Source organism: Ostrinia nubilalis, chromosome Z (assembly GCF_963855985.1).
Source record: "Ostrinia nubilalis chromosome Z, ilOstNubi1.1, whole genome shotgun sequence".
NCBI classification, from domain to species: Eukaryota; Metazoa; Arthropoda; class Insecta; order Lepidoptera; family Crambidae; genus Ostrinia; species Ostrinia nubilalis.
Window position 1 is genome coordinate 22,701,395 of NC_087119.1, and position 107,851 is coordinate 22,809,245.

The 107,851-nt window shown below is 36.4% G+C and overlaps 3 protein-coding genes across 3 annotated transcripts in view; all 3 read right to left on the reverse strand.

Annotated features, from left to right (window-relative positions):
• Positions 1-15,958, reverse strand: part of LOC135086708 (transient receptor potential cation channel subfamily A member 1) — a 127,008-nt gene extending 111,050 nt beyond the window's left edge. Inside the window, exon 1 of the mRNA XM_063981486.1 lies at positions 15,871-15,958. The gene's annotated coding sequence lies outside the window, so the exon portion shown is untranslated. The remainder of the gene's footprint in view (positions 1-15,870) is intronic.
• LOC135086589 (carcinine transporter-like) lies at positions 11,948-14,202 on the reverse strand. Its single transcript, XM_063981342.1, has one exon. The coding sequence runs from the start codon at positions 14,085-14,087 to the stop codon at positions 12,372-12,374; it is 1,716 nt and encodes a 571-aa protein (XP_063837412.1). The 5' UTR covers positions 14,088-14,202; the 3' UTR covers positions 11,948-12,371.
• Positions 15,959-24,966: 9,008 nt separating the features above from the next.
• LOC135087196 (otoferlin-like) lies at positions 24,967-104,175 on the reverse strand. Its single transcript, XM_063982035.1, has 32 exons — positions 104,071-104,175; positions 99,342-99,482; positions 98,683-98,827; positions 97,896-98,046; positions 97,587-97,746; positions 96,803-96,989; positions 89,589-89,779; positions 88,878-89,019; positions 88,662-88,688; positions 88,079-88,251; positions 83,370-83,597; positions 83,129-83,296; positions 82,901-83,053; positions 82,247-82,429; positions 81,775-81,891; positions 76,803-76,934; positions 76,409-76,558; positions 38,267-38,409; positions 37,755-38,104; positions 37,364-37,632; positions 32,480-32,694; positions 31,947-32,138; positions 31,704-31,874; positions 31,412-31,557; positions 31,108-31,262; positions 30,535-30,722; positions 30,229-30,349; positions 27,818-27,926; positions 27,510-27,682; positions 27,304-27,404; positions 26,996-27,175; positions 24,967-25,120 (listed from the first exon to the last, which is right to left on the reverse strand). The coding sequence occupies exons 1-32, from the start codon at positions 104,173-104,175 to the stop codon at positions 25,057-25,059; spliced, it is 5,130 nt and encodes a 1,709-aa protein (XP_063838105.1). The 3' UTR covers positions 24,967-25,056.
• Positions 104,176-107,851: the final 3,676 nt, after the last annotated feature.

Genomic DNA, 107,851 nt, shown 5'->3' on the forward strand with positions numbered 1-107,851 from the left:
GAACTTTTATGGTTCTAGTAATTCGAGTAAACCTATCTTTGGTCGCAAAGTTCGGTAATGCTGAGTCATTGAGTCTTAATTTATAACAAGTATAAGAGTAATCTACAAAATATAAAAGCGAAGGTCACTGACTGACTCACTCATCACGAAATCTCAGAAACTGCAAGTGCTAGGAGTCTCAAATTTTGAATGAGGGTTCCTTTTAGAACGTAGGTGCTCACTGAGACAGGATTTTGCAAAATTCAACCCCTAAAGGGGATCCACGCGTACGAAGTCGCGGGCGGCCGCTAGTACTAACTTATATTTTTTTATTATCGGCGGAAGAATAACAAAGTAGTATGTATACTTAATTGCTCTTTCTTTGAACTTCAATTACTTTTATGCGTTTGCGTCTTCCTTCAGGCGAACCCAATAAGTTTTAGTTACTTACAATGGCCACACTCGGTGCCACTAATTGGTCATTTAGCGAGTCCTATCAACGCAATTTCATTAACATTGTAGGAAATAATATTTTACGAGTGTTGTTTACGTAACCACCACGATATAAAAATACATTTACAGTTTTAGTGCGCGAATAGGGCTGTCCGAAGTATCTAGGTACTGGCATATTGTGGTCTAGGTAGACTATAATATCATAAAGGCTGGCACACTATGCAACAGGCCATGGCAACAGGTGGCATACACAAAGATAACAAGTATTATAATTTACTGAAACCCTCTGAGACCGCTCTTGAGATCCGTACTGTAAAATTACCGAGTCATATCGCCTTCGTCTTCCAAATCATAAAAACGGTGTTCGTGATCAATTTGTGTAAGTAATTTGATGGATTCGGTATCAACACATCGCCTTAATTGACCGCGCCTTCGCTAAGTTCAAACCTACGCAATTTGCATGTACCAGCTTCATAGTTAAGTGGCTAGTGGCAAGTGTCACGGTGAATGATGAACTTCACACGTGTGCAAAGTAATTAGAGAATTCATTGAGGAGGTTACGTCTAATTAATACACTAGTAATCCATCAAACGTTTAAATAGACGCGTACTATGCTATTTAAGCCAGTAGAAATGTCAGGTTGTAAAGGAAAGTAACAATGTTACAGCACGTTCACTGATACAACTGCTAAAAATAATGGAAAAAATATTTTTGTTGAATAATGGAAAATTCTTACACTTTATCATTTTGATATTTGGAAAAAGACGTCGCAACGCGTCGTGACCAGATAACAATGTATGAATTGATCCCATTGAAAAGTGAACTGTTAACAGAAATACGAAGCATCTCTTCGTCAAAAATCTTTATAGAGTTAGGTGGGTCGTAAATTAGGTACTGAATGAAGACGTCAACGGCAACGGAGCCTCTCTCTGATAAACCTGATCTATTGAATTATGTACATGCGATGAAAGGAAGGCGTATGCTGAAAAATATCGCCAAATATCAACCAAAAGTTATGATGTTGGATGGAGAAGTTTGAAGAAGATCTGACTTTAAATGTAATGCTTTTGATGTTAAATTGACATTATTTTAAGCGGTCATTCTGGCGTACACTCTGTTCGTATTCAGTATTATTATATCAAAACTATGGGTGAGGTTTTAAAATTGTATTTTTATAACAAGTAACCGCGCTATTACGGCCAAGCGTTACGCTCCATTCCGCTCACGTCTTCAATGCTGTAAAGCTGATTTATGATTTGAGCGTCCTTGCCGCCTTAAAAATTCAAAACCTAAGTACTTTTTCTAGTATTCAGATAAAAATGTTTTATGCATCTATTAATATTGTGGAATGTCATAAAGTATTGCAAGGTCAGAAGCAGATTTTGCTCAAAAAAGTGCATTTTCCTCGCAGTTTAAAAATTGAATAGTCCTCACTCTGACATTGTTTGGTTAATTAGCGGCGGTCTTTACTTTAATTTTAAACAAATGATTCTGTCTGCCAAGAAACAACGTAGGTACCTAAACCTCTTTTGTGTGATTGATGAGGTGTTGCACTAAAGAAAGTAAGCATTATGCTTCGCATGCAATACCCGAAAATGTTTTTCGGTGTGTCTTGCCCCTCATTCCCTCCCACAATCCACTTGGGAAACAAACAAATTTGTCCTTACCTAGAAATAGCTCCAATCACTTAAAATGGGCTGTTAAAATAGGGAGATTTTGGCCTTTATAACGTATGGCTTCAAACTGATTAACGCTGTGCAATCACATCACATCATCCAGGCTGTGTGGGTGACCAGACCAGTTCCGTGTTTGAGATATTGATTTTAAACAGCTGATGGACCTTTTGGAGACTTGCGGTTAAATTATTTTGTTTTCAAAATATTATATTAGCGTAAACTTCCAGTCATTGTACCGAACACAACAAAACTATATTATTAAGGTTGCTCTAAAAACAGGTACCTACTGCAAACTGATCTCTTAAAGAAAGCGACTGATCTCTTAATAGAAAGATATTATTTGCAGTGTCCAATGACTGTCTGTGATATTTTTACAGAAAAAAACCTCAGAGAAATCGGTGACAATAAAAAATACTATCAATTTCGCTGCGGTTGAAGATATACTCGTAGTTTATTTTTTCTTTACTTTACTTTCTGGAAACTATTTCAACTTTCACCGATTGAGTTGTTACAATTCAACTCGCACTACAACTGTCTGGCCACATTGCAATGTGGCAAATTCAGCCTTAGAGCATTGAAAAGTGATATAAAAATTATTTATACCATTTTTTTTACAATTGAATTAGACAAACAATATTGCAAGTAAATAGGAACCCACACCTCAAGTAAATAAAATTTATAACTAATTTATTTTACACTTAGAAAAATAATTATATAATTTTTTTGGTGAATAGGTTTTGCCTACCTAATTTAAATTGTTAAAATATTGAGTATTTGCTTTATTATACGAACTTTTCAGGGCCTTTTATCTATTTCTTTAAAACTAGGCCTGGTTTCCTTTAGTAAATGTTTCCAAGGTTATGAGAAACAATGTGTCTAAATCGGTTATTTGCTGTTTCGATAACTAATCGCTGAATGGATAATTCCAATAGAAACGAGATACTCCGTGAAACACATGTTTTAAGTCACTCACGTGTATCTGGCAGAATAACAAACCCTTTCAGACGATGTTTATTCACGCCTATATTCGAGTGAGGAACGCATAAATTATAGTAAGTAGGTACAATTCGTGGAAATGCCCAGTATCGCGGTTTCTTCCAAACTTTTGACCAAACGTTTAAAAAGTATACTTACCAATAAAAAAAATGTAAGAAAGTTTTATTATGGCCAGTGACAAAAAAATCAATATCATTGTTCAAATGTTTCATAAAGAAAGTGTACTGTAATGATACGACTTTCTTAGTATTTTCTTTGTTACAGATATCTTATGTATCTTTCTAATACAAATAGCCAACTCAAAGCCAAAGTCAAGAACCAAAATAGTTCTGTTTGCTACACCGTATCTTTAATTTAATTTCACACTTCATAGAGATTATATTTTTAATATTGTTTCAATTATCCACACGCGCAGGCAATTTGCCAAACGAAATTCAAGTTTTGAAGCATTCCGATTAATCTGCATCCAAGATCAATAATGTCATTCATCTTCTTTCGTAAATACGGTCTGCATAGTGAATGAAAGATCTTCTTGAGGCGTTTTACAAAGATAAAAATAAAACAATAAAATGGATTGCTCTCGGTATCTCAGTAAGGGAAAAAGCTGGTGCTCATAATATTTCAAATATCCAATACGAGTAGAACTAGTATAACAAAGGGGAGTCGTGGACTCGTATTGCGTATCGTGTTGCTCCAAGAGGCGCTCTGGGACTGAGGTGTGACGTTACACGATTTACGAGTAATTCTTCTCTTTTTTTCACGTGTTTATCTGTAGACGTTTTATAATAATTAACACAATAATAAACCTCTGTTTGTTTACTGCGTTTTTATGTTTAAGCTCCTGGAAAATTTTGAAGTTTGAGATATATTGACTTGGTAGTCAAATAGGCAGGTAACCTATCTTCGAAATATGAGATGAAGGCTTGTATGAAGAATCTCTCAGGTCAGGAATATGACATTATTTTTTCTTCTTTGTGTAGGTAAGCTGACTTGTAACAAACAGCTTTCGAGTTGACTGGATTGCACTGCCCAGTTTAATTGTGAATCTGATGACATTTGTTATCAGTATATTTGCTTACTGATAACCACGAGCCGTGGGCGGCTTTAACGCCAACTTCACGAGCCGTAAACCGATATTTATAAAATTAACGTTTTTAAAGTCAATATATTTCCCTTTCATTTGAAAACAATTGAATATGTTTTGATAAAAATTTAAAATTATTATTTACCTTAAAACAATGAAACTGAAAACTCAAATCCCATGTTTTTATAGCACCAATCAAAAACAAACTACTTTTCATTACCTCAGATATTACATCCGTCAACCAGTACCTACTTAATATTTAAACCGACGTCTACTATGTTTCCTTACTCCCCTATCCGTCCCCCGGACACGGCCTGAGCCGAGGTCCGAGCCTACCGTGGCGCCCTCAGGCCGCGTCCGTAGTCCCCTCGATCGGGCCCACTAGAGTGAGCCCGCCGTAGGCTGGACTTTGGTCCAACACCGCGGTGGGCAACCCTCTAGTTGGGTTCGCCACTGATCGGGCGCCTTATGCGCTCGATACGGCCCGATCGCGAACGTCGGTCTGCGACCGACGCGGACGAGCCTGGGCTTCGCTTCGCGAAGCCCACCCTCGGCCTCGTCGTCACGCGCACCGACGATCGCCAAACGGCTAGAGTACCTTCTGTACTCGCCACTCTGCCCGGTGAAGCTGGAAAAGCTCCTCAAGCTACCAGCGCGCGTCCCTTCAAAAAAAAAAAAAAAAAAAAAAAAAAAAAAAAAAAGTTTCCTTACTTCTTTAAAACTACTTATCTCCGTGTGACCCATCTACTATAATGGAATAAGTGAACTGTTCCACCATATTCTCCACACAATATGAAATTACATTTGAATTCCACGCACGCCCCATCTGCATCGTACGAGCCAAGCAAGGAATTACAATTTCCCATTTATTCATTTATTTTGCAGCCACCTTATCTCGTAAAGCATTAACAACGTGTGTCTTAGAACAGTAAAATTATAAGCAGTAGGTCCACTTTGAACAGAATAAACTTCTTCATTTGGTTTCAACCTTAAGAAAAAATAAAAAATGTAGTTATGAGATCTTTTTCTAGTCGAATGATATTACTCATGAATAGCATTATTTGGCTGTGGGATATGGTATGTAGTTATGTATAAAGTTTGTTCTGTTTCTTACATTGTGTACCTTTTACCAGAAATTTAGACATTTCCCAGAAGACACATAAAATATTTTGTATGCAACACAGCGAAACATTTGTGGGTAAGTTACTACATTTATTTACACTATGGCGTGTATTTTCTAAGCAGAAAGAATACTGTCTTTTTACAGACGTATTTACTTAGGAAGGCTTATCTTAGGCTTGACATACATAATTTCTGGTTTTACGGGACCATACGATTTTATTTGCCTCAAGAATAACAACAAGGTATGTCAATAACGGTGATATTAATATATTCACGGAAACAGCTTGCACAATAAATATAAATTTGGTATAGTGTGTTTTAATTTCAAAACAATGATAAGTACTTACTTAAATGATTTCCTAGTCATATAAACTTACATTTTCCATCACATAATAAATAACCATCTCGTACTGTCTCGTACAGTATTAACTACTTATCTAATTGATCTGGGCAAAAGTTATAATTATAGTTACATTTATAAAGAATGGTTAAAAGAAAAAAAAAACAGGAAAATTATATCTGACTAAGTGTAAGAATTAAAAAGATATAAAGTTCTCCAAATATTACGAAGGAAAAATACTTTATTTATCTGACAGAGTTACCAAATATCCAAAGTAGGCTCATTAGTCTTCTGTGATAACTGATAAGGAAGCGTTAGCTTTAATCTTTACTACCATTCAACAAACAGATACAAGGTAAGCAGACTGAGAGAAAACGGTGTGCCCCAAGTTTACGATAATAAGGTTATAAAAACTTACTGCGCAAGAGTAATTGGCTTCTAACTCAGGCTCGTATCACAAATTAGCAAGTACCGCAAAGTTAAAAGGAAACTCAAGTGCTTATGATCGTGCCGAGACTGAAACTGGTCTATATAAAATTCTTAATCGCCGAATTTGTCTGGAAAACCTTTTACTTGGCTCGGGTATTTCAAAATAGCCCACGTGATAGTTGATAAATTAAAAGCCTTTATTTAAAAAAAAATACGATTCTGTACATCGGCTAAAAGACAATAAGTAAATCATAGATATAAGTACACATAGTTTGGCTGTGTTTTTAAAAGTTACCGATTCTTGTTTTAAAGGGTCGTCATCTAACATTTATTTAATTAATTTAGATTGTAAGTTAAAGCTTTAACCCTTGTATTAGACAGTTAAATGATGTAAGAAATCCTCGTTTAGTAGTCAATGTTACATGTTACAAGCAAAACTATTGCCTTATGTAAATTAAACGCGTTTCTTAGTACCAATTTAGAAGGATCTGCAAAACATGTCCTCACACTCCCTTCGGCCGTTAAGGAAACCGAAGTTAGGAAACTAGTTTCCTAAAAGCCTTTTTTTATACTTCTACGTAACTGGTTTCCTAAAAGGCTTTTTTTATACTTTTACGTAACTGGTTTCCTAAAAGGCTTTTTTTATACTTCTACGTAACTGAATTACTTATCAACCTCTTTTGTATGTCTGGCCAGTTATCGTTTTAGAAGACGTCATCTATCAGTTATAGGTGACCCACGCTGAACTGTCCCACCAAACTCAATGACAGGGGGGCGCTACCATCGTTCAACTATATGGTTTCCAACATGGCAAAAATCGGAACTAGCGATCCGGTATTGACGGTGGCGCCCCACTGTCAATGTCAGGCATAGGACAGTTCAGTATTTTGGAACTATAATTACCTATGATGCACTTGACATTGATTATATGTCAACAGATAATTTTGTAGTTTGGCTTATGTATTATTGCTCGGATTCATTAATATAAATTATTTACAATGGAATTAAGAGATGTGGAATTCATATCAACGAAAAAAGGAGGAGTTGCCGTCCTACATGAGGGACACAAATATCACAGAAAAAAAAAATGAAAACGGTAACTCGTTCTGGCTTTGTAGCAATTATAACCGAGGGTGCCATGGCAGTATAACATTGAATGAAAAAAACGAAGTCGTAAAATGTAATCCACATTTTGAGTGTATGGCAAACAATGAACAAAATTTAGTTTTGAAGCAACTCGATAATCTAAAAGACGCAACAGGATCTAATTTTGAGTCCATACAAAAACAGTACGACGAGATGGTGTATAAATTAGAATGTGAAGGAATACATTTGATGGCTGACATTCCTTCATATGAAAATAAGAAAACAGGATTAGTTAATAATCGGAATAAAGTCTTGGGTGTACCTAAATTGCGATTTCCAACTTCATGTGCTGTAGTAGTGCCAAAAAAGTTTGAAGAAAAATTCCAATGAAGAAGGTGATAAACGTATTCTTATATTCTGTAACAAAAATGTCCGGCACTTAGTAAAAATCTTCAAACATATATTATGCGATAGGACGTTCAAGTCCTGTCCAAAAGTTTTTAAACAATTATACTCAATACACGGTTAAAATGAAGAACATAGATCAGTAACACCATTAATATATTGTCTACTCCCAGATAAGAAGCAGCAAACTTATGAAGTCCTTTTCCGACTTATCGAATCGATTTTTAAAGATTGGAGGCCGTTAAAAGTTACGATGGATTTCGAAAAGGCTGCTATGAAAGCAGTAGGTAAAGTTTTTAGAGGAATCGAAATCAAAGGCTGTTATTTCCACTTTAACAGATGCCTATTCAGAAAGAGTAAAAGGTTGAAAATATCAACCCCTGCCAAGAAACGCCATGTATCACGTTGTGCCGGAATAGCACGATTGCCACGAGATTTCATAAAAAGTGGTATTCAGTATGTGATGCTAAAGTCGCCCGCCGGTGAAGACATAAATAAATTCAATACATATTTTAAAAAAGAGTGGCAAACCAATAGTGTCATTGAGAAAATTTGTTGTTGTGCTACGGAACAGATCCGAACAACCAACAACTTGGAAGGCTTTCATAGCCGGATCAACAGATACATTGCCAAGAAAAATGTTACAGTAGCTCACTTGCTAGAAATTTTGATTAAAGAGACTAAAATTACTAATATTTTTAAAAGTAATACGAAAAAAAGTATAGCCTACCAAGAAATAGATACTGAAATTAATAATGCATTAAATGATTTGGAAAAGGGACTAATAACTGTGGGGCACTGTATAGAAGTTATTGCTCCATATGCATTTTTATTTTAAGTTGATTAATATTTTATTTTAGTTTTATTTCATGTCAAAAAGAGTATTTATGTTTTATAAATGTTTTAAGTAAATGGATTATTTTTTGTTTTAAGTGTTTTGATTATATCCAAATATTTCAAAATTGGTCGAGTAGTTAAATCCGCCCTCTGTCCAGTAGGATCTACTATCTCGATCCATCAGTGGATTTAATAGCACGCTGAAGTTCACTGATCCACCATTTGGCTCGGCGGATCCTGTGATACTTGCATCTATCTTTGTAATACCTAATTATTGACAATTATTGACAATTGACATATCTCTATCTGTACCTATTATTCGTCTAATACTGGGAATGCACTGGCTGCATACGTGCCTAGTGCCTACTAGACTAATGAATTTGAATTATTCTTGAATAGATTGGTAATACTTATTATTAATTAATGTCACATACATAGTTATTACTTTAACGGCCAAAGGGTACTGGATGGAGGGTAAATCCGGTTATAGTTTCATAGGCGGCTGAAATAACAGAAACATAGTACTTTTAGGAAACCAGTTACGTAGAAGTATAAAAAAAGCCTTTTAGGAAACCAGTTACGTAGAAGTATAAAAAAAGGCTTTTAGGAAACTAGTTTCCTAACTTCGGTTTCCTTAACGGCCGAAGGGCTCACACTATACTGTCATGAATGAAACAAAGAGGTTCGATCATTAATATTTTATTTTAGGAAATTGATAACAACCATCTATAATAAGGTGTTTGTAAAAAGGCCGTTTCGTGTCTGGAATTTGCTAGAAATTGAATTTTTAGTTACAAATATTTTGACATTTATCTTAATTATTTTAGTAATGACCATTTTGATATTTCATGTGCAAAGATGAAGCAACATGAAAAAATAAACTCATGAATGAGAGATACTAAAATATTTGTAGTGGCAAATTATGTAAAGTAAAAACATAACAAGTATTTATAATTCGCAAACCTTTAGTTAAGCCAGGATAAATTTTAGAATTACCGTACTTAATATAGGTACATTAAAATTAAATTAATTAAAACACATTACATCCTGACCCAAAACTCAACCATAAGCCGGCGCCATCTTTTTCCTAATTTTTCTAAAGTAATCATACTTGTCCACCCTATGGCGCCGGCTTATCGTTGAATTTTGGGACAAGATGTATATTCTACTCTATCATTGGTTGAATTTGAATGTTTATACATACAGGGTGGAAACGATAAGTGATCTCACTCGATTATACAAGATATTAATAAACTAGTTACTGATCCTGAAAGTGCTTCATGAGCTCTATCAAACGGTATTAATAATAAGTTACATAACAACTGTCTACAGTATTTTTGCGCACGGGTTATGCATAGCTTATTTTTATTGCTTTATAACCTAGAAACAAGAATAACCACAAAAAATTGTTCTGAATTTGCTTTTATGTGTAAAAGTAGAAAAATTCATATCAATGAATGTATGAAACATGAACATAGAGATGATTTAATTTGTTGCCAAATATTATTTTTTTCTTTCTTTCTTTCATTCTTTCTAATTATTAAAACATAACAAACATCCATTTAAGATTCATTCTCACAAGAAAAAAATCATGCTTTCAGTATACTGGCCTTGGTAACGTCGTTTCTCAAATCCCACTATATTTTGATGAAAGCGTGCCCCTTGTTCTTGCGAATAAGCCCCCATAATTATTTATAAATATATCCCAATGAGAATGTGACGTGCATCTTGAGAGACATTCTACTATGAAGATGGAAAATTCAAATCGCTATAACTTCTTAAAAAGCAAATATTTTCGATTTGTAATCGCACTTTTTTATATACATTTGCTTATATAATCAGAATATAATAAGTAAAATCCATGCGCAAAAAAAAAATTTTTTTGTTGACCGGTGTAATAAACTGGATCTATCCGAAAATTCAATGTTTCTAGCTTCCATACATTTGGTAAAGTCACATTATTTTAAAAACTACACATTATATCGTAAAACTGATTACTGATTCTAAAAGTGATTCACAAGCTCTATTAAATGGTATCAATAATAGGTTACAGAATAAACTGGATCTATCCAAAAATACAATATTTCCTTCTTCCATACATTTAGTACTACCACAGTCATGACACTCATCTCTTGACAATATTATAGCAAGTAAAGCCTAAAACCAATGTTTTCCATGAATAATTTTCAATAAGAATACAATAACAAGTTTATTTTAAGAGTTTATTATGAAATAAAAAAAATACACTTCTAATATTGTGTGTCTGGCATACATTTAGTATGGAAGCTGGAAACACTGAATTTTCGATAGATCCAGTTTATTCTGTAACCTATTATTAGTACCGTTTGAAAGAACTCAATCAGCACTTTCAGGATCAGTAACCAGTTTTTCAGAAGTTAGTTTCAGTTACTTTAGAAATAATCGAGTGAGATCACTTAACGTTTCCACCCTGTATAGGGGAGAGTTCGGTATATTGTACCGCCGGGTAAATTGTACCACCCTCATATTTCGTAAAGTATTTATTGAATGTCTGTAATTGCAACACTCAGCGATACACAACTAAAATCAATTAATATCGGCCATGTGGTTTTTGCCGTGACAACAAACACGTGTGTTTTATTTTGAAAAGTATTTTTTCATTGTTTTCAAGTAACTTTTGACAATACATCTTTAGATTGTAATTTTGTTAAATTTAATCACAGGGTGTTTCTAAAATATTATTTAGAAGCGTAAATTAGTGTGGATTACAATTATTTGAAACATTTTTCGGTATTTATAAGCTATATTTTTTACCGATTTTTTAAAAGCACTATCACCTAGTCGGCTAAATTGTACCACATCAAGTTGTATGGAACTTTACCAAAGGATTTTGAATATTTTTTTAGTAAATCATGTTTTGAAGTTATAATAGCGCAGTTATGTTTGACTAACAAAAAATGAAAGCAAAAGACTGGCAAAGTAGATTAGGTACAAGTGTGCGTTACGATAATTGGAATTACAAAACTTGTACTCAAAATCGTGATAACGTGTAAAACAATATCGATTGTCTATGTTATTAACTACTGTTCCTCTTCGTTTCCTAATTTGTTAAGAATGTATCGTATAATATTTTGCCATAGTTTTTTTAAAGGCTTGAAATTTATTGAAATCCAATTTAGTAACCCTGTGGTACAAATTATCGAACCGGTTGGCTAAATTGGACCGAAGCTCTGAACTCGTACTTTGTTGATTTGTGCTAAATATACAATAATCATGTTAATTAATACTTATGAAATAGTAAGTTGAATAATGTATCTTTTATTATATACCTACCATGGACATTAGCAAAAACAAAAGAAAACTATGTGTAAAATGGGATTGAAAAAAACTGGTCCAAATTAGCGGACTCTCCCTTACTAAACACAGGATGACATCTAAGTATGCTTGAGTTTGAATCTAGATTCATTTTAATAACTTGAGCACAATAAAAACGTTATAACCAAACAAAAATGTTTCATGATGAATATTTAAACAAACTTTAAAAATAATTTTATAAAAAATAATGATGATGTTTAAAAAAAAGTTTACTAACAAATTCGCATTTTGAAATCGTTACGCTCAGCAAATTTTTACTAGCATTATTAAAAAAACAATATTGCCAACATCTTTTAAATTACACCATAGAATATTATCTTAACAAAGGACTTATCTCTGTGTGGTTCAATCATAATAGCTTCATTATGTGTATAAGTTTCACAAAATGTTGCCATGTCAAACCAAAATATAGCTGTGAAGATCTATCCTTTTTTTAGAGATATAAATTACCATTAAAATACATGAACAAGACCACCAGCCCATTTCCACGGTAATTATATCACCAAACATTTAAAAAGTTTGGAAGTGGTCATCGTTTCGCACACTGGTGGAACCTCATTAGAACGCACTTAAATTGGCGAAAATTATTACCTACAGACTATCCCTAGACCTAGTCAAGCTCGAATGACCTATTGACATACGAACTTTCTTTATTTTCTTTCTTTCTACGTGGAAAATCCCAGAAAGGCTGCGATTTGATCATATTTTCGGTATCTTCAAATGTTTGAGGCAGATCCTGCTTGGCTGTCTCTGGTAAGTTGAGTGCTAGGAGTATGGCCAATATTGCAACGCATGCACAAATTGTCAAAGGAAGATAGTACGCGACAACTTGAAGATATGCAATGAAGGGCGATATTACTGTGGCTACGTATCCACATATATGTATTATAGCTGATCCTGAACCACGTACTGGCGTTGGAAGCACCTCAGCAGACCACTGCATGGTCGCGTTACATGCTATGTTTATAGTAAACCTTACTACCATAGCGCATAACACAGAAATTAGTCCATCAGCTAGAAATGGTGTAAACAATGAAAACATGCAGCATACAAGGCACACGCCAATCATCATCCACTTTCTACCAGCGTAATCCAAAACAAACGAAACTATTAGCAAAGACGGCAACTCAGTCAATGAAACAAGAGTGAAAGATAAAAAGAAGTCAAATTGTAACTGTCCCACACTTCTTGCTGATACGTCAAATATGATCATGAGGCACATATACACCAAACATATGCAAATAAACATTTTTCTTAAAACTGAACTCTTTAACAACTGCAACACACTCGCACTTCCAGTATTGTCTGCTTTTTTTGTCGCTGATAATCTAAATTTTTCCACCATTTTTGACGGAATCGGTTTTTTATTTATTCGTCCAACCGAAAGGACTTTATCGATAGTATCTTCCACTCGTCCTTTGGACAATAACCATCTCGGGCTTTCCGGCATTATAAATGGGGCAAGGAGAGACAATGCCAAAGGGACACTAGTTGCCAATCCTATAGCTTTCCAATGTCCGCAAGCCAATGAAATCCATGGCAGTATAGTCAATCCCAATGTGAAAAACAGCGCGAAAGGCAAATTTGCCATCAATGTACGGTATTTCGGAGCCACATACTCTAGGGCGAGGAGATAAGTCATCATCATGCAGTTGTCATATCCCATGCCAACAAAAAAGCGGCAAACGGTGAATTCAATGAAATTTCTTGAAAAGGTACTACCAATACCTGCAACACATGCAATCATATTGGCACAAGTCGCAGCCGGCAGCCGTCCGAAACGGTCAGCAATCCATCCCACTATGAAACCCCCAACAATTGATCCCACGAAGAAGAATGACTGCGCTGTAGCTTGGTAGCTGCTCCTGTCACATACCCATCCCATCTCGCTTGAAATAGTTGGATAGGGAATCTCAGATGTATTGAATTCCCAACCATTCACACAAGTTGCCACGGGCCAGGAAGAATTAGGTTTCTGACCAGTACTTAAAACTTCACTCCAGTTCGCGACGTATGCTTGACAATGGGAATATCCGAATCGGTCATTTGAATCAGTTGGGATTGCTATATTTCTTCGCTCTTCCACAGTCAGGTTCGCAAGCTCTGGAATCCAACACCAATGATTTGGGGCAGCTTCAGTCATAAACATCTGGCCGAAATATGTGAAGCCACCAAAAATGTAGAAGGGAAACGTAGAGAAAAACAGTAGCCATTGGTAGCGACCGAATTCTCCTGCGCTGGACAAAAATGTATCGAAATCGACTTCATTGCTATCTTCTTCTTCAGATTTTGACCCGTTCTTATTTCCATGATTCACCTCCTCCATTCTTACTGTTTATAACTGTTATGGTTTTCCAAATTTTTATGGATATCGTATTTTGTGACGAACACTTTAAATCAAAACACATTTAAAGTGTTCGTCTAAAACACGTCTGAACGGGTGTGTTACTTATTCTGACGAAAATAAAACAATTTATACGGTTTTTATCAAGCGCCACCATGCAAAGATAAACAAAAAGTTTATTTGCATATTCTTTACATCACAATGTGAATTTTTAAGATTGTAATGTAATGAAATTTAAATTGAAATATAATCCATTACCGCGCTCCAGTGACGTTTAGTAAGCCGATAAGAAAGGATTACGTTTGTTCGTGATTTCCATGTTTATCTATTTCTAAGTCATAATAACGTGACAAGTCTGTGTTATAAATCCAGAATTATGGTTTAATTGCTGCACGAGCTTGTGAATTTCCTGATGGTAACCTATCCCCATCGCCCATTTACGTTAGCAATACGCAGAAGAGTTTCCGATAGGTGGCTTTAGTTTTTTTATTATTGATTGATCCTGTCAATGTTAGGTACCATGTACCATTAGCTGCTAGTTATGAAGGATTGAACTTTTGGTTAGTGGAAGTTATAAGCTGGGATCGAACTTTTATGTACATCCCACATAAAATTAGTCGTTTACACATTTATAAAATATATCTTGCATGTTAGTCATCCAAATAGCACATCCACCCAAGGATATCTTGAAACCTACTTAATGAACGTGACGTCGAATAACATGTTAACAATCGACAAACTAGTCATGCTATCATGAGTGAGTATTGAAGACGAGACATGACGTTACGTTAGATGTTCGCCAATTTTATTTTGCATGATATTTTTACTTACAGCCAGCTGGATTTTTACATATTTTATTTTACGCTACGTTACCAAATTGGACACGGGAACAATTCCTGTTTTCAGTTTTATTGTCACTGTTTGTCATCTTCATCATAGCAACTGACAAAATACAGCTACAGCATCTGATCTTTATCATCTTATTAGATAAAATTTATATTGTAAGTACATTCTGGTATAAAATAAGTTCTTTATCAGTATGCCACCATGACACCAGTGGTATATTTACAATATTTTATGGCTAACGACGTTAACATTAACAACGTTTGTTTATTAATAAAATCAAAATGATCTAGTTCTAAGAAGATAATTTTGAAGAAAAAGTTCTAAGCGTTTTATTGTTGGGGAATTTTGTTTGTTAATGGGCCGTCGAGAGTGCTTTGTGATGTATTTGATTGACGTTATGCTGACAAATATTATTATATTTGAATATGTTATTACGGTTAATGTGTACGTGATACTAGCTAACGTACATTTTATTATATTTTTAGTTCATTTTGGAAAATTGCTGTTAACTTAATGGGTTTTTGTTTATGTTTTTCTAAGAAATTAAAACGTGCGTTAGAATTTTCAATTCAAACAAAATTGTTTTCCAGTAAAGCTCGTAATTACGGCTAGTGTATTTTAAAACTAAAATAATTAAAAATAATATTCTGCATATGTACCAGTCTATTGGGTTTTTATTGCTTTAACACAAACATTTTCATTAGCACACAACTGACCAACTTAGTAATGAAATTGAAACACTGAATCAATTGCTTAATTAAAATAGGTAAAAATGTGTTAGTCCAGAGGGCACAATAATTTTAAGCTGCGCAAAAATAAACTTGAAACTTTTTAGCAAGAAAACAGATTAAAAAATAATTTCGCGCCAATCCCACTGACAAAGAACACAAAACATTGAAAATTTAAATGTGGAACTTACCGCGATCGCTGGACTTGTCCGTTCGATGCGTGGCAAAGGAAAACTTTTCGCGCAGTCCGGGGTGCGTGTATACGCGCGGTCGTGATGGTCATCCCACAGTACTAGAGTAGATAGGGCGCCATTGGTGCAGGCATGCGTGTTGCGCACTTCATTGGTAATGTCTTTGCGCGTTTGCGATGTGTCATCCGATTGCAACTTTATGTTGAAACTCAAAAGATTTAAACCGCAGCTTAAGTTCTTCCTTATCCATTAGGTAGGTAATTGTGCCAACTGGGGACGGGACTAAAAATATCTATTATGTTATGTACCTTGATTTGTCAACTTTTATCTCAAAAATCATTTTAGAAGATTTTGTTACGCGCGTAAATATAGAAAACTAGCTTTGGCGTGCGACTTAGGCTCCATTAATTTTGTTCTGTCTCAAAGAATTTATCGCACGTTCCTTTTTCGATTTTCGATTTCGATTTAAAAACTATGGCATGTTTTACTGAGTTTCAAACTATCTCCATAAAAAAATTCATCAAAAGCGGTTTAGTGGTTTACAATGTACATTTCACGCGGGTGAAGCCGCGGGCAAAAGCTAGTAACAGCAGACGAGTGTGCTATGTAAACTTCCAGGAGCCGGCTGGTTTCGATCCAGCTTCCTCTTGCATGCAAAGCAAGCGCTCTACCAACTGAGCAAACGGATCCGGTTTATAAGCGACAAAATTCATCATAGCTTTCAAACTTGGCACGTTTCCAATTTAGTGGAAATTCACTAAAATAAAAGTAGAATAATAATAATAAATATAGAGGTTGTACAAAAAATAAATTCCTTCTCGTTCGAAAGTGTCTTATTTTTAAAAGACCAAAACAGCGCCTATGTACTATTTTATTTAATGCTTAGGTACCATTATTCGATCAAAATCTACACAAAATACTAATTCATGGAAACTTTATTTAATAATTTTTTTTTCGTTGTCAAGTTTAGTCCCATATAACTTACAAAATCATTTTGAAAGCATCGGGTCCTAAATCCGATGCCTTTCCAAAAATACAGCAAAAATAAGTGCCTTTATTAAGTATTGTTGTGAATCGTTACTTCGGTATGGCACAGTAATGTACGACCAGACTTAACTAGTCAGGAAAAAACCAAATTAAACCGCGTGCTAACTTAAGACAACGCCATCTAGCGAAACATGCTTGTGTTACAAGTGGGTGTACCACAAAAGTCGAGCAGCGGCGGGGTTCGAGTGTTCCTCGAGTAGGAGGGTCCGAAACCTTTACCGCTTGGCTATTTTCACTTGTAAATTTATTACCATCATCATCAAATCTGTTTACATAATCTCTTCGTACTCTTCGCAGCATTTAAATTGATAATATTACGAATATTATTGTCAGTAATAAGTATAACGTTTTACCACTAAAGAGTAGGCAAAAAATTACCCAGAATCCCCAGAAATTTCATAATTATGTGCTGTTGTTTCATAAAAGTTACGATCTAGTATACCACCTAGATACACAGTAAATAAATCATAATATAATAATATTATTATACTGTGCTAGATATTTGAGTATTGGCTTGAACGCACTCATATCAGGAATTACTGGGTCGAATTGAAAAATTATTATTATGATGGATACTTATTTCACTTATCGAGTAAGGCTATGGCTTAATAACATCAAGGAGCGGAGCTTCAATGAAAGATGTTGAAAAAACGATAAACAATATTTTGACGCGCGCGAGCGTTTTCGCGGGCACAGCTAGATAAAATAAAACATCATAATATTATTTTGTTTCATAGGTACACTTATCTATAAATATTATAAAAAAATATATTTACAGTCATCAAAAACGATATTGTATATTGATTTCTAATATTTTATATTTTTTTCTAAACTGAATGAATAGTTTGCGCGAGAGACATTTCCAAAGTGGTTAATGTATGTTGTTTGAAAGGATGATGGGCACAAATGTATGGAAAGTGGTACCCGCTCCAATAGCCATAACCAATATATATTTCAAAAGGCCTTTAGATGTATATAAATGTCTGCTATGGGGCCAGTTCTAATTCACGTTTTGAAAGCAGTAATTCCACTAAGTATTATAATGAAAGTATAACACAATCATCCATGTATACGAGTGTGTACTATGACTACAATCTATTAATATAACTAAAAGAAGCCTTGAAAAGGAAAGGATTATACCTAAGATGAACTACCCAAGCTATTAGCCCTTTATTCGCTTTCATCATCATCATCATGATCATTTTAGCCATAAGACGTCCAGTTGAACATAACCCAATGATTTCCACAATGGCCGGTTGGTGGCGGCCTGCATACAGCGCCTTCCCGCTACCTTTATAAGGTCGTCGGTCCTTCTTGTGGGTGGACTTATTGGGTCTTGTGGGTATATTCGCTTTAACAACCCATAATAAAACCCTTAAGAAATAATAAAACTCCAACCCCTTTATTAATAAAAGTTACACACTAGTTGAACTCTGATTTAAATTGTCATTTGGTATGGAAATGTCATTTTAATCCAAGGTTCATCCTAGGTATAACTTTTTTAAATAAGGGGGTAGTAGTTCTTCAAATAAAAACATTTATTTCACAATTATCTCTATCAATAATTATAGAGTTAAGGAAGGATGCTGGAGCAGTAAACCCTTCATGCCTCGCATAACCTAAGTACCATAAAATGGACACGTATGATACTTCGGTTACACAAAAAGTATGTTTATCTTCGAACGCAACCAGATCTGCGGCTGGTGGCCATAGTAAATGTTGTTCGTCTTGGTAAGACCTTTTAAATGACACTACAAACATAACTATTGGAGCCGGGTACCAATTTGCAAAAAAGTATGTTTATCTTCGAACACAACCAGATCTGAGGCTGGTGGCCATGTGTACGTTACTCCAGCTGGAAAGTAGCTCCTAGAGTGATATGAGTAGAACGTAATTAGTTCCCAACATGGTGTAAATGTGCGCCAAATTAGAGATTTGTGCGTCCTGTAGTTTTGGTACAATACGGAAAAAACGATTCCTGCTGGAGTAACGTTGTTCTAGCAGGAAAATTCTAAACGAATGATCGAAAAGAGAAAAACTGTGTACGAGCAGATAGCTTATATTTGTTCTATTATGTGAGCTGAAAATGTGATTTGTGCGTCTTCAGGTTTTCGAGATATTGCATTTCCTGCCAGGGTAACGTTTTGCAGAATGCTCTACCTCAATAACCGTTATATGTGCGCCTATAGAATAAACACACACGAGTAGCTCTTGATTTGTGCGTATATGTGAAAGAAACATGTTTATGAAAATATTTATGAATATCAAGTAATCGAGCTTTCTTCAAAATCCGAAAAAATCGTGTAGCGCCTGAATAAAAAAACATACAAACTCACTGAAAACTGTATTCGATCCTTCTTAATACGTATTATAACCATAAAAAGTTTCAAAAACGCACATTCATGGGTCATTGAATAATATCATTAAAAGTAAATACGACGGTGCTATAACTTTGACGTCAAAATACAAGAAATCAGCTACACCAAGATGAGCGGATGTCAACCTTATAATTAGAGCGTTTATTAAACAAATATAAAATATAATATTCAGCTTGAAATGTATCGCTTAAAAAAAGATATGCACAAAAATATCAAATTGTAAATAACGGCTGGTTACCCGACCAAATTCGAATGCATACAAAAAAGCGACGGATTCATACACATCGATGACCTTTCACATTGAGTGTATTAAACTTAAACTGTTGTTAGTACAGTCGTGTTCAAATGTTTTGGCAATTATTTTAAATAGTCGTATTTTAGATTGTTAATGAAAAATAAATACAATTTGTAACCACATCAAATGAAAAACCCTTATTATTTCTCTTCTTAAGAATCTATTTATCAATTCGATGGGTGCCGGGAATAAAGCCACAATCGACAAAACACAATTTTACAGGAGAAGAGATTTAGTGACAATTTTGAATAATACTAAATTACGAGGCGTATCCAAACGGTTTGTATATCAAACAATGCGTTATTTTTTCTGGAGTAACATTTAATGTGAATAAGGTGCTTAGAATATACCATAAAAAAGGTATAAATACATATTGCCGCTTCATACATTGAAAGTCAGTTCCTTAAGAGTCGATTGTGGTTCTATTCCGGTAAAAAGTGTGCAATTAATCAAACTCAAACAGCAATAGGGTATTGCAGCCTCGGGCGCTGATCTGAAGGATACAGTAATAGCCGTTTGCTTGTAGAAGATTTAAATAAAAGTTTTAACATTGTATATGGCACGATTATTCCGGTCAACAAATTTTAAATGATGAATAGGAATAACGATTCAATATCCATAGTGCTTTTGGTAAATCAGGCAGTTTCAAAGATAAAATTCTGAAAAAAATTCAAAAGGTGTATAGGGACCCGCAGTTTACTAAAATCACTTAATCGGAAAACTGCTGCTATGGCTATTGCGGCTTTATTCCAGGCACCCATCGAATTTATCTTAAAAAGTATTTAATCATGACGTCAAATCACAGATCAATATCGTTCGAAAGACAAGACACTACTGGACAAAGGCCTCCCTCAAGGATTTCTACAAACACCAGTCCTGCGCCACTCGCATCCAGCTACCTTCTGCGACCTTCACCAGATCGTCGGTCCACCTAGTGGGAGGCCTGCCCACGCCACGTCTTCCGGTTCGTGGTCGCCACTATGTGGTGGAACTTTCCTGCCTCAGCGGCCATAAATTGCTAAAAATGTTTTATAGACATGAAAGAAAAGTGATTTGTGTTGTGATAAACTAAATTTCATGCGGGTGAAGCCGTGGGCAGAAGCTAGTATTAATATAATACACATATTTCACGTCAAGACTTAATTGTAAATTATAATATAGGCGCACTTACACATTAATCATGCCAGATATAAGAAAAAAAAGTTTGTCATTAAAATTTATTTTTACTTGTTATTTTGTACTTCAGTGTACTTCGGTACAACAAATTTCTACCGGTTAGTGAGTATAGTTAAGAAGGTCATCGAAATGTATGAATCCGTCGCTTTTTTGTATGCATTCGAATTTGGTCGGGTTACCAGCCGTTATTTACAATTTGATATTTTTGTGCATATCTTTTTTTAAGCGATACATTTCAAGCTGAATATTATATTTTATATTTGTTTAATAAACGCTCTAATTATAAGGTTGACATCCGCTCATCTTGGTGTAACTGATTTCTTGTATTTTGACGTCAAAGTTATAGCACCGTCGTATTTACTTTTAATGATATTATTCAATGACCCATGAATGTGCGTTTTTGAAACTTTTTATGGTTATAATACGTATTAAGAAGGATCGAATACAGTTTTCAGTGAGTTTGTATGTTTTGTTATTCAGGCGCTACACGATTTTTTCGGATTTTGAAGAAAGCTCGATTACTTGATATTCATAAATATTTTCATAAACATGTTTCTTTCACATATACGCACAAATCAAGAGCTACTCGTGTGTGTTTATTCTATAGGCGCACATATAACGGTTATTGAGATAGAGCATTTTGCAAAACGTTACCCTGGCAGGAAATGCAATATCTCGAAAACCTGAAGACGCACAAATCACATTTTCAGCTCACATAATAGAACAAATATAAGCTATCTGCTCATACACAGTTTTTCTCTTTCCGATCATTCGTTTAGAATTTTCCTGCTAGAACAACGTTACTCCAGCAGGAATCGTTTTTTCCGTTTTGTACCAAAACTACAGGACGCACAAATCTCTAATTTGGCGCACATTTACACCATGTTGGGAACTAATTATACGTTCTACTCATATCACTCTAGGAGCTACTTTCCAGCTGGAGTAACGTACACGGTGGCCATAGTAAAAATTGTTCGTCTTGGTAAGACCTTTCAAACGACACTAGAAGCATATCTATTGGAGACGGGTACCATTTTGCCCATTGTCCTTTGGCCAAGTCATTTCATAAAAAGTAAGTATAAATAAATAAGAAAATTTCCTAAACTTGGTAAAGTTCATCAAGTGTAATAAGTTGATTCTTTGCTTTGTATGTAAGTGAAAAGCAACCAAAATTTTTTAACTAATTTAATAGTTGCTTAAAAATTACAAGTTTCTAAAAATAAAGTAATTATTAACAATAGCGATATTAAAAATAAATAAGTATGTACTACATAGAAAACATTGTACAACTTAAACAAATTCACAAGCGTTAATTATTCTCATTGATTTGATTGAACTAACTTATTTGGTAGCTTCTCATCATTTTTGTGGGGTATTCACGTTTTATTCTTTTTTCGGTCCTGAAATAACGTTTTAATAAAAACAATATGGCGGTAACATAATAAATAAATAATAAATAACAAATAAATATCCTTGGACATTTTACACTGCGCTTCTAGTCCCAAACTAAGCAAAGCTTGTACTATGGGTACTAGATAACGGATATAAACATACTTAAATAATTATTTTTTTTGTAAATATCACCCAGAAAACACCCAGTCCAATACAAACAAATATGTTCATGCACACAAATGTTTGTACTGTGCGGGAATCGAACCTGCAACCTCCGGAATAGTAGTCCGTTTCGAACCACTACACCAAACGGCCGACAAAATAACTTTTATAAAAAAAACTAGGTATATTAATTTTAATGTGATGCAAATGAATACTTTCACTGGCTTCAAAGGTCAGGGCCCGTTTTGAAATATCTAAAATATTAATAATATCAAGCATACAGTCCGAGAGGGGACCGTAAGAAACCCTACGTCATTTGATACTAATATAAGCTCCATGGCACACGTTCAGAAAGGTTGTGCTAAGCTTGGAAAAAATAATTGTTAAATTCCGATTCACTGGTAACGCAAAGACGAAATTCTTTAGTAACACACTGACTAAAGAATTTCGTCTTGAGGCAATGTGGTATTTTGGACGAAACGATGTTATGTAGCTTTCCGAACGCTACCCAGCCGAGTTGGATACGACGATTGACCTCTTTCTCGAAATTGGACCTACCTAGCTAAATCGTTTGTCCATATTCATACGCAGGCTAACCTATTCGGAAACTCTATTAAGGTCTTCGAGCATTGTGCCAAGATCTTCCAGCGATTCTGCCATGACCACAATATCGTCGGCAAACCGAAAGTGAAGGATTAGAGGATTAGATTAGAAGTAAAGGATTCGGCATAAACATTAACGGCGAGTACACCACTCACTTTCGGTTTAACGGGACTATTCCCACCTCGTTACCACCACTGCAACTCCTGTGTAGCCAGGATCTACAGCTTGACCGCCACAAAAACCAAACCAATGAAGGTCAAGTTTGTCCTGGGAGAAAGTTAAACTGTCATTGGACCCGCAACGAAATTAATCAATTAATCAGAAGAACATAGGAGTTCGAAATTGAGGTTCGACTTCCCTCCATTGCAAAGCGGATGACAGGTGACAAACAAAGGTTTAACCTTTAAGAAAAGATTATGCACCACGGACAATAAATATCAATTAAGGGGGCCTATCTTATGAGCAATTAGCAACTACCTGCCAATAATATTTTTCACAAAATCGCTTAAAAGCACGGAAATTTTTCCTTGTCGCGACAAGATCGGTGTAATAAATTGCGGAAACAGATGTAGGTATGTTGTATTGAATTAAGCATTAGTATTGAATTAAGAACTTTCCTGCCTCAGCGGCCATAAATTGCTAAAAATGTTTTATAGACATGAAAGAAAAGTGATTTGTGTTGTGATAAACTAAATTTCATGCGGGTGAAGCCGTGGGCAGAAGCTAGTATTAATATAATACACATATTTCACGTCAAGACTTAATTGTAAATTATAATATAGGCGCACTTACACATTAATCATGCCAGATATAAGAAAAAAAAGTTTGTCATTAAAATTTATTTTTACTTGTTATTTTGTACTTCAGTGTACTTCGGTACAACAAATTTCTACCGGTTAGTGAGTATAGTTAAGAAGGTCATCGAAATGTATGAATCCGTCGCTTTTTTGTATGCATTCGAATTTGGTCGGGTTACCAGCCGTTATTTACAATTTGATATTTTTGTGCATATCTTTTTTTAAGCGATACATTTCAAGCTGAATATTATATTTTATATTTGTTTAATAAACGCTCTAATTATAAGGTTGACATCCGCTCATCTTGGTGTAACTGATTTCTTGTATTTTGACGTCAAAGTTATAGCACCGTCGTATTTACTTTTAATGATATTATTCAATGACCCATGAATGTGCGTTTTTGAAACTTTTTATGGTTATAATACGTATTAAGAAGGATCGAATACAGTTTTCAGTGAGTTTGTATGTTTTGTTATTCAGGCGCTACACGATTTTTTCGGATTTTGAAGAAAGCTCGATTACTTGATATTCATAAATATTTTCATAAACATGTTTCTTTCACATATACGCACAAATCAAGAGCTACTCGTGTGTGTTTATTCTATAGGCGCACATATAACGGTTATTGAGATAGAGCATTTTGCAAAACGTTACCCTGGCAGGAAATGCAATATCTCGAAAACCTGAAGACGCACAAATCACATTTTCAGCTCACATAATAGAACAAATATAAGCTATCTGCTCATACACAGTTTTTCTCTTTCCGATCATTCGTTTAGAATTTTCCTGCTAGAACAACGTTACTCCAGCAGGAATCGTTTTTTCCGTTTTGTACCAAAACTACAGGACGCACAAATCTCTAATTTGGCGCACATTTACACCATGTTGGGAACTAATTATACGTTCTACTCATATCACTCTAGGAGCTACTTTCCAGCTGGAGTAACGTACACGGTGGCCATAGTAAAAATTGTTCGTCTTGGTAAGACCTTTCAAACGACACTAGAAGCATATCTATTGGAGACGGGTACCATTTTGCCCATTGTCCTTTGGCCAAGTCATTTCATAAAAAGTAAGTATAAATAAATAAGAAAATTTCCTAAACTTGGTAAAGTTCATCAAGTGTAATAAGTTGATTCTTTGCTTTGTATGTAAGTGAAAAGCAACCAAAATTTTTTAACTAATTTAATAGTTGCTTAAAAATTACAAGTTTCTAAAAATAAAGTAATTATTAACAATAGCGATATTAAAAATAAATAAGTATGTACTACATAGAAAACATTGTACAACTTAAACAAATTCACAAGCGTTAATTATTCTCATTGATTTGATTGAACTAACTTATTTGGTAGCTTCTCATCATTTTTGTGGGGTATTCACGTTTTATTCTTTTTTCGGTCCTGAAATAACGTTTTAATAAAAACAATATGGCGGTAACATAATAAATAAATAATAAATAACAAATAAATATCCTTGGACATTTTACACTGCGCTTCTAGTCCCAAACTAAGCAAAGCTTGTACTATGGGTACTAGATAACGGATATAAACATACTTAAATAATTATTTTTTTTGTAAATATCACCCAGAAAACACCCAGTCCAATACAAACAAATATGTTCATGCACACAAATGTTTGTACTGTGCGGGAATCGAACCTGCAACCTCCGGAATAGTAGTCCGTTTCGAACCACTACACCAAACGGCCGACAAAATAACTTTTATAAAAAAAACTAGGTATATTAATTTTAATGTGATGCAAATGAATACTTTCACTGGCTTCAAAGGTCAGGGCCCGTTTTGAAATATCTAAAATATTAATAATATCAAGCATACAGTCCGAGAGGGGACCGTAAGAAACCCTACGTCATTTGATACTAATATAAGCTCCATGGCACACGTTCAGAAAGGTTGTGCTAAGCTTGGAAAAAATAATTGTTAAATTCCGATTCACTGGTAACGCAAAGACGAAATTCTTTAGTAACACACTGACTAAAGAATTTCGTCTTGAGGCAATGTGGTATTTTGGACGAAACGATGTTATGTAGCTTTCCGAACGCTACCCAGCCGAGTTGGATACGACGATTGACCTCTTTCTCGAAATTGGACCTACCTAGCTAAATCGTTTGTCCATATTCATACGCAGGCTAACCTATTCGGAAACTCTATTAAGGTCTTCGAGCATTGTGCCAAGATCTTCCAGCGATTCTGCCATGACCACAATATCGTCGGCAAACCGAAAGTGAAGGATTAGAGGATTAGATTAGAAGTAAAGGATTCGGCATAAACATTAACGGCGAGTACACCACTCACTTTCGGTTTAACGGGACTATTCCCACCTCGTTACCACCACTGCAACTCCTGTGTAGCCAGGATCTACAGCTTGACCGCCACAAAAACCAAACCAATGAAGGTCAAGTTTGTCCTGGGAGAAAGTTAAACTGTCATTGGACCCGCAACGAAATTAATCAATTAATCAGAAGAACATAGGAGTTCGAAATTGAGGTTCGACTTCCCTCCATTGCAAAGCGGATGACAGGTGACAAACAAAGGTTTAACCTTTAAGAAAAGATTATGCACCACGGACAATAAATATCAATTAAGGGGGCCTATCTTATGAGCAATTAGCAACTACCTGCCAATAATATTTTTCACAAAATCGCTTAAAAGCACGGAAATTTTTCCTTGTCGCGACAAGATCGGTGTAATAAATTGCGGAAACAGATGTAGGTATGTTGTATTGAATTAAGCATTAGGTATATCACGTTCATGTTTCCAAAGATAACACTCCCACAAGATATGATGGGCAGACTGCTCATGACTGACATCATCAGTGGAACACTCGCAAAAAGGAGACGGAACTAGTTTGAATTCGTGAAGTTTATGTTTAAAGTCGTCATGCCCCGTTAGGAACTGCGACGAGCAATGGTCTGTCCTAACTGCTGCCATAAGTAGTACATCGGTATCAAATAACGTGAAGTAATGAGCTGCTGTATTTTTACCGGAAATAGCCATTTTTTTGTATTATCGGCCAAATCGGAATTTAATCATTAATTTTTCCAAGCTAAGCACAACTTTTCTAAACGTGTGCCATGGAGCTTATCTTAGTATCAAATCAAATGACGTAGGGTTTCTTTATTGTTTAAATAGTTTTCATTTTCTAACTCAATTCCAGGGCTAGGTACCTAGTTCTACCTAATTCGCAAAATGGTCAGTTCGCAGAATGTTCAATAGTATAAAAACTCAGTCAGGTCAAAATGAAGTATACCTACTTACTTTCGGAAAACAAATCTTGTCCACTTTTGAAATCCAATGTCGGGCATAACATCAAAATATATCGCAGCCAGTAATATTAACACCAGGATTATCAGAATAGCTACAACTTTCATGGTTAGTTGAAGACTTTCATCAGGGCTCCAGAGCTTGTTCATAATAATTGAAGATAGGCTTGGACGCCTGCAAGGATATTAATCATATGAAACCAACAACCCACTTTACCACTACACTTACGCGTACGTCTTTTTAAGAATCAAGCTAATGTTATTTTTGCAATATTTTAATTATTCTGAAAAACACTTACTCACTTTGGTTCTGGTAAAGGATTGGGAGAACTTCTTCCCAATCCAACTGGCATCAACACAGCCTTCTCTTTAGGTAGTAATGTCATTTCAATGTCAATTACCCCCTAAAATCAATGTAAACTTATTCCTGATTCAAAAGTCAACTAGATTTAACTAAAGATTTTGGTTTGAATTCATAGCCCAATAACATTTTTGGTGTAGGTACTAACCGCAAGAGTTTTCTTATCAGTATTAGAATCGATTGTCCAAAGAGGCCACCAGCACCTGATCGACCTCATTGAAAATAAATTCATTTTCTTCGCCTTTTCCATTGCTTCCAGAGTACATTGACGAGCTAGTTTCTCTCCTCTGGGCAGAGCGTTAAGATCCAGTGTTAATGTGCCTAAAATAATTAGGAATGGATCTTTCAGTTTAAATTGTTAATATTTTAGTCATCTGTTCAACCATGTTAAGTTTAGAGCTAGGTAATGGATCTGGTTATTGGGAAAGAGAACTTACACATGCATGCACAACATACCTAAGAAATCATCAGCCAAGACAGCTTCTGAATCCATGACTTGGACAACAAGAACTGGTGGAACGCGTTCTTCATATTCAGTAAAAGGTCCTTTTTCTTTTACGACAATCTACAAAAATGACCATAAATCTTAACAGACGTTGTCAATATACAATTAATCCATGTCCAATAGTGCATTAATTAAGCCGTGCACGGACTTATGAACTTCAACCGCCGACCAATAGTGTTGTCCAAAATACGTCGAAATGGTCATGACATTGACAATTTCATTTTGTTTATGATTGTATTTATAATTTATTTCTATTTTCACACTACACCAAACGGCCGACAGAAAACAGAAATGATCATGGACTATAACTAAAGAAAATTAGGAATAGACCTGTCTGACCAACTTGCTGGTTATAATTCACCAGTACGCAAGTCTTGCATAAGGTACAAAAAGATCGCCATAGATCTTCTTTCTATTGCAGTTGGAAATTCAATAATTATATTCAATGAAATAAATACTACAAAAATGACAAGAAATTTTTGTAAAAAAAAGTTGTTGAACATACGAGATCCATCACCAACGCAGCCAGTACTGAATATGACACATAAATTATCGAATATACCCCGAAAACCCAATGGCAGGATTGTGCAAAAACGCTGTACAGGTTGCTATAAAAAAATGACTAGCCAAAAAACTGCTTCTAATGCCCGAAAATGAGCGAAACAAGTACATACTGAATGTACAGCTTGTAATAAAGCATTTTATCTTTCATGTTATAATGAGGTTCATTTGAAATGGGAATGTCAGAATTTAAAAATGATTGACGAAAATTTTTGAAAAAAGACTTATGTTTGACAATAAATGAAATTATAGTCCAGTCATTTGGTAGTTTTACCTGGAATGTTTTCCGGGAGTATTGAATATTGGTGTTTAGTATATCATGCACGGACGTACCGAGCTAACTCATCAGTGCATTACATGTAATGCATGGACAGTGTTAGTGTTAATACGAGGGCTGCACTAAAAGTATCGGGAATGGAATATTTCCACTGTTCCTGTCATATTAAAATCTTTTTAATTGCAAACTCCAGGGTTTTAAAAATCGTATACCATTTATTTATTTAAAAAAAGATTCTCCGTCTTATCACAAGGTCTTGTGAAACTTGTTTAGTCGTTGAGAAAATGGAATTGACTCGAGAAAATTCAAGAGCGATGATTTATTATGACTTTCGAAGTGGTTTAATACAAAAACAGTGTGTTGACCGGATGATTTCTGCATTTGGTAATGAAGCCCCATCCAAAACCACAATTTATCGCTGGTTTGCTGAATTTCAACGTGGACGTGTCAAGCTCAGTGTTGATCTCCGTCAAGGTCATCCAAAAACTGCAGTCACCCAAGAAAATGTTGATGCTGTGCGTAAGCTGATTGAAGAAGATTGACATGTGACATACTGCGAAATTCAGGTAATTTTATACATTGGTATGAGTCAAATACAAATAATCTTGCATGAACAATTAGATGTAAAAAAGTTGTTTTCCCGATGGATACCGCATTCGCTCTGTGAAGAGCAAAAAGCGGCTCGCGTTACTTGGTGCGTCAGAACTCTCGAACGATTACACGCAGGATCCTCAAATGCTGTATACAACATCGTATTTGGTGACGAATCCTGGATATACGCGTACGAACCCGAAACAAAAAACCAGTCAAGAGTTTGGGTGTTCGAAAATGAGTTAAAGCCAACAAAAATTATTCGTTCACGGAGTGTTGCAAAAAAAATGGTGGCCACGTTTGTCTCCAAAACCGGCCATGTTGCGACTATTCCTCTTGAGGGACAAAGAACGGTTAATGCAGAATGATATGCTAGCATTTGTTTGCCACAGGTCGTTTCTGAACTCCGTAAAGAGAACTGCAACCGCCGCATCATCCTCCATCATGACAATGCGAGTTCTCACACCGCGCACAGAACAAAAGAGTTTTTAGAGCAAGAAAACATAGAATTATTAGACCATCCGCCATACAGCCCCGACCTTAAGCCCTAATGATTTCTATACTTTCCCTAAAATAAAGAATAAATTGAGTGGTCAGAGATTTTCATCACCTGAAGAAGCTGTGGACGCCTACAAAACGGCCATTTTGGAGACCCAAACTTCCGAATGGAATGGTTGCTTCAATGATTGGTTCCGTCGTATGGAAAAATGTGTCAAATTTCTCGGAGAATACTTTTAAAAGCAATAAATACATTTTTAAATAGTAATGTTGTTTCACTGCCTTGATTCCCGAAATTTTCAGTGCCGCCCTCGTACAGTTCTTCCGAGGGTGAACAAAACGGAGCTAGTTATACTACGCTTATGCAAGAACGTGGTCTTACAGAAAGACAGCCCAGCATTGATATTACATTATAATATTTTTTGGTGTATTCACCTTCCTTTCAACGTGCTGGTATTGAAAATTGAAGACCATCCTCCAATTAAAATTTCCTTCGCCATTCGTACAGCGGTAATGAATATCTGTATCCTGTGCCTGACTGGTAGAACCTATCCATCTGAAAATTAACATTATACAGCTGGCATAGATTTCTCGATGTGGCATTCCATCTGCTGCGCGTACAAAGTGTTGTGCAAAGATTTTTCCGCTGCGAACAGCTATGGGCTGCTAAGCTTACTACGTCCAGTAGACTGCATCAACTCTTAGCGAGCTATGAATTAATAAAGATAAAAAAAAACATACGCTTTCACATAAATGTCCGGTGCTTTCTTATTGGTGGTCGAACCGTCATCCAGCTTCAAGTTCTGAGCATCCCAAACAGTCAACCTTAGTTCATACTCCTCAACGCTCCGCGGGGTGATGTCTACTGGTGGCGGAATGTACAGCTCTGTGTCAAGTGGGAACATATCTACCCACATTACTATTTTACCCTACAACAAAAAATGATAATGAAAAACCTTAGCTAAATACGATCAATTCAACTTTCATTATTGTATTTCCTTACATGTGACAGATTATGGTGATGTGACGTGGTTAATTGCCATGGACGCACCGGGTCCCAGGTTTCAATCTGGTTGACGTCAAGTTTGAAAACGATTTTATTTTCAAATTTACCTCGCGTTTATTAAGTTGAAAGAGATAATCTCCCATAATTTGGCGTGACGTAAGTTAAGTGGTATTTCACTCGCACTTTTTTGTTGTTCTGATGCCAAAAAGCCTTCGAAACTACTTCGCTAAAGTCAAAATAGTCGACCACTGACAAATTAAAAGACTTGAAAGACTATGTCCATTTGTCCATGATTCGAGTGCCGTTACCTGTTCAACTCCAGTCTTCTCAGGATTCGATAGAATCCTAGTCTCTACATGCTCAGGCACAAGATGGTAACCACACAATGGCATTGTATGCCACTTATGAAGGAGGCTCAAGCAGATGTTTTCTTTTCGCTCTGAAGTTGAAATGTATGCTTTATCTGTAAAAATCTTTATTGTCATTAGATGCATTCATTATAAAAAAACATTTAATGATAATCAAAAATAGGAAAAAACCCTTTATGGAAGAGATTTTTGTATTATGAAGGAGAAAGATTTAGAAAAAAGTTACGTTAAGAATGATTGATACCTTTTTCGCTATCTTTGTACTCCACTCCATTCAAAATAACAGTGTTCATATCAGGGTATACAGGCAATGCTAGATGGTTCTTCAAACACAACTCCTCCAAGATTTCAGAAGGTTTCATGCTATCTCTCCATTTGTAAGGACCCGTTCTGCAAAATACTGCATCAATAAAATATCTCGAATAAGGACGTGTTTATTTTGTAACATGTGAGTTTATTTGTTATTGGTAAGTTAAAGAATCCAAGCTTGGACCTAGAATGTGGTTCGTGCTAAGTTAGGTAATAAATATAATCACAGGTTATATTCTGATGACAATCCGATACGAGCTCTATGCTTTGTATAGATCCGGTCCTCTAAGTCTATTTCTGTGCTACCGATCAGCTCATCAGGTTGAATAGCTTCGTAGTCATAGAGAGAAACCTTCAGACGGTAGTCTTCAGGTATTGTGCATCGAAACTCATACATTCTGGAAAAATAATAATGTCTATCTAGCTATGTTTAAGAAACATGATACGACGAATTTTATTTTGATTCTTACCTCCCAAATATGGGGTTAACGGTGTTTTTGACAAATTCCTCCCTATTCCCCATTCGTTTCTTGCCACAGTTGAGCACAACATACGGATCAGATTGTCCCGTGAAGTCTTTTGTTTTGAGGTCCATCCCTTTCACTAAATATACCCTCACCAGAAATTGGGTTGGATCGTTGCTAGGCATATCGTCAAAGTATCTGCAGGTGGATGGATGATCATGTAGAAATCGGACGATGTTTGCAACCGTGAATGTGATTAATAGCTTTATATTAATTCATCAATCAATACCTTAGGGCTTAAGAGCTAAATCCTTATTAATACAATACGCGAGTTGAACACTAAACTGAAGTTTAGTAATAGCAAACATTTAAATTACCTACATTTAAAGTGGTTGAACACGCGGGCGATTTTTATGTAAGGGGTAAAATTCCAGTTTATATCCATTGTCTGGTTCCCTATATTCAAGCTTAATAACATTGTTAAAATGTTCAAGGACATTTTAACTGTCAGACTTATTATTATATAGGCTTAACCTAACCCGTTATTCAACTCCACCCCGCTGGGGCTGACGGCGACGGTGTCGCTCGGCGGAGGCCACTTGTACATCGCTATCCCGACCTTGAGGAAGCCGCAGTATAATTGCTCATCCTTCTCCGGGATGCCGGACTTCATACCGTTGTAGAACTTCAAGGCAGAACACCAGTCTTTGAACTTTGAGAACTCTGGCTGGCGCTCTAATTCTGAACTGTATATCTATAGGAAAAGAATACAATTTGACATTGTGTTTTTTATTTTTACTTATTACTAAAATTGGCGAAACAAACGAGAGCAATTAAGTTTAAGTAAGCGTATTTTGAACGTGTGGTTATTCATTGAGTTTTTGTCGCCTCCTTGGTTGGACCGAAAAATTTTCCGCCAGATAATAAAATGACATTTAAGTAACATTTTCATTTATTTTGATTTATGAAACTTCTCAGTATAATCACCAAAAGTCGGTGCAAAAACTCAAAATGGTTGTAAAACGCCCTCTGTGCAACTTGGCAGAATATAGCAACTCAACAAGCTGCTTACGGACTCAAATCGCCCCCGTTAGCTTATTGGAACAAGTAGAAATACGATGTGGCTGCCAGATGGCACTGTAACCAGAAGGGTGAATTTCTATGTAAAAGTGGCGAATTTTTATAAAAGGCTTTTAGATGTTTTAAAGTTCATCGATAATAATAAAAAGGAACCTTAATTGCTTCCTGAATTTACTTGCAAGTGTAATAGTAAAAATTCATGGTATTGTCAACAGAGATTGAATATAAATCAAGAAAGATTCTTAATAGACTAGAACTCTTTTGACAGACGTGAGATGGTATTATTTGCTTGAGTCTCATATTTACCGTTATTTTCTCAGACAAGTTTGCTTTATCTTCTGTTTCATAGTCCAGAAAAAGATTATGATTTTGAAAACGCAGTAAATTACTAGTCCTATTTCTGCTACCAGCGTCTATCCCTTGTGAAGGCCGTTTGGTGCAGTGGTTCAGAACGGACTACTATGCCGAGAGGTCCCGGGTTCGATTCCCAGCCGGGCAGAAATTGAAATGATGAATTTTAATTTTTGTGATGGGTCTGGGTGTTACTATATAGAAAATGTATGTATTTACAAAAAAAAAAGTAATTAAGAATGTTTATATCCGTTGTCTCGTCCCAATAGTACAAGCTTTGCTTAGTTTGGGACTAGAATCGCAGTGTAAAATGTCCAAGGATATCCAAGGTTAGCGTACCATCCCTATATTGTTGACATTCCACCAGCTCGCACTAAGCGTTTCGATGACTCTTTTATAATGCGAACAGCTAGGGACTGGAATTCGTTGCCTGCTGCTGTCTTTCCCGAAAACTATAATCTGGGCCTCTTCAAGGCGAGAGTGAATAAGCACTTACAGGGCAGATATGTACAATCCTAGACTGCATCCCACTTAACATCAGGTGCGATTGTGGTCAAATACCTGCCTTGTTATGCATAAAAAAAAAAGGATATCCTACAAAAAAAAGGCGAAACGGACGTAGGGCAAGTGACCCGGTTGTGGCCACCGACCCCTTTGTGGCTATTTAGAACTTCAAATCGTTATAACTAAGGCAAAGACAAATATATTACTCTGTGGTTTTCGGGAATAAAAATATCTAATATTATCAACACTGATAGCGTTGACAGCTTTGATGTGTCAAACTTCACTTCAATCCAACAAGTCATTATTTTTTGACGAGCGTTAATAAAATTGTTTTAAGTCTTAGCAAAAAGGCTAAGGCGAGCGGGTGAGTAAACAATCATTATTTTTTAAATCCTTCTTATTTTTTAAAATGTTTATGTTAATCCTTCATAAAGAATACACTGTCTAAGTGGTACTAATGATATTCAAGCTGAGATATTATATTTCATATTTGTCGTCAATATTATGTTAGCTATTTTTCTTTAAATAAAGACTGTTGGTCGTAAAATATGCGATTTTCGAATAAACTTTTTATTACTTTGAATTATCTGCTTTTTATTTTTGATGAATATTGATGGCCAGAACTTGATGGCCGTCAGACCAGCCATGACATACGGATCCGAATGCTGGCCGCTCAAAAAGCAGTACGAAAACCAATTGCACTGCGCTGAGATGAAGATGCTCAGATGGGCAGGTGGTGTAACTAGGCTGGACCATGTAAGAAACACACACATAAGAGGCACCTTTAAAGTGAGACCTATCCCAGCTAAATTGCAGGAGAGCCGTCTGCGGTGGTACGGACACGTCAAGAGGCGACCACCCGACGAAGAAACGAATTTCGGCGACCAGTTCCAGACTCCGTGGGTGATCCTCAGCACGGCACGCATTGTCCGGAGGTTCCTCAGTCTGTGACCCTGACCACCGGTAGCTTGCCAGCGGATGAACTGGTTTTTTTCTTTATAAAATGTATTTTATTTTTAGAATAATAGTCAATAATCGAAAAAATATTATCTCAAAAAGTAAGGATCTTTTAATAACGTGCACGCCCAATTTAGCGAAACAGGTATAGAAAGAGATTGATAATTTCAGAAATAAAATTATGAACAATTACTCACCCATACAGAAGCAGTATACTGAGATAGTATGTAAACTTCAGAAAGATAATTAATTAATCTTTTCACCAGCAAATTCTGCAACACATCGACTGAGAAACAAGAATTTATAAGTACCTATCAAAAGTAAAATGTATTGTAATCAGCCAAAAGAATTTGAAGATTTTCTACTCGCTAACACTCCTAAGCCCAAAGGACAATGACCAAAAGTGGTCCAAATGTCCACCACTAATGAGACCTACCTATATTGGCTTATAGTCCATTAAATAGAGATTAACTTTCAGTATGGGACGAAAAAAAAAATAGGCTGTCAGTAAAAAGTTATGACTGTTTGAAAAATTGTAGTAGTTACGCGCTAATCTCAGGAACTACTTGTCCGATTTGAAAAATTATTTTTGTTATGAATAGCCCATTTATCAAGGATGGTTTTAGGATAAATAACCCTACAACCAATAGGGGCGGAGCAGTAAACACAAATGTTGTAAAAATGGGAAATATTATTCAAACTATTTTCACGCGTACAAAATCGTAGGCACAGCTAGTATAATATTTAATAAAATTCATCTATAACCCCGCGCCACATGCGACATGACATAACATGCGTAGATTAGTCCAAAATGTGCAATGGATATTATTATTGTTGCTGGCAGTTTGGCCAGCAACCCTTTTTGATAATTGTTTGTGGTTTTTTACTTTTTTTAAATATTGTTTTAGATTTATTGATTTTTGAAGTTGCCTTTTGTACGCTCTTGTGTAATAATGTTTTGAGCTGCAATATACCTACTGTTTTGGCCCTTTTTGGTGTTTCCTTGCTTCCTGCATATTAATATCACCACCGGCCTGCCTATCACTATAATACAGTCCACTCCATCGTTTTTAACAGATAGAATGATATCAAGAACATTTTTCGGATGAAAAGGTAAAAAACAGACTTTTCATTCAGTCATAACTTTTTACTGACAGCATATTTTTGATTGGGGTTTGGTTATAATGAATCAGTATTTAGTAGACTATTTTACTACATAGGTCTCGTTAGTGGTGGACATTTGGACCACACTCCATACATTTTTGGTCATTGTCCTTTCATCAGATCCAATTGTAATGTCAGAATCTCTTCGCCAGAGCACAACAACTTCTAGCTTCTTTATTATGTTCGAACTCCTTAGCCTCAACCTACAAATGTTTCCCCAGATATTTCCCCAGAAACCTGATATAGGCATTTTCGATAGCATTCCTTTTCAATCCAGACAGTATTTTCCAAGCAGAATAGGCTTAAAAGTTTTTTCTATACATTTTTCCACGAAGAGATTGAGCTACTTGTTACTCAAACTGCGTTTGAGTGTTCTGCGTTTATATTAACGCAGAACAAAACCAAACCGTGTCTTGAAACCTGGACTTTCTTCGAAATAAACGCCTTAATTGGCATGATAATAATCTCAACAATTTATGACGGACTATTAGGCGCAGCAGTAATGCGTACGATAAGAAATTCCGCAGGCAGTAAAAGGCTACCTACTTTTATCACTACGCGAGAGCACTTAGGAGATAAGCAATGAAATTGAAAGTGACAAAAGGAAAAAATAAAAAGAGAAGCATGGCTTTGGCTGCTGTGCTACCCTAGGCGATGGTTAGAAATCGACCATTGCTCGTCGCAGTTCCTCACGGGGCATGGCAACTTTAAACATAAACTTCACGAATTCAAACTAGTTCCGTCTCCTTTTTGCGAGTCTTCCACTGATGATGTCAGTCATGAGCTGAGCAGTCTGCCCATCCATATCTTGTGGGAGTGTGATCTTTGGAAACATGCACGTGATATAATGCTTAATTCAATACAAACATACATCTGTTTCCGCAATTTATTACACCGATCTTGTCGCGACAAGGAAAAATTTCCGTGCTTTTAAGCGATTTTGTGAAAAATATTATTGGCAGGTAGTTGCTAATGAGGTAAGAGGTTTTACCTAAAGAGGTAAGCCATTCTTGTAGCAGGGCTGACGCTGTGTATGCCTATTGTCGACATGACAAGAAGAAGAAGATCAAAAGAGGAAAAAAATAGTTTCTATGTGCACGCCCCGTCATAAGACGTGATGCAGTGTCTTTGCCGCTGCTGCCGCCAGCAATGGAAACAGTGGGAGAATCAGTACCAGTATTTCTATCAATAGAAATAGGTACCTAATAGAAGTAGTGGGATACACCCATCAGATTACACACCTTTTTTGGAAAAGCGCTATATTAAAACTACATGAAATAAACGCTGGGGGCGTTTATCTTCGTATTATTTACAGTTCCCTCGGTTTAATAAACGATTTTCATGCGTGATAACAAAATAAAACTCACTTTTTCTGAACAAAAATATCTGAGCCACCAATCTTTCTGCTCCGGTTGTCTCAAACTCTTTTTTACTACTTTTATTTGATCCTTCTCTTTAGCAAACATTGGAAGAAGAACGTATTCTTCTTCAGCTGGTTTTCTGCTGAACAACCTGCTCCAAGCAGACTGTTTCACTTTGCAGCGAACCCTATTACTTCTTATAGAAACATTGCTGGTAAACTCGTCATTATCGTCTATAGAAGAATTGCTCTTCTTGATGAAGGTCATGTGGTTCACTGAAACGTGTAATTATAGTTCATTTTAATTAACACAAATTAAGTCTTCAAGACTATTTGGAATCCGCACCAATACAAAGTGTTAATTTTGTCCATGGATTATGATAAAAATGAATAATTACCTTGTAAAAAGTTTGACGACGTAATAGATGCTGATTTCAGAGATGCCTCTCTCTCACTCTTGGCGATCCAGTTCACAATGTACTTGTTAGGGTTCTTCATGACGTTTGTTCCGAGGAACATGGTTCGACCAAAAGTACCGCTGTCGTATAACTTGACAGACAAATTTGACCTGTAAGCTTCATTTAAAGGGCCTTCAAAAGTCTGAGAGATGCGTCCGTTGGGGAAATTGCAATTGGGTTTTTTATCGCAAATTATGTCAGACTTTATTGTAAGCTCATCTATTTGGAGAACAGCACACGGTTTCCTAGTGATGTTGACGTCACGGAGACCCCACCAATACACATCGACCCTGTATGATACATAAAAGTAATCAGGTTCTTTTAATAATAATTAATTAGACTGGATAAACAAAGTCTGTTTCTATAACTCATCTGTAGATACTTTACAGGTCGATCATTTAATATCAGCCTTTTTAGAAGTTCTGGGTAAGAGTAAAATTAGTTTAGATTACTTGTACGTAGTAGACTGAGGTATAAGGCTGGTTGGTAAGGATTCCACTTCTTCTCCATTTGCATCTATTTCTTTAACTCCAGACGCATAAAAAGTTTCCTCTATCGGAGAATAAATTGTGGTCTTCATAAGCCTTTCTGGAACCTGAAAATGAGAGCTTGGATCCCGTCACATATCGTTTACTTCGAAACGATAAAATTATATGTAATTTGCATCGATCTATTATGACATAAAGTAAAGTAAAAAAAGTAAAAAAGTATTTATTTCTAAGAGTGATTTATAGGCCAATAGAAAACCCGTCGCTCACTGATAATCAAATTTGCAAAATACCAGATTCTCAAGACCCCATTATCGAGTATTTTAATAAAAGATTACTTGAAATATATTATGCTACGAACAAAAATTGTCAGTCGACGTATCTATAATGTTCTATAGAGATAATACCTTAAATTTAAGCAGTATGTAAAAGGAAAGTGACATAGATAAACATTTTGCGAAACATGTAAACAATGTAGTGCTACATCTAATATGGGCCTTTACGAACAAAGCTATTATAGCTTGTACGCAGATAATTTCTATAGTGTAGGTATAGTTAGTGGAAAACACTGGTGACCCTTCCAGTTTATAGCACATGAACATTTGATTAGGTATATTCCCTATCGGAAATCTAGTCCGCGGACCTAATGAGTAAAATTTAAAAGTAACACTTTCTGATATCATTTTCATAGAACAAATAGAGCCGTTGAATCCTGGAACGCGAGTTTAAATAGACAGGTGACTCCTAAACCAAATATTGCAACTCTAATTACTAAGTTACAAAACTACTCAAAATATTATTTTGGTCTTTTCAAACAAAAGGAATTCATTAGCAATAAAATCCAATAAACTATCTGGAAGCAACAAAACATAACGAAATCATACTTTACGCAAACTTCTTGACAGTGAAAATATTAGCCTGGGCCATTCCAGACTAGTCACTACAGCTTTTTAGTACGTTTGCAACTACTTAGAGGGCATAGAAGATGGATGCCAGTTTTCTTTTAAAGATATCTTGAAAGATTTCTCAATCTCTAAGGTTCTCTAAAGGTTACAAGACTATTAAGGGAGTGAAATTATCATCAGTTGGTCAAAACCACGAAACAGTAATCTGCTTCCGTAACACAGATTACAAAACTTGGTCCCAGCAATGGTATACACCCAAGCAGGCAAATGAGGAAGAAGAACGCTTACGAGTTGTTAGAGCAACGGCATACATAATTGGAGAAGGTATATCCGTTCAAAAGTGTTTATTGCCTTGATGGTTACCCAAATCCCTATCGCTTTTTAAAAAACTGTGACGAGGATATTCCACAATCTTTGCAATTGTTACTTGATTCAATCTTAAAGAAAAGCAAACATGACAAACAGTAAAACGACAGAACCAAGTTACTTCTATCGCTCATGCAATAATATTATTTCAAAAGACAGATAGAGAGCAAGCAGGTTGCGATGTAAGCTCTTTCATGGATGAAATCTTCAATAGGTGCCTTTTGGAGATAGAAACAGCATGCTTAGCTCTAGGTGGATGCGCAATAGAAGGGTACGGATTACCAAAGCCGACTAGATCGGAAGGATTTAATAATGAATTAGGTTCATATATTAATGAACTAAACTATGATGTCCCTAGATTGCAAAGATTTGTTAACACAAATGAGAATTGCTTAACAGATGAACAAAAATTAATATACCTACAATAAAATTATAGCAAGCATCAATAAACACAATGGAAAAATGTTCTTTATAGACGCCCCTGGTGGAACTGGTAAAACTTTTCTCATTAATTTGATACTTGCAAAGATTAGAAGCAATCGTGGAATTGCCATAGCTGTCGCTTCATCGGGGATTACAGCAACTTTATTGGAAGGAGGTCGCACTGCTCACTTGGCTTTAAAGTTACCGCTTAATTTATCTATTTCGGAAACCCTAATTTGCAATATTCCAAAGCAAAGCAATCTTGCCAAAGTTTTACGTAGAGCTGAAATCATAATCTGGGATGAAAGCACTATGGCTCATAAAAAATGTTTTGAGGCGTTGAATAGGACTTTACAAGACGTGAGAGATAGTAACTCTCTGATAGGTGGCTTGACACTTATATTAGCCGGATATTTTCAGACAAACATTACCGGTTGTACCAAGGGGAACTTGGGCAGACGAGATCAAAGCATGTTTAAAAAGATCAGTTTTATGGCCGTCTATTGAAATTCTTAACTTAACTAAAAATATGCGAGTGCTCTTAAAAGGGGATATTAAAGCAGGCAACTGTTCAAATATACTACTTAAAATAGTCATATACCCAGAAAAAGACAGTTAAATTTTACTAGATTTATGCACTGTAGTTACAACAGTCCCAGAATTAATAGATAACGTATATCCAAATATACCTCAAATTCAACATAAACCTATAGAATGACTGCATAAACGAGCTATTTTATCACCCACAAATGAACGCGCCACACTAATAAATGACGTTTTGCTAAATTCATTTACAAGTGAAGAAATGATTTATAAATCAGTAGATACAGTTATACACACAGAAGACGCTGTTCACTATCCGGTTGAGTTTTTGAACACTATTAATCCAGCTGGTCTTCCATACTACAGTCTTCGATTACGAATCGGTGCAACAGTAATGTTGCTCAGGAATTTGAAACCACCTAAATTATGCAACGGCACGAGACTTCAAGTCAGGGTCTTACATCGTAATATTGTCGAAGGTATTATTTTAACTGGGTCTGCAAAGGGAGAAACGGTATTTAAACCGCGAATACCGTTAATCCCAAATTATCTTCCTTTCGAATTTCGGAGACTACAATTTCCATTGAAGGTATGTTTCGTCATGACCATTAATAAGTCGCAGGGTCAAACACTCGCGCTAGCAGGAGTTGATTTAAGACAGCCCTACTTCTCCCATGGTCAGTTATATGTGGCGTGCTCCCGCGTAAGTTCACCATCCAGTCTGGTCATTCTCGCACCATCCTCCAGAAAGACCAGAAACGTTGTTTATAAAGCCGGGTTTTCACAGTACGAGTTGGCTCGGACCGAGTCTGCTCGGATGACTACTCGGACGCTACTCGTATCGTGTTAATATAATAATCAGAGTGCACTCGGACGTCGGTACTCAATCCGAGCGGAGTCGGATCTTACTCAACTTTTCGAGTTTACTCGGATGGTTTTCAGAAAATCAAAATGGCGACAACTAAGAAAAAGTGGAATGAACGCGATAATTTGCGGTTTGTGGAGCTATATGAAGCGGAGGAACTGTTGTGGAATGCGGAGGAAGTGTTTTGGATCTTCTTCTTCAGTTTCACGTAAAAAAATATCTGATGCACCAAATTCATTACGTCTTAAAACCCATTTTCGGGTCCAAATTTGTCTCTTTCTTCGTTCTTTTTCCCTTTCGTGATTCTGAACTTCTTCTAATTTAACATATCTGCTACAACTTCTACACCTCTCAGCAGCAAATCACCCGACGTCATCTCGGATGGAGGGATACGAATGTCACTCGGACGGACCGCAGTGAACACTCGGTGTGAAAACCACCATACGAGTGTACTCCTATACGACCTAACTCGTACGAGTCCAGTCGGTCCGAGCCAACTCGTACTGTGAAAACCCGGCTTAAGGAAATTTTATAAATAATATGTTTTCTAAATACATTTCCCATATCCCGGTTGCACCAGCCACCCAACAACCGAACCACTCTTCCATGCTACTCTTTTTAGGGTTCCGTATCCAAAGGGTGAAAACGGGGCCCTATTACTGAGACTTCATTGTCGTGTCTATCAGTTGAAATTTTTACAGAATATGTATCTGGGGGCACGGCAGTGCCCCCACCAAGTCGAGCAAAAAAGCGGCACGGCCGTACCATCCTTTTCTCGAAGCAATTCAGTCCATTTTCGACTGCCTGTAACTTCGTTGTGGATAAAACTAGAAGGCTGAATTTTCATTAGCTATGCAGGCATTGTAAAGACACGGTATATTTAAAATTTCATTCAATTTGAACCAGTAGTTTAAGAATTATAACGGGTCAAAGTTACTTAATTTTGTCACTCACTGACTCACCGATCATCAAAACTCTAAGGCACTTCTAGCAGACCTAGAAGCTTCAAATTTGGAATATAAGTAGTGTTTGGTGTATGAATCAAGGAAAAACTAAAATATTTGGGGGCACGGTAGTGCAACCGCCAAGTCGAGTAAAATTTTTCAATTTCGGTCCAGTTTTCTAGATACATAACTGCTGTCTACAAAATACAAAAAGAAATGAGATTTGGGGGCACGGTAGTGCAACCGCCAAGTCGAGTAAAATTTTTCAATTTCGGTCCAGTTTTCTAGATACATAACTGCTGTCTACAAAATACAAAAAGAAATGAGATCCCATCAAAAACAATACTTGTCAAAAAAACCAAGTCTCGCAACTCAGTTGTTCTACGGTAAAAAGTTGTGAGATCCATGTAATACCAAGTCCAGGCCAGGAAATCTTTAACGTTTTACATAAATATATTGACTTGGCCATCGCATGAAAACACGTGTAAATTAAATTATTTAGTGCGATGGCCAAGTCAATATATTTATGTAAAACGTTAAAGATTTCCTGGCCTGGACTTGGTATTACATGGATCTCACAACTTTTTACCGTAGAACAACTGAGTTGCGAGACTTGGTTTTTTTGACAAGTATTGTTTTTGATGGGATATCTATTGTCGCTATAACAACCAATACTGAAAATAAGAATAAAATAAAAATAGGGGGGTCCCCATACAACAAAACGTGATTTTTGTTGTTAATTTTGTACGGAACTCTACGCGCGCGAGTCCGACTCGCACTTGGCTGGTTTTTAGTTTTCATGTGGTCAAATTTTTACTTTCATACCGACTGACATCCACATTCTCATCTCTGGATTCCAGACGAAAGCCTATAGATAGGTGCTTTAGGATTAGCCTCCACTGATAGTATTTTCCTAAGATCAAACCAAATTATCATAAATCTTTTTAATAATAACAATCATCACGGAGATGCCGGAGTGAAGTGCCTTGTAGCTTCTTATGAGGTGACTGCACTAGAGATACTCTTCAGAGCCAACCTTACAAAAAATGTAAAGTAGCGGGCAACGCTAAGGTTGGCCTCGTCCGTTTTGTCTTCAATGGAAAATGGTACTTACAACATAGCACGCTTATCACCAAGTTCAGAAGTAGTTAAAGATGGAAATACAGTGTGAGTCACGTTAAAGTGTACATATCAAAATAGATGAAACTAGACCTATTTTTATCGACAAAAAAGAGGTCAAAAATTTTTTGAGATTTTTTTTAAAAAAATTATAGAATTTTTTTTCTTCCAATTACTTATTGTAAAGAAAACGTAATAACTTTTAAACTAAGCGGTATATTCTGATAAAATAAAAACAGTAATAATGCTAAATAACAGACGATACTAAAAAATACATAAAAAAGGCCAACAAATAATAGAAAATGATACTTTTTGAAAAAAATCTGCTTTTAAATTCGTGTTTTTTTGGTTATTTGATAAAGAAGAACGGTCATCTGTGACCCAGGCCCGACAGAAACGAGCATACCTCAGTTTTTTTGTCATGTCTTAATTAGTTAAATTATATATTTTTTATATTCGAAATCTATGTATAACACCAAAATATTAACCCTTTGTTTTTGTTCAGGCGTTATACAAAAACTAATACTAAATGCCTATTTATCACCAAAATTGGTAAATGTATGTACCTAAATGTCTATTACAGCTGCTATGGAATGTATCTAGATGACCTGGAGATACAGCCGGATTATACAGGGTGGAAACGAGAAGATACAAAATCCAAAAATTCAATGTTACCAGCTTCCATAATCTGTAACCTATTATTGGTACCATTTGAAAGAGCTCGTGAAGCACTTTCAGAATCAGTAACTAGTTTTTCGATATCTTGTATAGTTTAGAAATAATCGAGTGAGATCACTTATCGTTCCATATGTATAACCACCCTGTATAATCCGGCTGTATCTCCAGGTCACCTAGATACATTCCATAGCAGCTGTAATAGACATTTAGGTACATACATTTACCAATTTTGGTGATAAATAGGCATTTTCTATTAGTTTTTGTATAACGCCTGATCAAAAACAAAGGGTAATATTTTGGTGTTATACATAGATTTTGAATATAAAAAATATATAATTTAACTAATTAAGACATGACAAAAAAACTGAGGTATGTCTCGTTTCTGTCGGGTCTGGGTTTTTTTTGTATGGGGCGTGACCGTTCTTCTTTCTCCAAAAAATGCCCCTATAACCGGTAGTTTTTATTACTTTGTATTATTCTCTATCGTATTACCTTCGTAAAACCAAAAATCGCATGTCTCTATCCCTATCACAACGTTTGCAATGATCGTTTGAACAAAGGCCTGCCACAACATTATTCTCCGCTACAGGTAGAGGCAATTTTAATTTTAACTAAAATGCTTATTTTACTTCGAAATCTTTTGTTTTTATTTGAAATCTAACTTGTCTTTATCAAAATTACAAATCTAGAGCCATTTTCAGTTTCGTTGTTAACGAAGCGTTGAATGGCGCGCCCGGAGAGGCTTAGTTTCGTTTCCTATCCTTTACACTTACATAAAATCACAACTACACATTTTCACGCATCCGTCATTTTGACAAGCCTCTAGAAAATTCGCTCGTTTGACACATTCTTTCTAGAAATTTCGATACGATTGACATTTGACACATTTCACATTCCATTATTTATTTTTGTTTACTATCGCGTTAATTTCAAATTTGCTCACATACCTACCTACGCTACGCATTTTATTTCCTACTGGATTATAAATAAATACGCAGAATTTAATTTATTTTTACCGCTAGCTCTCGTGCGTGTGTTTGCTCACCTACAATACAATGGAGGGAGTAAAACGCAAAATTAATTTTCATGAAGCTAAAAAAAGAAGCGCTTTTTCAGAGGGTTCAGGATCTATACGACCTCAGCCTAAAGGTCTCCGACTCTCAGTTTGAACAAATTTTAATGTTCATGTCTCGCATGCATTCTATTGAAAAAACAAGATCGGATTTTTTTGATACCATTGACGAGCTTAATTTGTGTTTTATGAAACATGATGAGGAACTCAAAAACCTACATTTTCCGCACTCAACTCTTTTGACGATTTGTACTGTAACATCCTTTCGGTGCAAAGCTCCATCGCACAACTAAAAGCCAACACAGAGCGTCACAAACAAGAGTTCATAAAAAAATTATCGCCTTTAGAACTAGTCTCTTTCGACGGAGCCCTTTCCAAGTGGCCCGTTTTTTACCAAAATTTTAAAACTCTTATTCATGAGAACACTGGTTTGTCTCCAGGTGAAAAGGCTTAATACCTTATAGGAAGAAGATACATATAAAAAATACCCTTATGTCCAAAGGGTACTACAAGGTTCGAGACTATATTGATGACAAGGATGCGTGGTCAGTTCAGTCTGCACATATTTGATGTACTTAAATTTGACTATTCTTACCGTTAGATAATTCCTGGCAATAAGTGGTGACTGAGTTTGTTCCGGCGTTTCTTCTCAGCACTTGCCATATGTTTGTCTCGAAGCGCTGGTAGGGCCCAAAAGATAAGGAGACATGTAAAGTGCCCCATAAGGGCTACCTTTTCTTTTTTTATTATTTTCTATTGACGTTCATAAGTGCCACTTGTGGTCTAAACTGAATAAATATTTTTGATTTGATTTGATTTGAACTTTCCGGAAAAGCACTTACAATTTGCTCGGGTATTCCACCTACTGGTGAAAACTATTACATAATTTGGAACAACCTATTAGAAAAATACCAAGACATAAGAGTACAAGCCTCTATGTATTTGGAACAGTTACTAAATTTCAAATCGCAATCTTTAGATAAAGAATAGTGTGTCATGAGTTTGAATTGTATGAGGTTTTAATGCTGGCGCGTACAATTACGACGACTCATTTTTAAAAAATCGCCTGGGCTAATAACCCCCCAGTATTTTTTTTTTCTAACATCGAACGTTTAGGCGAGGACTTGCCTATTACTTAAAATTCAGTAGACAATTGGCATGCCGCTGAAAAAGAACCTTTTTGAAATCATTCCAGAACTACAAAAAGAGCAAAAGAACACACAGTGAGAAGTTGAGAGATTTAGTGCCAATATTATTAGAAAAGAAAATTTAAATTTTTGTCGTGTTTTATTGTGTTGACCAATAAGTTATTATGTCCCACAAACGTCTGTCGAGATAATTTTCAACCACGTCATTGATTTAGGTTGTGTTTTATGAGAATCTCTACAGGTATACACGAAAAGTAATGGTCACACTTGTGAAAAATATAATTTCATCTGATGAATAGTTTTATACCTAATAAAGGATTAAACGGAAAGAAAAACAGAAGTTTTGAAGCACGTTCTTCAGAACGCGCGTAAAAATCCGCCAAACCAACGTGTGCAGCCTAAATGTGCGCGATGGCGATGGCGATCAGTAAACATTGGTTGGTTTGGCCGAACCGTCATTGTGCGACTCGCCCGAAGCATTTGGAAGAAAAGGAAGTGTTTAAAAACAAACCAGGTCGAAGACTAGTAGCCCTAGCGAGCGCGTTATTGCTTCTTTCTGTCAAGCCCCTTCAAAATAGCTTGGAATGTGCAAAGACAGCATCTGATGGGATAGTCCAAATGATGTACCTATACAATATTTAGAATTCATTCACTTATTGTAAAAAGCGTTGCTCAGGAAATCCCAGTAACTATCAAACCTTTGGTATTCCCACTTATGTCGAATTGAACTGAGAAAAGCTACATAATTTTGTTCGACATGACAAAGTGCAAAACACCAGAATGGTACCTACGTAAACTTCATAAATCGATTAAGAAAAAGGTGCTATGAACGCCATTTCGAAAGTATTCTTAGAAATTACATTCTTCTTCTTCTTCGAAGCTACACTCTTGCCAGAGTGGTCGTGGTTGTCACACTTGGTTTGGTGGCAAGCTTCACAAACGGTCGCCATTCCTCCAGTCAGTCAGTCAGTTTCATTATGATGGTGCTATTTTATCATTGGACGACTCGCCCGAAGCCAGGCCACAAACAAACCAGGAGTCGAAGTCTAGTAGCCCTAGCGAGCGCTTTACCGCTTCTTCCTGCTGAACAAATTCAAAATGGCTTGGAATGTACAAAGACAGCATCTGATGTGATAGTCCAAATGACTTACAATATTTAGAATGGAATTCATTCACCTACTGTAATAAACTGTTGGAAAAGAGCTACACGAGGAAGCCTTCCACTGCCTACAATAGAAGCTTTTCTCGCAGATGAAATTCTTGCAGAGGAAATGCCCGCAGAGTTGGAACAAGATGACGATCACTCTCTCCGCTTAAGAGAAAGTTACAAAAAGATATTTGAGAACACAATAAAGGAAAAAAAATAAGTGGTTACATCCAAAAAGACAGGTATCACAACATATTTGAAAAGTCTATAAAAGCAAAAGCAGTGGATTTGTTCCAAAGAATGAGTCGTAATAAAAATCAAGAATAGCTAAATTTCCGCGAAGTCTCAGAAATCGTAATGCCAGTTGTGCCATAAAAAATCATATAATAAGCTTAAACAAGACAGCAGCTACTACGGAGAACACATAAAAGCAGATGGCGCATACAGAATAGAGGTCTGCAGTAATAAATTAGTTCAGTCTTTACCAAAAAGAATTTCTGCAGTAATTAAGGCGAAGGGCGGTCCAACAAACTATTAATTTTTTGTTGTAAATAAACATTATAAAACTGTTAAAAACTGTTTTGATTCAGACACATGTATAATTCCTTCAAAATCAAAAAGTATCATGGGTGCTCAATACTTTTGGCCAAGGCTGTACTGGAACTTTCATGAGACACACAAACTTGTTTTTGTTTTTGTCTGTATCCATTAATTTTTTTTTTGGTTTCATGCCAATTTCTTTTTACTTACATTTTTGTTTTTTACCCGACTGCGCCAGAAGGAGGGTTATGTTTTTCGAGTGTATGTATGTTTAATATTTGTTTTTGAGTTTGCTTTGCTCATTTGTTTTTTTTTTTTGCATGTTATTATAGTGCAATGAGAGGAGGTCGTACGCGTGGTGGCGTACACACACGCGGGGGCGGCGTACGCACACGCGGGGGCGGCGTACGTGGCGGTGCTAGTGGTGGCACAGGCCGGCCATCTGTTTTGGAACCGTAATTATCGCCCTTTACTTTGTTTTGTGTGTGTGGTGCACAATAAAGCGTTTTTATTATTATCTTGATTCACTTATAATATGGTCTTAATTAAAAATGTACAATGTAATGATTAATTTTATTGTTATTCTAAGCAAAGTGAATAATTTTACTCAAGTCACTGAAATTATTATTTTAGAATAGTTTTATTTTATCAGCATTTTTGTTTAATATTGTCATACCTATATAGATAACAAATAGTTGATGCGAATGTTATTTTCATTTTAGGATGAGCAGCCTGGATATCAGGGAGGTGCCGCGAGGCAGTGGCCTGAAGCGGCCGCTCCACGCTCCCAAACGAAAGAGAATTTTGCCCTCGGCAACTGTGTATGTATTTAAATGAAACCCTTTTTTATGATTATGTGTCCATTTTAGTATTGACTTAACGTATTTATGTTTTAGTACAACATCCGAGAGCATGTGGGAGCGTGGAGCACTGACGATGCTGGGCTGCCGTCGGTTCCAATGTAAGTTATTAAATATTATTATTACATATTTTTTTAACTTTGAATATAGGACAACATAAGGTTTATTTTCTGTTCTTATACAATATTCAATTTCAGTGACATTCCAACTGATGTGCCGGGCCCCACCCCTGCCGAGGAGCCGGAGCCGGAGCCGGAGCTTGACCTGCAGGTGCCGTCACCGGCACTGTAAGTATAGAGATTTAAAAAAACCCCTTTTTTTATTTGTGTATTCAGTAATAAAATCTATAATTTCTTTAAATAGATATTTGGAGTGCGGTGGTAGCGGCGCGTCCACTCCTCGTGCTGCGGGGAGTGGGCCATCGACGCCACGGTCGAGGCTCACTCCTCGTACTGCGGGGAGTGGATCGTCTACGCCTCGAGGCGCCACGAGGCGGACTTTATTGTTGGGACGTCGCCGACCGCTGCAGGACCACGAAATCATGGAACATCTGTTCTATGGTAAGTTAATTATACAGTTTTCACCAAATCTAGCAGCTCGCCACCTTCCATCTGAGTATAGCTAATTTTATTGTTTTAATTATATTAGGAAGTGAGGAAGACTCTTCGGAGGAGGAGGAGGAGGACGGGGACGCTCTGCCGGCGCCGATTCCGCGCACGGTACGGGCGTTCCTCGAGGATGAGGTCCATGGGGAAGAAGAGATTTTTCATGGCCTCCTCCGGACTTCACCCCCTCCGTTGAGCCGCCTTCGCCCGTAGTCCAGGTGTTGCCAGCGGTCCCGGTCCTGCAGCCTACGGTCCCGGAGCCCGCAGTCGCGGAGCCCCCAGTTCCGGAGCCGGAGGTGCCGTCGGCGACGGCCAACCTAGATAAGTTTGACTTCCAGTGGAGAGCATTCACTCAACCTCAAATCGCACCTGAGTTGAGGAGGGAAACGTTCTCCGACATTAATTGTGGACCCACTACTCCGTATGCCACCCCATATGACGCTTTTGTAGCCATTTGGGATCGGCAAATTATGGAGCACATTGTTGTGGAGACAAACCTATACGCCCAACAGCTAGCGACGATGATGATTCAGTCCAACACTAATGTGCCCTAGCAGTAGGATAAAAAAGTGGGTGGACACGACTGTCGAGGAACTGTACGTGTATTTCGCCATAACCCACAGTGGGGATTGTGGTGAAATCACGTATTGAGGAGTACTGGAATTGTTCTCGTGACATTTTCAGTACTCCTGAGTTCTCGACAGCGATGAATTGTGATCGCTTCTTGTTGTTGAGTAGGTGTCTCCACTTCCAAGACAACGCGATTTGCAATCCTGGTGAGCTTACTAGAGCTCAAGCTAAATTGTTTAAAATCCAGCCTATCATTGACCATTTGAATATTAAATTCTCCCATTTATATACATTGGATCGAAATGTGGCACTGGATGAGAGTCTGACGATGTGGAAGGGGTGGTTGGACATCAACCAGTTTATTAAAAATAAAGCAACAGCAGTCTGCATCAACACTTTTGAGCTGTGTGAGTCAATGACCGGATACTTGTGGCGTTTTGAGGTCTATTCGGGTCACGAAGAAGCCTCAAATGCTCAAGCGTCCCCACCCCAGTCTCTAGGATCATACCCTCAATAGTCTTGAGGCTACTGAAGGGTCTCGAGCACCGAGGCTATACGGTATGGATGGATAATTATTATAATTCCCCTACACTATCCTTGGAGTTAAGTGCCTTGGTTTCGACTGCGTGGGGATACTACGCACGATCCGCCAGTTCGTTCCCACGGAACTGGTGCACCTTTCAAAGAGCAACATGGCTGTCGGTCAGGTGTGTGGCTGTACCTCAGGGGACGTTGATCTCATTGTATGGCGAGATAAGAACCGCGTGGCTCTTACCTCGACATAACATGGGTTAGCTACCCTGAAGTGTGGCGCCACCCTGAAACCGACCGTCATCGCAGATTATAATCTGTGTATGGGGGGCGTTGATCGTAAAGATCAAATGCTGGCGATGTATCCCGTTGAAAAGAAGCGTACTTCCGTGTGGTACAAGAAGTTGTTCCGGCAGTTGCTGAATGTGAGCACATTAAATGCCTACATACTATACAAATCCCAGCATTCAACTACTCACCGAAGTTTTCGCAAAACTTTGGTGAAGGATTTGTTGTCACGGCACTCTCTACAACCCAGGCCAACGCCCACTATTACACGCCACACCGAAACTGTCAGAAACAGACAAGGCTTCAAGCACTACCCGAAACAGTACACTGCGTTGCAGACCTCCAGCCTCCGACACCGGCGGAACTGCGCGGAGTATGGCAAGCGCGTCACATCGTACTGTAACGGGTGCTACAAAGCGCTTTGCGCTTTTTCATGCTTTGGGCCTTACCACACAAAACTGTTCAGAAACACTACACAGTAACACTTTATTTTTTACAGACATGGTATTTGTGTGCGTATGTTCAGTAACCATCGTAACAGCTTTTTGTTGTAGGTATAATTATCGCGTTTTTTTTTTCTTTTTGTTTTAAGGATTGCAGATCGCGTTGTCTTGTTTTTTTTTGTACCCGACTTCAATACTATGTACTGTTTTTTGTATGTATGTACACCGATTGGTGTATGCACTGTTTTTCTATGTACCTATGTTTGTACACGGATCAAGATTTCTGACCCGTGAACCTTGGTCCCTTTGAAAATTGAAAAACTTGAAAAAATCGAACTGCCTATCGTTTTCATTGTTTACTTGGAGATGTAAGATGTACTTTTCACGATACCTTGTATTACCCTGTGCACATGTTTGTTGAAAAACTGTATTGTTTTTCTGGTTTTTAGTGCACGTTTTTTTTTTGCTTTTTTTTTACTTTTTTTTAAGTCGGTACATACTGGAAGTCAAACCCTCTTATCTTAAATTAATTGTGTAAGCAACACATTTTTTTTTACACGAAACAACCTGTATAATTATATTATTATTATTACAAAGTAAATTCAATAACACTTCCTTTGCAGATATTGCGTTCACCGCCTTATCATTGTGATCTAAATTCCATCGAAATGGTCTGGGCTGCAATGAAACAGAAAGTAGCAGATGCTAATATTGGACATGCACCCAACGAAATACCTCAATTATTAGTGGAAAATGCTTTTAACGAAATCACTGCTAACTAATGGAGCAAATATTCCTCTCATGATAAGAAAAAGCATATTATGGAAAAGGACGAGTATTTAGAAGAACCGTTTATTATCATCAGATTCAGAGGCAAGTGATGAGGATAGTGATAGTGAAGATGAAGAGCAAAATAATTATTCATTCACATTAAGCCCTTTTGTCACAATTCACGCCGAACATAACCACAGTATAATTATTGCTAATCAAAGAACGACTTTCGAAAAGTTTGCGAAAGAAATAAAAAAGTGCGGTTTTGAAAATCGCATTTACAGATAAATTCTGTATAAACTAATATTTTTTTTCTTTTTTTTAAGTCGGTACAAACTGGAAGTCAAACCCTCTTATCTTAAATTAATTGTGTTGCGTATTGATATATTTTTTACACGAAACAACCTGTATAATTATATTATTATTATTACAAAGTAAATTCAATAACACTTCCTTTGCAGATATTGCGTTCACCGCCTTATCATTGTGATCTAAATTCCATCGAAATGGTCTGGGCTGCAATGAAACAGAAAGTAGCAGATGCTAATATTGGACATGCACCCAACGAAATACCTCAATTATTAGTGGAAAATGCTTTTAACGAAATCACTGCTAACTAATGGAGCAAATATTCCTCTCATGATAAGAAAAAGCATATGGAAAAGGACGAGTATTTAGAAGAACCGTTTATTATCATCAGATTCAGAGGCAAGTGATGAGGATAGTGATAGTGAAGATGAAGAGCAAAATAATTATTCATTCACTTTAAGCCCTTTTGTCAAAATTCACGCCGAACATAACCACAGTATAATTATTGCTAATCAAAGAAAGACTTTCGAAAAGTTTGCGAAAGAAATAAAAAAGTGCGGTTTTGAAAATCGCATTTACAGATAAATTCTGTATAAACTAATATAACTCGCCAACAACATAGCACGCCATTTGGTTCTATAACTTTATAATTGACGTTTTGAAACTATCAAACTTCCTAAAATGTTAAGTTACTCAGCACTGTGTATCATTATCTCATTCCTGCGAGCCCGCTTGGATGATAATGAGATAGATGGTCACCGCTTGGGTGACAGTGCTGATCCTAGCGAGAAGAAAGGAGATAATCTCTACAATGAAGCACAAATTAAAACACACAGTTGAAAGGACATTTTGGTGTGTGGAAAAGAAGATTTCCATGTCGTTCGCCGTAGTTAAGATTGAAATTAAATACAGTGTGAGTCACGTTAAAGTGTACATATGAAAATAGATGAAACTAGACCTATTTTTATCGACAAAAAAGAGGTCAAAATTTTTTTGAGATTTTTTTTTTAATTTTTTATAGGTTTTTTTTTCTTCCAATTACTTATTGTAAAGAAAACGTAATAAGTTTTAAACTAAGCGGTATATCCTGATAAAATAAAAACAGTAATAATGCTAAATAACAGGCGATACTAAAAAAATAGACAAAATACACAAAAAAGGCCAAAAAATAATAAAAAATGATAATTTTTGAAAAAAATCTGCTTTTAAATTCGTGTTTTTTTGGTTATTTGATAAATTTCTCCAAAAAATGCCCCTATAACTGGTAGTTTTTATTACTTTGTATTATTCTCTATCGTATTGTCTTTGTAAAACCAAAAATTGCATGTCTCTATTCCTATCACAACATTTGCTATGATCGTTTGAACTAAGCCTCTCCGGGCGTGCTATTCAACGCTTCGTTAACAACGAAACTGAAAATGGCTCTAGATTTGTAATTTTGATAAAGACAAGTTAGATTTCAAATAAAAACAAAAGATTTCGAAGTAAAATAAGAATTTTAGTTTACATTAAAATTGTTTCTACCTGTAGCGGAGAATAATGTTGTGGCAGGCCTTTGTTCAAACGATCATTGCAAACGTTGTGATAGGGATAGAGACATGCGATTTTTGGTTTTACAAAGACAACACGATAGAGAATAATACAAAGTAATAAAAACCACCGGTTATAGGGGCATTTTTTGGAGAAATTTATCAAATAACCAAAAAAACACGAATTTAAAAGCAGATTTTTTTCAAAATTATCATTTTTTATTATTTGTTGGCCTTTTTTGTGTATTTTATGTATTTTTTTAGTATCGCCTGTTATTTAGCATTATTACTGTTTTTATTTTATCAGGATATACTGCTTAGTTTAAAAGTTATTACGTTTTCTTTACAATAAGTAATTGGAAGAAAAAAAATTCTATAAAAAATTAAAAAAAAATCTCAAAAAATTTTTGACCTCTTTTTTGTCGATAAAAATAGGTCTAGTTTCATCTATTTTCATATGTACACTTTAACGTGACTCACACTGTATAAGACAAGTATCTGTAATTTGTCGCTACAGCTATGTTACATATTATTATAGTTCTCCAGCAAAATGACTCTGTACCTAGTTATTGAATCTGAAGAAAATGAGGATATTTCACAAAATAATTATACATTTACCTACTACCTCTGACGGTAACCACATTCGTCGGTTATTGTTAGAACAATATTTTTTTACGGTAAGACAAATAAAAGACAAAAAAAATGAATAGGTAACAATTTATTGTTACTTATCACAAATTCAAATTCAGTTCAGCAATGAAAAAATAGATATGAACATCATCCCAAAAAACGATTCAGACATTTATTAAACTACAATGAAGGAAGGAGGCTAGGCAATTTATACCATCCATACTGATATCGGCAGTGATGCAGAAAACACTAATATTACTACCCTTAGTTATTGTATTCATGACGCATTAGACGAAGGAGGCGTACACGACATTATTTAACTTAATCAAGTTCAAGGCACAGACAGATGTCAGCCTGGAAATCTAAGAAGGTAACTTTTGACTTTGAGATTTCTTTGTCTGAAATGAATGTGAAAATAAAAATACAGCTTTGCCCGCAGATGAAATTCTTGCAGAGGAAATAAATATTCGCAGAGTTGAAACAAGATGACGACCACCCTCAGTCAAATGAAGCACAAAACGTAGGTATCGGTCACCAAAAACACTTCGAATTCTTGTTTCGAATTTGTTTGTAGAAATAATATTCGTCTGCAAATATCTAAAAGTGCAAATTTAGCCACACTTACTATGTTTCTTCATATTCATGAGTATGCGAATAACAGCACACAGCTTTCAGCTAATTATTCACTTATGAGAAAGTTACAAATAGATCATTCAGAACACAAGAAAGGGAAAGAATAAAGTGGTTACATCAAAAAAGACACGTATTTCAAAAGTCTATAAAAACAGAAGCAGTGGATTTATTCCAAAGAATGAGTCGTAATAAAAACAAGAAAAGCTACAGAAAAAGCAATGCCAGTATAAATGCCATTAAAAAATCATAAGCTTAAACAAACCAGCAGCTGCTACAGAGAACACATAAAAGCAGATGGCGCATACAGAACGTATAATTATAGCCTTACAAAACCTTACAAGACCTTAGATGGTATAATATACAGCCACTAATCCGTGTTTATTAAGAGGCCGCATACCTACAATCGCGATACAGACAATCCTGAATATTATACGTACATTTAAGTACAAAGAAATAAAGGGCAGACAGGCAATACATTGGGTGTAGTTGTATTGTAGGTACGTTAGGTTGATGTTCCCACATCATGTCGTTTTATGTTACTTGGGTTGGGGAAGACATTGTTACTGGGTATTATTGTGGTATTAGAAAAGGGTCTGCCCTTGTAAGCTTACGCTAAAACCCAATATCAGAACTGAATATCTAGAGAAGCGGGAGTGAGGAGTCATGAATTCGATAAAGCCCATGGCGCTGCTTTGCCTCAGGAGAAATTGACCCATTCTCCTGGGAGATGTCATTTCGGGCTTCGACATGAAAAATAGTCAATTTCTTTTGGACCAGAGTTGGTCAGTGAGTGGCAGAAACATTAAAATTGACTAATCTTGACTTAGTCAAATTATTGGCGACAGCTAGCGGCGATTATGATTCAGTCCAACACTATGTGTCCTAGCAGTAGGATAACAAAGTGGGTAGACACGACTGTCGACGAACTGTTCGTGTATTTCGTCATAACCCTAGCAATGGGTATTGTGGTGAAATCACGTATTGAGGAGTGCTGAAATTGTTCTCGTGACATTTTCTGTACTCCTGAGTTCCCGACAGCGATGAGTTATGATCGCTTCTTGTTGTGGAGTAGGTGTCTCCACTTCCAAGGTAACGCGATTTGCAATCCTGGTGAGCTAACGAGAGCTCAAGCTAAATTATTTAAAATCCAGCCTATCGTAGACCATTTAAATCTTAAATTCTCCCATTTGTATACATTGGATATAAATGTGGCACTGGATGATCAACCAGTTTATTAAAAATAAAGCAGCAGCAGTCGGCATATCAACACTTTTGAGCTGTGTGAGTCAATGACCGGATACTTGTGGCGTTTTGAGGTCTATTCGGGTCACGAAGAAGCCTCAAATGCTCAAGCGTCCCCAGTATCTGGGATCATACCCTCAATAGTCTTGAGGTTACTGAAGGGTCTAGAGCACCGAGGCTATACGGTATGGATGGATAATTATTATAATTCCCCTGCACTATCCCGGGAGTTAAAGTGCCGTGGTTTCGACTGCGTGGGGGATGCTACGCACGATCCGCCAGTTCGTTCCCACTGAACTGATGCACCTTTCAAAGAGCAACATGGCTGTCGGTCAGGTGTGTGGCTGTACCTCAGGGGACGTTGATCTCATTGTATGGCGAGATAAGAACCGCGTGGCTCTTACCTCGACAAACATGGGTTAGCTACCGTGAAGTGTGGCGCCACCCTGAAACCGACCGTCATCGCAGATTATAATCTGTGTATGGGGGGCGTTGATCGTAAAGATCAAATTAATGCTGGCGATTTATCCCGTTGAAAGGAAGCGTACTTCCGTGTGGTACAAGAAGTTGTTCCGGCGGTTGCTGAATGTGAGCACATTAAATGCCTACATACTATACAAATCCCAGCATTCAACTACTCACCGAAGTTTTCGCAAAACTTTGGTAAAGGAGTTGTTGTCACGGTACTCTCCACAACCCAGGCCTACGCCCACTATTACACACCACACTGAAACAGTCAGAAACAGACAACGCTTCAAGCACTACCCGAAGCAGTACACTGCGTTGCAGACCTCCAGCCACCGACACCGGCGGAACTGCGCGGAGTGTGGCAAGCGCGTCACATCGTACTGTAACGGGTGCGACAAAGCGCTTTGCGCTTTTTCATGCTTTGGGCCTTACCACACAAAACTGTTCAGAAACACTACACAGTAACACTTTATTTTTTACAGACATGGTATTTGTGTGCGTATGTTCAGTAACCATCGTAACAGCTTTTTGTTGTAGGTATAATTATCGCGTTTTTTTTTTCTTTTTTGTTTTAAGGATTGCAGATCGCGTTGTCTTGTTTTTTTTTTTGTACCAGACTTCAATACTATGTACTGTTTTTTGTATGTATGTACACCGATTGGTGTATGCACTGTTTTTCTATGTATGTTTGTATACGGATCAAGATTTCTGACCCGTGAACCTTGGTCCCTTTGAAAATTGAAAAACTTGAAAAAATCGAACTGCCTATCGTTTTCATTGTTTACTTGGAGATGTAAGATGTACTTTTCACGATACCTTGTATTACCCTGTGCACATGTTTGTTGAAAAACTGTATTGTTTTTCTGGTTTTTAGTGCACGTTTTTTTTTTTTTTCTTTTTTTTTAAGTCGGTACAAACTGGAAGTCAAACCCTCTTATCTTAAATTAATTGTGTTGCGTATTGATATATTTTTTACACGAAACAACCTGTATAATTATATTATTATTATTACAAAGTAAATTCAATAACACTTCCTTTGCAGATATTGCGTTCACCGCCTTATCATTGTGATCTAAATTCCATCGAAATGGTCTGGGCTGCAATGAAACAGAAAGTAGCAGATGCTAATATTGGACATGCACCCAACGAAATACCTCAATTATTAGTGGAAAATGCTTTTAACGAAATCACTGCTAACTAATGGAGCAAATATTCCTCTCATGATAAGAAAAAGCATATGGAAAAGGACGAGTATTTAGAAGAACCGTTTATTATCATCAGATTCAGAGGCAAGTGATGAGGATAGTGATAGTGAAGATGAAGAGCAAAATAATTATTCATTCACTTTAAGCCCTTTTGCCAAAATTAACGCCGAACATAACCACAGTATAATTATTGCTAATCAAAGAACGACTTTCGAAAAGTTTGCGAAAGAAATAAAAAAGTGCGGTTTTGAAAATCGCATTTAGAGTAGGCGCACACCGTTGATTTTTAGTTGACCGATAGTTGTGCCCGATTTTAATTTGTATGAAGAATCGGCCAAATCGAATCGGCGTAGTGTGCGCACTCCCATACTGATCAACTGCCCGACTAAACGATCGGCCGACGAAAAATCAACGGTGTGCGCCTACTCTTACAGATAAATTCTGTATAAACTAATATAGGTAACTCGCCAACAACATAGCTCGCCATTTGGTTCTATAACTTTATAATTGACGTTTTGAAACTATCAAACTTCCTAAAATGTTAAGTTACTCAGCACTGTGTATCTTTATCTCATTCCTGCGAGCCCGCTTGGATGATAATGAGATAGATGGTCACCGCTTGGGTGACAGTGCTTATCCTAGCGAGAAGAAAGGAGATAATCTCTACAATGAAGCACAAATTAAAACACAATTTAGCACCAAAGTGCTCGAAAAGACAAATCCAACAAACCCAAACTCGATAAGGTTCCACCGTTTCGTTTAGAAATTCCTATGGCCACCTCCTTACGGGGCCGGAGATATGCAGATGACAACGAAATTAAAGCTGCGGTTGGTCGTCATTTTGAAAAAAAATTTTTTGGGTGGGTAAAAGGCATTGTATGCGAGATTTAAGAAATGTATTTCTTTTGAGGGAGATTATATAGAAACCATTTATTTTATTTCATTAAGTACCTTAGGCCGCGAAATAATCAGCCGGCCCTCGTAGTTGTCCGTAGAACTTCTCAACCTCTTCCAATAACTCAGGCCCCAACGAGATGTCTCTACCATCCTCGGTCTTCAGCTTGGTCAGTTGGCTTTGGCCAACAGACAGATCCCTTGCGAACACTTTAGAGCGATTTTTTAACTCGAGCTGAAAGGTTTCGGGGTTTTGGAGTTGGATGGGCGCTGGATGGAGCGTAGACTTCATCAGTCGACGCCTCTCCAGCTTGGGTCTGATATTCAATGTGTCTCTTACCATTCGGTGATCACTTCCTGTTTTGACCGAGTTGATCACAGAGACATCAATACATATTATGTGCTTCTTCGTCGACAAGATGAAGTCGATCTCATTTTTTATAGCGCCATTGGGATGCTGCAGCCATGTCTACTTACGCTGTTTTGGACGCTAACCTAAACTGACTCCGGATCCACGAGGTGTATCAACCCAAAAAAGGATGAGATAGTTAAAAAACTTGTTCCTTTGATGCCAGAATCAACAAGTTTTTGGTAAATTTGCCTATCAATGATAGATCATTAGATCTTTTAGGTCAGCAAGTTACTTCTGAGAATTAATTCGTAATAATTATGTACCTATTTCTTTTGATTAAAAGTTACCTTTTTTAATAAAATAATCATTATTTCCTTTACACCAAACTTATGGTAAGTTTGAAATGGACCCTGACCCCAATAACCATTTTAAAACCTATACGTACGTACGTACGTACGCTCATACTAGGTTTGGATTCTGGTTTTTACGAAGTAAAAAAAAAGAAAACTACTTGAGTGTTAGTAAGGGCCATAAAACTTGCTATTTAAAAGTTAATTAATTAATTTATTGTAAAATATATAGTTAAATTATCAAGCTTCAAAATAAACATCAATAAGTTTTCAAAAGTTTGAGTATACCAGTAGGGTAAACGAAAATGTGTTTTTTCGCGCTCCTGTAAAATTTATTCCGTTGCTCATACTAGGTTCTTAAATGGTTCAGCCGACTACGTTTGCGTAATTTTAGTCTCTCGATTTAGATTTCATTGATGACCTCGGACAACTCAAAACCTCGTGATGACCACACTGAATATTTTAAGGTCCTTTCACGTTCCCTTTTACTCTATTATGAAATAATACTGAAAAAAAAAAACTATGGAAAAACTATTGAAAGATGTGTTCAGAGGGATACAAAAGAAAATACCAATGAAGATCTGGTGTTACAAAGACTATAACATCCGAAGATTTTGTAATTTTAAACAATTCTCGAATTGGTCACCAGATCTTCCCACTAACATCGCATGAATATCATTAACAGCAGTGCATGCTATTTTTTTTTCTAGAAAAACTAATTTTAGTAACTGAACTAAATTACCTACAACCAGATACAGAAGATAATGAAATACCCCGCCGCATTCAAAAACATTAACTCAACCTCGAAATTATGAAATCAACACCAATTGGGAAAATTACATTAATATACCTATACATTGGAAACGTCATTAAGAATATAATAAATGACAAGTGTTCGGTCCATTTTTAAAAACAAATTAACAGCTATTGAGATAATTTTTGGATTATTTTTGCCTCACTTTAGACGAAGCGCCTGTATGAAGAAAAGCTTAATTAATTTAAGCTTCAGCAGGAGTTTCTCGATTTTGATCTAAATGTTTTAACATACTTTGAAGCAGAGAGCTGAGATGCTGCCGAAGTACTTGGAACAACCCACACTCGTGTACTTAAAGTGCTGAAATTTACAAGTATAAATGTTATCGTGATAGTCGGTTGGTGCAAAAATTGAGAGACGATTACAATTTAGTCAAAACATGCTGAGAGAGTTCCTCAAAATATAAAGAAGAATTCGCAGATATTCAAAATTGGCCACCTTCTTCCAGTAAGGTTTTGAAAGATATTTTTCGAGCTCTTTTTTTCATGTTTGTCTAAGTTAAATAAAATGTTAAATGTCATGCTAAAAAATGTGAATTCTGGGAACTAGCCCAAGAATGAAGCATAGAGGAAGCCGCAAAAGAAGAATTTCAACTGGCTGTAAAAATGGCGACGTTCAAGTAGATGGTGTTCCTATGATAACAATGTTAGCTGATGGATCTTGGAGTAAGAGTCATACAGAAAAAAAAAATATAGTGATTCCAGTACCTACAAAAATCTTGGATGTCAAACTATAATAGCGCTATTATTGTTGAAAAAATAGACCGCTTTATCCTCTTTTTTTTAATCTCCTCAGAAACTTTTGTACTAAACTGGATGAATAAATTTATCAAAGAACGCAGGTTACCAATTAAAATGGCGAAAATTACTCGGACAAAACATACTGCGCCTGCGGCGATCTCTCGAAGGTGCCATAAATCACAAACCATTTGCTGATAAAGCTGACAAACGACATTGAAGTTGATCATTTTATATTCGACGTTGACAACACATCATGATATTACAATAATGAGTCGAGACACGAGGCGATATCACATTGGATTTATGTGTAAGACCGTTATGAAGAAAACACCTTTCTGACTCTACGGATCATCAAATCTCAGAAATGCTGACTCTTAGGAGAAAGTGTAGATAATTGCATGGTCTTAAGAGCCATTTCACAAAAATATTCCGCGCGAATTTAGGTAAAAGCTGTCAACGCAACGTCAAAAGAGTAAAAAGAACGCTGAAATGGACAAAAAAATCTTGAGCCGTGACCGTATTAAGACTTGATTTAAGTTATTAATTTTAAGGTAGAATGAGGTATTCAAACTTGATAAATTAATTTAACTTTTTAATAGAGTTTATTAAGTCTTTTATATTTCGATTCATAATGAAACACGAATAGGCACAAGCCCAAACTCCATAGGGTTCTATTGTTTTGTTACGGAGGTGGCCATTGCATCTCCTCCAGATCCATTATCAGATAGAGCTAAGAAATAAATAAATAAATATTATTATAAGTAAACAAATAACTAAAATAATTCATCTTACTATCTTACTTCTTACTAGTCTTACTAATATTATAAATACGAAAGTTTGTGTGGATGTCTGGATGTTTGTTACACTTTCACGCAAAAACTACTGAACAGATTTTGATGAAACTTTACAGTACAGTACAGCAGGCAGTCTGTGTTCAACTATCACTCGGGTCGGACGTTCCTATCGCAAGAACTTTGGTTCACTCAGTTCCGATACGACTCTAGTGCTGTGTGTGATTTTCGTGAATACAATGAGTTTATTAATTTCTACGAGTGGATTTTATATTGCCTGAGACCTACGCCATGAACCCTGAACCAGAAGACCCTGTCGCCAGCTACAGCGACGCTCATCCATCCCTGGCGTCGACCAGAATAACAATGATAGGCTATAATTTATGACGATCTGTGACAAACTAAATTTCAAGCGGGTGAAGCCGCGGGCAATACTACATATTTCATACTAGCTTTTTGCCCGCGACTTCTTCTGCGATGAAGTGGAAAATGGTTCTAATAGAATTAAAATATTCTAAGAAAATTAATTTTGTTAAATGATTATATTTTTTGATATAAAATCTACAAACTATTATGTTTAAATATTTGAATACTTACAAAATTATGAGATCTTTCTAAAACAAAATTAAAACACTACACCTGCCGCAGATTTCTTTTTTGTTTTTCTTTCAGGTGCTAAAATCACCAGGCTATTATGTGCGCATACTCTGGAGTATTCCACATACAACTGGTCGTCGGAGAAGCATAGATTTCCATTAAGTCTACTCCCGCTACCTTATGACACTCCGCTAAAACTCGTGAGGGCGCCAACACTTGCTTTTGTATTGAAAATTAGTATGAGCAGCTGCGCGCGCGGTTGCCCGTTGCAGGCTCTATGCAACCACACTATTTTAAACCGTGGTCCCTAAGCATGAGATGGGAAACTGCACTCTCTTGAATTCTCTTGAATTTGATGGTGTTAGGGGAATCCTAGGAATGAATACATACTTTCCAATGGAATCTCCTCATCAATATTGCGAAATTGCGAGTTGCAATGCAATGTTACGTTTTCACTTGTTATTTTATTGTAATCTGACCTTGATTTTTCAAACACGTGTCAAAATAAAAAAAAAATTTAAAAAAAGTACTAAGGAATATTTCATTGATATCAACTTAGAAACAAGCACAGATCACAGAAACTAAAGGGAAATGTGACAAGGGACAAATTGGAACATATTGCTTGTGAAAGCAATGATGACAGTAGCGACGTCATTATGTAAACAGTTTATATTGCTTGAATAGTACTAAAGATTATTCGGACGTTGAATACTGATACTGCAGTGGATAATGTGCACATAATTTGATTTCTTTGTGTGTGTGAATTTCTAATACGACACTGAGTTTCGAACTCAGCGCATTACTTAGCATCTCTCTATATTTCTATGGAACCAAGTTATCTCCAAAATAACATTCCACACCTTTTTAACCTAGTCAGGTAATAATTTTAATAAAATACGAAGCACGTCATCTATCAATAGGATATTATGTATATTTTAGAAGTTAATAAATTATGCATAAAATATAAACACTTTAGAAGTTTAGTTAAATCGTAGAATTTCTGAAAAACAAGTACTAAAACCGTACTGAAAAAAAAAGTATTAATAATATGTTATCTAATTTATTTATTAAACGTCGAATTTTATCAAAGATTTTGGACTAAAGTTTTTGAAAATATTTTATAGCCTACATAGAAAAAAATTAGGATTCTAAATCGTGAAAGAATTTTTTTTCGGAGCCTATTGCCTCCAAACAAACAATTAAATCTTTCCTCTTTTATTAGTATAGATTTAACAACAAAGCTTCCCTCTCGAAACAAAACGCTTCTTTTTCTTCTTCACGAAACAAAACTCAAAGCGGATAAATAAATAAACAAATCTTTGGACAATTTCACAGCGCCATCTAGTCCAAAAGTAGGCAACCAATATGCTTGTGTTAAGGGTGCTAGCATAATAGATATACTTTTTTATAATTTATTTATTAAATTAAATACATGGTACCTACATATTATACATAGTTACACCCAGATCCGTCAAAGAAATTAAAATTCATCATTTCAATTTCTGCTCGACCGGCCGACTCGAAACAGCCTCTCGGCATAGTATCAAATGTATTTGGTCGCCGTACAAATCACCGCTTCACGACACGAACGCACGTAAACGTCACGGCGGGAAAAATGACACAGGTCCTGCCTTGACGGGCGCTCGCGCCATACTAATCGATGTCGGCTTGCGCATTGTAATTTATACTGATATTCACATCAATATTTTGACAAAGTGGTTACTAATATTTAAACAATAACTGTAGAAATCAATTCTACAATGAATATTCTTTATTTTGGGATACTTTTATTGCAGTTATTGCTGTGTTTTTAAACCAAAAACCACGATCAAAATGTGACGTTAATCTTCAAATTTGCCAAATTATTTTTAGATTTTACTCAATAATGGTAATGAAATTCAAGAATCTATTTCATTAATGGACTACAAGAATATATGTCCGATGATTACTATATATTTTTAAGCTTATTATACGAGCATAAATAATAGATACAGGACTTTGAAAATGAGTCTGCGGCAATTTTTCCGTAAAATGGTTGTGGGAGATGGGGCACTGTGAATTAAGCAAAAGAGTTTTAGTAAATCCGTTTCATTAATGGTCAACGCCAAGGATTGACCTATCTTTCGCAGTTATTAAATAATCTCTGGGTGTTGCTTAAGATAGTAATTCATGCTTCCAAAATCTTATAAATTCGCACGAAAATGTAAAATGGCTCTTAAACCTTGTCATACGTATTTTTGTGATAAATCTTACAGTTTGGCTGAAAATGGCAAAAATACGTATTTTTAACTTTGTCCTTGAATTTTGTTTTTAGCACATGTCGGATCGATGGGAATTTTTCACATTTCATTCATAATGGTGCTCCAAACATTCGTACCAATTTTCAGCTGTATGCGAATTATTGCAGGGTTCATGTCTAATTTGACCGGACTAAATCCTTATAAAAGAAAAGAGGCCAAGATCATGAGTAATATTTTAACGACTCTACATTATTCAGAACGAACCAAAACTTGCACACTGCAACGTAGAAGCTAAAATTACTTTTTCATTCAATACGATAACGCACACGCCCAACCCATTGATGCTTTAGTTCCCCCAACTGCAATGTCTCGATCGCCCTCTATACAACGGCGCAGCGGACTGAAACTTTGCATCCGCTAGATGGCACTGTGCTAATTTAACTCGCGATATCATTTGATTTTTTCCAATATTATTTATACTCTGCTCTCGCTACCGTCTTCACTTAGAATCATCGCTCGCTGCACAATTTATGGTGTGAAATGTCTGTAATACTACTTTTGGATATATTTTTTGGAGGCTAGCACGAGTATTAAATACTCGACCTAAGCTAGCCTAAGAATATAGATATCGTGAATTTCTGTCTGCCACGGAAGGGCTTTATTGAGTAACTGTCCCTTTTCTAAAAGCGAGATAAAACCATCCTTGTCCCCTCTGGTTGCTCTGGTTCTCAAAGAGTTATCTACATATTAAGAGTGATATAGACTCTGCAGTAGACAACTTTAAGTTTCATATAATAAGCCGGTTCAGTAGTATTCGCGAGGAAAGGTTACAGGCACAGAGATAGCAAATAATGCGATTTTAAAAAGAATTATAAATTATTGTAACTTTCATTATTTTTAGTCGACTTTCTTAATTTTTTTTTTTTTTTTTTTTTTTTTTTTTTTTTTTTTTTTTTTTTTTTTTTTTTTGCATAACAAGGCTGGTATTTGACCACAATCGCACCTGATGTTAAGTGGGATGCGGTCTAGGATGGTACATATCTGCCCTGTAAGTGCTTATTCACTCTCGCCTTGAAAAGGCCCGGATTATAGTTTTCGGGAAAGACAGCAGCAGGCAACGAATTCCAGTCCCTAGCTGTTCGCATTATAAAAGAGTCATCGAAACGCTTAGTGCGAGCTGGTGGAATGTCAACAATATAGGGATGGTACGCTAACCTGCGTCTGGTTCCCCGATGAATTATAAACTATAAGGTAAGGTAAGGTAGTTTTTATCCGATTGCACCAGAAGGAGGGTTATGGTTTTATGTTTTAATGTTAATATTTTATGAAGTTTATGTAAATATCAATAATCCAAGCTTAACTAAAATACTTGACTCAGAAATAAATCATAACAGTGATAATGATGGACATCATAGCATCCCATCATCGGGGGTGAGTAAGTGCACAACTCTGATAGTGAATGAGGAATCATTATTCCCCAATACGCAGGCGGATTTAAGATAGGGTTGCCATCTCTAAATTTTGGCAACCAGGACAAGACGCGTGAAAACTCCGATTTTGAAGCCCAGAACCCGGAATGTCAACAGGTTTTTATAAAAAGTTTATATACAATTTTTCATGTCGCCCGGCATTGGCCTAAGACTTCATTTTTTAATACCCGGACAACAAATAAAACCCCGCCCGGACACTCCCCGGATACCCTCGAAACTAGGACAAATCCGGAGAAACTCGGATGGATGGTAACCATAATTAAAAGGTACACTTGATAAGTGTGCCCTTTAACCGTAAACCCGGAAAGGGATCAACACCGTGTCGCCTTTCCCGCCCTGTCAACCGCAAGGCAAGGCGTTTACGTTACGGTGCGGATAAGTGTATAGTTTAGAAATAATCGAGTAAGATCACTTATCGTTTCAACCCTGTATAATACGGCTGTACGAGTATCTCCAGGTCATCTAGACACATTTCATAGCAACTTATGGACATTTAGGTACATACATTAAATTAAGAATTTCGTATATACGAGGGTAGGTCAAAAAGTTCCCAGAATGGAGGGTAAGGGAAGAAAAAATGAAACTTTTATCTACCTTCATTTGTTGTGACTATTGATGTGCCGTTCCCGAGAACGCTCGAGAATATTCTCGGGAGCGTTCTCCTAAGTGAGAAAGGTTGAGAATCATGTTTATAGAATGGAAATAAACAAACTTTCTTAAGTAAATTATTATTAAATTAAGTCAACAGATAAGTGTATATTAAACAATACACTCTATTTGCAGTGAAAGGCTATATTCTCAGTGTTCCCGAGAATATTCCCGGGAACTTTCTCGGCAATATTCTCGGCAACTGCACCTTTATTATATTTTATTTTTTTCGTCGTGAAATGTAGTTTTAATGATAATGTAAGATGACAGAAATTTCTTTTTACACATAATTAAATAATGAACTGTCAATTTTTTCGTTTTTAACTCGCTCTTATTAGGTCGTCATTGTATGTAACTAACTATGTAATGGAATCTTAGAATTTGAATTAAACGCACTTCTAAGTCTTGTATCATCATGAAACTTGGCAATTATACAGGGTGTTACTTTGCATTCTTGCCATATTTACAGAGGTTACTATATTACTGATACTGAACACAAATCCGTAAAAAAATAATGCCCGAAAAAAATTTTTTTTAATCTTGAGTATGTTATTTTATCGACAATCTGTTAAACACACCACTAATTATCGTAACGCATGCACATCACTTGTTGGCGATGGCGATGGAGACTTTTTTACTTTTTATTGTATTTTTAAATATCTATTGCAATCTATTGTCTTTAAAATGTCTTTTTGACACTTGTAAAAAACTGAGAAATCCATCAAACACAAATCACGTTATAAATAATACAAAAATGACTAAAGTGTATTCAAACAACGAATAATTTAATCAAAATGGTGCTTGGAGTGTCTGCAAGACGTCTTAGACGAAATGCTTGATGACGTACCCTTAGCGTTACACCAAATGCTCTACTACCAGCAGGATGGTGCTCCCCCACAATAAGGACGTCAAGTGCGCGAATAATACGTTTGGTGAACAGTGGATTGGACGAGGGGTCCAGTAGCTTGGCCACCACGATCCTCGGACCTGACACCAATGGATTTTTGGAGTGACTTGAAACGACTGGTATGCGCAGCGCAGAACAGATAAGCAGTGTAAACGCGTTACATGAAAGGATTGTTTTAGTGAAACTGTGATACAAAACGTTTATGTGTTGCGAAAACTAAAGCGAAAAACCTGCGCTTCGCCGTGCTAGACTGTGCCTTCATCAGAACGGAGGACACTTTGAACACTTGCTTCGCAGTACGTAAACTTTGTAAGTAGGAACTTATAAATAAATAATTAATTGTGAATAAGGTGATTTCATTTCATACTTAATTTATTAATTTGTAAAAATAGGGTACAATGTTGTAAATTAATAGGCTAGTTTCCTAAAAAAATTTTTTTAGTCCGTAATGTTTAATATCAAAAAATATTGGACACATATATTTTTATTTGTCAATCTAACAAATAATTACATAGTTATGGTGCGTTAAAGTTTCGCACAACGTCACAACGTGCGGCACTTTTATGCACGCATTGACGTCACGGACCTCTTCTTATGAACTTTGGCGCGCTTTATCTCTTTAAATTTTCATTAGTTTGAAAAAGTGAAAAATATGTGTAGAGTATTTTTTGATAAGTTAACTGACGGACTAATTAAAACTCTTGCTTTTTGACCCAGGAAACATCCCTATTGAAAGCCTATTAATTATTACGTATTTTTGACGGTCCTAAGCCCGTAAAGTAGAAAGGAAAATCTGAAATCAACTGAAGAGTATTTTAAAATAGTTATTATGACTGGATAAAAAGGCTGGTACCCAGAGCCATAAAATTAAGAACTAGGCCACGCCCACTAGGTTTATTCCACTTGCACCTGTAGAACGTGCGAGACAAAATTGGTTTATTCCAATTTGTACTGAAAAACCAAATTTACTAAAATCTTAGTGTACTTTCTTTATGGGAGTCTCTTGTTTATCTTAAATAATAGGTATTGTTACCTACTTTTATCTCTGTGAATATGGCAAGAATGCAAAGTAACACGGTGTATGTAGATTAGAAATGTCAATACAATATTGTGGTACCAGCTGGTCTGATGATGGGACTGGAAGATGGTCAAAAGAACTCCTAAACGAAACGGCGGAATCACATCGAGTTTGGGTTCATTGGATGTCTTTTCGAGATCTTTAAGTGCTAGATAATGTCCAGGGTCCTAATGATGGGAGTCAGGAGGTAGCCATAAGAACTCCTAAACTAAACGGCGGAAACTCATCGAGTTTGGGTTCGTTGGATTTGTCTTTTTGAACACTTTAATGCTAGATGATGTCCAAGGTCTTGATGATTTTTGGCTTTTTAGTGCTGTTAGTAATTAAAAGCGTGTTTTTAGTTTTATCAACTATTCGTATTTGACATTAAGGGCATATTTTTTTTACAATCGCTTAGTAAGGGCCTGTTTCGCCACTTCTGGATAAGTTGTGGATAGCCTGTCTGACTGATCATTTGATACATTTTTATAGAAAATACGTGCCTACCTAGCACATTCACGCACGATCCGACACTTAACGAATATATCCCGTACATAAGTCTGTACGAGATAAGAATGGTTCTCAAACAGCTGAAAAACAACAAGGCACCGTAATCACGTCTGAGCTTCTGAAAGCAGGCGGAACGCCGGTACTAAAGGCTTTTCAGAAACTATTTGATTCCGTCATTCTCGACGGAATAACGCATACGGCATGGCAAAGAAGAATGGTGATACTCCTCTTCAAAAAAGGTGACAAAACCTTGTTGAAGAATTATAGACCCATTTCGCTTCTGAGCCATATCTACAAGCTGTTTTCGATAGTCATTACGAATTGTCACGCTAGCCGGTTATCGAAAAGGCTTTAGTACCATATACCATAATAATATACGCTACGGCAGATTATACGGAAGATCAAGGAGTATAATCAGCCACTTTGCGTTTGTGAACTATGAGAAAGCCTTCGATTCGATTGAGACATGGGCAATGCTCCAGTCTCTTCAACTGTGCCAAATTGACTATTGATACATTAAAGTGTTGAAAGGCTTGTACAAACACGCCACAGTGACAGTCCGTTTTATAAGATCAGGACCCGAAACCTATCCAGTTGCAGAGAAGGGTGAGACAGGGAGACGTCATCACCACCGCCCTGGAAGATGTATTCAAGCTTCTGGGCTGGAGCGGATTCAGCATAAATATCAACGGCGAGTACATAACCAAGACAGCAGACGATAATATCGTAGTCATGGCTGAGATCGTGGAAGATCTAGGCACACTGCTCGATGGTCTCAATAGAGTCTCTCAACAAGTGGGTCTCAAAATGAACATGGACAAGATTTAAAAATCATGTCTAAAGACCATGTTGCACCCACTCCTCTAAAATTTGGAGACTACAAGTTGTTGAATATAGGGGAGCGGAACCGAATATTGGATACGTGCGCAATACTGGATACTCCAATTACTGAAAAAGTAACAACGCTATCTTCATGAAATATTTAAAACCAGTTGGTCAATGCAATGTTATGGATAGTTTCCTAAACGGCATCGCCATATTTCTCTTTACTTGGCAATCAAATTTTCAAGTGCGTTTTTCGTTCGACGTTTTATTTTTGATATTGACTTCAGGAGGCAATAAAACTATGATAAGTGATGTTTTTATTTTAGTGATAGTACATAATAGCCAGGTATAAAGTTAGTGAAGCATATTAAATACGTTTTCTCGATAACACAGGCCTGCAAAATGAGGGTCATAACTTCCTCTCTGGGATTTGATAGCTGATTCTAGGGTATTTTGGTGCGTTGATTACGAATATGTACTTAGTTTTTCTCCATCACCTCCAGATTTTCGGTACAGATTGAAAATAGGAAAAAAATCACAAATTTTTACATGAAAAAATATATCTTTAAAGAAGTACATTACTTTTAACTTAAAAAACTACTAAAACATAATAACAACTTATTACTAGTCTAAATTACATGTAAATTTTATTTGTGGAACCTGGTCCTTTTTTCCTGGAAGCTTCGGTTGTGCGATTTTTGCTTAAATTTCCGGTTTGGATCATCGCGCTTCAATAACCAGCAATAGTCCGCCATCATGCTAGTATTCCATCTGCCTTGATACCGGACTTCAAGCTCTTTCAAATCTTGATGAAATCTTTCGCCTTGTTCTTCGCTAACGGCTCCTAGATTTTTTGGGAAGTAATCAATGCGCGAATTAAGGAAATGAAGTTTAATGCTCATATTACAACCCATTACACCAAAAGTTGTAATCATTTTGGTCACTATTTCTTTACAGTCGGAGCATAGGCATATCTATAGCATTAGGCGAAATGATTTTGAAGCAATTTTTCTGTCCTTTTGACCACTTGCGAAGTTCTAATAAACAAGTCGTAAACATTTTATGAGGAGTCTAGTTTTGTCTTGGTTACTTAAAACGTATCCAAAATAACTTTCGTAAATAATTTTTACAAAATCTGTAATGCTGTTTCGTTGTTTTATCACCCTAAACCCGCAAATATTACAAAAACTATTCAGAGAATTTAAACAATGACATTTTAAAGTTAATGTTGCAAGATCCGCAGTTCAACTGTTAATTTTATAAATCAGTACGGGTACTTATACAAAAACCATTTGGTTTATCTTTATTACACCCTTTTCTAATAATATTTGGAACAATTAAGTAATATTACGCAATCATTATGAATGAATGAGCTCATTACTAAATTAAGCCAAAATACCCCTTTTTCGGCATATTGAATGCGAATTACTTATACTAATTTTGTAGTAATTAACAAATTACTGATTTGCATTAACTTCTATGTCCCCTTACACTAATTAAATACAATAAAAATTAAGCTGAAGTAATTTAATGACGTTTTATAAATTTCAAAATGTAGGCGCTCAGACATTTTTGAGCAGAATCTTAAATATTCAATATCAAAAAATCCTGACGTGGTGGATTTTTTTTATTATTTTTCTCGTAATCAGCACTTAAGAAACTATAGAAAACGTTACTCAGATATCAAAGAGGAAAACCATTGCAGACCTGTGTAATTGGAATAGGTTAAAAATTTCGTAACGGTTTTTGTAAAAATAGGTAGTTACCTCAATATTGGATATCTAGCTATTCCCAATACTGGGTATCCAGTATAAGGGTACCTAAATAAATTGTAGCATTTATTATTCTTCTGACAGTGTGAAATGCATAAAATGATATTATTAATAAGGAAATGAGATATTTAAAAGCATTCAAAGCTTTTCGTGGTGCTCGATCAACATTGGAAAGCTGTGAAAAACCGATATAAAACAATAGACCAGTTAATTAAAATGAAGCTAGGACGAAAAGCTACTTTTTATCCTGAAATGGAAAAAGAGCTTATTAACTACTGTTTACTGATGGTCAACAGTTGTTATGGCTTGAGAGCTTTCGACGTTCGCAAATTAGCTTTATTACTACCTTACCTAAGTCTGTCGCCATAACAACAATGTTAACAGCATTGTTGTGTTCCGGCAGTTAGAGGTAAGATAACCAGTTCCTCCGTGGTTGAGGATTCCGGGTGAAGCTCGCTTCCACCTTCGGCCTGATCATCACTTACCATCAGGTGAGATACAGGCCAGGAGCTTCCTCGTTGTGGATAAAAAAAATTAATAAAAAAAACGAGCAATAAATAACAAAATAATTCAGTTACCTAATAAACTAGCTACCGCGACCATCATCATCATCATCATCTCAACCATAGGACGTCCACTGCCGAAAATAGGCCTCCATATTAAATTGTTATCCTAATATGGGATATCCGATATTAGGAAGGTACAGTGTCCAGTATAAGGGTACACAAAATTTCATGATTGATTTGTGCCATTTTGGATAAATATTTATTTTTAAAAATAAATAAAAGAGTTAAGACATAATTTGGTTTACTAACTTAAAGTATAATGATACGCAATAATTTTAAGTGCAATTAATGAATAATTTTTTGAATTTGTATGAGTTTTTTTTTAAGTTTTCAAAAAGTATCCAGTATTTGGTACTTCTCCCCTAATGTATACCTGGGGCAAACAGTCCAGTTAGGTAGGTCCAACTTCGAAAAGAAGGTCAATCACCGAATTCAGCTCGGCTGGGCAGCCTTCGGGAAGCTTCACGATATTTTCACTAATCCGCTTGCAATCCGCCAGGGTGGCAAGGGCCTTAAAACTCAGAGGTACACTGATGTTCAAATACCGTAGCCGAGTCCTAAAGCCGCGGCACGTGTTCGCCACGAAAAGAGTGAGCAAGACTGCAATATCTCATTTACACGTTTTATGCCTTGTTTATAACGTTAAGTTAATAAAACATCGAAACATTACAAATAATATCACATATAAACAACAAAATTAAAATTAAAACTAAATGTATTCTGTCGAGAACACTGAGAATATTCTCGGGAGCGTTCTCGGTTCTCGAGAATATTCTCACTGGGAATATTGCCGGGAACGAGAACTTTCTCAGCGGCACATCTCTAGTTGTGACACTCTTCAAAAGTATAAATGCGAAATGTCATTCAAATCGGGTCATTATTCACTGAAGTACAGTTTCCTAAACAAGACAATCAGAAAAGAAAATTGCGACATGGAGAAAATTGAGCTTCGCGCGGTCATTAAGTTCTTAACTAAGCAAGGAAAACCTCCTTAGACCATTTTGGAAGAGATGTTTTCTGTTTACGGGGACTCTTTCCCTGGTAAAACCACGGTTTACAAGTGGCTAAACCTTTTTAAGCAAGGCAGAGATTTGATTGAAGACGATGCGAGGTCGAGGCCGCCTGTCCTGTCGAAGTAACCACGACAGAAAAAAAAATCGAAAAATTAACTCCCTATAGCCCAGATTTGGCCCCAGCGATTGTTTTATTTCCAAAAATGAAAAAAGAGCTTCAAGGGATGAAATTTTCAAACGATGAAGAAGTGAAGAGCATTTTTAACTAACAAAAAAAACTGAGCTATGTCTCGTTTCTGTCGAGTCTGGGTCACAGGTGACCGTTCTTCTTTATGAAGATCAAAAAGAAAAGAATTTGAAGTTAATACCAAATATAACGGAATCTCATATTGAGCCCAATACCTAGCTTTAAAAAAATGAGAGTAAAATATGCCGTCCAAATTTTTAGTCATACTGTGTCAGCAGCACTCCACACTTATATCGATTTAGGTAAAATTCCAGAAGAAGCCAGACCTTCGCCGAGTTTATAGAAGCTATGAAAACCTTTTTTATTTTTTAAATTCCAGCAGACTGAGCTACGAAAACAAATTTTAAAACTACCTTTAAATTAACTGATATTCAGGAAAAAGTTTTAGTTGAAGCTACAATACAGGGTGTGGATCACTTGCCAAATTTTTTTTAGACCTTAGAAGCGATCTAAGTCACATTAAAGCTGTTGCTGGCAGTTTTGCAGTCTTTTTGATAATTCCTTCTGGATTTTTATTTTTTGATTGATATTGTTTTTGGTTTTGAGGTTTACTCTTGTACTGTCTCTATACTGTCTTGAGCAATGTACACTGTTTTGGCCCAATTAAAAAATTTTCCTTTTAAGCTTTTGCATACAATTACCAATTACAGGCCAATCTACAGATATTCAGCATGAAAAAATAAACCAGCGGCCTTTTTATCGATACAGATTTACCTTTTTTAGACGAATTATACAAAGATGCAATTATCGAAGTGAAATTTCCATTGCTCAGTAAAGACATGACGGTAGCAGATGGTATAAAAAAAGAAAATATTATGTTCATGTAATATTATTAAACTTGGGTAACCAAAATCACATGACTGTTTTACCAAGCTCAGGGTCAGTTTCACGTAGCTAATAAAATCGTTTTCTTTTTTGCAGTTTGGAGTAATAAAGACATTAAAGTTGGGAAGATTTTGAGAGATGATGAAATTTTGGAAGAAAAATATGGAAAAAGAGTTTTATATTAATTGTTTATTGCTCGAAATCATTAATTCTACACTAGACAGAAAAATGGATAGCAAAGAGCCTCATTATTGAAAGCACTCCACAAAAATCCAAAAAAAATGATAAACAATAACAAATAACGTACTAATAACAACCAAACGTCTAAAATGTGACAATTATTATAACCACATAATAATATTCCTGTAAAGATCACTATTTATATAGCAAGCCTTGACAACATACGTGCTGTAAACTGGCTCTGGAAGCAGGTTGTCAACGAGAGCAGCCCGACGTGAAATACAGTTGGTGCAATTTTGCGGTGTCAGGCCAGAGGTCCCAGTAAGGGGATAATTCGGTTAGTACGCCGTGAGGCAGGTAGAATCAGCTAATTTTGTGAAGGTCGTCCAAAATGAGTTATATGTCATAAAAATGGAAGAGGAACATTATCATGTAACACAACGTAGAATTGAAACAAACCTAGCCATTATTCCACTGGCAGTAATAAAATATTGCATGATCATAATAAATATAACCAGCACGGTCACCCAGAAAAGTAACTAGTGAAAAAAACTGAAATTATAAGGATATTTTATATTTTAACAAATCTTACGAAAGCGAGGTGTTCCAACGTGTAAAGTAACCTTGCGAAATTTGATCCTTTGACATTTCCAATATAAAATCATTGGATGATTTGATCATACCATAATCTTAATTTTAAAAATATTAAAATCCAGCATTTGTCGGATAATGTTAACAGCGCCCTCTCTGATGCATTTCAAAAACTCGCACATACGGAAACCTGTTAGTTCCCCGAGCAGGAGAAGGGTAAATCCATTAGAGAACATTCACAGCGATAGTCACCAGGTGGAGCTAGGCTACTCAGCAGTTAAAGAACCCTATGAATTCGTAAGCGAAGAAACGAAAAAAACATTTTGATTGTATGATCCGGTAAATAAACTTACAAACCAAATCTTACCTTGAAGGCTTTTAGTTGATATTTTTTACCAAAGTTCAAAGAGAAGAGGACTTTTCTTTGAACTTTTTTTTATTAAAAAACAGCATTACAACATTTACAACTCACCAGTGTGAGTACCACCAGTGTCTTGTCTATAATTTAAAAAAATCGCGAGTCTTTCCATGAGAACCCATAATGCACTTCGCCGTTTTACCAGAAGGAAGATCTGGATCAATATCGGGTGTCTCCCCAAAGGCAGGAGACAAACTTTTTGGTTCTTCACAATTTATTTTTATATTCGTTTTCAATTGAAAAATTGTGAGGGAATAATTTAAAACAAAATGTTCTCTTTGGGACGACCACATACATAAAAATGTGTAAGCAACGTATTCGTTCAATACGTAAGGCCACTGCCTCGAATGTTTAGGAAAAACATGAGGGACATAGTTAATTACCTTTTTCTCAGCCAAGGAAATATCAGTTCATAGTGTCCATACTTACCGCCGGGCTCTCTTACCTGCAATAACTGCACTGACATAAGGATCTGTCCAGTAAGTTCTACGCCCTTGTAAAGCTCGTACCACTGCAGTTTTGGAGCATGTTCAAAGCTTTGTCTATCGTCTAGAATAGGCTGAATTTGGAATCGACCAATCAGGTCATTCTTGTCCTAGAATTAAAATTGTTTCTTATTTCCTTACTGCTTTATATCAGTAGAATTTATGCATTACCTATGATTCCAAGTTACACTGTTGTATGGTAAAAAAGATACATACAAAATATCAGTTTTCTTCTTGACATTATTTACCATCTACATATTTCTAGGGATATTGACATTTAGGTATATTTTACGTTCAGCAGATTCTCTGTCGTGAATTTGACTATGATTACTATATTGAATTTTTTACACCCACCGATAGTTCATTCTCGTAAACTTCAATAAGCGCTACAGGGGGACTGGCTACCAGCTTTTCCGTCGTAGTGAAAATCATTCTTTGAATTCTGATGACCTGGTTCCAAACCGGAGTAGATGTTTTTTGCTTTACCTAAAAATTAAAGCTGCAGGAATCAAAAGCAAAAAAGATTTATTTATTATACAGGGTGTCAAGCCGAAGCCAGGTAAAACGTGAGGACCATACATAACGATTCCAATCCCATGATATAATTATGTTCTACGATTTTTTGTAGTTGAGAAGCAAAGGCAAAGGATTAAAAATTTTATCTTTTTTTGGGTGGACTTTTCTCAAAATTCTTCGATTTTTAACAGAATTGCTATTTAATGCAGATGTGTGAAAAAACTATTCGCCTTTCTATCTTTTATGCAAGATACAACATTTTTCTTAGAAACAAAAATAGGCCACTATTTCAATCCTGTAATCGCTCAACTAAAGTGGCAAGTCGGAGATTCCCTTACATGTTTTTGACTTTCTTAGATCTATAACTAATGTTTACAATCCTCTAAGTTTACGTAACGTACAACACATTTAGAGACAATAACTGAACAGAACATTTTTTTATCCACAACGAGAAAGCTCTTGCCCTTCATGATGATCAGCGAGCTTCACCCGGAATCCTTAACTACAGAGGAATTGGCTATCCTACATCCAACTGCCGAAACACAAGAATGCTGTTAACATTATTGTTATGGTGAGAGATTTCTCACTATAACAATAATGTTAGCGAAGCGTTAAAGAACGATGGTGGTAGCTAGCCAGGCAGACTTGGATCAAACCCAACATGTCTGTCTATGAACAACTCGCTTTAGACAAGTGGCCTCTTGGCACAAATAAACATTAATAAAGAGGTTTGATTACCACAACACAAAAGAAGAAGAAAGAGTTAATATGACACTACACTTTTTGTTAATTTTGAATTTGGCTTGTTTAAAGGACTTTACCTTGATTGTGTGATTACCGATTTGGATAACGTTAATCTTGGAACGACGATTATGCACGTTAATGAACTTTGAATTTTGCTTCACGCTAAAGTTGTGACTTAAGAGTCCACAAAATTTTACGCACCGAGAAATACCACCCGTAGTACCTATCATTTCAGATAAGTGCAAGATTTACCTTCGGCAGACTACCAAAAATCTCAATTTTTTGTCGTGAAATGACACAGCGGGACGATGAAGATCCGAACTTTTTCGACAAAATACTGTGGGCGAATGAATCCAAATTTACAAGAAATCCCATTTTTAATATGCACAATTTGCAATCTTATGCCAGAGAAAACCCTCACTTTATTCGCTGGCACTATTTTTAACACCAATTTTCTGTAAATCTTTGGTCAGGAATATTAGATAGAAAATTCATTGGGCCTTTTGTGTTGTCAGATACTTTAAACAGGAAAAAATAATTGAATTTCGTCCGAGACGATTTACCTACTTTTTTAGGAGATGTAGATCTCAGTTTAAGATCAGAAATAGTACCAAATGGACGGAGCCCCTTGTCATTTCGCCAGAGCAGTTCGGCGTGAATATTTTTTTAACAACTACAACATAAGTTTGTATATTTTTTTTTGTCTCATGCGCGAAGATGTAGACGAACCTCTTTTTTCTTGTTGATTTTCTGTGACTTTGTTAATTTAATTTTGCTTTTGTTTTGTTCATTACAATGGCGTACCGAAATATTATTATTTCGAATCCGCGAAACTGCCCATTTTACACAAGAGTCTGCCCACTTTTTTAACATTACGACACCCTTCGAAATTAAAAGGTCGCGGCGGCCTTATACCTATGGCCGCCAGGATAACCCGACCTTAACCCGATCGACTTTTTCATATGGGGTTTCTACAAAGATTTGGTATACAACAGGGATTATGACAATATTGACAAATTGCGGACAAAGTTGACTGAAGCACAAAACCACATTACAATGCAAGGAGATTTGTACAAAGAAATTAACGATAACTACGAAAAATCATAGAACATAATTGAGTCGTCTAGTTTCAAAACCCGCTAAAACGCTCCTGCAACGAATTTCTGTTTATATCTCTAAATGACGTTACTGCAATTTTCTCATCATACTGTTCAATCATTTTCGATCAAAATTCACAAAAAGACTACTAAACTAGCACTTAAAATTTGGTTTGTGTTACAAACTCCGCTAAAACGCCGTCCGTTTCTTTCAAAACCCTCTAAAAGTTGATTGACCAATGGCAGCACGGTATTTTGGTCACGTGACTGCGAAATCAGTATGGAGATTTTTTCATAACATGCTTAAAGTTGCTGCGGTTTTTTATTGTTTTTGATCCAAAATAATGGAAGATTTGTCTCAGTTCGTGGAAAAATGTAACCCTAAAGACGCAAGAAAGAAACCACGTAATGAAATAGCCTGGAAACGCACCAAGGAGCGCCAGAAACGGAAAGAGAAATTTGTTAAAAAACTACTTTTGAAGCAGCTTTGATGGTGTTATGCAAAATTAACCATTTAGCTGTCGTTGATTATTGTTACTATTAAGTGTTGGTGATCACTACTGGGATTATAGAAACTTCACTAGCTCAATGCCTTTAGACGAATTTAATTATAAAGGTATGTTACTTTTTACCCGAGTGCAGGAGGGTAATGTGTTTCGAGAGTAGGTAGGTATGTATGTGTGTAATGTGTATGTTTATATCCCTGTACAGTCAGTCAGTGAAGTAAATAAATAAATATCGTGGGATGTTTTTTTTTATGTGACAGGAGGCAAACGAGCAGATGGATCACCTGATGTCCAGATGTCTAGGAATAAATATTATGTTATAAAAAGGCAAAGACAAGATTGAGAAAATAATTTATAAAAGTTTCTTATTTACATGCTGTAATTTAATTGTTTTTTTAATAACCTGATAAAACTTGATTAATCTAATAACCTAACCAATAAGTGCAATCGCTTTGAATATTATAGAATGGACAAATTATACGGACAATTATTTATTTTATCATTTTTTGGGTTATTTAATATTAGACTTTATTGTAGAACGCCATTCATGCATTAAAATTTGTTCTTATCAAATCCCGCTAAAATACAACATGTCCGTTTCAAATCCCATTAAAACGGAATGTTCGTAACAAAGTACGCCAAAATGAAAATAGTTTTCATTATAATTCAAATTATATTTAATTTAAAGGTGAATAGGAATTACTGTTAGTATTGCCAGATGACAATAATAATTCGTATCATATATTTTTTTGCCTAAGGCCAAAGCTATATGGATAAGCGGTTTTTTTCAATTTCTCGAAATCTTATCAAAATCGTTTTAGCGGGATTTGAAACTAGACGCCTCAATTATATGGGCGTAAAATCGAAAGATCTGGTCCTCATTCTATCACCTGCCTTCCGCTTGACACCTTACAGAAAACACACAGTATACAGGTGGATATGGTCATCATGACTGCTGTGGATAAAAATGTTAAATATTTTTGAAGTTACACAATAAATTATAATACTTTGAAAATTGGCACCCCTTACTTATGACATTTTTAGTTACCATGACCACAACTTTTCAAATAGGTATATTATATCTCTTTTTTTATTTGTATCGGCAACCTAAGTAGAACTGCTGTCCACCACAACTCTTAAATCCCCCAGAATGCTTGCAGTTTTTACACAAAAATAAATCAAAATTTAAGTTATTTCCTTAAATTTTTTTAAAGGTTATTACTTTCACTACACTTTGACTCATCGTTTTGTAAAAAGAAAGTATGAGCACTACTGCGGCAAGTTTCTTATAAAGATGACGCAACTAACCAAGATTCCAAAATGGTATAATACTCTTAAGAAAACTAGTCACAAAAAGATATGTGTATCATTATAAAAGACTTCATTACATAATTATTCTCGTTGAAATTTCTTAAAATTTTAATGGGACATGTAAGTAGTTGATAAAATTTAAAAAATAAGAGAGAAAGAGTTATCGAGAGATACACGTAGAGATTGATAGTCACGAATTAAATAGACTGTACTAACGACTTTTGACTTCGCTTAAACTGACCTGGCATTACTTTGGACCGTATTATGTTTTGTGAATTGGACTTTTGGCGTATTTTAAACGATTTAGCGTTTATTATATCGTTACCATACACACCGTTGGAATACGCAACTATGCGTTTGGTTTATGACGAATGTCAGTGCAATGCTAACGCTGCTAGCCGATTGTATCGAGAAAGGTACCCAAACGCTCAAAGATTTCGGATTATCGAGTATTTCTGAATGTGCATGAAGCGTTTTCAAAGGGTCGTTTTCCATCTGCCAGAAGAAACGCTGGAAGACCTAGATCGGAATACGACGAAGAAGTTCTCAATGAAATAAACATTCGATTCTACTACCTCGGATCGCATTTTGCCGTGTGATGCTACACAAACACCGGGAAGATCCCCAATTCCTAGACAAAGTTAGGTCGAACGAAATACACTTGCATAGCTGGAGCAATCAAAATCCGCACCTGATGAGACAAGACAAATCCCAATACCAATTCAAGGTTAACCTATGGACGGGCATATTAAATGGAAAAGCGATTGGGCTCTTTGAGTTGCAAGGGAACTTAGATGGGGAAAGTTACTTAAACTTTTTACAAAACTATTTGCAAGTATTATTAGAAGACGTCCTCTTCTGATTTACAAAGCATGAGTGGTTTCAAAATGATGGTTGCCCAGCTCACTACGCCCGTCTTGTACGAGAATACTTAAATCAAGAGTATCCATTGTTGGATCGGGAGACTTGGCCCCATCTAATGGCCATCCCTATATATTATATTGTGTAACTTAAAAAATAATTACGATAGATTTTTTTTCTTATTTTTTCTAGAGTAATCATGACCATGTCCACCCTACGGCGCCGACTTATCGTTGAATTTTGGGACACGTTTTATAAATTAATAAATGGCAGAACTTAGATTATACAAACTTTTGTCTCCTTCACAGAATTCATCGCATTCGCTCTGACAAACACATAAGAGACGTTCGAGTTGTCTATGATGTTGTTGATTTTCGCCCGGTATATGAACACCCGACACTCCAGCATCTGGACGAACAAGCATAACAAAATATTATAATACACAGCATGCTTATACCTCGTCACGTGGATAAATAAAAGTTTATTTTCACGTTCTATAATATTTGACCAGGTCAAAGTGCAAGCAGCCCGCATCAGGTATGAACTTATCGGCCAGGGGCAACGGTCTGCGGTCCGGGCTAGACAATCTGTCAGCGGTCGTCGTGACAAGACAATTTGTCAGTGCAGTTCACATTCTTAGCTCAAGCGCGCAGTCAGATCGCATCAATACAAAATGTATATATCGTTCTTACTACTTCCTACCGAAGCTCATCAAAGTAAATACATACCTTAATCTTTTTAACAATCCAGGAATCTATCTTACCATGACAGTACTCTTGACGACCATCTCATAATCCTTGACACGCAACTTGAGTCCGCCTGGAAGGCTGTTCTCGAACCCTGAGTTCTGTCGGTACAGCCCCATCCACAGAAGCAGCTCGATCTTACCAGCTATACAATAGCAACCGGTTGCTAGAGTGTTCACGTGCTTAGGACATTTTAGTGGCTAGAAAAGAAAAAGGCTTAGCTATAAGATATAGCACACAAGCCCACAATGTAATTGTTTGCTGTCCCAAATAAAGAAAAAAAAAGGATTTTTATTTGAAACTCAACGAAACTATCTTAAGCCGGGTACTCATTAGCGAGCTGTAACCGTAACTGTCGTATGCACTGTAGCCAAACTCACTCTGTCGCTAACATACGAACCATGTACACACTATGTTTTTTGGTTACAGTGCATGCAACGGTTAGGGTTAGGTACAGCTCGCTAATGAGTACCCGGTTTTAGATTACTCAAGTTTTTACCCCTCACCATTATCAAATCAATGTAAATAAAATAAATGTATAAATATAATTGCCACCGACTGTACTTTTACGGATAAGTTCCGAATTTGTTGGCGTAAACTACAATCAGTGAAGAAAAAATATCGTACTGCCACTTTGTCTACACAAAAGTTACGTATTATGGTTTACATACCTTCACATACACAGTCTGAACCCTCCCGCAATCCCTACCGCTTTGTTCGGGGATCACCGAGTGTATAATCTCCGCAGTAGGTATCTTGGTATACGCTACCCTGGATCCACCATTCAAAAGCCACACGACTAAATCTGGCCAGCCTTCAGAAGTCTGAATAAAAACTACTATTTAGAAAAGGCAAATCGCTTCAAAAATAAACCTATTTTCTGTAAAATACTCATGTACCTTGTAAATAAGATTTCTTAGATTAGTCGTCATTGCCCTAACTTCTGCCAACATTATTTTGACGCCTTTCTTCGTTTCACACCCGTTATCGCCTTTATGTATTGTACGTATTAAGTTCAATGTCGACCCGCTTTTAATTTTCTTCGTTATTTGCTGGTATATTTTTTCCTGTATAAAAAGTCAATTTTATATAAAGAGAAAAGTATAGGCAGACAATTAATAACATTTCGTGAATGCTTACCATCTCCTCTTTCTGCAAAGCGAGCTGCTTCTGATCCAGCTCAGTGCTATACTGTCTCATGACGTCATCAGTGCTGCTAGCAGGCCCGGAATACTGGACGATGTCCAGGAACTTGATGATATTCGCTGCAGCGTCATCTAGAGCTTTGTTCAGCTCATCCACCAGGTCATTTGGAGTCGAGTACTCATAGTTCTTGAGACGACGTTCGACATCTGATATGGATAATTCCTAAAACACGATTTATGTAACTCATAGTACTTTGCGCACCTGCATACAATATACTTTTTTGCAATGAAAATGTACGTATAATATTCTGATGGGCATTACATGAGTTACGGGTCTCTATCGAATCGCCAAATTTTTTGTACGTCTAAATGTCTATTGCCCGTTTTCACTATCAATCCCTAATTTTTAAGTGACCTCTATGAAAACAAAACGCCTGATAAATGTTACCATAGGGGTCACTTAAAAATTAGGGATTCATGGTGAAAACGGGCATAATATTATGGCACACGAACATTAGGCCCAAATTTTTTTGGCTTCCTTTTTAATACGCCTAACCTTTTTTCGCTGGAACTTAATTTCCCAAATGCGATATTAGGCGGAACGTTATAATGCATAATCGTAATGCGCACAAAGTTTAAACGCACCAAATTACAAGTATCAAAATAAATTATCGTAACTTACACGAGTAAAACAAAAGTGTATTTATAAACTAACCTTAATCGAGACTTTGTTTACTACAGGAGTACTAAAAACCTTACCAAGGGGCACCCGTGAGCTACTTACATAAAATAATTTGAAATACTGCACAATTCTGTCATTTCTAGAGCAGGACACAATATTACTTGCGCCGTAATACGAACGTAAGAATTTATTATTTAAGAAATCAAAACATTAACAATAAAATTATTATTCATCATGCTAATAATAAATATCGTACTTATCGCGAAAAATGACCCAAAAAACAATTGCGAATCAATAATGACAGAAGAAAAAGAAAATAGTTTCTTAGTGGCCAGTCAAGGAGGTTGGCGTACAATGAGGTCTTTTCATATAAGCTTGATTTCTCAGAAAGTATTTTGTCACCCAATATTATGATATGAACATTGCATTTTTAATTACAAAAAATATTACCAGAAAGAGAATTAAACCAATACAGGAGTGGAACAGACAGGCAATCCCCTAGCAATCACTCAAAAATATTACGGTTACGTCGATTTTGGATTTGATTTTTAACCGATATCTCAGATGAAGTAACTAACGTGTTGGTATTTTTATTAGTAGGCATAAATACCACCTGGAATCTTCCCATTGCATACTTTCTAGTAAAGGGCGTAAATGGTGAACTAAAAGCGCGGCTTGTGACCCAAGCATTTCATTTAGTTCACGAAACAGGTGTAGAAATCAAAGCACTGACCTGCGACGGAACCAAAGCGAATCTTGCTATGGCAGGCTAAAAAAATTACAGACCCGCAAACTGGCTAAAACATTTTTTAGACCCCTTACCACATGCTAAAATTGGTTCGAAATCCATTCGAGCATTTCAACTTTTTTTTAGTCAAAACTAACTCTGATGAAAAAATTATCTGGTCATATATTCAGATATTACATGAATTTACAGGATCAGGAACTTTTTACATGGCTAATCAAATAAAAACAAATAATTGAAGGCTAAATCATAAACGTTCGCCTTGCAGCTCAGCTCTTCAGTACTAGTGTAGCGAATGCATTAGTATTTTGTAGTAGGTAGATAATGTTATGAAACTTGCCGTGTTCAAAAATGTTGATACAACAGCTGATTTTATAAAATTGATTAACGATTTCTTGGTCATTCTTGACTCTAAAACTTGGGGTAGTGAGTATAAGCAAGCTTTAAATTAAAAAAAACTATGAGAAGGCTACGAGAAGGAAGGAATTCTATTGAATTTCCAAATCGCAAAAATAATGTCAATAGAGTTAATCTTTTGAAATCGATTTGATACACTGGTTTCCTCGGATTTCTCGTATGGATCGAATTTACAAATCGGCTATTTAAAATGTTTGTGTCAGCGTCAAATACAAAGGTAACTTATTTACCATTACACAAAATAAGCCAGGCTCATTTAGATTTTTCGGTAGTCAGAAGCCATGGTGGTCATTCTGAAAACCCAAATGATCGTCAGTTTGACTCCATATAATGTATAAAAAAAATGTGAGCTGAAAGTTTTCAACGCGGAGCGGTGATGCGGCGGAGACGCTGTAGATGCGCAACGTTTCCGCCTCATGTTCGCCCCTCCGCACAGAGGTCCCGATTTAATAAAACATGGACATTGATGCTAGAAGCACGAAATTTTTTTTTATGGTTAATGCTATAATAGCAGTCAGACTAAAATGACGAACATATGTTCGTCCATTGAATTGTCTTCCGAATATTTGAGTATTATCAAATGATTAAGTCGTAATTTTACAAGCAATATATCAAAGAGATGGTCTGCTTCCAGCAGTGCCCAAAAGACATTTTTGCACCAGAATTCGCATTGGCTGGACTGAAATTGTCTGGCCGAATTGTAAAAATATAGATTTAAACAATGTTTTTTACCGAGTTAACACAACGCATAGACAACGTTAATACCGAGGAAGACGCTCCAGTTGATGAGACTGCGGAAGTAGATGTGCAACCATCGACTTCTAGTATAAATTAAAAACCTTTTGAAGATTCATGCAAAATTCTTCTTCTGCAGAAGAAGAGGCGCTCTCTAACACTTGTAGATCATTCTGAGGAGGAATTAGTTTACGCTTTATGTGCTAAACTGAAAGAGTCTAACAAAACGAAATTAGCGACTACCTATAATCAAAGAACTGTTCCAAAACGAAGAACAGTGTGAAATAGTAGACAATCTTTTAACTTAAAACTGTGTCTACCTGAAGATAAATGATGTGTGCCTCATCTTTATTAGTTTTCAGTGCAAAAGCTATATTGAAAGGGTGGAGACGTTTTTTATAGACGGAACGTTTGAAGTCGTACCAAAACCTTACACATAGCTTTATACAATACATGGAGATATAGGTTCGGATGCGGAGCTCACTTAAGTTACGCCTTTTTTATACGCTTTATTGGTTATCAAGCTACAAAGTACGTATACAACCATGTTCAACTGTTTGAAAGAAAATGTACCAGGATTCCAACCGAAAGATATGAAAAGCGACTTGGAACGAGGTGCAATAAATGCATTTAGACAAGTATTGCTACATCGAAATTTGCTACTGTTGTAAAAATCTGTTAAAAATATATGCTAGTAACAAAATATACTACCGATACTACACGCTACAACAAAAAACGCTATCACGGTGAAATGCGAATAGGTGAAAAGCTACAAGGATTTTTTGATTTCGAGGTATACGACTAACAAACGGAACATTTTCGCGCGAAGATTATTGTGACTTTCGACGTGGATATAATCAATACAATACTGAATCGGTCAGCGAAATTTCACTTTTGTTGATAAAGATGTATCCTTTACCATTGTAAAACGCTAGTTTAAGAAGTATAATATTGTATGTCATTAGTTCACCAGCGAATTTTGTGAAAGTCGTCCAAAATGATTAAATGACTAATTGTGGCGGAAAACATAGATGTCAGAAAAATGGAAGAGAAACCGCGTCATGTGACATATCGTGGCATTAATTCCACTAGCAGTAATAAAATATTGCATGACCATATTATCCTTAGTAAGTTTTTTTCTCGTTGGAAGTCACAAAATTTTTCCAACACTCATTAGGACGCTTGTGTCGTTTAGTTCTTGGAAATTATTGATAAATACGTTTGAAAATCTTTAGATGTTTTTAAAATTGTGACAGCTGACGAACTAAGGATCTATGCATATTATGATCCTGAAAATAAACAGCTATCAACTACACCTCCATAGTTGATAGCTGTTTATTTTCGAACCAATTAAAATAAACCAATTCCAACAAAAGTCCCATGCGCTCGGAACACTTTAAACTTACGGTCGCCTATTTTGCCGGAATATCCTATTATGTGGCAGAAACGTCACTAGAGAAATTTAGAATGGTTAATTCTAAATAGTAAACACCCACTTTTTTTTTTCAAAAGTCTTCAGTTTAATAAGGGAAACTGACCAGCATAGTCGAATCGTCATTCTGCTCAGCTTTTACACGTCTCGTCAAACAACTGACTATTTGAACACTCAAAATATGAAATAAACAGGTCCAATACTACAAAATTCTTGATTGGAATCTAAACACTTCTTTTGATACCCATAATAATATACAAAAATTAAATGCGTGGACAGCGATTTAGGTGGACAGTGCTGTCAAAAACCACGATTTCGAGTTGCCTCGAGCTGAGTCGAAAAAATGCTATGAAAAGTGTTTCGGACACATTCCAAAGTGCATAAATCATGAAAGACAATACCAATAAACGCAATCAATACCATATTAATAATATACTACATTGTTTTCATAGTTAGGCTTACAACTTAAATACACCACCCCACGTATTACAAATTGTTTACACAGACGTAAATAGCCCTCACAAAACTACAGGCTACTTTAGTAAACTGTGAAAGTTTATTGTATCCGAACAAACGACGAAGTTTATGAATGCTTAGTTCAGTATGTAAATGAAGTAGAAAATCTCACTGACAAGACTATAAAATTCTCCGTTCCTCTCCGTTTTGGTGGAAACCGGACCAAGGATTACTTACCAAATCAGCAACAATGCCGTGCACCATATTGTTCCTGTACATTCTGAACCTGAAGTCTGGAAGGCGAGTGGCCAGTTGCAGCACTGGGTACCCATTAGGAAAGTCCAAGTAGCCGTACGCTGGCTTCGACTTCAACACGTCCATAGTACCAGTGTAGTGGAGTTTACGGGCTTCTAAAAGAATCCATAGAAAAAATACAAAACAATGACTCACATGATCGAACTAAATCAACGAATTTTTTTTCGCCAACAATCTTGACTTTCATTTATTGATGCTGTTTGTCGAACAAACATTCTAGTTACCAAGTGAAACAACACTAGATATACATATTTTTACCAAGTTGTTCATGGTGTTTTTGTACAAAAACTTTCTAAAATCATCGATTCTGTACCAGTAATATTATCAGATACGTATAGATTTGACGCAATGACGGAATGGCGCGAGCAATAAATCGCAGTAAAAAACAAAGGAGGATCGATTTGATTAAAAAGGTTTTCTTAGCGGCCAGTGTTCTTTAGAAAAGGTCTCAACTCTTTATTATTAATGGTATAAGAAAAATAAAAACGAAAAAGTTCATACTCACTTATTTCACTCTGCATTGTTGCAAAATCTGAAAGAAAATTACACAATAAACTAAAATAATTTGGAAGATTATTTATTTCTTTTTTTTATCCGGAACACCAAACCACCTAAGTACTACTACATCGGGGCCTTGTCCGTAAGGAAATATTATTAACAATTATATTATTTTAAATATTTTGTCTACTTTATATTTTTTTGTCAAATTATTACGACTTACCTTCATCGCCGCCATTGTCAGCATTTATTTCGCCTATAGTAATAGCAACTCCGCAGAACTTCCCAGAGACTCGCCGGTCGAGCATGGACACCTCAAATATGGGGCAGTATACGCAGAAATCCTCCATGACCCACAGATGATCCTGTAAGTTCATCATCGTCTTAGGCAATTAGATTAAGGTCTTATGGTCAAATCATAGTTTTAATATCTCTTTCTTGGTCACAAATACATTTAATAAATTTTTTTTAAGGAAATTATGACAAAAATAACGATGAATATTCGTTTCGAATTTGGATTTATTTTTATTTTTGAAAGGACGTCACATCAGGAATCTTCTCTTAACATAAAATAGAATTACTAGGTTTTCAAGACTTTTCAGAAATTAAGAGATTCTTACGTAAAAAAATTATTTTTCTTTAACCTGCTGAACACCTGCACTAAGTAAACATTTCCTTTAAGAGCGTCTTGCATTCGTATTTTATATTACTTATCTACTTGGAAATAATATGATCTCTTTTTATTTTATTGCTTTGGATCTTTGAGATGAACAATGTTTTGGAAATGTGGCTCGTATTACATTACTTTTTTTTACACATCTTTTATACTTATCATTTTACACATCGCCATGGGAGAGGAAGAAGAAACAACAAACTTAATTTTAATTTTGGAAGTTTTTTTTTTTACTTATTAGTGAACTGTTTGATCACTTACAGGCTTTACAGGAGTGACTGGTTCCACACTAGTACTCCGGACTCCTTGCTGGTAGTACGGCACGATGGTCTTCAGGGATACCAGTAGTGCCCCTCTGTGGAAGGGCCCGTCCTCGCCGGTGGTCCCCATGGTGCCGCCGCTTGAGGTTCCGTACATGTGCAGGAGGGATGGCCCGAAGGTAGGGAGAAAACCTGGAAATAAGTTTTTTATACTAGAGACACCATTTCATTTCATTGGCGTGGAGTATAGCAACCTTAAATTAATCAAGCGCAATCAAGGTATGTTCCGACATGGTAGAGCAAGCTATATTTGGGACGGGTATATTAAGTGCCCAGAAAAGGGTTTACATTGATCACTGATCTCCTGTGGGTCTAGTCAAAATGCACTTTAAAATCGCAAACCCATCGCAAACCAGTCGCAAACAAATAAACAAATCGCAAGTGGTCGATAGCAAAAAAGGCTTAGCCAATCGACTAAAAATCGAAACGCAAAGCCCTACCTATCGATAATAATCGAAAGACAGGATTGAAATTTCCCATACAAAGGCTTAGCCAACATGCATATAAGACTCAATCAAAATCGAATCGAATCGAAACTCACCATTTTCATTGCGTTTACCAAAACCCCGGTGATAAGCTTCGATTCAATCGAAAAAAAAAAAAAAAAGTTTTCAGACAGATATTTGACAGATAAATTGACATTTAACTATCTTTTTAAAATTCATAAAATTAAATTTCATTTATTTTTGCAAAAGGCTTTAAAAAAGCGCTTTTACACGTCCCAATATTAACCCTACCACTGCTTCGGGACAATAAATGGGCCAGTGCTGAGAAGAAGCAGCGCAAGAAACTCAGTCACTATTGTCAGCCTCCTTTTCAAGGTTTTACAGTCTTTAAAATATACAAATTATAGTCATAAGTATTAATGCGAGCTAGGTAGTTAAACATTCCAAACATTTTTATCCTTTATATAATCATCAACTTTATAGTAGCCCTTTTTCATTAAGGTGCTTTTGATATGTGCTTTAAATTTATGAATGGGCAATTCTACAACAGTTTGTGGTAATTTATTGAAAAGTTTAATACATTTCCCCATAAATGAATCACCAATCTTGTGCAGTCTGAAATTTGGAACGGCAAGTTTATTTTTGTTTCATTTTAATTTTGTTTAATTTGACAATTGGTAAAAAAGTATACCACTAACTAGGCAGCGTATTCTTTGACCTTAGCCTGTTCCGAAGAAACTAATTTAAAAAAAAAGCAAAAAAAGTAAAAAGAAAGGTTTTTTTTTTCACACAATACTCTACACTTACAGAGTCACCCAAAATTGTTCTATCAGGTTTGTTCAACCTTCACAGAAATACAACTTATTGGTTTCAATAAACTCCGCATCATAATCTGTTCTTTAACCCATTCATTTTCCAAGAATGGAGAGAAGCCTCACTGTTGGTGAGCAGTAGACTGTATGTTCGTAAGAGCCAGGAACCGGTATAAATCTTGAAGGCAGCAGAGTACTTGGTGTAGACAGCTTTATTTCTGATTCTTCACTTGTGTTGCGAACACTTTGATTTCTTAACTCGCTTGTTATCTGAATTAAACTAGTCAGCTGGAGTGCCCCGCTCCGTATATAATATGTCCTTTCCTTTCTCTCGCGATAATGTCATCTCTGTCTCTCATGTTCTGGAATGTTCGAAGAGATATGGTCCGATGTTACCATTCCGTTTATCTTCGATCTTCTCTGTGACGAGATGCAGTTGCTCGACTATCACGTCATCGTCCTTGCCATCTTGCCGTGGATATCCAGATTTCGGTCCTCTGAACCACTCATCCTCCTCCGATGTAGGCACGTATCCCGCTCTCGGCGCCACGTCAGCTACGTTCAAGTGAGTGGATAATCAACGCTACTGATTTCTGCCAGTCGATGCGCTACGTAGGGTGAATAGCAGCGGTCCCGTTTCGCAGCCAGCGAGTCACTCCAGTAGGTAGTGTCGTCCACAGGCAGCCGATGCTCTTCCTTTATGGTCTTCGCGAGTCTAGACCCAATCAAAGCTGCTGTAGCTCCGACCTCGGTATCGTTTGTGACTTCACTGAAGTTACTTTCGCACGTCGTCGTTGTAAGTGAGGCGCCAATACGCAACGGCGGCGTAGGCTTCCTCGTTCGCATCGCAGGAGATGTGCAGCTCTCGGAGTTTTACTGCTTTCTCCCCGTTGTAGCTCCGAGGAATACGCAGTCTCTCGATGATCTGCAGGTCAGACAGCCATTTCCCGAAGTACTGCGTCTTCTTCCGGCACGGGCTCGTCCCATCCGCTCTTGAGGCGCCACAGCTTTTGCAGGAACTCCCAGGGGTGTCGCTCCTTTTCTTTGCGCCCCTGTCGTTCGGGGCGACTGCTAACAGCCTGTCGTCGTTGTTGTTCCAGTCCCGGAGCTGGAAGTCTGCCTTCTTGTGGACTTCGTCAACTGAACGATCACCTTCTTTGCTTGCTCGATGTCGTTGAAGCGTTCCACGAAGTCATCATTACAGTGCTGAGCCTATCTTCTTCTCAGTAGGTTCTCCATTTGCTCATCATACTGCCTCTTCTCTTCAGTATTATTCAGAATTAATTTAGTCTACATTAGATGATAAAAACGAATATGATAGAAACATACATAATTATAGTGAAGTTATACAAGGCAATACAAATAAAATAAATACTAATGGACTTAAATGATTTATGGGATTGGTTATGGTTCGTTTAACATTTTCTCTTTAAACCACACAGATTACACAGACTAGGCCATTCCACACAGTTTGCGCCTCGCCACACAGCCCGATGATGTCGCTACACAAGCCAAATAGCCATCATAGTTCATGATGTCTCCCACACAAGACACAACATCTTCACAATCCCTGATGTCACACAGACATCCCACACAAAATGACAATGTCCATTGTCCACACAGTTTCATGACAACGCCACATGTCCTCCTCAAACAGCTATCAGGACATCCATCTCACACAGAATGGCAATTTCCACCCACTTTCATGACAATGTCCACTGGTGCATGATCATCACATAGTACATCATATACCTATTATTATTATTATTTTCAAACCATTCCCATAATCACAACATCATAAGAAATTTGCTAAAATTATCTTTATTTAAATAATAAAATATTTCATTGTAAACTCTAAAATATTAAGATGAATAACACAACTACATAAATCATCATCAATAATAATGCCAGTAATAAACAGTGAAATAATTTATGCTTAACATTGTGTCTTAGTGAACACAAAGTTGCTTCACACACAAATGCAACTTTATCATAATAAACTTACTGTTATTGTTGTGTTGACAGCAATACACTTCCAACTATTATCTTTGGAAACTGCACATACTTCCATGAAATTACCATCCTCAAGTAGGAACAAGCATTCATGGAAATATCCAAGAACTTTAATTTAACAAGTACAATACTTCTCTTCTCATGCTTGGCCAAAATTCACCCACAATGCAACTGACTTCATATCCAAGTATCTGTTTACCCAGTCATTACAGGGAAGCACACAACACAACCATCACCAATATAAACTTTATTTGATTACTGCTAGTACTTTGCTCCATTGATACCATTATTCAAAAACATAACCCTCCTTCTGGCGCAGTCGGGTAAATAGCTAACTTTCGCACAGTACAGCAGTATACCACACAATAGGCCAATGCTAATGACCATTGATAAGCATTTATTTCTATTCAAACACATCACTCTCTTATTCACCATTATTAATAATAACTTTTTGCTTAAGACTGTTAGCGGCAGTTGGGAAGTTCTAAAGTCTAGCAGTAGACTGTAGCCAATTAATTATTAAAATCACTGCTAGTCTCAGCTCAACCCTTGCAATAAAACATTAATTCAACTCACCAAATATCACAGCTGATGCCCTTTGTATTGTATTACCTTCTGTCCAACTCCAAATCACTTATGTGGAGCACCCTTGCTCAGAGTTCAACTTCACTCTAGTATTGTGCATGATTGATTTTCTCACCACAGGGCCAACCCGCAGACAGATAGGTCACCACATCTAAAACTCAAGTCAAATCTAAAAACATGCACACTCAGCATGCTACAACCTTTTTATTAAACAGCTAATAAATAACCTGAACATTAAAATCATTTTCACCATGTGAGAATAACCAACAATAAATGGCTGGTACACAAGAATACCCTTAAAGTTAAATGTACTACATTCTATATCTTTTTTTTGTAATAATTATTATAATTGGATAAATTTTATTCACCCACACTAAGTTTCAATTTTAGTAATACAACCCAAATGACTACTGGCAGTAGAAATTAATTGATAAGTTGGAGAAATTCAATATTAATAACATTATCTTTACTCAAAATACCATCATGTAACATAATGTATCTTGCATCTACCTACAGTAACCAGGAGTACACAATAATTATGTTTAACAATTAATTGAAGTATCAATCATTATAAGAATACCAAAAATGTACCACATATTCAATGGTGTATCTGGCTGCTTTACTTAATTTCAATTAGCAAAATGTTTTAAGTTATCTCATCTTGTAGTACTTACTCAACATTAAGAAAGAAACATCACGATACTAGAACTGGTTTACACAACACAGACCTTAGCTTCAATTTACTTGAATAAAACTTAATTGTTCTCCAAAATAATGCCAAGAGGTTACACGGGCATAATTACCAAAGTTATTTAATTAATATGACCATATTATATCTATTCTTTATAGATTTGAAATCTTATCAGATTATTCTTCGCAGAATGTAAACATGGACAAATGAACACCGTTCAATTTAATTTGCTTTAATAAAATAGCTTATTAGGCATTGAAATAAAGTGAGCACATACCATAGCTTACACATACATTCCTGGCATTCATAGTAAAGACTGACAATACACAGAACATTTGTTACATCATTCACTTCCATGCATTATTTTGCTCAAAAAGGAAATGTGTTAATATTGTTGCTGTTGGAATAATCGATAATAATAATAAATCGTACCTGTTCTGGGGCCATCGTTAGTCAAATTGTTCACCACTTACGTGACCACAAGCCAAGTTACGGAGGGATTCTTCTTAATTTGCGTCCATCATTTCTCGAACTTAAATACTTTTCTGCATCTCACTTAAGCATCTCACACAGTTGTCAGCGTGGTTTCCTTGACATTCTCTCTTCATCATATTCAATTACAATCATAGAATCGTGGGCGTTTTGTGTTAACATTCATGACAAACAACACGAAACATTGGTCACCTGGAACACTTTGAAAACACGTTACTATCATAGGTTTCAGATCCACTTCAGAACTAATAGTGGCCGGTAGATCTATTCTCTTAAATAAAACACTGGATACTCATCTTTCACATTAAGTTGCCTTATTTATGATACAATTCATCACTTAGCACAAAAGCGCGCGGAATCGTCTCCGCGCGTACCTCTCTCTATTCTACCGTTTGATTCTCGAGTTCTCGACGGTCGTAACGTTAAAATAGCTATTTTAACGTTTTGAATGAACTTTTATATCGCCGCGTCGACGGTGGTTCAATGTTTATTTTGGCTGCCATTTTTTACGATTGAATAAAATTACTGGCGACTGAAATTATCGAAAGCTTCCTATTGGTTAGCGATGGCATTTTGACTAGACCATGAAGCTATAGATAAAAATGGAGGCCACACTCCGAATACCTACTTGAAGCACAAACTATGTATCACTATCTCGCTCTCTGTGGGCAGACTCTCTCTTTCTAAATAAACAAAAAATATAAATTTGCTCAAATTCAATGAAACTCAATGTAAAATCTATAAAGATATCATTAAATGATAAGTGTAAATACTGGTAAAACGTTTTAGGAAGAAATTACTGTAAAAAATGTGAAAAATGTTTACAATGATCCAATGTCGGAAATTACGAAATAAACACTTACGCGTGGAATCTTATGTTACTTCCAGGACACCACGTACTACCGCAACCACGCACTACAAAATTTTGCACCATTTCTTGTGATAAAACAATGATTATTTCCTGTGAACAATCTCAAACGAAATTAACTGCATAAACAAAATAGTAAACAACCGCCATGATGGGCCGGATTGGGCCGATGTTGCCACATGGTACCGATTCCCCAGGAATTGGGATTGTAATTCCCTGATTCGCCAACACATTAAACCTAAACGGCCGACAATTTTGTGATTTTTGATTTAACTAGGTAATCGTAGTTCAAATATTTAATTATTTATTTGTTTAACTTCTGATTTGGTTAGTGAATTGGCTATTTCGAAGAATTTACTAGGAGATTTAAATCAGGAGATAGCAATACTACAGTCCACACTAAAAAGAGAGGTCGGCCCACAGAGAGCGACATAGAGATAAGGTATTTGACTCCAGTGGCGGCGTAGCATGGGTTGGCACCCGGGGCGATCACCCCCCCCCCCCCCCCCCCCCGTCACAAGTCCTATCCTATGGCACCCCCTAGGATTTTGGGGTTACACCTACCGATTCGAAGATTGAAAGACAATCGCACCCCCCACCGCCCCGTATCATGACATAGACCGCAGATTTGCCATGCAGATGTGCTAGTGAGTACTAATCTGCGCGACTTGTGTCACCCCCTGATGCTTGGCACCCGGGGCGGACCGCCCCCACCGCCCCCCCCCCCTTACGCCGCTACTGTTTGACTCAAGTTTTTGTTCCAAGTCTGGCCTCCATTTTTATCTTTGGCTTCATGGACTAGACCTACAGTAGCGTCAGTAGCCATATTCACGTAACAGTCACTTTTGGTATTCACGTGTTAACCGCCCAATTTTGTTTTGATTTCATTTCTATGCGTATTCAATCGTTGCCTCCGCGGTATTCGCGGTTATTTATTTTGAAGTTTGGTTCAAGTGATTAAACGTCAGATGACAAATCACTGAGTAGCTGTGTGTGATCCTATCGAGAAATCGTTCTGTTGAAGTGACACGTGAATACAGATTTTGAACTGATTCTCAATAGGACGGCTTCTAAACGGCAACGAGATTTTGACTGTGTCCAAATACGTGAATTAGGCTACAGAAGTCTCGCTGACGTGAAATGCCACAAAAAAATCCCCCCCCCCCCCCCCCCCCCCCCCTCACAGCTCAGGCACGGGACTCAGTTAAGCAGTAGACTTAATTAATAAAGAATTTGAATTTGACAAACCGTTCTCCCCATCATGCGACACCAGCGCCATCTTCAGATGCGTGCTGGCCAGGACCCTGTTGAAGTACCCTTCGGCCGAGCACACCTCAAATCGGATGAGCTGGCATAAGTTTGGGAACATCTCCACGATGGACACCTGCTCGCAGTACATCGGGTGGTCGCTGCGGTGCTGGACTGCGGTTTTTACCTGTTGATCCAAAAAAGGTAACGAATATCATGAAATTAATGGTTGACATTTTGACAAGCTCAATGTCTTCCTTTGTTAAACTGTTTACCTAGTAAATGTGTGTCAAATTGTGTATTGACATGGTTATTTAATTTATTTTTACTTTGATGCCACAAAATTGGAATAATTTATTATTGGTGCCATAAGGCAAATTTAAGGCCATTGGGCTATCTGCCAGGTTAGTTTGGAGCTAAACAGCAAAATCATAATCAGTGGCGGCGTAGCATAGGTTGGCACCCGGGGCGGCACCCCCCCCCCCCCCGCGTCATAATATAAATTAAAGCCTAAGGCACCCTAGAATGGCACCCCCCCTGTCATGACATCACGACCGTCCTTGCCATGCAGATGCGTCAGTGAGTACTAATCTGCGCGACTTTGTCACCCCCTGATGCTTGGCACCCGGGGCGGACCGCCCCCACCGCCCCCCCCTTACGCCGCTACTGATCATAATGACAATTTGCTAATTACCGGGCAAAATATTAAGTAATCTTACTTACTTAGTTTGTGCCAAGGTCTCTAAGAATAGGTAGGTAAGTTAAATTGGTAAGCCAAAATTACCGCAAGTCCACAGAAAGAAACTCTGACAAAGGTGCTGGGCAATTTCCCATATCTCCTGTCGCCGTGGCAGTGGGTTCCACTGGGCAGCCCAAAGGCACCATACACCGTGATGAGGTAGTTAGCAGTTTGCTGTTCAGAAGTTGAAGAGAGAAGGAGGTTCCTGGAGGAATGGGTTGAACCTTAGGGTATACTTATAATAAGGAGAATTAACTATTTAAGTATTACCTACTTAGCAAATTAATAATTATGTTAGTGATATTATAAAGCGAGGGACCACTATAATACATCGTTATTTTAAACAATAATTACCCATCAACATTTTGTTGGTTCAATATAGCAGGCATGACTTGTACTTCTCCACGAAATATGATTGAAATATCAACTTTTAGAAAACCGACCGGCCCTGCTGTTGGATCCCTCGGCAACGTCAGTTGAGCCCACTTGTGGAATACTTGATGATCTAAACAAATGTAAAAAAATAAACGATAGTAACTACATAGATATTATTTTAATAGTATTCGGTTTAGGATTAAGATAAGTAAGAAAACCAATAACAAACTACACTTTTACACAGTATGAATCGCTTGGGGTAAACTTTGCTCTTTTTTATGTGTAGGCGTTCAATGTTCTCAATGAGTCTAATTTGTGAATAGACACTTTTTAAAAGTATAGAATATAGAAATATTAATAGAAATATTTCCGCTTCAATATAGTTCCAATGCTAAGGTTAATTATTATTTATTAGCCTTGTTCTAGTTAATACGTGGGTTTAATCCTTAGAGCCCTCTTAATATCAAAATATTTTATATCAACTTTAGTTACCGACACAACTTCTTGAGAAATAATACCCAGAGCAAATCCTTTAATGGCATTGATATTTTATATGATTAACATTAATAGTGAGGCAGTTACACGCTATCATACAGAGGGTATTCGTACTGACTACTAATATTCCCTTTTTTCCAAAATTAGCACAGTTTAAGTAAGAAATAAGTCATATTTCTCAAACCAAAAAGTTAATATTTTATGATCACAATGAAAAGCCCAGCTATCCGAACTACCTACATAGAATTGTCTATAAAAATGTAAAACTTACGTGGTTGAGCCCATATTGTGCCCAAGTCAATCGTGGCCTCGCCTATCAGCCGCGAAGGTGCACAACACCTGGGCTCCATGACCGCCAGCCACAAGCTAGACCTTTGCAGGTCCTGGATACTGGCGTACATCTCGTACATGAATGACTGTTAAACAATAAGAAGTTGTTGAAAGCATAAGTTTATAGCGTGACTGACAAAAAAAGAAGCCGTATGAAAGTCATTAGGTATACATATCAAAAAACTGGTGCAAATCCTTTAACAAATTAATATTTGTATGTTGGATACTCTTCTGTTCATGCTTATGATGAAACTTAACAGTAAGAGATATTTATGAGTAACATACCTAAAATGTTAGCTATCTGTGACAAACACAAGTTATCAAAGAAATAATTATTTTATAGTTGATAATTCAACTAAATGAATGAGCTCATAGAATCAGTTTGTTAATGACTTTTGAGTGCAATTCGTATGGTTCGCTACGACGCCTACGATTTTATAATAGCAATGTTTCACGTAGCTGCGCTTTAACTATCACTAAAGTACAAGGTATACTTACTTGTCGTGTATTTGTTAAGCATTCATTTTATTTATTTTAAAATATTCGTGTGTGTAGTATAAAATACTATTAATTACTTAGTAGGAAGGTAATAAAACTTACCTCTTTATAATATGGCTCATCCATATTCCTTCTGATATTGGATCGGTACTTCTTTTTACCGAGGACTACAACCACGTATGAGTTGGCCGAGTGTGGATTCGACCACGCCAGTTTTCGGGCTTCCAGCACATTCACTAATATCTGGAAATTTAAACAATATTGTGCAGAAGACAGCACAAAACTATCTGTGTCTAAAAAACTATGGTACCTTATTTGGTTATAATGATTACTGTTTTGCAACAAAAAAATGTACCTAATAGTTTTACGTGCGGTTGACTGCAAAAAATATTTTTTTGTCGAAAGCTATAAATTGCAAAGCTATGCGAATAAAATAACTTTCACAATAATAGGTAGATTAGTTTCGAATATTATCAAAAACCTTATTTAGGGTGGCATTTTTCCAATATGGCGCAAAGTTGAAATTCGGAAAGAGCACATTGAAATCTATAAAAACACCAATTTTCAAAACTCCTGAAGAATTAGAGGTTGGCGATACGATCTTGTCGACTGCCGAAATATTGTGGTTAAACTACTCATAACAAGAGTTACTAAGTACTACTGGTACTACCCCGTTCGAACCAACGAACAAACACCGAAATCTATAAAAACACCAATTTTCAAACTCCCGAAGAACTAGTTGCCGATTCGATTCTCGTCGACTGCCGGAATATTATGATTAACCTACTCTTAACAAGAGTTACTAAGTACTACCTCATAACCTCATTCGATGATTCGAACAAACGAACGAACACCGAAATCTATAGCGACCGAAATCTATATCTGTAGCGATGGTAACCTAAATTCTGCCTTTAAAAAGTTTCATGATGAATTGTGCCTTTTCTATGAACTATGTTTCCCAGAAAAGCGCATTAAAATTAATTCAAAAAATACAAGACCAAAGTGGATCACAAAAGGCATTAGGGTTTCTTGCATAAAAAAAAAAAACGTAAACTGAGGTCTGCTTATTACAGAACCAAATCAGAATTAACTAAATGTGCTTATAAAAAGTATAGTAAAATATTGCGGGAATGCATATTTACCTCACAAAAAAACCGCAATGCTAATATAGTAAAAAAGGCAAAAAATAAGTGTAAAGCCTCATGGGACGTCATCAAGAACATGTCAGAATATAACAAAACAAATATAGACATTAAATCGTTGAATCTTAATAACCAAGAAATTAAAGATCCTCTTCAAATTGCTGAAATGTTTAACAATCACTTTATCAATGTATCCAACTCTCCCCTGACACATGGCAGATATGACCATAAGTTAATTGACAATTTAAATACTAGTATATTTCTGAAACCATGCACGGAATGTGAAGTCCTAAATATTATTAAATCTTTGAATAGCACAAAATCAGTAGGAATAGATCACCTCTCCACGCCCATACTTAAAGCGTGTGCCAAATATCTAGCGCCAATACTAGTGCATCTGATAAATTTATCATTTGAGCAAGGTTTATTTCCAGAGTCACTTAAACACTCCATTGTCAAACCATTGTTTAAAAAGAATGACAAACGGGATGTAAATAACTATCGGCCTATAACTCTTGTTCCTATTCTTTCAAAAATATTTGAAAAGGCTATGAAAGTTAGGATCACAAACTTTCTGGATAAACATAATATCATAGCCAAGGAGCAGAATGGGTTTCAGAAACATAAATCTACAACTCTCGCAGGATACAGACTGATGTGTAGCGTTACCAATTTTATAGATAGCAAAGTGCCAGTTACATCTATATTCTTTGACCTTAGCAAGGCATTCGATCGAGTTGACCACAAAATCCTCCTCGTCAAATGCGAAAAATATGGCATTAGAGGACCTGCGCTCAACTGGATCAGGAGTTACCTTGCAGACAGAACGCAGTGCGTACAGGTCACAAAAATTAATCAGAGTAACGAGGCGATTGACTATAGGTCATCCTTTCAACAAAATAAATTGGGCATTCCTCAGGGAAGCGTCCTGGGACCCTTGTTGTTTCTTTTATATGTAAACGACTTACCGAAGGCTACCCGTTTTGAAACTATCTTGTTTGCAGATGATATTTCACTTGTTATACCAAATAATGAGAAAGGGGTGATCTACGAAGCTTCGATTAATAAATCAATAGTTAATGTAGATAACTGGTTAAGACAGAATAATCTCTTAATTAACGCCTCAAAAACTAAATACATTCAGTTTCATAACGTCAAAAGTAAAAGCATAAACTTAAACTTAAAATGCCGAGAACAAATTATGGATGAAGTCCATGAGACGAAATTTCTGGGTATTACACTGGATCGCCATTGCAATTGGAAAAGTCATGTTCAGGGTATATGTAAGAAGTTAAGCTGTTTCGTATTTGCTCTGTATCGTCTAAGAAATACAACAAATGAAAAGACTGCCATCATGGCATACCATGGTTATGTATCATCAGTGTTGAGATATGGAATAATTTTGTGGGGAAACTCAACAGATGTGCAAAAGGTGTTTGTTGCTCAAAAAAAATGTGTGCGAGCCATAAGTGGCATTGGGCCACGTGAAAGCTGCAGGCCTATGTTTAAGAAATACAACTTACTTACAGTGACAGCCATGTATATCTTTGAAATAGGAACTTTCATAAGGCATAACATGTCATTCTTTAAAACAGAAACTCATATACAGAGGCTACGACCGAGAGACCCGCACAAACTAATGTTGCCACAACATAATAGTACTCTCCATAATAACAACTGTTATATAATGCCCATTCGCGTATATAATAGAATCCCCTTAGAAATTAGACAATTACCTACTACTTTGTTTTTACGTAAATTAAAACGCTGGCTTGTTGGAGAGTGCTTTTATGACATGAAAGAATATTTTGACTTAAATAAACAATGTAAATGAATGTGTACCTGACAAGCATGTAATATTATTATGATTTTATTAATGGACATCTTTTTAATTTTAATTTATTTAATGTGACATTTTTGTTTTGTTTTTGCATGCCGACATTCGGTAGAGCACGCATGCACTTACAAACTGCTTTATGTATTTGAACAAATATGTACTGTGTCTCTTACGCAAATAAATGATTTCTATTCTATTCTATTCTATTCTATTCTATAAGAACACCAATTTTCAAAACTCCCGAAGAATTAGAGGTTAGCGATTCGATTCTTGTCGACTGCCGAAATATTGTGGTTAAACTACTCATAACAAGAGTTACTAAGTACTACTGGTACTACCCCGTTCGAACCAACGAACAAACACCGAAATCTATAAAAACACCAATTTTCAAACTCCCGAAGAACTAGAGGTTGCCGATTCGATTCTCGTCGACTGCCGGAATATTGTGGTTAACCTACTCATAACCCCTGGTGGCTTACGGCCTACGCCCGAGAAACAGATTCCGTGAAACAGTTAACAGTTTCCGAGTAGGTATGTGCGGAACTGTATTAACAAAAGGCTTGTTATTGACCAGTTAACGGTAATCTTGTTTTCAAAAGTAATTACACTTCCTGGCTCTTTTAACCGTTATTTTACTTAATTTGCCGGGAATCCTGAAGGCGCGTGTTTTTATGAAAACAAGTAAGGCGACCCGATATTCAAATAACTACAAACTCAGTTTTAAAGTCCAAAGATTGCGGTCCAAAACTGGACGTGGTTTGATTTATTGCTTATTGTATGGTAAGCAAAAACAGATATGGGTATCGACGAAGATTTATATCGCTGGAACTGCCCGCCCCTTTCGATATAGGTAACTACGACTACGTTAAATAGGTAATCTTTAAGATTACGAATTACGTCTATAATCGCTGTAATCATAGAAGAGCTTGCAGTATGGTTAGCATGGACGTCATGTGACTGAATACGTTCGAATATTTAATACGTTTGAGATTTTTCGAATACGATGAAAAAGTAACGAAAAAGATTTTGTTAAAAGTTTAATTTGTTTTGAGAGTTTACAACAGGATAGCCCGAAATAATCCCAATTTAAGATCTCTAAACCGTTCTTTGCTATTTTTGGTTCTTACAACATCGCACCCTTAACGCAGGCCTCACTTAACCCTCAGACGGCCGCTACATGCTTGAGTACCTACGCCTGTATTCGGCCCTCCGTCCGTTTGAAGCTGGAGTAACTCTTCAGGCTACCAGCGCGGCCCATCCGAAATAAAGCACTTAGCTATGCAATACCATTTTCTGCAATCCCATTTAGGTGCATACTTGCAGTTTGGTCTATATTTTTTAATTTTCTGGTCAAACAATGCAGGTCATCGCTCACTGTGCTTTGGAAATTTATGCTCGGTGTTTCACTGTGAAAGTGATTTAGGAAAACATCAGGCTAGCAAGTAATTGTTCAGACTTGGCATTGCATCAGCATAGAAATAAATGTCGCAACATGAAGAACAGACGACCAATGTAGACAGTGTAAAGGTTCGTCCACACCAAACCGGCGTGCACGATGGCGATGGCGATCAGATTAATTTAACGCATTGATTGCCACCGCTATCGCGCGTTGGTTTGGCCGAACTTTTAAGCCCTAAACCTACCGAATGGATGGACGATCAGATTTGGCTAGACCACTTGATCAATCTCAGTGGGTTAGGCCTGATGATGATATTAAGTTTAACCTGCACCCATCTAAGAGTTTATAGAACCAGCTAGTGCCAACAGGCTGCAGCCTGAACTGACCCTGCAAAAAGATCTAGCAGCTAATAAGTTTTAAATCTTTGGCTACAATAAATAATTTATGAGAGACCTGAAAGTATTGTGGCATCGCTTCCTGATTGTGTTCGTTTTCGACTCGGAACGACGCGCGCGCCGCTTTTTGCCGGCGCCGCCTATCGGGGGAGCGGCTGTACATTTTTAAACGATATTAATTAAATATATGAACGGTTTAATTAGAGAGAAGAACTGACTGAAATGTCAAATAAATCAATGACATGTCAATACAAACCATCAGCAGGCAAGCCATAGATTTTTGTCGAGGTTTTTTGTGGCATCATTGTTGTCATAAATATTGAGTTGCAAAGAGTTTTATGTCATTTCTGGCGTCTGTTTTTTTATTTTGATCTTTTTGAGTGCCAATATAAGCTGTGGCAGTCGTGACTGAGGAGCTCACGAGCAGTATTACCGTGTCACGAGCATACTGCCCAATCTATATAAGTAGAATAGGTAACTCTTCTCACCCTATACGAGACTAGTTATGAGAATACCTACTTTAGTTGTAGAAAAATTCAGCCCCAATAGCTTATAGCGATCGAGCTTACTTGTCATTGCAGCTGAGATTGCATTTCTGTCTATAATATCGCGTAACGTGCCCTCCGGACTTCCGAAACATATCTTATTTATTTGTTTTCCGAGAATTCTATTGATTCGTGTCAATAAAATTCTACTCAACGTTATTTTACTAAATTTTCTGGGAATCCGTATTGTTTTATAAACTGGTAAGGCGACCCGACATTCAATAATAAACGACTGCGGTTCAAAACTGCTTCCGAAGCACTGATTGAGGATTCTATTGATTCAAGTCAACTCTACTTAAACAATAATATAATAGAATTATATTCCTATATTATATAATACTCCTATACTATTAATAGGTATTCTCTAAATAGATACGAGTAAAAATCATTATTACTTCTTCAACGAAATTGTAGTAGGTAACCATTTCAAGATTTTCTGAGTATCACTAATTATCACAGACACATAATTAATTACGTAACTGATTTAATACAGGTCGTTCTTCAAAAGTTACGTGGGACATAAATTTAATGTAGGTACTATGACTTATAATATCAAGGCTGTAGAAGTAGATCAATCGCATCAAACCCATATTTTATTTGCATTTCTGTCCGTTCATTAAAATTTTGGTTTTAGCCATAAATCCATGAAAGATATTTTAACAAGCTGGCATTCGATTGCGCTGACCGCCACCGAATCGAATTCTTACTTTGTTTAGTCGATAAATAATCTATAGTCAAGATCGATTCGACATAATTTCGTGTCGCATGTGTGAACGGGTGATATACGAGTCTATTAGTCCGTTATGGGTTCGGCAGGAAAACCACACTGTAAGAAAAAAAGAGCAAGTTATTTTTTATGGCGTGTGCGCGTTGTTTTTTCGTTCGGTAGTTGAATGAATGAATGAAAGAAAGATGGACATGTTTTAACTCGATCCTGAACTGAATTTTCAGAAACAAACTGAAAAATGTTTGTGGAGATCACCCCACAAAGTGTGGTGGTAGTGTGTTGGCTACAAAGGCTCTATGCATAGTGTGGTAGTGTCTAGTAGGTCCTAGTGGAGCTTTCTTGATACAAAGCTCGACTGGCACATTGTAGCCAAGACTAAGCTGACCTAAAACCCTCTTCAGTAGATAACAGGTAGGTTAGTACCTAACTAGCAACAGAAAAGCTTTCTCCTGGTACTTCGTCGAGTTTACTCAGCCCTCTTGGAAATCTGTGGGTGGATTTCGACGCTCTTGTATATTATCTTGGCTTGCGGGTAAGGCTTATTCCTAGAATAATAGAAATCCAAAGGACGAGTGATACTGTTGTCTTACTCCATCAATACAGACAAAGAAATCTACATGTGCACATTGTTATAATAATAGTATGTAGTATTAACTAGAATCTAGTTTTACATTTACCAAAGGTGTCTTTGTAGTCTCGGTTTGAACGGGTTATAATCAGCAATAAAACAAAACCAATAATTTGATAATTTCAATATATTAATTCATTCTCAAGTATAAATATGTCATACAACTACGTCTACTAAACTACGTAACTTATCCAGCTTTAAAATGATCTACTTGGTTTGACACATCTTAAGGATAGGGGATTTACTTACTAGCTATACAGGGTGTGGTTATTATTAATTTTACAAAGTGTCACGAAGAATATTTTGCAGTATTAGATATTAATTATGAGTATGTCCATCAGTAAAAAAAGCATCTTTCTACTGTGTTTATGAAATTCACACCAGGCTCCATACGAGACAGTTAAAGAGTGGGAAATATTTCTATTGATAATATTTGATGTCGTCACATCACGTCCACAAACACCCACGTTCCAACACCCTGTATGATACTTAAATATTACAAAATACTTCAAGTTAAGGTTACAGTTACGCGGTCGATTTTTAGAGATTAATCAATAATTTTACTCCTATTGTGTAAACAAGGTATGAAATGGATTCTGAAAGACTTTGGAACTTGTATTTTAAAACTGCATGCATCACAACTACGAAAAGACACCGCTCTTTAAATTAAATTGAGTATTGAGTAAATTAAATGTCATTTACTACGTTACCATAATGAAATGTTAACCTCGTAACAGAGACTTAACATAAAGTAGGAAGTTTAATTAGAATAGGTATATGATAACTTATTTACATACAAATCTCTATTTAATATTTCAAATAGGATTCCCAATATTGTCTGATGTACCCAAAATGATTCGATGTTCTGAGACCAAACAGTTTGATAATTCTATACACGGGCATTAAAAATTCGGGCCACCTATAAATTAACTTACACTTCATTTATTAATTTTGAGTGTTACAAGTCTGTTTTTAATTAAATATATTATATTCAATCGGTTACAATGAAGCATTAATTTAGTCATTAATAAGTTAATAATGAAGTCATTATGGAAGTCATACAAGATATTAATTGAAACTAAAAATCCGTTATCATTAAAAGTTCCCTAAATTCCGCAAGACAACTCTCGCAAACTTATTTTAAGTACATTTATTATAAAGTGCTACTAGAAGGTACTACATTTAACACCAATATCCACAACGTTTCTATTCTAGGAAGAGCCGGGTACTGAAGCGGCACTCAAGTGTGGCTTAAATAATTATTAGTATCTGACTAATCTCAAGACATAAATGCGTAAGTAATAGAGAAAATTTAGAGTACAGTTACACACTTTTTTTTAAGTACGGGCTCTACAGCCTCGCCACAACAGCGTTTTATGTGACAAAAGACAAAAACGAGCGAGGATGATGATTATCTTGCGGTAAGAGAAAAAAAGCCTTTGTCCAGCAGTGGACGTCTTTCGGCTGAAACGAACGAACGAAGAGAATAGAAGAAGATGAAAAATAAAATATGTTTTTCTGTTATGAGGTCTTATGCATGTGTCTGACAAAATAAATATAGGTACTATTAATAACTTATTTCTTTTTTCTTTATCTGATGAACTGGGGATAGACTTCAAGGTGTACATATAATTAAAAAATCTGTTTTAGATAATGCAGTTAACCTTGATATTCATTTCAGTACCCGGCTGTTAGTTTACTAACAGATAAATAACTAACTTTTGACTAGTATCACTTCGTTTAACAATAACTTAGCCTACAAGTGCCCAAAGGAATGTATTTCACACCGTATAAATACCAAGCTAAGATAAAATTATACGTATGTACTTAAGTAACATCGATTACATTAAATATTTACAAGTCAGGTAAATAAATCTTATAATATCAGCAAATAAAGATATAATTGAATTTTTAGATTATTTTTCCGAGAGCTATTTTT

What these genes read in the sequence shown, in the direction of transcription:
- LOC135086589 (XM_063981342.1), bottom strand. Translation starts at nt 14,087, where the DNA reads ATGGAGGAGGTGAATCATGGAAATAAGAACGGGTCAAAATCTGAAGAA.
- LOC135087196 (XM_063982035.1), bottom strand. Translation starts at nt 104,175, where the DNA reads ATGTACAGCCGCTCCCCCGATAGGCGGCGCCGGCAAAAAGCGGCGCGC. An exon ending in TTTCTTTCTGTGGACTTGCG is followed by an intron (nt 96,990 to 97,586) that starts GTAATTTTGGCT and finishes TTGGATCAACAG; the next exon opens with GTAAAAACCGCAGTCCAGCA. An exon ending in GTCGCATGATGGGGAGAACG is followed by an intron (nt 89,780 to 96,802) that starts GTTTGTCAAATT and finishes ACTTATTTCCAG; the next exon opens with GTTTTCTCCCTACCTTCGGG.